We start from the raw sequence: 111,286 nt of genomic DNA, 5'->3' as shown, positions 1-111,286 counted from the left end.
CTGGGACCCCTCGCTCATAGATCATGATTCAAACACTTCGTATTGGGCTCTATATGTTACTGCAGTTCAATTTAGCAACTTTCATGAGGACTCTAAAAAAGAAAATGAGCAGATACCTTTGTGTGTATTTAAAATATACCAGCAAAAGTGCCAACTCTTCCACAAATTTTCCTGAGGGTGATTCCCTGTACTATTTTTCATTTTTTAAATATTCTCGGGGTAGAGACACTGAATGTGTCAGAAACTCTAATTCAGTTAATGTTGTCATGTGCAGAGAGGTGCTAGAATAAAATTACATATTCCAACAAGTTCTCGTGCCGTAGGTCTTATTTTCACTCCGTGTGAAAGCTGTTTGAGGAGGTCATCTCAAAGTTTCAAAGCCTCAGAAGATAAATTGAAGTTCACACCAAAATCCAGTTTGCCCCACTAGCAAAGGAAGTAATGCCTCTGATCATGAACACCCTGCTGGGTGATGAGAATTTCCTGACTAGTGCTAGGATTGAAAGAACATTTTGCTCAAGGATGTGGTATAAATGAACGTTTCATTGTGTAAAAAGTCTTTGGTCCATGACACTAGAATCTTTTGCTCTTAAACGTTTTCCTGAAGTGACTAACCAAAGCAATATTTTAAAATGTACAAACCTAGAGATGGAGTGATGCTGCAGGAATAGAGAGGAGCAGTGAGGCAGGAGAAAACACGTTTATTAGCTGAACACGAGCATTCAGAACGAAACCCTCCAAAAGACAGAGACTCACTTTGGGTGAACTATTTAGCCATATCGAGAAACTCTTGTTGGATATTTAAAAAGAAAAATTCCCTGGTGAAGTAACAAATTTCAAGAGCAACATCTGTCTGTAGTTAGTTCAACTTATAAATCTGATGCCTATCCCATTCTTTGCATACTTTTAAATAATTCTGTGCTCTAGAAGGTAGGATGGTTGAAGACTATTCCTTTGAGTAGGAGTCCACTTAGGTATAAAGTGCTCTACATGAGGTTATGGTTCTCATTAGATGAGGTTACACACCCCATCCTAAATCCATCCTTGACTAGTGAAGTCTACCCTGGCAGAGTAAAATATGACACACCGGAAATAAGTTTCACTAGGGAAATAACCTGTTCTTCTACCTGCCTGATGAAAGATTTATGGTTGAAGCTGCAATGGTTGGGATATGTAGGAATTCATTTTCCCTGTGTAGTGATTCCAGAGCCTGTGACAACCCATGGTATTCTGTTATTAAAACTCAATACTTTAGTGCCTAATTTTCACAGTGGCCTCAGTCTGGTGTCTGAGCTTTGGTGCCCAACATTCAATTTACGTGTATATTTGCATATACTATTAACCTAGGTAGACATCTGTGAGACTTGTGCATCTAAATTTGAATTTCACATCACATTGAATTTTGAGTCCTCAGATGTATTCGTGCAACTGAATGCTCAGGCCCTGATTTAGCAAAGCACTTAAGCATTAGCCAAGAAGCTTATTATTGGAAGGCCAAATTATACCTGCCCTACTTATAAAAGCAATCCAGTTGGAGTCAGTAGAACTTCTTGCAGGATTAAGATGACACCAAATTAGATCACAAATTCTAAAGACGCAATATACCTGTTTGACTAGATGAAGGTCCATATTATTTGTATTACAGTAGCACTTAGAGGTATCAACTGAGATCAAAAACCACATTATGCTAAGCATTGCACAAACACATGAGACAGTCCCTGCCCTGATGAGTTGACAAATAGAAAGACAAGGAGTGGGAGGGGAAATTTGCAAGAGAAGTGAAGTGACTTGTACAGTGTCACACAGCTGCTCTGCAAATTTTTCTCAAAATGTATCAGCGCACTTGGTAGATGAAGTTCTGTTTCCATAACAGTAATATAAACAAACTTAGTCAAATTCTGCCAGTTCAGCTCCATTGACTTGTGGGAATACAAGAGTATAATTAAGGGCAGAATTTTATGGCTTATTTAATTTCCATCAAGGTATTTTTGCTTCCTAGCTGTACATTAATGTGCACCTGACAATTAAGCAGTAAGTGCTCCAGTAATTCCTCTACCCTCCTTCCCCCCGCCAAACATATGTTAAACTTCAAGGACAATAAATCATGGAATTGACATCTATGGTAGAACAGCTGACGAAGGCTTCAATCAAAAAGGAATTTCCCAGACATGGATGCTGCTTGCAAGCTTTGTGTTGTATGTGCCACGGCATATACATTTTGTACGTATCTAAAATTACCAATCAATTTAGGAATGCCAAACATAGAAGTACAGTACAGAGAGGTGAGGCTACACAAATGTATGAATTATTTGGCTAAAGGCCAGAGTTGGTTCTTTTAATAACTCTGACCTCCAAACATACTAAAGAATTAAAAGTTGAACTAAAATAACTGGAGAATATGTATTCCTATCCAAAGAACCAAACAGGAATTTTCTGCATTCCTTTGGAAAAAGACTGTTCAACTTGCTGAAGTTCAAGTTGTGAGTAGAGTTGCTGTTATTACTAGAATGATCTAAGGTTGTTTGGAACGAACTGCATATGAAATAGTGATCCATTTTAGCAGACTTCCATGATGGTTGTAACGCTGATAACTCCAAAAAAAAAAAAAAAAAAAAAACGGGAAAGTGCAATATGATAACCTTTTGCATTGGTGAATAGCAGTGAATTAAGGGATGGTACTTATAGGACAGCTATTGTGACAATGTTTTAACCAATTTAGGTCACTAGATGTTCCAATTGCAGTCTTATTGCATCAAACACGTCTGTCTGCCCGCCCCAGCGCAACATACTGCATTAGAAATGTTTATACATCTCTCCTTGCCATCATTAAGCCCTGCTCTGAAGTACCAAATTAAAGTTTTAAATCTTCCACTTCGGCACATATTTATGATTTGTGTTCAGGGTGTGATAGCAGCTTATAAGAGGTGGCAGAATAAAGCAGAAGGTAATGCATGTGTTGTGCTTATGCACCAATACATAGTACAATCAAAAACTGTATAGCCGTGACAGCACAAGCATTCTGAATGTTTCTGCTTCTTTGCTGCCAAGAGGCCCCCACAATCGTGTCCCCTGATAAAATAATTATTAGAATTTAGCACAGTCTAGCTTTTAATTTTCCTCTGCCCTCTTTGAAAATGGTTTAATAATTTACACTGGGGCTTGGAAAATCAATTTACCATTGGCAAGTGGGGAACTTTTCTTGGTGAAGGAGGTTGCATAAAAAATAAATTACTGGAGAATGTATTTTTCATTTAGAAAAAATCATTTCCTATATTGTGAAGACAGCTATATGAATGTCAACTAGTTCAGAGCTGTCTTCCTGCTGCTAGTGCTCTAGTGCCCCCGCTGCTGCTCAGTGTAAGCAGTGACACACAAATATGGAGCAGTGAAACTGACAAATATGTCAGTTTTAGTTCTCCACTGCAAGACAAAGTTCTCAGAACCTCTTGAATTCCAAGGAAGGAGATGGGGATGCCTCCCACATCTACATGCTCCTCTTCCAGCCTAAGGAGGAGGTCTCAACTGACATTGGGAAACAAATAATGGAAAACAGGAGTGAGGGTTACAGGGTCAGAATCAGGGATCCAGAAGAGGACACTGAGCAGAGAACCCTGGAGGCACCCACTGCTCCTCGAAGGAGTCCGGGAAGCCAGTGGATGCAGCCCAGAGGAACTTTTCCCGGATAACTGATCTGACGGAGGAGCAGAAATAGGCCCCACAGTTGCAGAGCACCTCTCTGTCCAACATCCTCCTCCTGTGTGGCAAGTTCTGAGCAGCTGCAGAGGCAGATCTTGGAGTTACTAAAATAAAAGGTATGCACTGGTGACATCTTTCCCTCCATCCATCCACAATCCCTTGCCCTCCTCTCTCCCTGCACAACAGCCAGGAGTCCAGAGAAGATGGGGAGAGGGGAGGGGAGAAATAGAATAATGGAGACTGCCCTCTCACAGCACGCAGGATGCTCTTGGGGAAAGATAGTAGTAGATGGAGACTTCTTTCTGTCCTTCCCTCAGTCAGGAGGTTAGCGGTGGGGAATAGAACATCAGAGACAGATATCCTGCCTTCTTATAACATCCAGGAAAGTTTGTGTACAGAAGAATAGGTGGGATTCTCCACACTTGCAGTAGAGAAAAGCCTCTCTTGGGAAGAGAACAGATAATGAGGTTCCTTTTCCCTTTCAGCAGTTAGAACAAGGAGGAAGCTTAACATTTGCTACATATACCAGTCAGTGACATATGGAAGATTAAGGCCACAAGCAGTTTCTGGGCCAGCACCCTAGTAAAAATCTCAGAACCCTCCAGCCCTTTTGTTGCAGCAGGCTTCTTAGCAGGATGTTGTCCTTGGACCTGTCTGGTGCCTACCTTCATCCTCAGTGTCAAAAATCAGAGTACAATTCAAGAGCTCCTGGCTTCTAGTCCTGTGCTGACACCCATGGGCCAGGCCTCTCACATTTGGCTGATATGTAAAAAATTAGAATGTTGTATATCAGAGGGAGCATTGTCTAGTGGACTGTGCATGAGGCTGGAAGTTGTGATCTTGGCTCCACCCTTGAATTGCTGTGGGGCCTTACGAAAGTTGTTTAAATTCTGTCTCTGTTTTCACATGTTTAAAACCATAATCAAACCATAGTGAAGATTAGCTCATTAATATTTGTACAACACTTTGAAAAATGTAACGTTCTGCAGAAATATGAGGTATTAATCAAGAACAATATAATAAACAAATGGTAGTATATGTTTAAAAAAAGACATGGATAGAAAATGTTAAACATGTTGAATCACTGCAGGACATACTTTGATACTGAATGTCTATATACATTGTGTATTCTGGTATGTTGCCTTATGTCCGCCATCTTTAGTAAAAATATTCTTGTGATTAAAGGACAACTAGCTGGCTGGAGACCTGGGATCTGCCCCTGGACTTTGTGTGGAACTCTGAGCAAGGCAATTCACTTCTCTGTAGCTCATTTTCCTCAATTGTAAAATGGGGATAATACAACACTGCCTAGTTAATGAATATTTGTAGAGATTTTTTTGGAGATCCTCAGATGGAAGCCACTTGACAAGTGCAAAATATTATTTATTATATTATTATTTATGTATTTTTGTTTCTATGCAAATTTTTGTTTCAGTTCAAGAATACAAACCACTACCTTTGAAATGTACATTATTAGGGTTCAGCTTTTGTCTCACTGAACCAAAGAAGGTGGCAAATATGGCAAGGCATGCAGCCATATTTCAAGCCATATTTCAAGGTGAAATCCTGGTCCCACCAAAGTCAATGGGGCCAGGATTTCATGCCAAGAATATTAATTTGAATGATGGGAAGCAGTTAATATGAAATTCCACTTGTATTAAAAATGACATTGTTTAAGTTGGTCTCTGGGCTGTTTTTCTTTTGAAAACACCATTGTGTGGTATCACTTACTACTTTTAATATCTGCCTGTGATGTTTTTGAGAGACGTGTATCTCAGAGAAACTACAGAAAAATGTCTTTTTATAAAGAATGAAGCTAGTGTTTCTCAGAGTGATGGAGATCCTGAAAACTGAGGAGGCTAAATTCTGGTATTTATCCAGGAACCAAGTACCTGGCTGGAGAAAAATGCTGGCTTTGCTGCACTGTTCCACCTGTTTCCCCCAACCCTGATTTGAAAGGCTAACCTTTGAACAGTGCCAGATTTTTTTTCAGATGTTCTGCTCATCCAGTCCAGCAAGGATATCTAGAACTTGAAAAATATATTACTGAGCTTCCACAATCTCATACAGAATTTCTTCTCTGCCTTCTTCCCCTAAAGAATTACCCTCAAAACACACACACACACACACACACACACACACACACACACACACACACCCTTTCATTTAAAAACGGTACTTCTACACTAACTTCCCGGTCCGAGTACCATACTAGCTTAACTAAAAATTGCCTCAGAGCTTCTAGTTGCTACAGTACTCATGTTTATGGTGTCAGTGGGGCCTACACCTCTTTTTAGCACAGATTTTTGGATTTGTGGTGTACTTTGCAATGTTGCCAATAGTCCACAAAGATCTACTGTCAGTTTGTTGGTGACGCTGGGCACTACTCTAGGTAATTCGGGAGGGTGGAAGACCACGAGTGTTGATGAAGCCTTCTTGCTCTAGGCCCAGGCAAACTGAAGCCCCTCTGCTCCTTGAACTTTCTGTGACCCTGCACAACTATGAGGAAGCTAGTACACAAACAGATAGGTTTGCACACGGCTCACTAGCCAAGGCCAGCTTCTGCCTGGGAAACGTATAGATAAGGCAGAAATGTTTAGCAAAAACTAGTAACAAATAGACCCAAATAAGGCAAGGCTCGGGCAATGCTACTGAGGAAAAACACAACTGGCTGCTTTAGCTGATTGGCTACGGTATTGTACGGGGCAACAGGTAATTGGTTGTATAAGCTTGTGTAGTGAAATAGGCAAAGGTATAAATTGTATACTGTAATCTGCATTCAGGGCTGCAGGATTTGAGACAGCTCAGTCTCCCTGCGCCCTATTTGAAGCTTCAAATAAATCTCTCTGCTTCTCCACCCCGTTGTGGTCATTGGCGCGACGCACACTGGGCAACGAACCCAACTGTTGCTTGCCTCGGGCACTCTGTGCCAGCAACAAGTTTATACCTGCAAACCATTTTCTTCAAATCCTACAGAGCTACTTACATGGAAAAAGTTTTACTTACTCACATCAAGGCTGAATCTATCTTGGACATTTAGGTAAATTAACAAGAAACAACAAAAAAAGGATTTTTGTGTTGATTATTTTCATATCAAAATAACTAGATGATAGCTGTATATGAAATGTAAAACAGGAAGATGAAAGTGAGACAGTGAAAAAGCTGAAATGGAGGAGTTCACTAGCTTTAGTGCTGTCTTCTGGTGAGAATTTTTTCCAGTGGATAATCTTCTTAACCTCTCAAGATTAAATACCCTAAAAAAAGAAAAAAAAAAACACATGAGCCTTCAGTAGGGGTGACGGTAACTTAAAGGACTTACTGGTACACTGGTGCCTGGGCTCCTGGGCAAGGTGTAGGGTGGGGAGGCTCTGGGCTCCCAGAAAGGGCAGGGCCTGGGGCGGGGTTGGGGCCAGACGCCCCCAGCCAGCCCTTCAGCACTGCCCGGCCCGCTCCACCAGGGCTCCGGCCACTGCCAGGAGCCTCGGGCCCTTTTAAATCAGCAGGCCCTGGGGCAGCTGCCCCTTTTGCCCCCACCCCCATCAGTGGGCCCTGCTGGTATGGTGTTTAAAGTGCAGCCATGGCAGCGCTTTAACGTCGGCTGTGTACTGGCCCATACTCGCAACCACTTTCTTAACAGTACGCTGTACTGGCTTACTTTCACCTATGACGTTCAGATGGCAAATTTAAATTTTATCCCCCTCTTTTTCCAGGTATAGTCCATTTATTAGGCCATGTCTACACTACGTACTTACGTCGATTTAAGTTACGTCCATGATCATAAGCTGCTGTAATTACATTGCTTGTGGATGTTCACACAACGCTCTTTATAGCAGGAGAGCGGATCCACAGTTGGTGCTCTAGCATTGTCAGAGAGAGCAGTGCACTGTGGATAGCTATGCTACTGTGAAATTGCCACCGTCTCTTGCTATGATCACAGTGCATCCTGGAGGCAGACTTATCCCCGCGATGCAGTTTTCTCGGTCCCATGATTCCAAGGGCTTCCGACTGCATTTCGTGCCATTTTTCGACTGTACCTTTAAACTTTGCCCGCCATCTCTGCTCACCAGTCTTGTGTTAAGCATTATGAACACAACATGGCGGATCCTGCAGTATTTCATGAGCTGCAAATCTGAACAGAAATCTGTGGTGCCTGCCCTGCTGGGTGCCATGGAAAGAAACAAAGAGCAGCTGCACACAGTGGACCATTGCTATCGGGCTCAGAAAACAAACACCGAGTGATGGGACTGGAGTGTGGCACAGGAATGGGATAATGAGCAGCGGCTGCAGAACTTTCATATGCGCAAAGCCACCTTCCTGGAACTCTGTGTGGTGCTCACATTCTCCCTCCGGTGCAAAGTCTCCAAAATGAGAGCTGCCCTAATGGTGGAAAAGCGCGTGGTGATCAGTGTGTGGAAGCTGGCAACTCCAGATTGCTACCAGTCAGTCACAAAAAAGTCTGGAGTTGCGAAGTCACCATGGGGGTTGCAGTGATGCAAGTGTGCAGGCATAGGCTCCGACTCTGTGGGTGCTCCAGGGCTGGAACACCCATGGGGGAAAACTGGTGGGTGCTCTGCACCCACCGGCAGCGCTCCACCCCCGCAGCCCCAGCTCACCTCCACTCGGCCTCCTCCTCTGAGCATGCCAAGTCCCTGCTTCTCCCCCTCGCTCCCAGTGCTTGCTGCTGCAGAACACCTGTTTCATGGCGGCAAGCCCAGGGAGGAGGGGGAACACAGCGCGCTCTGGGAGGAGGCGGGGCCGGAGGGAAAATTTGGGGAAGGAGTCCAACGGGGGCAGGGAGGGGGCGGAGTTAGGGTGGGGACTTTGGGGAAGGGGTTGGAATGAGGGTGGGGGAAGGGCAGCAGGGGGCAGTACAGGGGTGGAGTCCGGGTGCGGCCCGGGGCGAGCACCTACCGGCACGGCAAAAAGTTGGCACCTATGATCCTATCCTTAGTACATCAGGGTCTGGCGAGCAGATGTTTGGTATATTTTTCAAGTCTTCTATAACATATTTATAGCACGGTTCATCCCAAATGATCTAGGAAGCAGTGCTACTGAAATGCACCCACCTGTGGGTGGAGAATAACATGCACTGCAGTATTGCAGGAGGGGTATTCAGTAAGGTACTCTCAGGTATACATGTTTCTTAATCAGTGCAATAGACCTTAACTATCTACAAAGAACTGACATAGCTTTAATTTTTAAGATTTTGTCAGAAAGACACACAAGCCCCATTCTCCTCTCTTTCACGCACATTTATAGTGCATGGTATGGTATGATATTTTCCTACTTTAGAAAGACAGTAAGTGGAGTTTGTTGCAATTTGAAATTATGATTCCAGGGTGTCTTAAGTCTTCATACCTGGCTTATACCTTTAAGCCATTCCCTCCTGTTCATTTTTGGGACTGCATTCTTCCTATTACTGAGAACTGCTCTGCCGCCACTGAATAGTCTTTAATATTCCAGAAAAGTCCTATTGATCTAACTATTTTTTGTACCATTCCACTTATATCACAAAGGGGCCAAACATGATACGGTTTCTAGGGGGTACTGTAATATAAATAAAATAACAAGTATAAACACTGGTTTCAGAGTAGCAGCCGTGTTAGTCTGTATCCGCAAAAAGAAAAGGAGTACTTGTGGCACCTTAGAGACTAACAAATTTATTTGAGCATAAGCTTTCGTGAGCTACAGCTCACTTCATCGGGTACATTCAGTGGAAAAATGAATGCATCCGATGAAGTGAGCTGTAGCTCACGAAAGCTTATGCTCAAATAAATTTGTTAGTCTCTAAGGTGCCACAAGTACTTCTTTTCTTTTTAAGTATAAACACTCCATCTTATTATTGCTATGCCTAGATTTTGGGTTAAGACATTGTTTGCTGGATTAATCTCGATATTGCAATCACTGTGTCTGGGGGTCGGAAAGGACACTCTATTAAAAATATATTTTATACAAAGCACTTCATATACTACACACCTACAGTACCATTGAAACACAGCCCTCGCTAGTCTGGAAAGTGCTGGTGGACAGCAAAGGGAATTTTCTCAATGTGGTCCACTCTGTCAACTCGCATGATATTTGGTGTAGTTTTTAAGCTCCAGCTCCTGGAATCAAGTGATTATATGAGAATCACAACTTTCATTTTTAAAAATTATAAGTTTCTAACCTTCATGGTTGAGGAAAAGGAAGCTTGAAAAATGTGATTCAGGGGCACCCTAAGGCTCAAAAGCCAGAAGGAAAATACACAGAAACCAACCTTTATTATTATTTTATTAATACTACTAATAATTAATATATATTTTATTATTTAAAAAATTGTGATTTTTAAGGCAGTTTCATCAGCATCGAATCCCTGGGATTGGCAAGCCTGACGACACCTTTCCTTATGCTGCCACTGGGCTCTTCACCGCCTCCTGCCTCAGCTTCCCCAGCTGTAAAAGGACGCTAAGGATACTGGTGTCTTTGTAAAGCTCCGCGCACTCCACCGACGGTGCGTACCAGGAGAGTGCGAGGCACGCATGAATTATTATGACGGCTCCCGCCACTGGGAAGCGCCACGTGAAGCGGAAGGGCCTGGCTCCTATCCACACAGCCCCTCATCTCCGAACCCCGCCGCCTCCCGCCCTGCAGGTGGCGCTGTCAGGAGCCTGCCAAGTGCATGGCCGGGCAGGTCCCCTCAGTGCCCCGGAAGTGTTCCCAAGCCGGGCCGGAAGCGTTCACTAGCCGGGCCGGAAGCGTGCGGGCAACAGGACCTTGGCGGTCAGAGCCGGAGAGGGAGCGGTGCGCCGCGCCTTGTCTGAAAGCGCCATGCTGCAGCTGCTGAGAGCCGGGCTGGTGCTGGGGCCCTGGCGGCGTCAGGGCTCGGCGCTGCTGTGGCAGCAGGTACTGGGCTAGGCGAGCAGCCTCGCTTGTTTCCGCGGGGCCAAGCTGGCCAGGGGGCCGGAGCCCCTCTGGGTCGGAGAGCAGCTCCCGGCCCGGGGAGTGTCGGCAAAGGGCCAGCTTCTGCCCAGCCGCGCGGGGCTGTTGCCGTCGCGCCGGGGGCGAGGGCTGTCCGGGCTGCGGGTGGTAGGAGATACCACGATCCCTCTGCCCCTAGGTGTAAATACATCCATACTGCCCTACACAGACCGTCTGACTCAGGTCTGCGTTTTGAGATGCATCCACATTGCAAACCGACAGGGCTTGGGCCTGAATCACAGTGGAACTCTGACTCAACCTCCTCCGCCCCTTACAGTCCTAAGACTCCGGTCCTAAGTGCTCAGTGACTTCAGTTAGACTGATGTGTGTGGATGGAAGGGGGGGGTTAGGGCTCAAACCTGAGTCAGAGCCAAGCTTTAGCCTGCAGTGTAGACAAACCTTAAACTTGTGGACCTCTTGGCAAGAGTGTGGGATTAATCTTTGCGTATTGACCAAATTACATGCTAATGATTCTTTCAAAGATTTCAGTGCACTTTCTAAACATCCACTAAAGTGGACAAGCTAAAAATCTTACCTTAAAAGCCAGATTCCTTACCTGTATTCTTAACACCATGTTATCTTATTTAAAACCCATCATCTCTTATTCTAATGCACTTTTCACTGCTAATGCTTACTGCTTATTTTTTTTTCATTTCTTGTAGTTTCGCAGGCTTAAGTAGTTTAGTCAGTGATCCTTTGTGGCTCTCGAGCACTAGAACAATCCTGCAATGATTGGGTTGCAAACACCATAGGATAATGTTTAAATCCAAACAAAGAATAAAAGCTTTTGTTGGAATAAAAATGCACTTAATATATATTTAAGTCTTTGTTCACAAAACTTCAATTTATGTCTGAAGTGATCTGAAAGTGTCCCTGTAGACCTTACATACATCCTGGTGAGGCAGGTAAATATCTCAATTTTATAGACATAAGAGTATGTCTTGACTGATTTAAAGGCCTTGCAGACTCAGTGATGGAGCTGGAAACAGAATTAAAGAATTTTGGCTTCTGTACCTCAGCTCTGATCACCAGACAAAGCTTCCTAATATCTTGATAATTACATTCTACCAACTCAGTACTCCCCTAATCTCACTTGGATACCGAATGTTGCTGCTTCTCTTCTACTATAATACAATGTTACTATGCAATGCTTAACCCCGCTCTGCTTTAGTTGAGGGCTCTAAATTGAGGAACAGGTCCCTTCTTCCTGCAGTTGTGGTTCGTATTCCTTAGGGCTCTGTAAGTGCTGTTAATTGTATTCCTAGTCCCCTCTTGTTACTGACCTGCCTCTGCACAGAGTTGCTCTATGCTTACTCACCTTTGCCCAGATTTGCCCTCCGTATAGGTTTTGCCTCTCACCTGCAGGTTACTGGCATGGGACTTCATCTGTACAGAGATTACATTTTTTTTATTTAAGCCTCTTACCATTATTGTAATAGCGATGTCAGTAATGGTGGGAGCACTACCATGGCCACATTGTCATTGACTAGAAATTAAGAAGAGATGAATGGAAAAAAAAAACTAAATGGAGGACAATATCTTAGAGCGTGGAAGATCAGACTGAGGGAAGTAATAGGTAGACATGGAGAACAGCGTGTGGAATGAAGGGATAGAAAAGAAGGGAGACGGGGTGAGTCTATAAGTGTCCAAGTCCTCAGTTTCACACACACAACACTTTTAGGGATGAACTCACCAATAATGGCTATCTTGTCTGCTCATTTTCAGATGTTCCTGATCTCTCCTGTCACCTTGTGACCTACTGTCTTTCTGCTGCTCCCTTTAGGCATAAAGGAAGTTTGCTTTCATACATTGTCCAAAAACCCCTTAAATCCACACTATGGCCCTCCTCAAAACAGGAGAGCTAGGAGGTGGCTTGACTGAATTAATAGCTGGTAAATGCAGGGAAAAATAAGACTGCTACTTCACACAATGTCTTTGAATGTGTACAGTATCTTCCCTGGTAACCCAGAAAGCAAGAGGGTGCAGGGAGCAAGTTTATCTGAAACCTCATTGCAGCATCTCTCTCTGCTTGCCCAAAGGATGGCAGGCTAAGTGCAGGGTTGATTGAGCTTTGGGTTGGAGGTGGGGGTTCTGGAATATGCTTAAGGATGTTTGGGGAGCTCAGATTAACTGATTTATTTCCTATCACAATGAAACAGAGGAAAGAATCACTTTAATGGTCACAAGTTACCTTCCTTGAGGCATAAAGAAAAGGAGTACTTGTGGCACCTTAGAGACTAACAAATTTATTTGAGCACAAAATAAAGCTTATGCTCAAATAAATTTGTTAGTCTCTAAGGTGCCACAAGTACTCCTTTTCTTTTTGCGAATACAGACTAACACGGCTGCTACTCTGAAACCTTCCTTGAGACATGTTTATGGTGAGCCATTGTTCTGACATGGACAAAACTGGCTGAACTGCCTTCTGCTCTTGTTTTTCAGTTTCTCTTGAACAGCTGCAGACAGTGTTCTTCAGGAACCATTCCCAATGAAAAGATCCGCAATATTGGAATCTCTGCTCACATTGACTCTGGGAAAACGACATTAACAGAACGAGTCCTTTTTTACACTGGGAGGATAGCACAGATGCATGAGGTTTGTCTCTGCAATACTGGTATGACACTCATTTTGGTGGTGAGGGGATTTTGAACGTTACATGCAATGATTCAGCTATTGAGTTGTCTAGAATTGTTGAACCACAAAGAGCACTGAATGGAATAAGAAGGTTGTGCTTAAAGGCTTAGTGACGCTGTTTGAAGTACAAGCCAAATGGGGAATCCTAGAGACAGCTTTCTCATGGTGCTCTCTGACTCCCCCCTAAAGTCACACACATTTGCTGTCACATACACTCCCCACCACCCCCCAACAAAAAACCCCAAGAGACCCACCACCAACATAAATGGAGAACTTCTCCATACAGTCAAAGGTGAACGCTCACTGGCTCCAGATATGTTGGCTTATCAGATTCATAGTGAAATAGAAATTGTTTGCAATGGCTTTTTGACCACCAGGTCTTCTTCAGGAATGATATGCAAAGGAAAGAGCAAAGCTAGTTAGGACTGTAGACTTGTGCCACTAACTCAGCTGAATTTTGTTGCCTGTGTGAAAGATGCTTAGTCTGTGTTTATTCAGGCAAAATTCTCATTCAAGCCAGTGGGAGATTTTCTTTAAGTAAATGCTTTACTTTTTGTGTTTAGGTAAAAGGTAAAGATGGAGTCGGGGCTGTCATGGATTCTATGGAGCTGGAACGACAGCGTGGTATCACAATTCAGTCTGCAGCAACATATACCATGTGGAAGGACACCAACATCAACATCATAGATACACCAGGTAACGTGAACTCTGAGAACTTTGCAAGTGCTATCCTAACCAAAATATCTTGTGTCCAAAGAAGACATCGATTCTCCCCCACCACTGTGTTACCAATCTGATAACAGTAATGTAGCTGTTTATCTGAGCTGATCACACAAAGTGTTGCACTGCCCAATCCAACCACCCGTTCTCCCCTGCCTGCCCCCCACCGCCCCATCCAACCCCCCCATCTTCCTGACTGCACTCATTCAACCCCCCGTTCCCCGCCCTCTGACTGCCCCGACCCCTATCCACTCCCCTGCCCTCTATCCAACCCCCCCGCTCACTGCCCCCTTACTGCGCTGTGTGGAGCACCGGTGGTTGGCAGCGCTACAGCTGCACCGCCCAGCCGGAGCCAGCCATGCTCAGCGCAGCTCAGCGCACCGGGTCAGGCTGCGCTCTGCAGCTGCACTGCCCCAGGAGCTCGCCACCCAGAGTATTGTGCTGGCGGTGCGGCAAGGTGAGGCTGTGGGGGAGGGGGAACAGCAGGGGAGGGGCCCGGGGTTAGCCTCTCGGGCCAGGAGCTCAGGGGCTGGGTAGGAGGGTCCCACGGGCCGGAGTTTACCCACCTCTGTGCTAGGTGCTGTACACAGAACAAAAAGACAACCTCTGCCCCAACAGCTTACAATCTTAAGTGTTGGGCGAGAGTCAGCAGATACAGAGGGAGATGGGGAGCACAAGAAAACAGTGAGACACTATTAGTCATCACGATCAGCAGTGGTATCAGTGGTTTTCTGTTTTCATTATTGATATACAGTAGTCTGCTTCAAATCAGTTTTCCTTTCTGGCTTTTTTGCACTAGTATAATGTTGTTGTGTTTTGAGTTGTAGTCACTGTATGGGGATTTCTCTGTGATTAAAATCAAAATGCTGTCCAGTGGAATTCCTTTAAAAACAATTTCTCAGAAACACTTATTTTTTTTCAAAATCTAATTCTTGGACAGAATTTGACTTGACAGTGTCCCTTTCAGCAGAGCTAAAGATTTGTTCATGTGGATACAGAAGAGAAAACAACCCAATAGAGCGTAATTCCTTGCTGCAACTTAAACCATCACAGAAAATTGCTTTTCTCATTCAGGGCATGTGGACTTCACAATTGAAGTGGAACGAGCGTTAAGAGTTCTTGATGGAGCTATCCTGGTGCTCTGTGCTGTTGGAGGAGTCCAGTGCCAAACAATGACCGTGAACAGGCAAATGAAGCGTTACAATGTCCCATGTTTAACATTCATCAATAAACTGGACAGAATGGGCTCAAATCCAACCAGAGCTGTGCAACAATTGAGGTAACTAATGTGCTTAGCTTGTTTGCAGTGCAGTTCCAAACTGTTCATGTGATGTTTCTTGATGTTCTGAGTAGATGTTAATGAGCTTAGCTTGTATGGTCTGAGATAACAATTCAGAGAATAATGCGTAGCTTCAGGTTACATCAGATGGTAGCAAGGTAACAGAAACAACTCTTCTTTAATGTCGCCATAAGGTGGTACCAAAATAACGCTCCCATTCATAAAACAGCTGTCAATGTCAGCTTAGGTTATGAAACTTCCATTTCCCCAAAAGAAGTCCGTTTCATGGCTAGTGAGTTAGGTCTGTGGCTCATTTGGACTCATGATAATGGAGATGTTTCTGGAGTTACGTATAAAGGTTTAATAATAAGATAGTAGTGCTGCAGTGCGTTGTTCCAGTATCCCAGGGAGGAGGAGTAGGGACCTAAACGTGGGGCAGGCGGTTGACTTTAGCCTTGTATCTCATGCAGGTACTACCTTCTTTTCCCCCATCCTCTTCCATGCTCCAAGTCTGTACATAGATTCATTCATAGTAGAAGAACAAGCTGGCTCCAAAGTACTAACACACATGAGGGAGAAGTAACTTCCTGGATTAAAATTACCATTGAAAACAACTAACATGGGTGAAAGCAAACTTTGATGATCTGCTAGCGTTTCGATTTCACTAGGGCTCTGATGCTATGACATGAGCCAGTGAGGCTTTTCACTTGAGTGAAGGAACGCTAGGTTATTGGTCCCGGGGACACTATTGAAGAACCCAGGTAAGACAGATGAGTTAAAATGCTGCCTTGTCTTGTACTGAGAACTGATTTGTATTTTTAAACTTTTCAGATCTAAGTTAAATCACAATGCAGCCTTTATGCAGATTCCCATTGGCCTGGAGGGAAACTTCAGGGGGCTTATTGATCTTCTTGAGCAAAGGGCCATATACTTTGATGGTGACTTTGGGTAAGTGGTTGAAGGCATTTCTTATTTGTTGAGGCTACTCCCTGTTTGGTGAATGCTGAAACTGAGTAGACAATTGTTCCTGTCCCCGTCCCCCCGCCCCAAAAAAAAAAAAAAGTAAAAAAAAAAATTATTTCTTGGTAGTGAGAGAGGTAGTTAGTGGCTTGCCTGGGAGGTACATGTTTGGTTGCCCAGCTTTGGTAGCTGCATCCCTTTGATGGCCACCTGAATGTGGCTGAGAAGGTAAAACAGCACTGTTCACTAAGAATATAGGGAATGCAATTTGATTGAGGAGCCCATATCTTTGCAGTCTCTGTGGTTGTGGGCAAGGTGGGAAGACAACACAGCATTATATCACGTATCTGGCAGAAATCAGGAGCAAGATTTTTATTCTTGTGGCCATTGGTTAAGCTTGTTCGGTGAAATCCTGTCCCTATTCAACACAGCAGCAAGACTCCCATTTACTTCAGTGCACCTGGATTTCACCCATTCTCTCTCATAAGGGTGGGGTAGATAGGCAAGGATCCCATTCTTCACTTCATATTGGCTGTGAATAAAAAGCATCCATCCATGACGTAATGGGGGATGAGGCCCCTAACTTTGTATCTTTATTTAAAACCTGTTGAGATGCCAGTAGGGCCAGTTTAGGGTGCAGTGGTAGCTGCCAGAAACTTGGTGCAGCATAAATCAAAGCGATCTGACATTACAGCTGTCTAGAAGACAACAATTCTGTTTTGTGGGAAGTTTTGAAAATAATTTTTGTATCCCATTGGAAACAAAACAAGACCTTTCAAATGTTTTCACAAAAAAAAAGTTGGTTGAAATGTCAGTTTTCAGACTAAAACCATACCTTTTTGATTTGGGAAGAAAAGTGTGTGTCTGTGTGTGTCCGTGTGATTCAGAATAGAGCTTTTCATCCCAGACCACTCTGAATCAGGCAGAGCAATGGCTTGAACCACATCCCAGGCAAGTGCCCTAACCACCAGGCTGGAGAGCATGGCAGTCTCTCAACCTTCCCAGTCAAAACCAATATGTCTCTGCAAAATGTTTTGGCTTTGACAAAACAGGATATTTTGACAAAATTTCATGTAGTCGAAAATGTTTGGATTAGTTCTAGTGGGCAGGCTGGTTGCATCCAACCTAAAGAGTAGGAGATCTCCTGCTCTGAAATGAGGTCCAATAGTACCTGTTTGGCATGTGAGTCTTGGGATAAAGTAAAGGTAAGGTGGAATTGAGGCTGATGTACAGATTGTTCCGCTGCACTGCAAAGCCCCAGCATGAGCTGTTGAAGTTCCTCTCTGCTGTGGTGTTGGAGATGCAACATTGGTAGACCTCAGGAAGTTTATTACTTGCCTACATGCCGAGACTGTTGAACTGACTCAGAATTTCATGGCCACTGTGGTGCCACATGATTGAAAGCTCCACTCACATGGCTGTTCACAAAACTTACCGCGTTTTCTTTGCCTTTGTAGCGAGACCATTAGATATGATGAAATCCCAGCTGAATTTAGAGCAGAGGCTACAGAAAGACGCCAGGAACTGATTGAATGTGTTGCTAACTCAGATGAACAACTTGGGGAGCTGTTTCTGGAAGAGAAGATCCCTACAGTTACTGATTTAAAGGTAAATGATAATTCTTGTGGAACATGTATTATTTATTAGCGGTGAGATTTTTTTCAAAGCCTCCTAAGGGATTCGGGTGCCTAAATACCATTACAGTTGTTCTTTATATCACCCAAAGTGTGCCAAGTGCCACCGTTACCTTGTAAGTGTGCCTTTACCTAGAGGCACAGCCTCCCTTGGGAGAGAGGCACCTTCGCTCCCTATACCAGCTCAGATGGCTAACAAGGCTGCCAGATGTGTTGGTGGGTTTTGTAATGTGGACAGGGAACTGGACTGACACCGCCAAAAGGCCATGAGGTCTGGAGTGGATTTGAACTTTTATGTGCCCTTCATAACTCTGATAGTCTGTATAAGTATGTCCACACTTCACACTAAATCCAGGTCTGTGGGACTCAGGCTTGTGGAGTCAGTGTTTCCAAGCCAATGCTTGAGTGTCCACACTGCATGGTAAACCTGGATTTCCAGTTGCTGGACCCAGATGTCTCAGCTGTGCTAACATGGCCATACTGCACTACACAGAACTTGTGACTCAAGTCTCTTGATGTGACCTGCTTCCACACTGCATAATGACAGGGCTTGGACCTGAGTTACAGCAGGACTCCCGTTCTGACCCACCTTCTAGCTGGTTCCTAGGTCCTGAGTACTTCCTGACCTGCATCAAACTGATTTGTGTGTGGACAGAAGGGAGGTCTGGGCTCAAACGTGAGTCAGACCCTAGGTTTGGTGTTCCGTGAAAACATATTCTTTATGCCCTTATGAATCCTTGAGCCATCTATTTAGTCACCCAGGTTCTTTAAGCATTAGTCTATCACTATTACAGATGGCCATTCTGATATTGAGGCACAGAGATTGTGACTTGCTCAAAGTCACACAGCTATCCAGTAGCAGTCCTGAGGGAATTCTGCACCAAAAGATTCTGTGCCCAATATTTTAAAATTCTGCATATTTTAATTGTCAAAATCAGACAAACACAATAACAATATAATCACACCATTTTCAATTATTTGCTGACAAGTATTTTGAAATAAATTACCAAAATAATTGAAAATGGTATGATTATATTGTTATTGTGTTTGTCTTATTTTGACAATTAAAATATGCAGAACTTTGCAGAATTTTAAATTCTTCAATTTTTTGGTGCAGAATTCCCTCAAGAATACCAGGGTTCCAGGTTTGAATGTATTTTCAGTATTCCAGGAAAGTGGCCAAAGCTGTGCCTGGATGGATAAGTGGGCACTGTTTCACTGAATTGAACTCACTTAGGCTAGACTGAATTTGACTCAGACTTGATCATGGAAATCATAACTTTAAAACATAGCTTTAGATTTAAAAATGCCTTTGTCAGCATCTTTTTGACTCCCTTGGTATCAGAGTAATGTGGGATTGCCATTTTGTAATGCTTTCCTGTTCTATTCATGTTCTTATACTGCACTCATCACCATAGGAAGCAGCCCCCTATACCTGCTATTAATGGTGTATTACAGAGGTACAATGGTCACTCAAAGTTGGATGCATTGAGGGTTCCATTGTAAACTTTACTTGGATACTCTGGGCCCCTAACTTTTGAATTGAGTAAGTGATTTGTTTGATCCTTTTATGTATGTAATGCGTATTAGGATTGAAAGAATATTGATTTTTGGCTCCATGGAACTTTAATGATGAATCTTGTTATCCAGCAAGTGCTCTGGCTTCAGGAGCACTCAGAAAGTTTGTACCTCAAGATGCTATTAAAGCATGTGCCATGAAGGCAAAAGGCCTGATTTTTCGGAGGTGTTAAGTAGCTGCTTTGGCTTCAGTGGGAATTCTGGGTGCTCTGTACATTTGAAAATCCAGTCCACTGTGCTTTATTTGATGAGATGTAAAGGCAGGAAAAACTAACTGGCCCACTCATAAAGCACCCCCTCTGCTGAGTGACTAAGACAGTCCTTAATAGTAGCCTTAGAGAACTGCAAAGCTCTTCCAGTCAGAGGAGGGAGTGTTGCAGTAGTCTGTGCATTCTGTTCCTGTTGTGATTTGCTGTAAGAGATTCTAAGAGTTTGTTGTTGATAGTACCCAGTGGGATGTCTGGGAAGGCAGTCTGTTACAAAAGTAAATTTTGTCTATTCAGAGTGGCCTTGCTCTTATCACCTTTCCTGAAAGCAAATTAATTACAGTTATTTAATAGCTGTGACAAAGCAGGTTTACTTATACTAATTTTTTTTCAGTGGCAGGCAGCCAAGTTCTTGTTTAACATATTTTTTCTTGGAAAACATGTTAGCTATCAATCCTGAAGGTCACAGTGTTAGTGGATGATCATTAAGGATCAAGTGCTTAAATAAATACCTGGTTCTCTGGCACCAAACATTATTTACAAGAAATGTTGTCTGATGTGCCCCAGCTCCTTAATGGAATGAAAATAATCTTCGCAAAAAAAGAAATAAATTACTTCTGTATCTCTAAAAAATTATTGCTGATGAGAATTGAATGGAGCCATACATTTCCAGTGTTTTATTAGGCTGCCAAAGTAGAAATAATAGGCATTAACATAATTAAATAGGTTTCCAAAACACACACACTCGATGACTAGTTAAGCAGAAAAGATGACAATGGAATCTTGTATTTTTGTGCATAATTTTGTTAGATCTTCAAATATTTTTTTAAAAAAAGCATCCAGCAAGATTTTTTTCCAATTCAAGAACTGTTAAGTTTTTTTTCCAGTGTCCTCCTTATGAACCATCGTGCTATTTCAAAATATTCTTTCAATCAGGAGAGCTTAAAAATAAACTGCAAGGTGGATGGCTAAGAGTTTGTGCTAATGGAAAAGGCAAGTAAAATTATTTAATGTAGGGGCCAACAATCCTTTTTTGCAAGTAGTTTGAGTTTTAGCATATTTTATAAAAGTCTTGATTACATGGAAGTGCCATGTGTGTCCGTAATGCCTCATGCTTTGGCCTGACCTCGGGGCAAATTGACTCCAGCCCTTCATTTAAGAGAGCTTGACAAATTGACTCCAGCCCTTCATTTAAGAGAGCTTGAACCTCAAGCCTAAACTTCAGGTCTAAATTTTCAGAACTGACTCTTGATTTTGGGATGCCTTAATATGAGTACTCAGTAATTTATTTAAATTGGGCAATCAAATCACTAGACTATATTTTCCATAATTGACCTTAAGTGAATGGAGCCCAAAATGACCTTCAGTGGTGGTGTGTAGGGTATAATTTGCTTTGGGGAAGGGGCGGGGCTTTAGGGAAGGGGTGGGGTTGATCCTGGGTTGCCCTTAAATTCAAAAAGTGATCTTGGGCGTAAAAAGGTTAGAGACCACTGTGCTACATACATCATTAATGCTATAACAATGCTTCCGGTCCAACCCTGTCCCTTTATGAATGATTATCATTTTTTGTTCTTGTTAACCGTTTGCTTGGCACCTTGCAAGGGATAAGTAAAGACACAATCCCTGCCCAGCAAAGCTGCCAATCTGAACTGCTACAGTGTTAAAGGCGACTACCTTTGGTTCTATGTATAATATTGGAATTGCTACAAAATGTAAGTAATTCATAAATGTTTTTCTAGCTTGCAATCAGAAGAGCAACATTGAAAAAGTCCTTTACGCCTGTACTTGTGGGAAGTGCTTTGAAGAACAAAGGAGTACAACCCCTTCTGGATGCTGTTTTAGACTATCTCCCAAATCCATCTGAAGTCCAGAACTATGCTATTCTCAACCAGGAGTGAGTGCCAGAGGGAAGAGGGTCGGGAGGACAGATCTATTTTTATAAATATAAAGTGCTTATAGAATCAGGATTTCAAGCAGTTTCAAAACAAAGCCGGAAATTTTAACAAAATGCATGAATAATACAATTCATCAGTCATTTTGAAGAAAAACATTTATAGTAGTGTGGTGTAGTAGCCTTGCATGATCATTAAAAGATGACAGATCCCTCCATCAATGGGGCATTCTTTTCACTTGTAGTATAACATTGTTTTACTTCCTCTTAAATATTAAAACTGACAAATATTTAGTGATCTGGTCAGGTCATAGGAATTGTTATTTGTAAGGATAAATTTATATTAACATCTTAGGTTGTATCTAGACTAGGAAATAGGTCATATTTAAAAATATCAGGGCATGTTTTAAAAAGTATTTGCTATTTCTTACTATAGTTATGACCTCATAGTTTAAAAACAAACAAACAAAAAAAAACCCAGCCAAATCTTCAATGCTAGCATATATCCTTTTGTGTATAAATGGTGGTTTGAGTAATCTGTACATATGTGCATATTTTCAGACATCTCTTCATGTAGAGATAAATCTTAGAAGGATGATCAGGTTTCTCTTGCTGTATTTGAGTTGCTCAGATAATGCAGTGATAAGTACAATGTAAAACCTTTATACCTAGAAATTATACTAGTAAATGTTGTTTACCACCACCACACCCGAGCACCAGTATTTTTCATCTGACTCCTCACCCCTTCCCTGTCATGACCATCCTTCTGTGTTAGAAAGGTTAGATAAAGTTTCTTATGTGACCCATCAGTGTTACTTCTGAGCTTGTGAGAGCAGTTGCTACTGAGGGTTCTCTCTGCCCTTCTAGCATCCAGGTTGGAATGTTTTCTTTATAATACTTCCATTCCACAATTGTAAGACCAAACCCAGAGGCTCTAAGGTTAGAGCCCCTGAATTGAATAGTAGCATATGGTACAACAGCCAAGCTAACCCATTCTTGTACCCTTATTGGTACTGACAAGCTGAGTTTTTGACCAGCCAGCTGTAGTTGAGGTAGTCATGCACTTTCCCTCTCTGTTCTGTTCTCATGAATACTCCCTATGTTGACATTTATAAGTATGCGTCTCTGCTGCATGTGCAGGAAGAGCATGACGTGGAGGGCGCACTTGGCCGCAAAGTCCATGTCCACACTGCAAAAAAACCACACGCAGCAGTGAGTCTTAGAGCTCAGGTCTTGTACTCGTGCTATGGTACTAAAAACAGCCGTATAGACGTTCCTGCTTGAGCTGGAGTTCAGGCTCGGAAATCCACAACCCACCTACCCCCATGCTATCAGACCCTGAATGGGAGCATCTACATGGCTATTTCTAGCACCATAGTGCAAGCCTGGTCTGTAGACTCAGGCTCTGAGACTCTCTGCCACATTTGCTTTTGTTTTTTTCCAGTGTAAAGAGAAATGTTCTGCACTGTCTTTCTTACTAGGCCCTGGTCTACTCTAGAAAATTAGGTCAGTTTAACTACATCGGTCAGAGTGTGAAAAATTCACTTTCCTGAGTGGCGTAGTGAAGCTGATATAAGTCCCCATGTAGACTGCATGAGGTTAATGGAAGAATTCTTCCATCAACCTAGCTACGGCCTCTCAGGGAGGTGGATTACCTATGCCGACAGGAGAGTCCCTCCCATTGGTGTAGGAATTGTCTACACTAAAGCGCTACTGTGGCACAGCTGTAGCATTTTAAATGAGGAAAGACCGTAGGTCTCCTTTCAGAGTAGAATTACTCTTCAGTAATATTAACCAGTCTTCAAAATACCTGGAAGAGGCAGTAGTGTTATGAGGAGACTAGAACTTGGGAGGTTAAGCCAGTTTTGCCCAAGATCACAAAGGGAGTCACTGTTAGTTTGGATTTGTACTTGAGACTTTCTGGCTCCCAATACTGTGCCTGATGCACACCTCTCTCTAATGATACTTGCTTTTGGGATCAGGTGAAATCCTGGTCCCTTTGAAGTCAACAGGGGTTTTGCCATTGACTTTAAGGGGGCCAGGATTTCACTCTAGGATTTCTGTCCCTAGTGCTTTAAAAGTGCCATCTTCCATGTAGAATGAATTATATCTAATAAAGCGTTGTGCTAGCCACTTCTTCCAGTGGAATTTTAGTGAGATGATGTGAATGCTGGTGATAAATATGTCAGTGCTATGGACCTCCACTTTTTCAGTGATGGCTGTAGTTTGTCTGAAGTTGTCTCCAGAGGGCCTGTCTCCAGAGGTGCACAGATCCTACTGGGAGGTGCTGAGCAGCACTTTGCAATTCCCAAACAAATTCAGTGGGAGTGTAGGGCACTCCAGCACCTAGCAGGATTGAGCACACATTCAGGAGAAGTTGCCATGTATTGTCTCATCACCTTAACCCCCCCCCCTTTTTTTTTTTTTAAGGGATTCTGAGGATAAAACCAAACTGCTGCTGAACTCCATCAGAGATGACTCTGAGCCCTTTGTAGGTCTGGCTTTCAAACTGGAGGTGGGTTATTGTTTCTTTTTCATTTGAGAGGAATTTCTAGTTCAGCAAGAACAACTGAGGCACAGGGCATTTCCTGGGAGAACTGATGGATTAAGTAAGATTTATCTGCACTGGGCCATTAATGGCAGCTTGTCATTAATCCCCAGGAAATGTCCTAGGCAGGGATGGTTATTGGTTTTGTAAATGAAACATACTAGAGTTTTGTTTAAAAGTTTTCTGGTAAATATGTCTATTTGTCCATATGACACATTTGTTACGTGGCTGAGCTAAGGATTTCTAGCAGATGGATGGCTGGTACATTAGCCAGTTGACTTGCTTCAATTGTTTGAGTTTTTCATTTATCTTTTTCATGCTGCCAACATCTGATCCCAGCTGACTGACTTAGAGTGTTGAATACAGCTTCTGTTAATCACCTTAAAGACATACTGTACCCACATTCATTATTTGTGACCTGGGTAGAGAACAGAGCAAACAAAACCAAAGGGATCTGCCATAATGTATATAGCTCAAATCTCTCAAAAGGGGCCGAGGGATAAGAATTCTTCCATTCTGTACAAGGTAGATCTTTAATGCTGTTAATATTAGCACCCTGCGTAAGGCACCACATGTACTCTGGTTGGCTAGCAAAAGAATTTGACTCTAACATTCAGTATGCACTGAATTCTGGGGAAAGACTTTTAAACCAGGTTTTCATTTCATGAGCATAGCTTTGATCTCAAGATGAATTGCCAGGGAAAAGCATTAACAAATGGATGTAAGATGGGTTGAGATGGTGCAGGTATAATTAATCTTGCCTCAGAATTGGGGTGGTTTATGGACTAGATGACCTCTTGAGGTCCTCAGCCTTAAATTTGTGTGATTCTAATTGAGGGTGAAAACATGGATGGCCTCTAATATGTACTACTGTATCTTACCAGAACTGGTAGATCTTATGAGACAGAAGGCAAAAAATAAGAGACATGATCAGGAGGTAGGAATAAAGTGGCAATGAAGCTGATACACTAGGAGGAGAATAGCCAGGACATTGGTTGTTTCTTAGGACAGGCCAAGGAGGTGGTGATGGCCTCTCATTTTGTCCAGTTAGAAAATTTTTACTGTCTGGAAAAAGGGATAGTGGTGTATTGGTAAATGGCAGGTCCTGGTACATGGTGATGACCATGAATAGGATGCTGACAATAGCCCACGTGGTGATGCTGCTGCCCATTGAGTTAAGTTTTTCCACAGAAAAATGCACAAAACAATTGTTGTTTGTTCCAGATAGCTCTCGCTTCTCATTGCTTCTCATCTTAAGATGATTCTGGTTTATTGCAGTAACAATTTTGTAGCTTCAACAGAAGGCTTGAAAACCCCTAATCAGTTCTTTTAGTCCAGACAAACTCATTTAGCCCATTTCTTTGACTCCATTCTGTGCTGTCTTTCAACCTCCATTTTTATCCTTCCTCCTTTCTTCCATTTTGGCTCAGCAAGACTTCTTATCTTAACAATATCTTTGTTGTAACATATTTGTGGGGTCAGCAGCTATCCTGGCTCCCAAAGCCCCAGGGAGCTGCTGAGCTCTGGTCTCAGTGCTCCTTTGATGTCTGTGCCTGTTGCCACAGACTGACAAGTAAATCTTTTAAATGGAGATCTTACTATCCGAGATCTAGTTAATAATGACTGTTAGACAATACATTTCTTTATTTTAATAACTTTTTTTCATCCTGCTGTGTCTGAATGCATCTATACATGGGTGAATTTGGAAATTTTAAAACGATTGCATTCCTGATACACATCATGTTTTTTTCAAAAGGATTTGATTTTTCCACTTTTTCTGGGTTGAAAGGTGTTACCTTCCTTCTCTGTGGTTGGAACGGAACTGTAGCTGAAAAGTTTTGCGTTCCTTTGATTTATCACCGATATTTTCAGAGGGAAATGTTATGTTCCTGTGAAAAGCTGGAAAAGGGGGTGGGTTTGTGCATGTGTGAGAGGGAAAATAAGGCTTAAAATGAAAACGTGGTTGCATCTTTAATTAGAGTAGTGACAGAGACCTCTGGCATATGAGACATTACCATCTGGATTGTTGCTAGGATGCTGCGGCGTACGTTTTAGCAAGCAAGCTTTTGGAATGGTGAGTTGGGGAGGTAGGAAACTCCTCAGGAGATGCCAAATTCTACCCCAGAGTTGAGAGAAGGTTTGACTGTTTTAGAAATTTAGATGAAATTCTTTTTGATGTATAATTTCAAACTAATAAACCCAAATTAATGGTCCTTTAGCAACAGCCAGCGTAGAGTGCACGTAGAGTAGCAGTGCTGTTGACTCTCATGGTGGTTCTAACCTTTATCTCCATTTTTTAATGCCATTTGCAGGCTGGCCGTTTTGGGCAGCTAACGTACATTCGAGTTTATCAGGGGATGTTGAGGAAAAGTGAATACATTTACAACACCAGGACAGGGAAAAAGGTGCGAGTGCAGAGACTGGTTCGCATGCATGCAGACTTGATGGAGGTAAGTGTAGGAACTAGAACTAGAGGAAAATGTTTGGATGCTGTTATCTTCCTTCAAGCTTTTTTGAAAAGTTGAGGTGCTTGTTCAGCATCTCAAAATAAAGCAACACAGGGCAAAATTCTGCTCTCACTTGGCCCATGTTACCCTATTTCCTTTAGTAGAGTTCTAAAGGTAGAACTGGAAATTTAAAATCTACTCCATTGTATTTTTTTTCCCCATTGAGTTGGACGATTCTCCACATATGTCTGTTCTCCACCCCTGATGCCTTACAACATGGCTCTTCGCCTTCTGGCTGAAGAAGGCTAGATGTCACTTTCTCCTTTTCAGCTTCCTTACTCATGTCTGTTTTTCAAAGGCTATTTCCTCTCTCTCCCAATGAAATAGCTCTGCTGTGAGGTTTTTAATATAATTCTCAAACTAAAAATTACCTCCCAAAATGCTACAAAAACTACCCCATCCAGAAAACATGCAGCTGTGGAAAGCAAGTAGGTTTGCTTCTAGAGTTCTCGCAACTGTGATACTATGGGCAAGTCAAGATTGCATGAAAGTTAGCAAGCGACATGCTTAGCACCCTTTCTCTTGGGCTAGCTAATATTGAAACTGAGACCCCTTTATGAATTTACACTGAAGATCTTCGTGTCAAGTTTGTATCCAGCTGTTTACAGCACATTTTTATCAAAGCTGGAATGTTAAAATAGTTAGACTCTTAAGCCCCTTTTGCAAATTCCAACCCAGTCCTTTTTATCGTAGTTCTTTCCACTTGAAACCAGATGTAGCTGTGTGTGTATATATGTTAGATATTCTTTGCCATTTCTTTTCAATACCATGTACATAGCTAACCTGATTTTCTCCTCTTAGGATGTGGATGAAGTTTATGCAGGAGACATATGCGCATTGTTTGGAATTGATTGTGCTAGTGGGGATACATTCACTGATAAAACCAGTACTGACATTTCCATGGTAAGTGTAACTCTTTTCATGGACCTGATCCATCACACCTTGGGACTTCATTGGGTTTTTAAGCCACTTTTTCTTAATTTAAATGCTCTGTTTATTCAGACAAAGGATATCTAACTGAAAATAACTTTTAGAAACATTTCTGATGCCAGTTTAGATTCCTTAAAAATGATACAAACGTAAAATTGTGGTGTGTGTATATATATGTAGGCATGTATACAAGATACTATACACACATAATACCAAATGTCAGCTCTCAGGAGTAACAGTTAGGTATAATAGGTAAAATGTTGTGTGTGTGTGTCAATGTACATATTAAAATTTGGAGTTAAAAACATGGAAGCCAAACCATTTAACTAACTAGGAGACCCACAGTTCAGAAAAAAGGTAATTTCACATTCAAGCAACAGTATTAGAAATATTTTTCTTATAATTACTATATATATTAGAGTACAGTTTTGTCATGGTCTTGAGAGGAACTAACAGAATTTAGTAAGAAAATGGGGAAGGAGTTATAGTGCTTTGAAAATATCTGATAAGGCAAAGTGCTTTAAAGAGAGAGCTGTAAAACTAATGTAGATATGTTGGTGGTTTGTCATGTACAATATATAAAATCATTTATGATCATCATCATCACTCCCATAACCGCATTGGTCGTTGAGGCACTATCACTGATGAGCAATCAACCATTAAATCATTAGCTTCAGATTTTAAAACCTTTTTGATATACATACAAGAATTGTAACTAGTCAGTTTTCTTTACTGTGTTTGAAATGATGTTAGGTCAGAAGGATTCTTGGTTCTAATACATATCCACTTGTGGCAATGTTTTTCCAGTTTTATAATTCAATTAAAAAAAAATCCTCCCCATCACCCGAAACATAAACCTGTACAAATGTCACTCACTCATACTTGCAAAAAATATTTGAATACATTGTATATATGAAAGTGTCATGCTTACCTCATCCCACTGTCCTTCAGCAGTTATTGCATAAGGTTTGAGCTTGGCAAATGGGCAAGTTCTTATCCCTTTCCTTCCACCTTAGTACTCTTCCTTCCTTCCTTCCTTCCTTAGGAGAGTTGGTGGTGATCAGGGTAGTATTCTAGTATAGATTTAGATCGCTTCCATGCACACCCTTCATTCCCAATGCCGTAAAGCTTGAGCCCAAACTACACACAATAGAGAGTGGGTCAAGGACAGAGTGACAGCCTTAAATCTGAATTTTCCTAGCTTTGTAATTGTAAGAACATAACATTATTTTAATTTAACTTTTACCTAGGGATATGAATACCTGTTTAAAAAGTTAAACGTTTAAATGATTAAAATTATATTGTTTAACCGCTTAACTGATTAAAGGGAGAGGGGCTAGGGCTGCTGCAGCTGGGGCTGCTCTGGCCAGCGCTGCTGGGACGGGGCTGGAGGTTAACGGTTAGGGTTGGTTAACCAGGAAGACTAATGCTTACCAGTTAACCATTTAGTATTTTGCATCCCTACTTTTACCATGTTAGATGTAAATCTGAACAAAACCATGTTATAAAAATAGTCACTTTTGTTTGGAACGCATAGTCCCTGAGACCAAAACTTCAGTTTTCTGCTATGATTGCATTGCCAGCTGTACTGAAACTTGTTTATTTGGTAACTGTTCCTTTTTAACTACTACAGGAATCGATTCATGTCCCTGAACCTGTCATTTCAGTAGCCATGAAGCCTTCCAACAAGGTAAGAGCCTGTCAATCAAATTTATAGCCAATAATATAAAACTTTCTGTCTCAGTTCCCCTCCCCTATCATTCTACTCTTGTCATTTTGCAGTTTATTGAGGGAAACACTCTGGATTTGTCTATGCTGTGAAAATGAGTGGTGTCTTAAAACATGTTAGCTGATGCATTTATCAACATTTATTTGCTACTCAAATTGTTTAACATATGAATTAAATGTTAGCTGGCCCTGATTAACTGTAGGGATTTATCTACATTAAGAAAAGGCTATCCGCTAAATCAAGGTAAAAGGTGATAACCTGCACATTCACGAAGAAGAAGATTGGGGTTGGCTGACGCTGACCCAGTCACGACCTCTTTTCCTACTCTAGAGGTGTTCTTGCTTTGTGGTATGGCACATGCAGGCACACTTGCAAGAGTTTGGAGAATGAACCTGATTGTAAGTTTATGGATCTGTTTGGGATGTCAAATCCATAGACCTCTTATTGGGAGGAAACAGTGCTTGCTAGTTAAGATGAACTTTTCAGACCTTTCTATCATTTGCTGTTTATAAAATGTTGAATAAAGTGGTTAATTTATTTTGCATGTGTGTAATTTTTTTTTTTTTTTTTTTTTTTAGAATGACCTAGATAAATTTTCAAAAGGCCTGAACCGGTTTACAAGAGAAGATCCTACCTTTAGAGTCCACTTTGACAATGAGAGCAAAGAGACCATCGTTTCTGGAATGGGAGAACTGCACTTGGAAATCTATGCTCAGGTGATTATAAAAACTGAATCTGAGACGCATGCAGTTGAGTCTTGGCTGGGGAAAGTATTGCTCTTTATGTTCTGCCCTAGAATATTGTGTAGTGTTGCTGTGCACTTTTAAAAACATCTGCAACAATCTTTCTTGTAGGTGGGCTAAGTAATCACAAAATATAGGCCCTGATTCTGCAGTTGTGAATCACTATGCTTGTGTGGTGCTAACAGGAAGAGTTTGGGTGGAAAGCTGTTTTGAGATTTCAAAGATTTCCCACTGCACGTTGGGATGAAACACATCTTTTGACATGTGTTGCCAAAAAAAAGTCAGCAGCCAGTAGCCTAGTAGTTGGGGCAGTCACCTGGGAAGACTTGGGCATAAGTCTAAATTCATGGCGTGAATTAGGCAGAGCAGGGATTTGAACCAAGGTCTTTTTCACATTCTGGGTGACAGTTTCAATCACACCCAAGCTGGATTTGAGCAACCTTGATGAAAGTATCGTCAAAACTGACCTTTTCCTGTGAAAACATCCATTTTGATGAATCGGCATTTTCCAATGAAAAAACATTTCATTGAAAAATTCCTGACCAGCTGTACTACCAGTGCTCTGCAAAAGTGCACGATTCCACTTGTTTAGATCCAGTGGAGGGTGGGGGCCACAGTTCATAAAGGGTTTTTGGATCTCCAGAATGAAAAGCACTAAAATATTAATGTAAATAATTATTGGCTGCTTAAGGTCAGCATTTAATAAATGTCTAGATATAGATATTTGTACATTTCTTAGTAATCTTTTATTGGCGTTAATAGTTTTAGTTGAAGGCTTTCTATCATCTTAAAAATCAGACTTTGGTCTGAAATTTTTTACCTGTTAGTACAAACACCACCTAAGATTCCTATAATTAAAATTTTAGAAGAGCACTTTCTTCCCTATTTCCTCATTTTGTACATTTGACAGCCTTTTGTTTACAGTGAATGTCACCATAGTCAGTTTCCCCTGTTTAGCAACAGAAAGACGAAAAAGCTCTAAATTATAAAGGAAAATGGGTTGTAAAACTAATTGGCAGGAAGATCTGGAGTCTGTATGGGGTTATTCCCTTAAAACTAGTTTTGACTTGAAAAAAAAGTATGGTATTTCAAGATGATAGTGTCCTTATAACAATTTTATATAACAATAAATGGAGCTGGCATTTTAAAGAACATAGAAAATCCTGTACAGCTTAAATCTGAATAAGAATGTTGCTGTTACCTGTATTGCGGAACACTTCTAGTTCAGAAGTTACTGTTCCTAAACCGGGATTATATCAGAATGACAGTGACACGCAGTTTGTTTTTTCAGACTACTTTAATGACTGTGATCAAAGACATTGTCACTGACAGGAACAGTCCTGAATTTTTTCTGCTTTCTCTGCAGCGAATGGAAAAAGAATATGCTTGTCTTTGTACCATGGGAAAGCCTAAAGTTGCTTTTAGAGAGAGCATAACAGCACCTGTACTGTAAGTATTTTCTCTATCCAGCATAATACACCAAATTAGCCAAGCACTGAGACATTTTATTACACCTTCATCACAACATTTACACTACAGAGAAGAAATACATAACACTTATTTTGATTTGGTTGGGCATGAAGTAAATACACATGGTAGGAATAGAGGGTTTCACTGAGTGAGTGAGGCTATTGTTCATCTCTTAGTCTATCTATACAGCTGCCTGCTTATATGACTTCTCCATCACCATAGCTTCTGAGCATCTATTATTGCCATCTGGATATGCTTCTAGTCCTGCTCTGCATGTTTTGGCTGACAGCTGTTCTTTATTACTTTAACTCCATGCTGTGGATGCCAAAGAACTTGCATTTGCCAAGGAATAATTTCCTGTGAATAAAAAAATACATAACATACTGGAGAAGACTTGAAATTTTCTTAGAACAATACTGAACTAGAATACCAATTGCTGTTTAAGAAACAAAAACAAGTGCAGGACTGCAAAAAAAACAAAAACTGTGCTTTGTACTGCAGTTAGTTGGCTAATTCTTTTCAGGACCTTCCCTTCCCTCAGATGACTAAAGTATGGTATGTACACGCGATGCAAATATTAATGGAGATGCAGTGGGTGTCTGAACGGTAATATTTGTAATGAGAGGGGAATCTCTTGTTATCTGTGTATGATTTAATACTGAATTGCAGTATCTAAAGCTTAGAGTCTAAAACTTTTTCCCTAAATCAAATGCAAATTATTTTCTTTGTAAAAAAAAGATTTACCTGGGACACAGTACTGTGTAGTAAGATGGTGCCAGGTGTAAGATGGTGCCATTTTGGGAACCTAAGGTGCTGCTGCCAGTGCCATGCCCAGTGTGGAGGGTAGCTCCATGGCCTGATCCAAAAGCTCTTTGTGGACCTTGCCCTTATGCTGGTTGGGTACACTGCTTTCATTCCTCCAGGCTATGGAGGACCTAGCCTCTCCCTCATGTCTCTGGTCATCTTGTTCTGTGCCCAAATTGCTCCAACACATGAGCATTTTGGTCCTTGTGAGGGCGTTAAAGCAGATTAGGATGTTTTTGGCTCCTTCAGACATGGCCAGAAAGGGGAACGGGTCCACCCTAGCAATAATTTCCCCTTGATGGAGAGATCTGAGAGCAGCTGCTCAAAGAACCTCCTCCACCTCACAAGAAAGGCCCAGGAATTTCACCCTTTTCTCTTTAGTTTTTGTAGTCAATTAGAATTATAACCAAAGAATTTAAGATCCCTGAAGCCCTGACATAAGCGGAGACCCTTGGTCTGCTACCTGCATACAAATCGAGGCAGAGTACTCTGGAGAATACAGAGTGGAAAGAGTGGTCTAGCCCTGTCATGCAGCCAATCTACTGGTCCAACCACCAAGGCAAAGGGGGAACACGTCACTGTCAGTCTGTCTAATGTGGAGGGTTCTAGAAAGATAATTCATAGGTAGTAATCTTATTTTCCCTTTTGCTTGATGATAAAACTTTTACCTGTGACACAAAATCATGAAGTAGGACTGTGTAGTCAAATTCCAAGTAATCATCGTTTCTTTTCTAGAACCACGTAAAGACAAGACAATAAGGACTGAGATTTTAAGTTACCTTTTCATTAATAAAACAGTCATTTAGTTGTACTTGGCAGCAATAAAATGCCCAAAATATTACAAAAGAGTAATGAATAAAACAGATGAAACGTAGTTTTGCTCTATGCTGTACTTCATTTAACAACAGAATAACATCTGAAAGGCAGAACACAAAGTTTAACTCCACACTGATTGCTCAAACAGCTCTGTTTATAAAGTCAGGCATGACTAATGTTCTTTTTCAGGGGAAATATTGGGTTTATTTTCCAAAACAACTTAACTTTTTTAGTGTTGACTCATTTTCCATTTACTTATGTTGCTATAGAGACTCTTTCCTTTGGTTGTGTTTAGATTTTTTTGACTGTGAATAATTTAGGGTTTGGACGAAGAAGCAAAGTTGAGCAATTGGTCATTTAAGAAAATCCAAAGTGACATGGAAATGGTAAGCAGCAGAAGCTAGTACATATTTTAGGGAAAGCAAATCTTGCTATAAAAATACCTGATTTGGGAAACTAGCAGCTGCAATCAGTTGGATTAGTCCTCCAACCACAGATATTGCTGTTCATAATGTAATCTTAGATGGGAGAACACTATGCTGGATGGAATCCCATAGAAGTTCTGTTTCTGTTGATACTAAACACTTTTACCATACATCTTGTTTCAAGCGTAGCAAATGTTTGCATGTGCCATGGTCCAGTCAATTGGGGCAGTTAATCACTATGTCCATAATATATGAATATTTCAAGGCCAGATCTAATCTGAAAGGTGTTGGAATTCAGAGAAATTGTATCCTCTTGCATAAATGTTGGGTATAGGTGTTTGAACTTCACCATGCAGAGATATGAAAAAATTGTTCCCTTAGTTGAAGAGGTTAGAGGAAGCATGGGGGTATAGCCTCCCAACTCCAGGGATCTGTGCAAAAGGGAACTCCCTCATTGCTGCTCCTGTGGCCTGTCATCAGCCTCTAAGACCCTACAGCACATGCATTTCTGCAGGTTTCCAAGGAAGAGGGAAATGATACTTCGGTGTTGGCATTCCACACACTCAATAAGGATCTCTTCTGCTTGCAAGAAGAGATAGTAGGGCCCCGGTCTCTTTATTACTCCTTCTGTACAGATGCATTTTTACACCTAATAGTGGTGAATAGAGTGGGACTTTTCAAAAGCGCCTAAATGAGTTAGGAGCACAAATCCCACTGATTTCAAGATCTCAAGTCTGTAAGGTATGCTAACAAGGAAAATAACTTGTAAATGAAATTATGTTAATAGGGTAAGACATGCCAGGCACTGCAGGAAGTCTCACCATGGTAACATGTTATAAGAGATGGGTGTGGACAGCAGAATACACAAAAACAGACTAAGATCTAAGGATAAAGTGAAACCTGATAATTTGCCAATAATTTCTTCTCTGTATGAAAGGAACACAGCACAGATCTGAAATTTAATCTAATTTAAGTGTTATATAGTGTCTGCTTTTCCCTGTTCTAAAATTTATCTGCTGCAGACAGTTGTTAAAATCCACACATAATCCACTCCTGCTTCAAGTCAGCCATCAGAGGGAGAAAAACTAATTAACAAATTCTGTTCCCAGAATGATACAAACATCACTGAAGTGATGATGCTCAGGTGATTAGTCTTTATCCCCATTCTGTGACAGTTTTTCATTCCCAAAGTGAGTTTGTGACTGCATTCCTTTTGCACATACAACCTCAGCTGAGTTGATTCGACATATTGAATATCCAAGGCTGGGCTTTGAAAATGTAGTCTAAACAACTAAGGGACCATTGTACAACAGCGTGATCCTAAATGATATGCCAGTTGTGGTTATTCTGAATGTCAGGTCCTATTCTGCATTTCAGTGTCCAGGATTAATGTGTTTGAATTTTAAGTTGTCTCTCAGTAATTGCAAAAAAGAATCCATATTTCTTCTCAGCAAGCAGACAATAGAAGCAGGGAGTCAACAGATTTCCACTTGCCTAAACACCATGTATGGTTTTCCTAAGGAAACGTATACTCAGACAAATTGAGTGAAGTCTCTTTCTGGTAAGAAATCCACAGGGTCTTTTGGCTGTGGCAAATGGATTACTTTTGACTAACTTGAAAAGCTATAATTTATTTCGGCAGCCACAGGTCATGTACTTCTAAATGGTTTATGGCACATCAAGATCAATTCAGTAAGAAGAGACTTTCAATGGGCAATCAGAGTAATAAGGATAAAACATGAAATAACATCTACATGTTTTGGCCCTTCCCTTAGGGACCATCACCTTGCTTTTCCTGCATTTTATTTTCTTGTCAAACTTAATCAGTGATCACTATACCATATAATCCTGTGAACATTAACTAGCTAATAATGTACTGCTTTAACGAGCTGGATGGCTGCTTCTGCAGCAGAAGTAATTGTAATATGAATCATATTAATAATGGCCCTCTTTCAATTATATAGTTTTAAAAGAGAAGAATTCAGAGGGCATTTCCCAACTATATAACTCTTTCAAGGTATGGGCTGCTTGAGTATTCTTTTAAGGCACATGTGCTTTAGTGAAATGAAACGTACAGAAATTAATAAAAGCAAATATAGCAAGAGCAAGGTTAAAAATAATATTTGGTGATATTAAATTAAGAATTAAACTGAGAGTTGATCCCTTCTTTGAATATCCTTTTAGGTAAATTAACAATGGTTGAAGACTGGAGTGTTACAAACCAGTACAAACATAGATGGATTTTGATCTTATTGGAGTTGAGATGAAGCCCATTGCTATTTGTCCAAACTCAGATAGTATAGAGATGTCAAACAATATTACTGTGACTGACTGTGAGACTGTAGTGTAGACTGAAAGATAAAGGAGAGTATTTTGATATTGTGCAGATGTAAGACGACTGTAAATTGGACCTACAGAGAATATAAATGAAGGGAAGGAAAGAAAAGTAATAGAAACCCCAATCAAATGAAGTGACTAGACCAGAGATAAAAGGTCAAAAGACTTGTAACTAATAAACTGGCAATACTGTAAGTACCAAGAAACTGTATGAAAAATGGAGCAAAATTAAATTAATGAAGAGAAGATCTAGGAGAACATTCCAGTCATCGAGCAGGTGCATTGTTTTGCTAGAGCAGAAAAAATATTTACTGGTTAAAAGTGCAACAGACCAAGAAATTCATAGGAATGGTTTAAAATAGAAATCTTTTTAATTACTTTTGCTTTGACTCAATCCTAGAGGTATGCTTTTCATATGAGGGGTATGGATCATAGGTGTAGGTTGGCCTGTGCCATAAAGCAGTTCAATTTTCTGCCTGGAGCATGTCCTTTGACATACTAGCTATTTGGGGGGATTAGGAGTGGGCAGGTTTGCTTCTTTATTGATGCACTCTTTGATAGTGATATCTAATTGCATCCATTGTATGAGTGCTCCTGTAACAGGGTCGAAAAAACATGCAATCACATGCATGTGCATGAATTCAAAAATTGGGACACTGAATATTAAATTCCAGAAACACCTTGGTACTAATACCATGATGATTGTGGCATACCTAGAGAGAGCAAGCTGTCCTGTTATGTTCAGTGTCCTGAATTTTTTTTAGGTATTGATATGTAAATGCATATCAACTTTGAGGTGCAAAGGATAGAGACAATAAGGAATAGGTCAGTCAGTATGTACATATAAGACTGCTATCTTATACCCTAATCAGGGTAGGAAATTGTCTACACAATTTTGTGAATGGTGAGCAAAGAACCCATTTAAAATCTTGATATTGTCCAAATCTCAGTCGGATTCACAGAATCTGTTCCACTGTAGACCTTAAATCTAATGTATATGTTTCTACTTATCCTCCAGCAATCTATAGTTTTAACAATGGAGTATCCTTACATAGCAGCTTCTCTGAATTTATTCCTAATTATCATCATCATCCCAGTGCATTGATAGGTGCATTACTTACCACCTGCCTGACATCTCTGATATGAACCAAATTGTACAATGTGTTTTCAGTTGAGTTCTGCCATATTATATAACCACAGGCCACCCGGGCTAGATGGCTGATGGGCTCCATTTCTGGTGACATGTTGCCATAATTGTCTGAGAACCAAAGCAAATAATCTGTATTAAATGTGTGAAAATCTGACAAATTGAAACTCATTCAATCTCACCCTAGTGGGTAGGATACTGGACTAGGAGGCAGGAGACCTGGGTTCTATTCTTTGCTCTACTGCACACCTGCTGTGTGACCTTGAGCAAGGTCTGTTTCTCCTTCTACCCTTTTCTATTTAGATGGTAAACTGTTCAGAACAGGGATTATCTATTCCAGTGTTTAAGTACAGAGCTTTGCACAATGATGGCCTGGTCTCAGTTGGGGCCTCCAGCAGTTACTGTAATGGTTAACAACAATAATGAGCCATATGTTTTTAAAGCAAAGCAACTAGCCTAATAAGTATTCAGGGAAAGAGCAATTTAAAAAAAAAATTGAGTCAATCTCAGCACATTCAAAACAAATGAATGCTTGCTGCTGCTATGCTTGACACTAGAGTTTGAATGAAGGAAGTGAACGTTTCTGCCAAAATCCTTCCCCCCCATCTTCATACCTGGAATATTTTGTGCAACCAACGGTTCTTGAAGGCTCTTGATTCTGTTGTAAAATTTGTTATCTGCTTCATTTGTGTTCTTCCCAAGTTCTCCTTCCACTGTAAAATGCACTTGTGGTGCAGTATGTTGGTTGCCCAGAAGATAAAGAATTTCAGCAGTGCAGTTAATGGCGTTGTCCTGTTACAGAAATAGTTATATGGATTTAATCCATTTTAATAAAGTAAAATAGAGAGTTAATATGTAGAAAACTCCACAATGCATCTATTTTATTGTTTTATGTATTAGCTATTTTTTCTGCAAGTCTGATGTGTGTGAGGCTGTGCAGACATTAAGATTAAAGCAGGGTCAAAATCATAATTACCCTTAAAATATATTCACAAACTTTCTGTGTAGTTTATATAGAACATGTCAAAGCTATATATTTAGTGATGGTGCTTTCCCTTTTATATCAATTTGACACAGTATTTTGCTTGTTATTTAGCTAGAGAAATCTATTCAAATGAGGTCTGCAATTTGAAAATGTTATCTAACTCACAGTGGCTGACACTAAGGCATCCTTGTTTTTAATATGCTAATTGCCTTTATCAACCAATTGCCATACCATGGTATTGTACAGCAAAAAGTGACTTTTCAGGGCTTTCATGGTGCAAAAACTGGCTGTTTCATATTTTGGTTAAATCCAGTCCTATGGCCTCATTAGCAATGAAGGGAGCTCTGAAATTTGTGTATTGTGCTCCAGTTTTACAACCAGATCACTTTCAAATGATTATTTACTGGTACTGTCTAGAAGCCCCAACAGAGAGCAGCGCTCCATTAATCTATGTGCTGTCTACATGTATAATTAAAAGATGATTCTTGCCCTAAAGAATCCACAATTCAAGTATATAAAGCAGAACTCACCTTGAGGAGGAGATCTTCTATTGAAAATTTAAGGTGGTATTTGTGCCCAACATCAGGAATGTCCTAAAGTGAGGAAATATTTTTTTAAAAGTTAAACTGTTCTGTCTTTAATCCTCCTTATTTCTGTACCTGATGGAGATTGTTCAGGTTATTCCTGTGAAGTATGACAATGCACAGTACCACTCTGTACAGTACATATTTAACTCTTATCTTTTGTGTACATGTGACCAGACTTAAAGCTCAGTCATTTAATACACAGCACCATCGTTCCTGATGTCACATCTGGTTAGTTATCCATGGTCCAGCTTAGTTAAAGTCCTATTGGGTTAAATACATCCAGTTCAGAGGTCCTATCTGTCACATAAAACCCATTCTCACTGCTCTTAAGCACTACAGTATTACAAATAATAGCCTTGTGAGGACCACGTGCATTGGGTGACTTTCACCCTCCAGGAATTAAGAACTGTATATAGTCTTAAAGTATTTGAGCTGTAAAATGAAAACACTACAGAATATCATAGACTTATCCTCAAGTCTAAGCTGTTTGTGTTCTGGAACATGGTACAGTCTCAATCAAGGACAGCTCTGTGCTGAGAGAGTCCCAGCTGTTCTGATTGTAACCATGACACTATCTTTCCAGCGAAGCATGCTTAAATGAGGTTCTTGGTGGAAAGATGGTAACTGATTCCTTGGCCAATACAGAGAGAGCCGAAAATCCCATCAGTACAGTAGCAGAAGTGTTGGGGGCACAGTTACTACAGAGCAGTCCTTTCCCTCTCCTCAACTGTGTTAAACATGTTTCATACTAGCATTATAGGTGGAATAAAACAATGTTCCTGAACTGTGCTATCTCCTTGGGCACTAGCAAGGCTGCTGCACAGGTTGGAACATAGTTCATTCTTACCTACACTGCAAGACTAAACCCTGTTTTAATCACATTGTAACCAGGTATCTCAACACAATCAATGGTATAGTACAGGAAGTGTTGAACTGGAGAACAATCTTTGCAAGAAGTTATCACCACCAGGTTATTTATGCTTTCTCTGCTGCTTTTATCTGATATAAAAGGACGTTGTCTGGGGAGAGGGCAGTGCAGATGTAAAAACAGCTTTATCTCCATATTTCAGAACTACAAAAAAGAAAATGGGCACAAGCTAATTCTTATTCTTCAGACTGTGCCAGCAGTGGGGGCAAGGCCACTTAAGACATCTTTGAGCAACTGGTGTGTGGGACATTTGAGCAGATCTGTCCAAGCTATTATCTGTAAGAACAATGAAGAAAAAGCTCAAAGCTGTGACAAACAGGTTTATTAATACTTAGCATTTATATTGTGGTCCATTTTTCAAAATGCACGAACGGTGACTAATCCTCACTACACTCTTGTGGAGAATTGTTTCAGTGTTAGTCAAGTCACTTGTCCAAGGCAACATTGTTATCAAGAGTCAGGATTGGAATTTGGGAGCTCCTGGCTTCCTGATGTGCTCAATCCAGTAGACAATTCAGCCTACTTATCAAATAGATGTTTGTGCAGCATAAAGCAGCAGTTTTGGTTATTGATATGTAAATTAATCTGTAACTCAAGTTACTAAAGGCACAGTCTCTAAGGTGACTTTCATCCATGCATAGTAGTCTCCTAAAGAGCAGAGTTGAATTGAAAATGAGAGCGAGTAAGGCAAATTAAGGGTTAATGCAATCTGGAAAGAATCCAAGGTTCTGTTACTTGTGGAGCCAGACCTGGAATAACTACAGGTATCAACAATGATCCTTTCTGGATTGAGGAGAGTTACAGAATTTCTGTATGGCAGGAAGAAACTCTTGAACAATGACTTAATCATTTGTCAGTGCTTTATGGTGACAGGTAGAATGGATAGGGGAGCTGATCTCAGTGGAGAACTTGAGACCAAGTCTCCTAAATTCTTAGGCCCTCTTCATTGTTGTGACCCAAACAGGACAATAGCTTGGCTTATTTTCAGTACTGACAATGCCAAGCATTGAAAAATCCTGAGCCAAGCCTCACTGAAATCCATGAGATCTTAAATTATAAATTTGGCATTCTTTTTATTTGTCTTGTGGTGGTAGTAATGGCTTATGTTTCCAGGCTTTTCTTTGCAACCATGAGGGCTATGTTATTTTTTTTTAATGAAAGCTGAGAACTGTGTGACTCCAGGAACTGAGGCTTTAGGCAAAACACCAAATACAGCAAAAAGAAAAGGAGTATTTGTGGCACCTTAGAGACTAACCAATTTATTTGAGCATAAGCTTTCGTGATCTACAGCTCACTTCATCGGATGCATACTGTGGAAACTGCAGAAGACATTATATACCCAGAGACCATGAACCAATACCTCCTCCCATCCCCCTCTCCTGCTGGTAATAACTTATCTAAAGTGATCACTCTCCTTACAATGTGTATGATAATCAAGTTGGGCCATTTCCAGCAATACTCAGGATAAAAGCAGGAGCCAGGGTAACAGTAGTTTTACCTGTGTAGACACTTTTTTTTTTTTTTTAAGCCATAGCAGAGAACCATAACTTAGCCTAAATCCTCCTGGGTTTAGGGGATCAATATTTTAACATTAGAAGATTAAGTCTATGTGATTTAAAGATATATTTTAGTGTCCTGACAGACAAGAAAGACTAAAGGAGACTATAATATGGCTATTTGGTAGCATAGTTGCCGCCGGCTGGTAAATGCTCAGTTACAGCACTTCTGCAAAGGACCATCTCTGGTAGGAGCGTGACGCTGCTACGAGACTCCTCCGGGGTGGGAAACAGGACTCTCCCTGCCCAGGCTCTGTATCGGCACTAAATCAGCACTGAGCAGAGGAGTGGGGAGTGGCTCTGGAGCAATTCCTTACACCACAGGCGGCACGGAAACTAGGCTTGCTCCGCCCTACATGCCCTAAATGCGCTGGGCTGTATCCAGCTTTCCAGACCCGGACTAATTCGGTCTAGTTCATCTGCCAGGGAGTTTCTAGCCAGCCCCTCGTCGCAGTGCTTTCCCCCTCCTCACACACTCACCTCCCTGCTGGCTTTGGTCACCTTCTGCACCATAAAAATCTTACTGGGGCTGCCGTGCTGGTAGTTGATGTAGTTCACAGCTACGGCGGCCGCTCTGGTCGCCGGGTAGTGGGTCGGGGGCATCTCCATGGAGCAGGGCGCTTGACTCGCTAGCACAAGCGGGAAGGGTGAGGCCGGAGCAAGGGTCGCGCAAGGCGCAGAGGTTGCGCGTGTACGATGCCTTCAGCTGCCGCTCCCGCGAAAGCAGGAAGCAGCCGCTGCAGCCTCCGCGCTGAGGGGCCCGGCTGCTGCGTGTGCAGCGCTGGGCACTGCGGGTCAGCGGTCAGTCGCCTTGTTTCGGGGGAACGGGAGCAGCTGTGTTCTACTTTCGCTTTTGCGGAGCAGGAGTGAGGAGCCGCAGCAGCTGGGACGGGCTGATGCGGGAGGCTGGAAGGTGTGTGTGTGTGTAAGACACTATACGTCACAATCCTTCTTCGCAAATACTGCCCCTAAAATGAACCCTGACACCGTGGGCTTCTAGTAGTGGGACTAGGCACGTCTGTGATCAGCCCTGTGTCAGCTTCCCCTTGAGTGCCTGTTTCATAAATCCAGTCTCTGCTGTTACAGTCTTTCTTGTTAATCCATTTTATTACACAAATTCACTTTTGGAGCTTATTCTGCCACTAGAAGCCCCACCAGTGCATCCTTGTTAGCATGAGGGACTACCTGGATCATCCATGCTTAAACAGCTAGTGCTTTATGAAAAATTCGAATTTCTGTTTCACAGAAATGTCTATATTTTTCTTCATTCTCTAAGTGTCATTTGCATGACAACTGTCTAACAAGTTAATCCTGTCAAGGTTTTCTTTACCTATCTGAACATCTCAGACATTTATTGACAACCCAGTTTTTGCATCCAAAAAAACTAATGTCACAGTTGAGGATTATGACTTCAAGTGGAGATTAGACAGCAAAAGAAAATGAATTTGGGGCCGCAAAAGGGTTGTGATTTTCGTGCTAATATCCCATATGGGTGTCTGTCAGCTATGTTTTGTTTTTTAATATAGACTATTTTGGAGCATTTGGACTGCAGTGACCTATAAAGTAGTATCCTGTCTGTTTTTACTCTCATGTGGGTCCTTGAATATTTTTGGCTATTGTTTCAATGATTAATAGAAATGTGTAGCCATTTTGATTATGCATAACTAAATAGGATAAGGCAAAATATCAGTAAAGGGACATATTCCTTTGGAATTCTGACTAGAGCATAGCTTCTATGATAGATAACACAGTGCTTTGTCTTTTTAGGTTTGACTATACTCACAAGAGACAGTCTGGTGGGGCAGGCCAGTATGGTAAAGTAATAGGGTGTCTACAGCCTCTGGATCCAGAGAACTACACGCAGTTGGAGTTTGAAGACAGAACTATTGGAACAAACATCCCAAAGCAGTTTATACCTGCTGTTGAAAAGGTGACGAATATTTTCTAATATTTTGTATTTATGACATAACAATTGCACAATTCTTACCTTCCTCCTGTTGTCATCCCTGAGGAGACCAATCTTGCCCCATTGGAGGGAATGAGAGTTTTACTGTTGATTCAAGTTCAGGCAGGATCAAAGCCTAAAAGTGATTTTGCTGTGTTTTGCCCAATTCCTAAGATTTCCAGTTTTCTATGTAATTGAGAAGGTCTTGTTACTTATATTACTAAAGACAATGTAAACAGATCAGTTTCCTCATCTTTGGCATGTGATATTCAATGTAAGACAAGAAACAAACAAAAAAGAACAAGTTGTTTTTCAAATGTTTTAATAAAACAATCCTACTTCCATTGAGACTGGTTTTTGAACAACCCCTTTCCTGAATGTACCTGCTTTTGGCTATGTCTAACCAGCAGCAAATTCTGAAAAAATGTAGTGTGTGTGATATATCTGAGATCTTTTTGTGCAGGAAACTCCAGCTAAGTTAAATTTCCTGAATAATTTCCCAAATTTCTCCACTGTGTATGTCTGTTTTTATGTGGCTGTATAGTTTAGTACATATAACTTTTAATATTAGCATGTTAATGGCAATGTCTCCATCATAGCACTGCTGTACCATTTTATGTTGCTGTATTTCTGAATCTCTTGTTGATTATGCAAAGAGATCATTCTTGGACACTTCTGTTTTGCACCCCTAACTTCAGTCGCACAACAAAAGAAGGATTTTGGCCAACCAGAAAAAAAAAAAGGATGCTATCAAAAATGAAGGTGACATCTTTACTGATAGTGTGCCTCGTCAAGCCATTCTCTTTCTATTCAGGATGATACTTCAGATACCACAATCGTGGGCAATCTTATAAAAACGTAAATAGATTATTTTAAAAAAATAAAACTTGCCCTGAATTCCTCACCTGTTCCGTCTTCCAACGTGACAGCAAACCAAAGTGTAAGAAAATGCCAGTAAAGAGCTTTCAAACTCTTCTGAGGGAGAAACATTCTTTCCTTTACTGTATTATGTTTTTGGGTCTTGTTTTTTCTTCTTGTCAAGTAATAGGACTAGAATTAGTTTAGGATTATGCTTGCTGTGAAGCTTTCTTTCTCTTAGATAAAGACTTGATGCTTAGTCTCTGGAGGCAGTTTACTGTTCCTTACACACTACCATTAACATTATCCTTTTTTAAAGCTATATTTTGGGGTGAAAATTGCTAACTTTTAGACACTTCTCCACAGGGATTCCGTGAAGCATGTGAAAAGGGTCCTCTGATAGGTCACAAGATTTCTGGAGTCCGGTTTGTCCTAGAAGATGGGGCACATCACATGGTGGATTCTAATGAATTCTCTTTCATCCGAGCAGGAGAAGGGGCCCTCAAACAAGGTATCTTTGAAGATGTGCTGTTTTACATGTTCATAATTGAATCTTTGTTCAAACCAAATTAAGCTATTGATTTCATTTTGATGCTCCTTGCTTGCTTCCCTACTCATACACCTTTCCCATTCAGAGGCAGTCAGCCAAATGTAACCTGTGTTGAATAATGGATGTGTAAGATTTGTAGAAATTCCAAACAGTTATTCTGAGGAATGTGACCTCACTCCTGAAGCTGTAGGAAAGAGACAATGGACCCTTTTTTCATAGATCTTTGTGGGAACCACCCCTTCCGTAATCATAGACACCTGTAAGAGTAATTATGTTTGGACAGTCTCTCCTGGAATGTCATGCAGAGTAGGTAGCTGCTACAGTGGAACATTGGTTCCTTTAATGGTATAAAAATTGATGCTTTAGAAGTGCTATCATTAGCTGATAATAGACTTTATCAGAATGATTCACAGAATTGAAGAACAGAAAACTCATAAGCTCCTACCTAGACAATGGGCCAGATTCTGATCTTGTTTGTGCTAGTGAAACTGAAATAAAAATCTGGCCCAATGTTTGTTCATTTACATCCTAATTCATACTCCCTGAATGGCTCCATCTGGGCTTATATTCATCACGAACAAAATTAGATTGTACAGTTATATTTGAAAGAACATATACTCCGATATTGTAATGGTAAACTTAATCTTCCCTTGTATAAAATGTCACAAATTAGTGAACACACATGACATACCAGCTAGGGTAGGGGATTGGCAACTTTTGAGAAATCAGAAAAGGGTTTCTTCTAGAAGCTGGTCTTCCAAGAGTACTAAGAAGCTGTTGATTCTAAATAGCACTTGGGTTAGAAGGGATGTAAAGTTGTCATAGCATTTAAACTCTGCAGAAATAATAAAACACTTGTCATAGGAACCTGCCCTGATCACTCAGTTCCAAGCAATTGTAATTGATTAGATTTAATTTCAAAGTCAAATACAACATCTCTACACTGATCTCTTTTAAGATGGGTTTATGTCTCTGCTTTTTATGCTACAAATTGTGATCATGCCTCCTCCCCATCCCTAAAACTAACAATTTCAAATGCTTGTTGAAGAAGTTCTAAATGATGCTGCCAGATGTTTTCTGAATCTATCAAGCCGAAACAGCAAATAGAAGCCCCTTCTAAGTAAAACTTAGAAAGTATGATCTATGTGTCAGACCTCTGTAGGGAGTTGTTAATTCCCCAAGGAAACAGAGAAGTAAGTTTTTTCTTAAGAGTATCTGAGATGGTATTTGGCTGAGCCTAAAGTAAAGTCAGGTTATTTAGAAGAGAAGGCATCTTGAGGAAATGGTTCCTCTTTCCCCACTCCTAATGCCAATTCAGCAAAATACCCCAAATTAATTATTCATATGGGGTAAACCTTACCATTGAATCTGCACCAGCATTTTCTAATCATCTGCCTCTATAATAAAAGTTTGTCATATTGTGTAGAGACTGTAGGACAACCCTGTGTTTTCAAGACACTCTCCTATTAGCAACAGTTGCCAAAAAATTCACATTATGGGTCTGTAACGTGCACTGAATCATATGAAGTTACATTATGCCCTCAGAGGTTTTGACGTTCTGCTTGCATCTTCTTGAACTAGTATATTTTCAGTATTTTATTATTAATTCTCAAGTAACAAGTCATGTCAAGCTGGTTTAGGTGTACACATAGCTATTATTTGAAAGAGAGCATGAGTCAAAGGGCATTTTCCATAAAGAATAGATTCCCTTATCCATATAATGATTATTTTAGAAGTAGGAATATCTGATGGCACAGTAACTCAAGCTTCTAAATCAAGTATTTCAAGACTAAAAGATATGCTGTAGTTCAAACTGAAGTTATAGACATGATGGAGTAATAACTGGGTGCAGTTCTGTTGCCTGTATTATGCAGCAGGTTCTGAGGCCAGTATTATACAGACTAGACCAGTGGTCCCCAAGCCCCCTAAGGAGGCACGGAGGAATGTCTGGAGGAATTGGGGGGGCCTGAGCCAGCCCCCACAGGGGGTGGGGAGGGAGTACTACACAGCCCTGCTCTGCCCCCAGCCCCTCTCCAGCCCCAGCTGCAGTTGTGATCCCCCCAGTTCCGCTGCTGGCCCTCTGCCACAGCCCCGCTCCTGGCCTTTGGCTGCGGCTTGGCCCCTGGCCCTGGCTGCAGCTCCAGGTTGTGGCTCAGCTCCTGGCCCTAGCTGCGGCATCATCCCCTGACTCCGGCTCTGGCTCCACTCCCAGTCCCCAGCTATGACTCTGCTCCTGGCCTGGGGGGGCAGGGGGCGGGGCGCGGACACATTCCATTACTGATAAGGGGAGGGCGTGAGAGGAAAAGTTTGGGCACCACTGGACAAGATTATCATAATGACCCCTCCTGGCCTTAAAATCTATGATATAAAGAGTGCAAGTCCTCACTGAGGGAGGTTGGAATTCAAGACATTCTTCTCCAGTAATGTAAGAAATACACTTAACATTAATCATGAAAGCCCTTGACATTGCTGTGCGCCAGAATATTATGAATATCAAGTCATCACAGCCAGGATTCTCCACTAGTTCCTATGATGGTCCATGCACAAGTATAACTTATAGCTAAGTGTTACCTTTCAAAACTGCCATGGAAATCTTCAAGCCCAGGTGCAATATCTGTTTTCTCACCCTTTACTGTCATGATGATTATAATGGGAAATGGACACACTTGCCTGTCACTTTTGGCCTTATCCAAAGCACTTTGAAAAACTTGCATTGATTTCAATGGGCTTTGGATCAGGTCCGGTGGGCTAGTGGTTGAATATAATTTTGCATGCCTGAGTTAGATCATTTTTGAAGACTGTGTAATATGTATGGATGAGGGAAACATAAGGATGTGACTATTCTACTTTATCTTCCTTTTTATCCAGCTATGGAAAATGCAACTCTGTGTATACTTCAGCCCATTATGTCTGTGGAAATTGTAGCACCAAATGAATTCCAAGGAGCTGTGATTGCTGGAGTTAATCGTCGTCATGGAGTGATCACAGGACAAGATGGAGTAGATGGCTATTTCACTCTGTATGCTGATGTATGTGCTGTTCAATGTGCCTAAACCTGTTTCCCCTTTCAATGACAGACCTAAAGCTGATTTACAAGAAACTTTATTTTAATATTTAGGCAATTATGTTATGAACAGAAGCAATTTCTCGTTTCCTCTCCTGCATTATTATTAGGTCTATGGCTGCTTTTTCTGAGCTCCAAATTTGCCCATATTAGTCTGATAAGTAAACCATATCCGAGGGATAAGTGTGACCTGGTGGAAGAAGTTAAATGTCATTGTATAGTAACATGTAGAACAGTACTATTAAACCTATTGTAAGTCTCCGCTATTTTAGCAAAGCAGTTTCATGCAGTGGATAAAGCATTAGAATGGGACTTGGGAGACCTGAGTTCTGTTACCTGCCCTGCCATTATATGATCTTGGGTAACTCTCTATGCCCAGCAGTCCCATCTTAAAAACAAGGATATTGATACTTCCCCTGCTTTGTGCATTGAGAGGTATAGATGAAAAGCTCTTCACTGAAAGGGACATGCTCTACTTTTTAAAACTAATAATTAAGTTTTCTAGTAGAGCACACTTTAAATGATATGTCCAGACGTCTTTTTTTATTATTTTGTTTGTTTTTAAAAGGATTTTTCCTCTCCTCTGTTGTTTACAAAGGTCTTTTCAGCCAGGAGAAGGGTCTGACCAACTAACTATGCAGTGGAAGCAATGAAACCAAATTATACACAAAGTCCTGGAAGAAGCACAGAGTAAACTACCTAAAAAGTAGAAGAAATATTTCTTCCTCTAACTTCTTCCAGTTATAGTAACCTGTAGTGTTGTTACAAGTAACAATTGCAGATTTACAGACGAATGAGATTTTTTTCAAGCTGATTAGTGTCTCTTTTTTACATTTAATTGTCTTGCTAGTTCAGGTTAAATTTATTTCTGAACAGTTATAGGAGGTTAAAATACCTCAGCACAACTCCTTATCTCTGGCTGCCTGGTCATTCATTTTCATCCCTTACCCCCCAAAAAACATTTTTTAACCACCGTGGCAGTACTTTATCTCCATCTATAGCTTTGTCTACCTAAGGAAAAATAATCCATTGCTGACCGTGAGTGTCAGTAACATGTGCAGCCAAATCACTGCTGAACATGGTTTAAATGCAACTACAGCTAAGGACGAACCTTCTCAGTGCTGTTACAGAAACTGTGGTTAAAACCTGCAGTCCAGAGATATTTCCAACTGGGACCTCTTGTGTGGTACTACAGCGTACTGAGGTTGTGCCATTAAGCTAGCTGAGATGTCCTTAAACTGAGAAAGTCCTTGTTTTCCTGCTGAGCATAATGAAAATAAATGCTTTGAAATAAACACCATTTATAAAACCATATAAGAAAATCAATACTAAACGCAAAGCATAATTTTTAAAGTGTTACCAACTGGCTTTTTTGATGTCATAGTAAAGATTAGGAGAATGGAGCCTTTAATTCAAAATTACATTGAAAAATTTCTTGCTTGCACAAGAATAACATGTATAATACAATTTCAATTGGATTTCAGGTGCCACTGAATAATATGTTTGGATACGCCACAGAACTGAGATCCTTCACAGAGGTAAGTCAGCAAATAAACTCTGCATACTTTTTATTGAAGAATATTGGATTTGCAGAAATAAGCATCTGAAGTTGTGTTTATCAGTGGGTCACAATGGTGACAGCAACAGTAGAAAAGAGAATCCAAATAGGGAGTAGAGTCATAATATAAACATGTGCATCACTAATGTAGTTTATTCAAGAGTACTCAATTTTATTAATTTCTACAGCAGTCAGAGGCTGTACAGATGTTAGACACTTTAGGACAAAAATGGGCCAAAGATGCCTGCGATAAATTATTAATTTAATATTAGACACAACAATTGTGAGTGAGAATAATAATTGGTAGAGAGGGGATGGAGAAAAGGAAGATGTGGGTTATGGCAAAGTGATCTACAGTTGAGCACATGCACATTTTGATAGTATAGTTGGGTTTTTCAATTACTATTAGGGCAACAAAGAAGAAGGACTTTTGGGGTAGGGGGAGGGATAGCCCAGTGGTTTGAGCATTGGCCTGCTAAACCCAGGGTTGTGAGTTCAATCCCTGAGGGAGCCATTTAGGGATCTGGGGCAGAAATAGGGGATTGGTCCTGCTTTGAGGAAGGGGTTGGACTAGATGACCTCCTGAGGTCCCTTCCAACCCTGATATTTATGACTCTTAAGTAGTTTGAATTAAGACCGGTAGAGGCATAGAAGAATAGAATGGGGGGAGTTTCATTCATGGAAAAAGGTACAGAGATGGAAGCAAATTGCACTGCCTCGCATCGGGCTAGAAGGGGAATGGCTTAGCCATACAAACAGCCAGTCCCCTAGGGTGTCCAGTTCACTGTGAAGGTCCAAAAAGAGTTACACATCATGTACACTGTGGCATATCATGGCAATATCTAACTTGACACCATTCTGGAGAAGGGCTCCAGATTCAACTGAAGCCAGGTCTTCTAAAAGGGGAGACCTCCCCAGAGTAACCAAATTTAGAAAGGCCTGTGCCCATTGGTCTGTCTGGGTCGATGATAGTTTCCACAGAAAACAATACAACCTGCTGGCAATTGTATGCCAGTAATTAATAGTACCAGTAACTCTTAGAAGCAATGTCTGTTGAGAAGTTTAGAAAGGAGGTGAAAGACTAGATCCTTGTATAATGCATTTGTACTTAAAATAGTTATCATCCAAGGCTGCTATGTTCTTGCCAGAGTTTCATTGCATGTAAACTTCCTGTAGCATTACGTTCTTTTAACAATAATAATTAATGATTTTAGAAACTTTAAATGTTTACAAATTGGCTGATATTCAAACTGCAGATTCTTGGAGTTCTAGGGGATGGAAATTTCTCTCTTCTAAGCAAAAAATGTTGGTATTGTTGGATGGTTGAAATAAAGGGCCAGATCTTCAGCTGATGTAACAACAACAACAGTTATTTTGAAGTCAGTGGAGCTATGTAATTTATACCACCCGAGACTCTGGCCCATAGTTTTCAGCTGATTAGAATATACAGTAAATGTACAGGTATTGTCTCCTTTGAGGAAGAGAGTCAGGTAGGGGTACCATAGAGTACTGAAGGAATCAAAGCAACATATTTCATACATTCTGAATGAGAAGCCTAATCTTTCTAGGGTACTTTTTTCTTTTAGAAAGGAATGGAGAGTACTTGGAACAAACAGTTAATGGAACAGTATTGGCAGGACTGAAATTTGGAGAATTCTGCCATTTTTTCTCCCAATTAAGTTCTGATGGCCCTGGTTCAAGAAAGCATCCCTATTCCATTGAAGTCCATGGGATTTATGCATGTGTATAAGTCCATCCTTATTCTGGAAGTGCTTAAGCATGGTCCAAAAAAATGTTTTTTTTTTTAAATAGAGCTAATAGAGTATTGCTCCCAATTCCACTCTATGCCCAGGATGCAGAGTATCAAGAAGGGGGAATATGGGGAAAGGGCGGGGAGACAGTTGTCAAGGCAGGGCAAGTGAGAATTGAGGAGAATAATACTGCCACTTTTGAACCCCAGAGCACTAGTATTTTGTGCAGAAACCTACATTGTCTACGTAGCTGGAGTCATTGCCCCCAGCAGGTATAAATGCATGTTTGGTGGGAGACAGGAAGATACATTAAACAGGAGGACACCTCCGTATTTAAAATGTGTTTATAGATGGGTAGGCTTTTAGTTATGTCTTCTACAAAAGACAAATAATAAATATTGATACACTGAAAATGAAAATCTAAATTTGGATACCTCCTAAATACTTGCTATGTCATTGCAGGCTAATGATTTTCACATGCTTTGGGAAAAAAATGTCTTCCCTAATCTTAAGTGATAATATAAGGCATGAATTTAACATTCTTCTTAGTGTCTGTCAGAATGGAAAAGCTTGGGCATAGAAGCTACTTTCCAAGTCCAATACGTGTTGCCCATTTTGAATTTCTGTGCAGGTAATGGAGATCTTTGAAAGCAGCACTTCAGCAAGCAAGATCTCCATCTTTAACAATATGAATTTTTAAGACTGTATGTTGACTTAATTACTAGAGTACTCTTCCCAAGTGAGATTTTCTGTACATAAATCACTCACAAATAGCAGCTCAACATTCTGTTACATGCAGGTACTTCTACCTGTGAGGTGTTGAGTAGGTCATTATTAACACCAGCATCAGTCTTTTCCAAAAAAAAGAGGAAGCAAAATTATAACCCAGTGATGGTCAGTTGGTTGTTATAAAACTATTTGTCTCTGCTGCTTTCCAAGAAAAATATACTGTATGTGAAATAAATCTGGACTTACATTACAGAACGCTTCATTGCGTGGCTCTTCATGCTTTACTGGCAGTTATTACTGCATATTGCTTTGCAGAACATTGTGCAATCTAACTGTCAAGTATGTGTGTGTTTACAGTGTCCCTAACTTTGATTTTTTTCCCCCCCTTCAGGGAAAGGGTGAATATACAATGGAATACAGTAGATACCAGCCATGTTTACCTAGTATTCAAGAAGACCTAATTCACAAATACCTAGAAGCAACAGGACAACTTCCCGTGAAAAAGGGCAAGGCCAAGAGCTGACTTGCCTCCTCCTGAGTGTTAATTAGCAGCTTTTCACAATCTTCCGACAAACTCTTTCTCCTGCAAAGCTCTGTAACCTCAGTGACTCAACACCTCCAGGGTGAATAGATGAATTCAGACTGTATCAGGACCTAATCTTTATTAAAAGCTCCTTCCTTTATGATACATTCAGAAGTTACCTGGCGATCACGGCTGAAATGGTCACATACAAATTCCATTCATTAGCAAAAAAAATCTGTTTAATTATAATAATAATTTGTCTTTGAATTTTTTGTTTTAAAGCACTTGTATTAAAATGGTGATATGGTAATTATTTTATTTTGTTACTTGGGAAAATACAATACTGTGACTATTGTGCCTCAATTTTGAATCTTCTAGGATCCCAATTCAGAAGACTAAATTTACACAGCTTGATGGGCATCAGGTGGAAGAATTCTTATCCAATAGAATGAAAATGTGTCCTTAAAGGATGTTCCCAAACAGATCCCTTTGCTTCTATAAGTCACTCATTAGCAATAAGAAAAGGAGTACTTGTGGTTAACCAATTTATTTGAGCATGAGCTTTTGTGAGCTACAGCTCACTTCATCGGATGCATACCGTGGAAACTGCAGTAGACATTATATACACACAGAGACCATGAAACAATACCCCCTCCCACCCCATTATCCTGCTGGTAATAGCTTATCTAAAGTGATCATCAAGTTGGGCCATTTCCAGCACAAATCCAGGTTTTCTCACCCTCCCCCCCCCCCCCCCCCCCACGCACACAAACTCACTCTCCTGCTGGTAATAGCCCATCCAAAGTGACCACTCTCTTCACAATGTGTATGATAATCAAGGTGGGTCATTTCCAGCACAAATCCAGGTTCTCTCACTCCCTCACCCCCCTCCAAAAACCACACACACAAACTCACTCTCCTGCTGGTAATAGCTTATCAAAAGTGACCACTCTCCCTACAATGTGCATGATAATCAAGGTGGGCCATTTCCAGCACAAATCCAAAAACTTGTGGCACCTTAGAGACTAACAAATTTATTTAAGCATAAGCTTTCGTGAGCTACAGCTCACTTCATCATAGCTCGCGAAAGCTTATGCTCAAATAAATTTGTTAGTCTCTAAGGTGCCACAAGTACTCCTTTTCTTTTTGCGGATACAGACTAACACAGCTGCTACTCTGAAACGTTTGATTTTCACATGCACATTTGTTCATCCCTGACCACTGCAACTCCTGCTATGCTTACAACATTCTCTGCAGATTTCAAGTTAACAGGCCATGGGGTGGGGATGGGGTGTGAAGCTCAAAAGCAAGAAAGCGTTTTGGGACAACGTTCCTGGCACCTTGTTCTGGTTATCCAGACACAGAATGGAACTGTAGTGACGTGCTTTGCATTAGCATTCACAAAAAGATAGCGAAGATGGTTATTTTTAAATAACTATTGTAAACAAATACAATTTCAAGGATTTGCCAGGTGCACATACACACAAAACAGATGCATCTAGCTCCATGCACACTAAACCTCATAGAATCAAATCCTGCTTGCCCGGCTCATGTATGTAGCTATTCTCAGCTGGAGTACTCTTGTGAATAAGATCAACTGGATTTGGCCTTTAAAAGTGCCCCACACGTTGCTTATTCCTTTGTAATCCAGTAAAATAAATGTTCTAGCAGGATCTTCCTTTGCCACAAACAGATAAACCCTCTCATAAAAGTAATAAGGATATATTTGAGAAAGTAAAAACTGGGTAATTGTCACTTATTTTCCATATATTTGTGGCCCTCATTTTGTCCTCTTATCAGAGGATCACTTTTTTTTTTTTTTTTAACAAATAGCTTACATAGACCCAGATTTATCAATGTAAAGGTCACAAGAGTTTCCTGAATTTAGGTCAAAAATCTCTCTACAGGAATACAGGGTGATATGGTTTTTGAAGGGACTGACAAAAGCTGGTTGCTCAATACAAGTGGCCTTAGAATAACGCTCAGATAGAATTTAGGCCCTAATTCTGATCTCTCACTAGTGTTAATTGGAGAAACTCCATGTTTGTCAGTGGAATTACACCAATATAAACCTACGTGAGTGAATAAGACTCAGACCCTATAGATTTCTTGGTGGTTTGGTGGGGGAAGGATGGTGTCTTGCACAGGTTTTGTTGGATCTGTAACATGGTAACACATCCTGTATAAGGAGTTTCAGTAACAGTCCAGACCGCTCCATTGTCTTCTCTTTGGGTAGTAACCATTAGTTTGTTCAAGAATTTTGAGGGGTCACTTCTATCTTTGTATCTGTCACCAATCTCAATTTTCATGGAAAAAGAGGCAGTGCTCCTACTTTCAGTAAATGAATAGTCCATTGCATCAGGTGGGTGAATTTCAGCTGTTCATGGGTTTGTGAGGCAGCTGTCCTCTCAGGGAGCAACAACAGAAAGGACCAAAACATTCTAACAAAGTGGCAAAGCTTTGAAAATAAATACTTTGTTGAATCTGGGCTTACTGGTTGAAATACTGTTATTTAAGTTGCCCCCCCTCCATACAGACTGAGCTTGATGACTCTGATTAAAACATTTGACTGGGAGAATTTAGCCGAGAATTTAGACCATAGTAATTCACCTATTGCAAGGAATTCCTTTAACTTATTATAAGTAAAAATGCTGTTTTCCTTGGTATTAAGACAATCCCAGATAGATTGGCATAGATTTAAGAGTGGGAGGTGAGGGGACACCCCAATTGCCCTAAACCTAGAACATGTGGCTTAGGGCAAGGAATTTTGAGTGAAAAACTATGAATGTTCTTACAAAAGGACTTTAATATGTTTGGGATGGGGCAAAAAGGCAGCAGTAGAAAAGACAGTCTGAGAGTACTAGCTGGGTAACTTGAAAACAGCTGTTTGCTGGAGACCTGCTGTGGGGATACATCTGTGCAAAGCTTTTTCTGTTCTGTCCATCTTTGTTCAAGGTAATAACAGGAACTCTGTGCATATTGTAAACAAAAATAGACTAGGAATGACCATCCTGGGTCTTTGGCCTCATTTTTCTTCTGAAAAATTTGTACTTCTCCAAGCAAATTGTTCCAAGCTGTCTGCACGCTGAGGAAGATGACACTACATCAGTTTTTGCTCTGTCCATATTTTTACAGTTGCCTTCCTAACCATGAGGGCTAGAAACTTTTTTTTTTTTTTAAATGAAAGCTTAGATAATGGAGCACAATTTTGTGTCAAGGAGTAGCTTGTGCACTAAAAATGTTGTGGTCACAGAACAGTGGAATACACCAGGTTCTTCTTCTTGGCTTATGTTTATTTTAGTTTGTGATAGAGAATGTTTTTCTCTGCCTTGCCTGTTGCTCTTTCCAGAAGTGCTGCCTAGGCTGGTCTGCAGCCTGTAATGGCCATGGATTTGGAACCAATGCCCACAATGGAGATTGCTTGGAGTTGCTGAGGATAAGGAATGAATCAGCAGTGTCATGCAAAAATAAAACACAACTTCCTCCAAATGTAATGGTATTTATTTTACTGTAGATATAAGTTAAAAGCTAACATCATATTTCTGTTCAAAAATTAAAAAAATTAGTAGACAAATATTTTTCTTATGGAGATGGAAAATTAACACTTTTCTCAAGACTTTCATCCAAATATATTAACTTTGTTCACATTCTGAGTTACAACTAACTTAGTGAAATAAAATCAGGGGTGTGTGTGTATATATATTTATTTTATAAGAAAATTTTTAGGTAGATAGATATAATGTGTGATTTCTTTCATTTAAAAAATTCTACAGAGATTTATTTTTGGTGAAGGTTGACTAGTTAAAAGGCTTCGAATTCATTGCAATACAGTTTGTGTAGAAGAGTTATCACAATACTGATTGGAACTATTAATGCAATATTTTTTTCCATTTCAAATCTTTATATAAAAGCCAACATTAATCTTTTTAAATATTTGCTTCTTTCTCATTGAAAATTCCATTAGTAGACCCAGATTCTGTTCCAGACCCTTCTCCAGATTCTGACCATTGATTCTCTGACGAGCAGAAGTACTTCACTTTCAGGGGATGACCAGGAGTCCAAATGACACGGAGGTGGCATGAAATCATTTCCTGGAGAGCAGACAAAACCAAGGTTATCTCTACATTGTCTTTTTTGTTGATGAAAAGAGATTTCAGACAATATGTGTTTTTGTACCTGTGTTGGAATTTCATGTAGTACAACCGAGTAGTCAAAGTCAATCGAATCATCTTTAGTTATCTGGATGCACACAAAAGACAACGAAGAGGGTCAACCAAAATGAGACTAATGTTCAGAAGCAATTCTTCCTGGTTCCATTAGTATGGCCAGTTAGATATTTAATACATGCTGTAGCTTTCTGATTCATTGTGTGGGCTTTTCACACAGCTATGGATGGACTCTCCTTCATCTCAAGCTCTGAACTAAGGAACACACCCAACAGGATCTGTGTGTTTTCCCATCACTTCCTGTGCCCCCTCCTAGACCAGCATATAACACACACCTAAGCAAAAGCATAACCCTCCTTGAGACTTTCAGCCTTGCCCTTTCTTCCTCTCATATAGTAGGGGATATCCTACTGTCCTCTCCCTTGAGCCCCAGACTCGTCACCTTCCCAAAGCAGTGGGGCTGCACCATCCCTGAGATCTATCCAGCTCAAAGATCCATTGTTCTTGAGTTATCTCTAGGAAGGTTTTTCTTTACTAGCAAATTAGGTCATGATGAAATACGACATTGAGAGTTGTGGTAAAAACATGATGTAAAACGTAGCTCTTTGTTTACCCATGAATAGTTGACATGATGCTAAACATGACTTGTCATAAGAACATAATGGCCATACTAGGTCAGAGCAATAGTCCATCTAGCCCAGAATCCTGTCTTCTGACAGTGGCCAATGCCTGGTGCTTCAGAGGGAATGAACAGAACAGGCAAACATCGAGTGATCCATCCCGTTACCCACTCGCAGCTTCTGGCAGTCAGAGGCTTGGGCTACCCAGAGTGAGGGGTTGCATCCCTGACCATCTTGGCTAATAGCTGTTGATGGACCTATCATCCATGAACTTATTTACTTCTCTTTTGAACACCATTATAGTTTTGGCCTTCACTACATCCACTGGCAATGAGTTCCACAGGTTGACTGTGTTGTGTAAATAAATACTTCCTTTGGTTTGTTTTAAACCTGCTGCCTATTAATTTCATTGGGTGACCCCTGGTTCGTGTGTTTATGTGAAGGAGTAAATAACACTTCCTTATTCACTTTAGCTAAGCCAATCATGATTTTATAGACCTGTCATATCCCCCTTAATTGTCTCTTTTCCAAGTTGACTAGATCCAGTATTTTTAATCTCTTGTCATATGGAAGCTGTTCCATACACTTAATAATTTTTGTTGCCCTTCTCTGTATCTTTTCCAATTCTAATATATCTCTTTTAAGATGGGGCAACCAGAATTGTATGCAATATTCAAGGCATACCATGGATTTATATAATGGTATTATGATATTTTCTGTTTCATTATCTATCCTTTTCCTAATGGTTCCAAACATTCTGTTAGCTTTTTTGACTGTTGCTGCTCGTTCAGCTGATGTTTTCAGAGCACTATCCACAACTCCAAGATCTATTTCTTGAGTGGCAAAAGCTAATTTAGATCCCATCTTGTGAGATCCTCTTGTAACTCTTCACAGTCTGCTCTGGACTTAACTATCATGAGTAATTTTGTATGTTCTGCAAATTTTGCCAGCTCACTGTTTACCCCTTTTTCCACATCAGTTATGAATATATTGAACAGCACTGGCCCAGTACAGATCCCTGGGGGACAGTACTATTTACCTCTCCCCATTCTGAAAACTGAACATTTATTCCTGCCCTTTGTTTCCTGTCTTTTAATCAGTTAACAGTCCATGAGAGGACCTTTCCTCTTATCCCATGACTGCTTACCTTGCTTAAGAGCCTTTAGTGAGGGACCTTGTCAAAGGCTTTGTGAAAGTCCAAGTACACTGTATTCACTGGGTCACTCTTGTCCACATGTTTATTGACCCTCTCAAAGACTCCAAATAGATTGGTGAGGCATGATTTCCCTTTACAAAAGCTGTGTTGACTTCTCCCCAATAAATGTGTCTGATAAGTCTGTTCTTTACTATAGTATCAACCAATTTGCCTGGTACTGGAGTTAGGCTTGCTGTTCTGTAATTGCCAGGATCGCCTCTGGAGCTGCAGACACCAAGTACCACCTGTTGAAATGGCTAACTATGGCCATAGATGCTGAAGGGTATGTCTCCACTGGAGAGTTAACTTGGGGTTTGCTGCTAACTCCCCTCCATCCACACACAAAACCCTCTCACCCAAGTGTGGTGGTGTGTTTTCAGCCTGAGCTAGCTGTCCCTGCTGGGGCTGTCGGTTAAAGCTCAGATGCTGCTTTCACTTGAGCTGGTAACCTCACTTTGAAATGATGACATCAGCTAAATCACTCCAGTGCTGATGGTCCTCCAGTGCGCTCCCACAATTTCTCCCATGTAACCAGAAGGAATGACAGTTTCTCCCACAATTCACTGGGAAAGAACCACGGCAGCTCATCTTACTTCAGCACAAAGAACCATGGCATGTGCCCCAAGAACTCCCAGTGATATACATGGCGGAGTGCAGCACCAGTGAGGACACAGTAACTTGGATATGGCTTTGCAGTTTGGCTGATCACACCTGGGCTAGGTGAACCCAAGATGCTCAGAGCTGGATGCTGCTCATCTGAATTAACTTGGCAATAAAGACTTACTCCAGGTTCAAGAATTCTACCTCATCAGCCACTGGAGGGTGCCACTGAAAAAGGGATCTTTCATCTTCCCATAGTTAGGGAAGCCTTCCCATAGCCTTTTCTTCTGAAAATCTGACCCTAAACACCCAGGACCAAAAACTAAACACATTGTGCATATTGATCATAGAAATTAGAGATGGAAAAAACCTATTAGATCACAGATTCCATACCCTCCAGATATAAGATATAGTCCCCTGAGAGAGGGCAGGTCAAATATTCAACTGGCATTATACTTAAGCTTAGCTAAAAGGCCAAAAGACAACTGGAATGAGTTAGTATAAAGTCAGCATATTACAGTAACACGGGGTCAAATCCTCACTCTCATGTTTAGTCTTACAGAAATCAATGGAGGTATTTGCATAAGTAAGGCAAGCAGGATTTGGCTCACACTTTGTACTAACATTTTTTGCATAAATTCTTGGACAAAATAAGTCATTTTTGATTGAAATACTTTCACTTTGGATACTGAGAACTTGTATGAATCTGATATTTGATAGTGTTTAGGAGCTGCTGATTGTTGGTTTATTATGTATTGCTTATTGTGAGATGATGTGTTAACCTTGTAATGGAGATTTAATTTCAGCTTCACTTACCCATTGCTTCACATTCTTGACTTGTGCCATGAAATAGCCTAAGTTCTCTGTTGACTTTTCCCACATTAGGTAGCTGCTGCCAGCAACTGCCAAAGCCCATGCTGGCTCCAAGGCTGGTTCAATATTTCCATAGCTGTCTGAGAGGGGAAGTAAAAGACAGTGATGTAAAAATAATTCTGCTTTTACATCAGACACACCGGAAACCACTTTTGCACTGACATTGGATTATTCCCAGGAAGTAACTGTTTCCTCGAAGTCTGTTTTGCAATATTGAATGGAGAGGGTAATGAACTGATAATAAGCTTCTTCTAATTATAGAAATACAAAAGCATGTGCTGACCCTGGTGGAGTTGAGTTTAGCAAGCAACATTATCCACTGGGTCCCCACAGTGTAGAGTGAAATGGGAAACCCAGTCTCCATGATGAAAGAGTTAGGATGAGCCTATCCAGAGTGGGTAAATAACTGAGGCACATTATCACTCTATTTCCAGTATACAAATATTCTACTAGTCAGTCCCCTATGTGCCTCCTCTCAGTTGAGGGAACACCAGTGGCCTCAGAGACACTTGTTAATACTCTATGACTTCCCTAAAAGCAGCGAAAGAGTGGGTCTTTCATTGCAGAATTTTGCACAGAATTATGTCGTCGAATCGTACAGGTATCTCTAGCTTCATCCTGCAAAGCCCCAGCAAATTTTTTCAGAAATCTTCTGGAATGTTGGCCCCTTTTTAAAATCTCTTTGTTTTAAAGCTGCTATTGTCAAAATAAATATCTTTAAAAGAAGTTTGTGCATATTTGCTTGATTTTTGTAGTGGTTACAAAAACTGTTTAGCACAAAAATTTAAAATAATGACTGAAAGGGAATGTACCGGGAATATCATTTCCAATGAGTGGTTTGGTTTGTTGCCTCATTTTTTTGTAAAAGCTGTAGTCATCTTCTCGGGTTTGCTTCTGATCTTTGGTATATGTGCAGTTTATATTAACGGCAGGTCGAGGTTTCCTCTTCAGGTAGAACACTGTAGCAAGGCAAGTCCCAACGTTTTGCTAAAAACATAAATATCAAAGCTATTATCTTTCACTCCATGTCTTTATGTGCATGCATCATGTTTTCAAAACAAAACAAAAAAACTCCATTGTGTTAATCTCTGAGGCAAAGCATATACGGTCGGCATGTTATGTGAAACTATATAGGATTTGTATAGGGTTAGGAGGATTGGGGCAAAACACCTATGATTTATCAGTTATTGCTTTTGCATCTCTTGAAGTAAACAGTGTTCAGAAAAAATACAATCAGACCTGTCCTGAGCAACAGACAGAAATTAGTTGCTTAACAGAGCTGGTCTTCTAGTATAGGGGAGCAGAGCTGTCCACGGTACCCTTGGGGATACGTCGGGATCGTCTCTCTCAGAACAGGAGATTAACTGATACGAGAGGTCTTTTGGACAGGTTTTCCCTGTATCATAAACATGGCCTTTATTCAGAGAAGAGTCAGGGATTCATTTTAAAAATCATTCTGTATGGTGTAGATCTGCCTGTAATGGAATCCCAGATGCATATGGAGAAATCAGTAATGAGAAGTCCCCAGTGGAGTGCAAGTGCAGTGAGGGTTATAATTTCAACAAATTCATCAAGTACGTATTCAGATTTTGGAGCGTGGACACCACAGGAGATACATTTGGATAATGAGGGCCATACTGTGCCATTGATTTTGACATCAATAGGAAGTTTGACTTAAAAGTTTGATGGGACAATATAGCTCCAGGTCAGGATTATCCTCCTCAGGCATTGAGCCAAATAAACTCTATGAAGGGTCCACTCACAAAAGCATTGAAATGAGCTGTATTTTTAGGGGTAAGTATTGTACTTTGTGTAGGAAGGACCATCTTACATTACAAACTTACGCTGCTTTTGTAGTCTTCTGTAGTGAACTGCAGGTAGTACTTATGTCCAATTCCGGGGATAGTCTAGAAGTGAGAGAAACAAGATCTTTATAAAAGGGGAAGTTCAGATTGTATTTTAGCACAGATTGTTCTGGTTGCATAGGTAGGTCATCATTAAAATATTTACTGGTTATTGCTAAATATTGTATTCAGGTGATAGCACGGAAACCCATGCTGTGGCTTATCCTTGTATCCCGTGTGGGCACTAAAATACGTTATTATGGACAAGACAGCGATGCATTATTAGAGGCGGTGTCTGGGGTCACTTTTGCCTTGCTTTGGCTGTCCAATCTGAAATTAAAGATCGCATGGTACTACTTGAAATGATGAGGGGATAACCTGAGTGCCCTAATGACTATTTCTGCTCTTATTAAAACCAGTTTTATAATGTCCATGCTACGAATAAGCACACAGGACCTGATCCAGCTCCCAGTAATGGAAATAGAAAGATTCACATTGACTTCAATAGCAGCAGCAGCTGATCCATAAATGGCTGTTTTATTTGCTTACACAATAACTACTATCCTAAACTCTTTAAGAGATTTAGATATAAAGCATTACAGAGAAAGGCACCGTCTACATTACTAACACCAATGCCCAGACACTGCTCATAAGACCAGAGGTGAGCTGGAGCCGGTTCGCACCAGTTTGCTAGAACCGGTTGTTAAATTTAGAAGCCCTTTTAGAACCGGTTGTTCCGCAAGGGTCAACCGGTTCTAAAAGGGCTTCTAAATGTAACCAGCCAAAAGTGGCGCCTTAGGCACCAACTCCACAGGTGCTCCAGCCCTGGAGCACCCAAGGGGAAAATTTAGTGGGTGCAGAGCACCACTGGCAGCTCCCCGCCCGGCCCCAGCTCACCTCACCTCCACTCCGCCTCCTCTCCTGAACGCGCCGCCCCGCTCTGCTTCTCTGCCCCCCACCAGGCTTACCGCGAATCAGCTGTTTGCGCGGGCAGCCAGGGCGGGCTGAGAAGCAAGCCGTGGCTTCCCACTCAGGCCCAGGGAGGCGGAGGTGAGCTGGGAAGGGGGGACACGAGGAGGGCCGCCCGCGCCGCAGCATGTAATCGGGGGGAGGTGGGGGAGGGGGGCGGAGCAGGGGAACCGCTCCCCGCCCCAGCTCACCTCCACCACCCTCAGCCTGAGCAGGAAGCCGCAGCTTGCTTCTCAGTCCGCCCCGGCTTCCCGCCGAACAGCTGATTCGCGGGAAGCCAGGGGAGGGGGCGGAGAAGCAGAGTGGGGCAGTGGGTTCAGGGGAGGAGACGGAGGTGAGCTGGGGCCAAGTGCGGGGCTGGGGCTGCCGGTGGGTGCTCTGCGCCCACCAAATTTTCCCTGTGGAGTCGGCGCCTAAGGCGCCACTTTTGATGTGATCAGTGGGGGGAGCAGCCGCTCCCTCTGCTCCCCCCCAAATTATACTCCCCCGCCCCTAGGAGCCAGAGGGACCTGCTGGATGCTTCCTGGGAGCTGCCCCAGGTAAGCACCGCTGGGACTCCCCCTGGCAGGTGCCTCTGGCTCTTAAGGGTGGGGTGGGCACCCACTACGGTGGCCCACGAGACCCTCCTGCCTGGTTCTGGGGGCAGACGGGGAGGGGGGTGGATGGGGCAGGGGTTGTGGGGGGGGGTCAAGGAACACGGGGGGGTTGGATGGGGCAGGAATCCCGGGGGGCGGAGGTGGGCAACGACCCCCTTGTGGGGTGAGGTGGGAACCCGTTGTTAAGATTTTGGCAGCTCATCACTGCATAAGACCCATTTTTATTTAAACATGGAGCTTGAACTAGCTTGGCTTTACCACCAGTTGAAAGGGGTGTAATTTGGTGCATATATTTTTAGAAAGATGTTTGATTCTCCCTCCGTGCTTCAGAAATTTAGTTATGCCCCATTTCTACTCGAAGCAAAACTGTGCCAACTGAGCCAGCTTTAAAAATCAGCATAGTGTGAAACTAAATTCTGCTGTTCTTTCTCCATTCAATTTGTTCAACCTATCAAAACCAAAACTTAATAGTAGCACCACTTCTACTATGAAAATAGGTCTATTTTAGTCCCAGCTATGAGCAATGGAAACCAGATGCAGTCAGGGGAGCACAAATATGTATATGCATTTGTTACAGAACAATACAAATTGCTACTAAGGATCCTATCCGGCCCAAAGACATCTATGCAGCTTCAAGTCTACAAAGGTCCTGGCAGTCTGCAAATGTTTCTGCTAACCTACAGTCATTGACTCTGCTGCTTATTCTGAAGGGCCATGGAAACCAATTTCAACTTTGTGTCTGCCTTTGTCTGTTCTATTCCCAGGGCACAGTCATACATGGTCGCTGCATTCCCAATGACCTAGAAACCAGGTGAGTTCTTCCTCGGCTGACTTTCAGATGGATCTCTGTCAGGAAGAAGTGATGATTAGGGCCCACTGGACAGAAGATTCTTCCCTTCTCATTATACTGAATGCCAAATTAGTGTGAGTCCACTCTGAATTATAATCAATTATTACTCAGGATGCTGTGATCACAGAGTAGCAAAGTAGAGTGTGCAAAGACTACTTCCGTCACTTTATCAGAAATAATGTTCTCTAAAAATGTAACCCAGACTTCCATTTGATTATGGTTTTTCATGTGATAGATAAGTAAAAAGGACATGTTTGACAAAGAGAAAAGCAGAAACCTTCCAAAACAACTGTTAGATATGGACATCAGGCTGATTCACATTGAAAGTGCATACAGCCTAAGAGCTGTCTTTGCAGCAGTCCTGCGAAGACTGTGTATGTACTTAACTTTATGCACCCACCAGTAGCCTCATTGACATCAATCGGGTTCTGCTCATGATGCATAAGATTAAGCACATGTATAAGTCTGCAGGATCTGGGCCTTAGAAAGGTGATGAAGAAAGATGCAAGTATGTCCATGAATCATTCTGCCTGGCTGTGTGTAGTCTCCAAAATTAATTCAGAGTGTGTATCATGTAGCGTATATATTTTACTGAAAAGTTAGAAAAAACAAAACATTGGTCTGAAGATGGTATGGGAGTACAATACTGGGCACAGCATTCCATGCCAAAATTTGGAGCTTAGATTAAGGAATGTTCTAAAGCCAGGGTAGTACAGATTAAGATTCTGTTCTGAAGAGGCTGATAGTCTAGATTCAAAAGAATGAAACTCACATCTTCAGATCAGTGCTGGAAAGACTAGGTGGAGTTTTTAAACATAGGCTACAGGGGTTCCCTTAATGACATACAGTTTAGATGTCTGTCATGTTGCACACTGATTTACACGTGAAGACTGAAGCTGTCATCCCTGAAGATGCTAGCAGGTAAGAGACTCTCACATCTCATCAGAAGTTTCAGTTCCTAAAAGCTATGACTGAAACAAAAAAGATTCAATTCTTGCTGAGCAGAAATAACCGATGGTACCACAGTTACCACACAGGTTCAGGAGACTTTTGAAAACTGGAAAATTTGAGCACAGAGGAGCTGGAATAATTTGTAAAGTGGGGGTGCTGAAAGCCAATGAACCAAACTGTGAACCCTGTATATGATGGAAATCACTTCAAGCCAGGGGGCGCTGCAGCACCCCTATTTCCATCACCTATGTCTGAGCGTACACATTTGAAATTGTGGCATTTTCAGATCTGCAAATCTTGTCACCGTGGTTTAACATTGCAGTCCTTCATGATGATGATTGCTGACTGAAATGGTTCAGTAAGATTCCTCAGTGGATCTTTACAGAAACACTTCAACTAACAAGCTCTAATTCTGATGTGGTCTGCTTAACCACAGAATATCCTGGGACAAAGTGCACTCAAGTTGCACAGAAACAAATATTTTAGGGTCAGATTCTGAAAAACGCTATCATGAATAGTCCCATTGTACCACTCAAAGTAGTAAGTACTAAGCCTGGTAATAAGTATTTGCAGGATCTGCTCCTTCCTTTGCTAGTTAATCACTTATCCTCCCACCAACTTTTGTCTTTTTCATTTTTTGCAAGCAGGGAGTTTGAATGATTTGGGAGCTAGTGAACATACACAGGTAAAGGGTGTTTACAAATTAGTTATCTGTTGAAGTCTTGCTTGTAAATTAATATTTTGCATCAGTTAAATGGCTGGCATGTTTGCACATTTTTCTTTGATAAAATCAATTATAAGAAAATCAAACCAAATGAATCTATTTGGATGTTGTCATACAGATTTTCCCTTAAGGGGTTGTCTATATTGCAGTGCCTAATTATTTTATTTGAGAGTGCTAGTTGTTTACCAAATGTGTGTGTTTAAATGTAAAGGTAAATTACTGTATGATAGCAAAAATTACTACAATTTGTTAATCTTATATTTGTTTTGCATGTGATCCTCCCCAAGTGAACAGTGAAAAGAATTCTGGCTGTTTGTACAGTGTTAGAGGTTAGAACCTTGAGCAGGTGTGCACATATTTTACTTATCCAAACTTGGCTCTCCTTACACACACACACACACACACACACACACACACACTTTTTTTTCTCCAGGCAGCTATTACTATCAAATGTTTGTAAAAGTTTACTAGGAGAGCAAAGCTGTGGGTCTGGCATCTGTCCTATGTATATACATGTGGTTATATATTTCAGATAAGAGGCGACAGTGGATTAGCCACGTACACAACTTTAAAATAGCTTGTTTGGCCTCAGAGGGCAGGGAGACTGAATGTTGACCCTCATAATCTGCTTTTCTTTTCTTTTTCCCTTCCACTTTGAGCCCTAGCTGACAATGTGTTGTCCTTTTGATCTACTCAACCATCAAGCAAAATGACAAAGGCTATTAAATGAACAGGCATTCTTAGTATAGTAACAAAGTAGCTGCCTGGAGTTTTATGAGCGACTTACGAAGGTGTTATAAGTGTTTGTGGCATAGAAACCAAGACCCAGTATTGGGAGGGATTGAGCACCCTGTGGGAGGCACTCAGCACTAAGGAGAGATGGGCCCTATGTCAGCTTGCAATTTAGCCTTAAAGGGACACAGGGAATTATTTCCATATATTGCCATAGCAGAAAAAATATTTTAGGGTCCTGTGTTAACACAGTTAACATGAAATAATTACCACCAAGGGGATTATAATACTTTTAAAATAGAAGAAATAGGGGTTTGAGACTGCCATTGACAGTGAGTGGGGGGGACTTCTGAACCCTTGGGGAGCCTCATTAAAGTCACTGCAGCCTTGCAGAGATGCAGCAGTCTGCCTGCATGCTTTGAGGCTTAAAATACTTGCAGTAGCCACTATGTAGCTAATCCAAAACTTCCCTATCAGAAATGTCCTAAGTCATATAATAAATGCTGTGTTTTTCCTTCCACGATGCTTCTCCTTAATGGTGGCCTCATCCCTTTCTGTCTCTTGAGAAACATTTTCATTGTATTATTATTACTGAGATAACTTTAAGTATGACAAACAAATTTCATGACAAAAGCTGCAGTAGTTTCATTTTACTTGTTTAAAATAAATATTAATGAAAGAAATAAAATCTATCATAATTTTGTATATATCTGTTATCATGTAAATATGGAATTATATGCTTCTTTGAAATGGATGTAATCTCTTTATTTGTAACTATGCCATCTGGTACATGGGTTTTTAGAAAATTTTCAAGGGTGAGCTGCAAAGCTAAAGTACAAACTGACTTAAGTAAAGAAAGATGTGTTGAAAGATTTCCCTATCAACACAATGGGGGCAGCATCTGGCACAGAAATAAGTTTTTATTTAACTAGCCTTTTTAAAATTCTTCCTTTCCTGCCTTCTATGAAAAGATTTTCACTGTCTTCACTTTCACTCTCACTTCAAGGTTAGCAGATGATATCCCAGAATGCATTATTACATGACCCCCAAGTCCATGGGTCTAAATGAGACCTCCAGGATATAGGACATCAAACAATGTATGCTGGGTTATTGTCAGCCAACCAGGAAGTCTCTGGAGGATTTCAGAAGAGGAAAGAAAATAATTTAACGGTTTAAGTTGACATTTCTCTGCTGAATGTCTGGGCTGACGGATACCTAGCTTATTGTTGGGATAAACTTCATCCAACTTCCATGATAGATTTTCAGTTCTCAGTATACTAGAATAGCTGCTTTAGAAAGGTTCTAGACAGGATTGCCAAGTATCATGCACCTTGTGTGACAGACATACATCTACCAGCCCTGTCATTATCCCTGCAAACTAACTGAGATGTCAAGTGTCCTGCTGGGCTGTGTGGGGATAGCCAGCAACTGTTACTCCTGGCTCTGTCACACTGCTCCCACGGCTGACTCCCCGCTGGGAAGGAGCAGCCAGCAATAATGGCAGCAGCAACTATGGGAACAGAAGGTGAAAGGGGCATAATACTGGCCCCAGGTTTCCCCCAATCTTTGCACTGACTTCAGTGGGTTCTGGATCAGGCCCAGACTTAATTAAAACAAAGTATCAGTGATACACAATGATCATCATTCTTATAATTGTAAGAAAATTAAAAAATACTTGTTCTTCTCGGGCCAGGAAATGTATGTTTCTTTGTCGCCCCTAAAGAGTTAACTTTTCTTCCGTTGTCTTTCATTTAGAGTAAAGATTTCTAACATAGGCAATTATACTGTTCAGCATCCTGATACATTTCTGGAGAGACAGCTCAACCCTTAGAACGCTCTAATAATGCATGACACTGGAATCTGAGCAAGTGCTACAGCTTGGTCAAAAGATTAGGAAGTTTTACCTTTGTTGTCAGTTTCTCTTTTCCCATTCAAATACAACTTTCTAAAATTATGGGGCGGGGCTGGAATCTAATCATAGGTTTTATAAAACTTTTTTCTACTATATTTTGGACATAAACTACTTAAGTGTTTGTTTAAGCCAGGAGCACAAAATGAAATAGAGATAAGATTTCAAGGTTTTTAAGTAGGAAATCAATTAATTCATAACATGAATTCATTCATAACTTAGTGTATCCATATCAAATTCTGTTACAAATATTGCTATCAAAAGAAGCAGGGAGGTCATTTAACTAAGTGTATTAGAATGTATTAGCCCTGTTTACATGTCTCCTTATTAATTTGCTTTTCTCTGGACAGGTGGGCTAGAGAGATTCTCTGTAAAATCCACTCAAAGCTGCTCCTGCGTGTCAGTGTTTTTGGGTATTGCTTCAGTGTTGTACGTGATATGGTGGATTGTGAGGGCAGAATTTTAAACCTGAAGTGATTCAGGCTGTGGCCAGCCTCTAGGAAGGAAAAGATGACCCACCGAGGGGAATGAAACATACCTGTGTTTGCAAAGCACTGGTTTCTCTCAACATAGTGGCCTCAGACCAAACTTTGTCAATTTCAAAACCTTGCTTTTGACAGAGTCCCAGAGCTGGAACCTTTAACCTGTCTGCATGCTCTCTTAGGCCTGTCTGTTTTATGATTGGCAACTAAGAAACAGCATCAAGAGGTAAAAATGTAAGGCACATAGGACGGTTAGTGTTTTGAGCTATATGGTAGCTTGAGGATTGTCCCAGCCTATTTACAAAGTCTTGAAAGCTGCCAAGAACCAGCACCAATTTAATTTCAGATGATCTAAAATCCTACCACATACCCACCCCTTGACTTTAGATTTCTTTCAAGGCACAAACGTGTTACACTGAAGAGTCACTCTGCTCGCCTTCCATTAGCTTTAAGCATAGGACTTTCGTTGTGTGCAAAATGTCATTTTATGTATGTTCCAGAAGAGGCTGACACCAAGGTAATATCTGTGTAACATAAATGAAGAAATAAGAGCTAAGGCTGGAAGCACTGACCTAGATTTCTTGGTTAGCCCATAACATGCTAGAATGTAAAAGCACGCCCAGGGGCTATGGCCATTTCTATCAGACACCATTGATTTCAGTACGATTAATGGCCATAGGGCAATAGGTGTTCTCCTTTGTTGCACCTTTTATTCTCTTACAGGACACTGAAATTGTTCATTTAATCCAAAATGTAATCTAAACTCTACAAGTTTAAGGAAGTAGATGATTTCTTTCTTGCAGTCATAGCAAAAGATACTATAATCACATATACACTGTAAACCCTTTCTGCCAGTGCAGTTACTCATTTAGCAGCCTTAGTATTCTATGTTTGCAAGATGAAGATTGAAGCAACACAAGAGGCCATTGTACTTTCCAGCAGAAAATTCTTTGGAAACATGGAGTTTGGAAGCAGTTTAGGTATTTTTTTTTTTGTTAAAAATTAAGCGTTAGCATAAAAATTAGCATGAGGTTTGCTAAATCTGAAGAGAATTCACAGTTGCCGTGACAAATAGACTATTTCACTAGGGACCAGGGCATTTCAAGAGCTGTTTTAATGTTAATGAAGTGTGTAGTAGACTGCCTGCCTTTGTTTTTATGGGCTGGTTTGGTCGCAGAGAGTTGATGAATAGTTTAACTCTGTATGCACTGGCTGCTGAAGTGCTTCTAGACATATTCAGGGGCTAGCACTGACCATTTGGGAAACGGCTGCTATTCTAGCAGCTTGCTCAGGAGCCCGTGGCCAGGAGTGTAATTCGTAATTTATTAGAAAATTTGCTGCTTGGAAGTACTAGTGGGCACATTTGAGGGGGGTTTATTGGTCCCTCTCACAACCCTTCTTTCACCTTTCCTTTGGAAGTGGTTCCTCCGGCCCTCCTGTCTCCCTTTGCTTGTCTCCTTTACACCATCCAGCCCCTGACACACAAGAATACTAAATCCAAGTCTTTCTCCATCGTCTCCCTATGAAAACCGCTGAGGTGTCAGGGTCTGAAATGTGTGCACTGTGCTATTTGCAAGTGGGCTCAGTGTATTACTCTTTGCTGTGTGCATTATCCCAGTACCACACACTCGGTGCAATGCCTTTTTCTCTGTGCATTATCCAGGGAACAAGTGGGCTAGCGGCATGGCCTTTTGCTCTGTGTGTTACCCTGAGCACCAGCAAACTCTGTGTAATACCCTTTGCTCGGTGTGTTACCAGGGAACAAGTGGGCTCCAGAGTTGGGCATTGCCCTTTACTCTGTGCGTTGCCCAGGCACCAGCAGGCTCCAGGCACTGCCCTTTGCTCGGTGTGGTATGTGGGCTCGGTGCAGTACCCAGGCACTCCCTGGGTCAGGGCTCTGCCTTTTGCTCAGTGCAGTACCCGGGCTCCGGCATTGCCCTTTGCTCGGTGCGGCACCCGGGCACCAGCGGGCTCGGGGCATTGCCTTTTGCTCGGTGCGGCACCCGGGCACCAGCGGGCTCGGGGCATTGCCCTTTGCTCGGTGCGGCACCCGGGCACCAGCGGGCTCCGGCATTGCCCTTTGCTCGGTGTGGCACCCGGGCACTAGCGGGCTCCGGCATTGTCCTTTGCTCGGTGCGGCACCCGGGCACCAGCGGGCTCGGGGGCACTGCCCTGTGCTCGGTGCGGCACCCGGGCACCAGTGGGCTCCGGCATTGCCCTTTGCTCGGAGCGGCACCCGGGCACCAGCGGGCTCAGGGCATTGCCCTTTGCTCGGTGCGGCACCCAGGCACCAGCGGGCTCCGGCATTGCCCTTTGCTCGGTGCGGCACCCGGGCACCAGCGGGCTCGGGGCACTGCCCTTTGCTCGGTGCGGCACCCGGGCACCAGCGGGCTCCGGCATTGCCCTTTGCTCGGTGCGGCACCCGGGCACCAGTGGTCTCGGGGCACTGCCCTTTGCTCGGTGCGGCACCCGGGCACCAGCGGGCTCGGGGCACTGCCCTTTGCTCGGTGCGGCACCCGGGCACCAGCGGGCTCGGGGCACTGCCCTTTGCTCGGTGCGGCACCCGGGCACCAGCGGGCTCGGGGCATTGCCCTTTGCTCGGTGCGGCACCCGGGCACCAACGGGCTCGGGGCATTGCCCTTTGCTCGGTGTGGCACCCGGGCACCAGCGGGCTCGGGGCATTGCCCTTTGCTCGGTGCGGCACCCGGGCACCAGCGGGCTCGGGGCACTGCCCTTTGCTCGGTGCGGCACCCGGGCACCAGCGGGCTCGGGGCATTGCCCTTTGCTCGGTGCGGCACCCGGGCACCAACGGGCTCGGGGCACTGCCCTTTGCTCGGTGCGGCACCCGGGCACCAGCGGGCTCGGGGCATTGCCCTTTGCTCGGTGCGGCACCCGGGCACCAGCGGGCTCGGGGCACTGCCCTTTGCTCCGGGCGGTACCTGGATACTCCCCGGCTGGGGGCTCTGCCCTTTGTTCTGTGCAGTACCCAGGCACCAGCAGGCTCTGGAGTTGCCCTTTACTCGGTGCGGTACCCAGGGAACAAGAGGGCTCGGGGCTCTGCCCTGTGCTCGGTGCGGTACCCGGGCACTCCCCAGCTCGGGGCGCTGCCCTGTGCTCGGTGCGGTACCCGGGCACTCCCCAGCTCGGGGCGCTGCCCTGTGCTCGGTGCGGTACCCGGGCACTCCCCAGCTCGGGGCGCTGACCTGTGCTCGGTGCGGTACCCGGGCACTCCCCAGCTCGGGGCTCTGCCCTGTGCTCGGTGCGGTACCCGAACGCTGCGCTTTGCTCGGTGCGGTACCCGACGCTCCCCGGCTCGGCGCGCCGCGCTGCCGGCCGTCCCTTACCTTGAGCGTGGCTTTCCGGACCTGTCCCAGCGCCCGCAGCGCGCTGGGCGACGCCAGGCGGTAGTTGAGATAGTGCAGCGCCACCCGGGCCGCCTGCCCGGCCAGGCGGTTGGAGATTTGCAGCTCTCGGTCTGCCCGCGGCGGCGAGGGGCCCTCACCCCACGCCAGAGGCAGCAGGAGCAGGAGCAGAAGGGGGCCGAGCCGGGCTGCGCTTCGCCGCTGCATGCTCAGCGATGCCGGCTGCTCGAGGTGCTGCGCGTCCAGAAGCTGCTCCGCACTGAGCCCGCAAGCGCCAGTACAAATAGTGAGGGTAGGGCCGGCTCCCCGCCCCTCCTGCCCCGGCTGTCAGTGCCGGGAAGCGCTCGAGCACCACCAAGGAGGCTCCGTCCAGTCTCCGGTGGCGACTTCTTGCCTTCCCCTTTTCCCGCCCCCGGCCTCCCTCCCTTTCCTTCCCTGCTGCCCGAGCTCCTTCCTTGAGTCCTCCCGCCTGTCCCTCTCTCCTTGCCCCCAGAACCTTTCTCCTTCTCCCCTTCACCTTAACCCCTTCCCCTGTTTCTTGCCTCTTCTCTGTCTCTCCTCCAACCCTCCCTCCTTTTCTCTCCTCCCTGCCTTCTGCCTCTCATTCTTCCCCCTTTCCTTCCTCTGCTCAGCCTTCACCCCCAGAGCGCCCAGCCTGCTTGGGAGGGAGGCAGATCTCAACTCGCCCAGTTTGCACTCCCAAAGGCTTTCGGGTGCTGGGAGGTAAGAGAGCAGCTCATGGAAGCCAGCCCTGGTGCTCTGTAGAGTTCCCACAGCCTTTCCTCTTCTATTCTCACTCTCTGGCTAGTCTCTTTCTCCCTCACAATTGTCTCATATCTTTTGATGAGCCACAGACACCTTGGTAGGTTAAAGAGACAAGTGGGTGAGGTAATATCTTTTATTGCACCAACTTCTCCAAGAAGAGATATCGCCTCACCCACCTTGTCTCTCTAATATCCTGTGACTGACCGGGCTACAACTACCCTGCATCCAATTTTGTTAGGTTAACGTTTTCATTCCTTCCGACCAAAGTGTCTTACACACAGTGTTTGAGATCCCCAGGAGTCTGGCTGAGTGTAAATCTAGACCTGTCAAAGCTTGTGATGAGTATGAATGAGGAATCTGCACAGTCCTGGATTTAAACAGAGGAGGAATTACACATGCCAAGGGGAAAGCAAATCCACGGCACGCTTCCCTGAGTCTGGGAGCAGTCTTGTTCCCAAGGAAATAGGAGTTGCCACAGACCATTAGTCAAACAACACAGGAAACATGGAACACTAAAAGCCTTGCAGGCTCAGTTGTGGCAACACACAGCTGTACGGCACCAGATAAAACCAGACAAAAATGAACCACAGTGTAATAAAAGAGGCATTGGACAATCATGGACTATGGTTTATAAATAAGGAATTCAAAAGTCTTGTGTGACAATGGGGAAAAAAGTAAAACCCATGTTTATGAACACTTTTTGGTCTGATTTCCCGAGGGGCAGAGCATCTACTGGCGTTCAAAGTTCTGAGCATTTAGCTCCACTGAAAATCAGGTCAATACCCTGGCACCAGCAGGCTTCCAGTGTTGGTTACTAGAGAAGGCAAGGGTTTGGAGGGAAGATTCCCTCTCTTAAAGTTACTATTACTATTTGTACAGCTGTAGTGCATAGGAGCCCCAATCAGGGATGAGACCCTCATTGTGCCAGGCACGGTACAGACATATAACAGAAAGATGGGCCTTGTCCAGCTCTGAAGAAATTATAATCAGAGTATAAAATAGGAGACAACAGGTGGCTTTAACAAACCGGTGGGGAGAGCACAGGGCCGGCTCTAGGTTTTTTGCCTCCCCAAGCAAAAAATGTGCCGCCCCCCCCAAGCTCCGAGAATGCAACTGCCCAAGCAAAAAAAAAAAAAAAGGGGGTGGCCGGAATGCCGCCCCTGGAATTGTGCCACCCCAGGTACGTGCTTGCTTTGCTGGTGCCTAGAGCTGGTCCTGGGAGAGCACCAGGTAAGGAGACAAGTCTAGTCAGCATGAGAAGTGGCAGTCATTAACACCCAATGCCTAACCCTTGTTGAGTTTTTTGTAAGCATCACAGCAAAGTCTTTAGGAGGTATTAGCAAGAGAACAATGAGGTGGTTTTGCAGATGTTTATGGGTAGGTCCTCCTGTGCGTAAGAGGCGGCTTGGAAGAAATACCGTGGAATATAGAAATCCTTCAATACGAGAATGTGACTCAAAAGTGCAAATGCTGTTGGAGAGGTGATCAATTGCCTTGCTCAAAACTAAAGTTAATGTCAAAGACCACAGTAGATATAAATAATCACAAGATAGCAAATAGACCCAAAAAACCAACATCAGGTGAGCGTTAGATCTGCATCTTCCAAAGCTAAATAAAAATGGCTCTGATCCTGTGGAAAGTCACTTAGACGGCTTGTGGCAAGTATGTCCCACTCACACACAGCTGAAGCATGCAAACATGAAATACTCATATACAGCAGAGGACTTTTCAGCATTTTATTTTTATTTTGCAACGGTAAATCTATATATTCTTTGAAGCCTTCCTAATCCCATTTCTTGCATCTCTTCTTAAACCTCCTCTTCTCACCACTGTGTCCCCCCCACAAGTACATGTCCTGCAAACATTTTGTTACAAACTCGAAAATTTTTCAAGAAAATAGCACTTCCCCCCCAAACCAAACTGGCATGTTCCTGGGGGAAAATTTTATAAGCAAAGATGGCTTTTACAATCCAAACCTGCAAAAATGTGCACTTTTGGGATGTTTTTGGTGAAAGAACAGTCATTTTATCAAAATCGTGCTAAAGTGAGATATGTGTATGTGAAATGAAAAGGAGTACTTGTGGCACCTTAGAGACTAACAAATTTATTTGAGCTTATGCAAATTTTTTTTTGTTAGTTTTATTTTTGCGAATAGAGACTAACACGGCTGCTTCTCTGAAACCTGTGTATGTGAAATGATACTGTGCAAAATGGAAGTATTTTCCATGTGGCATTCAGACAAATAAAACCCACTGATATTGCACTGTTCCATCCCTTTCTCACTCTGCCTTCCCTTCTGATCCCCAGTGTGTCCCCTCTTCCAGTTGCAGCCCTTCCTCTGAAAATCCTGGTCTACTCCACACCCAAACAATGAGCTATTCTGCTCTTTTCTCACTTTGACTCCCCTTCCTAGCTTTTCCACCTTTACCCATTCTGACACCCCCTCAAAGGCCCATCTGTCCCTGGGAATTTCCCCACCCTAGCCAGAACTTGTGCATTTATCAGGAAAAGTTAATTTGACACCAATTATTAACTCTGCTGTGAGACTTCAGTAAATTCATCCGTCAGTGGTAAAGGATAATTATGTGGCTTGTATGTATTTCCAGTTATCATGATATTACTATTCTTTTTAATTATGTGCAGAATCCTTTTAAGAGAGTAATGAGGAAGGGCAACTTGCTTCGCCTACCCAATAGTAACCCAGTTATCCCATCTGAGCAGGTACGATACATACTTTTTCAACAGATGAGGGGACAGTCACTGCAAGTGAGTGAATTGTAGCTTATGAAAATGCCTGTTTTAAGTGAAGATACTCTACCATTTTATTTCTATTACTTTTGGTAAAGCAAAGCTTCATTCTAGAAGCTATAGATTACAGCAGTATTTTGCCTTTAGGCTTCAAAGTTACCATGTTCCATTAAGAATATCTTTGAATTTTATGCATGTTTGTTTATTAACTCATGCAGTGGACTAAGTCCTTTGCATCTGTTACAAGGTTCAAACCTCTCAGCTAACCCTGGAGTTACCTAAATAAACTGGATGGAAAGTTTATACTTCTGGAGGTGTCAGTAGAGACTGGATATTTGACTAAAGTTCCTCTGTTTCACACCCTAATCACTTATTTAAATTTGTGTCCAAATTGGCATCATAATTTTTCAGGGAACAATGGAGTCTTCCATGTATGTTTTTATTCTAAAATGCTCCCTTTTAAATGTTTTTGATGTTTGGCTCACATTCCCTTTGATTTCCTCTAGCTAAACAGCCCCACTCCCACAAACTCCAACCTTCTATCTCACATGCATACTCTGATAACATCTTGATATAGGCCACTTTAAAAATTAAATACAAAAAGTGATTCCCCTTATCTGGCATAAGTGATCTGAGCTATGTCAGGTGTTTCCTGATGCTACCTTCTTGCCTCACCTGCTCCACTCTGCACAGACACCCTTGGAGGCAGGATGGGCTGCAGCAGCTAAGGAGATGGGCTTTGCAAAGCCAAGCAGGTGAAGGAAGTCAAGGCCAATAAGGGCATTGGGGGTTGAGGAAGGTTTTGGACAGGAAGGGAGGTTGAGCAGGGATGGTCTGGTGGGAAGAGGATTTTGTGTAAGGGAGACCCTAAAGTGGTAGGGAATCAGGGCTTTGCAGGGACCCTGGGGTCCCAGTCCAGGATAGTGGTGCATCAAGGGTTCCCTGTAGTGCAGCTACCTAGTACACCAGAGGCTCTAAATCACCAACACTGGGAAGCCCTACAACCACTGATGCCACTCGGCTCACCTCCACCCGAGCATCCTGTTCGACCCTTGAGCACTATACGCTACTGTGCTCTTCCCCAGCCCCTGCTCTCTTTACCATCATCATTGTCAGAATTAAGGCTACTTACCTGATCCCAAGTATGGCGGAGAAGGTATGTACATTGTGAGTAGTGGATGGTTATGGGTGAGTATGACAAGGATAGAGAACCTATATTGTGAAGTGGGAAGAAGGAGGACTTGCAGGGCTGATTTCCTAGATTTTTAGAGATTACAAAGGTAACATTTGCACTTGAGCAACCTTGATTCTAAATTAACAAAGTGTTTTGATTTGGGGAATACAAAGCTTGAATGCTGAGCTCATTCACTGGTCTGGGTCTGGGTTAGGGAAGGCCTGTTTCGTACATCGAAGCAAAGGCATTTGCTCCTTCCACAAGACTGAGACAAATATACTCACTTAAAATCTGGTTGCCAATGAGTGGTCCTTGAGAACTGAGGGAGCATTCTGTAGCTAGCAGCAGGTTCTGAAAGTACCTATATTCTGCTCATTTGGTGGAGATAACAAGGAAATCTGTTTAATGTCTAATGACAGATAGTAGGAAAAAGATTAGTTGTCTAAATAAAAAAATTCCCTCTACATATTTATACAAGATGATCAGAGGGTGGAATATGCAATTTTGTATCTTTTTAGAGTACATGTTTACCTCAGTTCACACAACTCTGACCAAATGTAGAGGTAACATAAATGGTGATGTAAGTTACATGCTAATAAATGGGAGTAAGTGTGTGTTATGTAACAAGGTAGAGAACCTTCCAGGGCACTGAAACAAGGATAATTTATAAGTCAAGGGTGTGTTGAAAAACAAGACACAAGGATGATGTGAGAAAATCTAAGATAAAGGTGAGGGCTCATGGCCTGTTTTGTTTTCACCCTTCTATTGACCACTTTCCTTCTACAACCTGTAAGTTCCACACATTTATCCTCTATTTACCATTGTACAGCTTACACCACAATTTTGTATCATCTCTGACTCTATCCCCTTAGGGTTTCTTATAATTGAAATGGAAGCAGGAAGTGTTTTGGACTTATTGAACTGTTCGTGTACAAAGCAATCTGAGATTTTCTTTTTCTTACAGCTGTTTCTCATGCATCAAATATTTGTTTAGCAACCAGTTATTTTAAGTTATGTCATATTTGAAGAATATTGGCTATAACCTGTATAAAGCTTTTACAACAGACCACATGGGCTCATAATCACTAATAGATACCTTTGCAATGGAATGGAATGAATTTGGACGAAATTGTGTTTATTTTCTTTTACAACTTTTCCAGTTCAGCTCTGACTTTGGTATTCACGGTAGTTTACAAAACAAGTTCTTTATGGCCCCATCGTGTGTTTTCAAGTAAATAATGCGTGGCATTTTATTTTATCCATCAATAACTATGGCCTGCTTATTTTTCTTTTCAACGATTATTCATAGAGGGAGTTTTAAAAAAATTTTATAGTCTCCAAAATTTGTTGTTGGATAAATCAAGTTCTGAAGAGTTGATCTTTTTAATTATTCAAGGCTGAACTTGCTTAGGGTAAGTTCAGATTTTACTGATGACCTAGTTAGTCATGCAGTGTTTGTACACAGAGAAGGGGAGAAATTCCTTCCTGACCTCTGTCATGGTCAGATTAGGCCCTTAAGCATGAGATTTGATTGTACACTTGCAATAGCTTTTATAGCTATAAATGTTAGTGCTCAGAAAACTATCCAATTCATTATTAAATCCAACCATGAACACTTCATTTCCCTTTGACAGTTATATAATGACAGTCTGCACCTAATCCAGTTGGTTTTAATGCCCAGTGAGTAGGGCAGAACGGCACTAGCTCAGGCTTCTGAAGGAAGAAAGTGGTGGTGAGTTTGATAGCACGGTAAAATGTATTCTAGTGAACTGAAAATTTGTGTAGCTGAGCATAACACTTGGGTATATATTATGAAGATGCTTTTGAATCTGCTTGGGTTACAAGGAGGCAGAAAAACGTCCAGTATTTTGCATTCAGACCTATTCATTCCACTCACAGGGTGATCTATGCAACAAAACAAAGCAATGCAATAAGCCAATGCAATGCAATGCAATAGAGGTTCCCTTTTTTATTATTCAGAGCTCTATCTGATTTGAGATCCAGCTACTTCTCCTTAAAGGGCTTTGGGAACAAAGAAAACAGATATCTGTTAGAATCCAGCAGTACCAGTGTCTGCACAGGAAAATGCAAGGTCCACCCTTTGTTACCAACCATTTTGGCAGAAAGAACATGTTTCTGGCATGTGAGACAATACACTACCTTCCTGATTTTGAAGCATAAAGCAAAAATATTTTTGAATCTGTTCACAAAATAACACTGTGTAATATGATCTTAAGTGCATTTCCTGCTTCAAGAAATCTGGGAATATATTTGCAAATAGACTTCCAGTAAATGCCCTCTTGGTCTCTGTAAATAATATGTTATGGAATGGTCAAGGTCAGGCAATGAGCAGGAACAGGATTTTGAAATTCTCTTTGTAAGTTCAGGGAGCTCATAATGCTGTGTGGATGATACTTCTGCATTAGCCAAGATACCATGTGTGTATAAATTATATGTAATGTAAACTTGGATGTAAGTTCATGTAAACTGTCAGTATCTTCTATGGCAATAAAAACTTTTTTGGTCTGAAGAAAAAACTCAACTACAGTACTGTGTCTCAATGATCTTCTGTAGCAGTGAATTTCATAGGTTGAATATATATTGCAAAAATAATTATTTAACTTTTTATTGGCTCTAAATTTACTGCCCTTTAATATAATTGTGCTTCCGCTTGTTCTTGTCTTAATGGACAGGCTACGAGAGATGGCCCAGATTGCCAGCACTGAACCTTCTCAGGTTCTGCTGCGTGTTAGTGGTGAGTGGACCAAAATTAGACACAGTCATTCATATGAAGATATACAATTGATTGATATCTCATTATAATATTTTCTGTATTTTATATCCCTTTTAAAATTATTCCAGCTTTCCGTGAAATTGAAAATGTCATGATTAGGCTTCAGAGAAGTCTTTTAACTGCTGCTGCACATTGGGAAAACTTCTCCATTGAATTATCCATGAGGACTTCTGATCTTTTTTCCTCAGAGGATCCCTCTAGTTCAGAGGCAGTACGTATCGATAAGAAATCTAACTATATTTGTCAGTGTGCATAACTTTTAATCTGCCCTTGTGCTGTCCAGTCTACTTTAGTTTTGATGAATAAAAACAGTGGTCCTGAGCCTGCAAACACTGAAGCCCATGAGTAACTGTGTGAACTCAATGAGACTACTAACATGCAAAAAGTTATTCACACAGGATCAGAGTTTTAGTGGAGTCAGCTGATTTAACAAACTCAGTGTTTCCTTTCATCCTCCAAAAAGTTAATAAATATATTAAACAGCGATCACAATATAAGCCCTTTTAGTGTCAGTTCTAGTTATGCTATATGTATGTAATTTGGGGTCAGTTTCCCTGTTTGTTTAATAATGAGACCACATCCTAGTGGTGGAGTTCAAAATGAAATTGTTTGTCTACCCTTGGATAGCATATGTACTGTTTCAAGATTACTAATTCAGTACATGCACTAATCTGGAGTTTTAAAATATTCTTTTTTGTGGGGGCGTACGTCGTATCAGTGCCACATTTACAGGTAACTGCCTTAGGAAATGGTCACAAACTTAAGAACCACCATCTTTACAACTCTCATTAGTTTCTTAATACTTGTAGAATATCAGGTGTACACACTGACAGAAGACATGGTAAGATGCGAACATCTCTTGTTTCCTGTAGAAGAAAGGAGAGCTTCACTGTGTGCTGGTCTGAAATACTCAGAGTGGATACAGTCATGGTATATCTTTGGCTTGTAGGTGGAAGGTTAAATTTGTAAAAGTGAGATGAGCTCGTACCAGAGATCTCTAAAACATAAGGCACTAATAGCAGAATGTCTAAGTTTATAATGTAAAGGCTAATGTAGTGCCCATCTTTAAAAAAGGGAAGAAGGAGGATCCAGGGAACTACAGGCCAGTCATCCTCACCTCAGTCCCTGGAAAAATCATGGAGCAGGTCCTCAAGGAATCAATTCTGAAGCACTTAGAGGAGAGGAAAGTGATCAGGAACAGTCAGCATGGATTCACCAAGGGCAAGTCATGCCTGATCAATCTAATTGCCTTCTATGACGAAATAACTGTCTCTGTGGATGAGGGGAAAGCAGTGGATGTGTTGTTCCAAGACTTTAGCAAAGCTTTTGACACGGTTTCCCACAATATTCTTGCCAGCAAGTTAAAGAAGTATGGGCTGGATGAATGGACGATAAAGTGGATAGAAAGCTGGCTAGATTATCAGGCTCAGTGGGTAGTGATCAATGGCTCGATGTCTAGTTGGCAGCTGGAATCCCGTGGAGTGCCCCCAGGGTTGGTCCTGGGGCTGGTTTTGTTCAGTATCTTCATTAATGATCTGGAGGATGGTGTGGATTGCACCCTCAGCAAGTTTGCAGATGACACTAACCTGGGAGGAGTAGTAGATATGCTGGAAGGTAGGGATAGGATACAGAGGGACCTAGACAAATTGGAGGATTGGGCCAAAAGAAATCTGATGCGGTTCAACAAGGACAAGGGCAGAGTCCTGCACTTAGGACAGAAGAATCCCATGCACTGCTATAGACTAGGAACTGAGTGGCTAGGCAGCAGTTCTGCAGAAAAGGACCTAGGGGTTACAGTGGATGAGAAGAAAAGGAGTACTTGTGGCACCTTAGAGACTAACCAGTTTATTTGAGCATGAGCTTTCGTGAGCTACAGCTCACTTCATCAGATACATACCGTGGAAACTGCTGGATATGAGTCAACAGTGTGCCCTTGTTGCCAAGAAGGCTAACAGCATTTTGGGCGCATAAATAGGAGCATTGCCAGCAGATTGAGGGACGTGATCATTCCCCTCTATTTGGCATTGGTGAGGCCTCCTCTGGAGTACTGTGTCCAGTTTTGGGCCCCACACTACAAGAAGGATGTGGAAAAATTGGAAAGAGTCCAGTGGAGGGCAACAAAAATGATTAGGGGGCTGGAGCACATGATTTATGAGGAGAGGCTGAGGGAACTGGGATTGTTTAGGCTGCGGAAGAGAAGAATGAGGGGGGATTTGATAGCTGCTTTCAACTATCTGAAAGGGGGTAGAGTCCTGCACTTAGGACGGAAGAATCCCATGCACCGCTACAGACTAGGGACCGAATGGCTAGGCAGCAGTTCTGCAGAAAAGGACCTAGGCGTTACAGTGGACGAGAAGCTGGATATGAGTCAACAGTGTGCCATTGTTGCCAAGAAGGCCAATGGCATTTTGGGATGTATAAGTAGGGGCATTGCCAGCAGATCGAGGGACATGATCGTTCCCCTCTGTTCGACATTGGTGAGGCCTCATCTGGAGTACTGTGTCCAGTTTTGGGTCCCACACTACAAGAAGGATGTGGAAAAATTGGAAAGAGTCCAGTGGAGGGCAACAAAAATGATTAGGGGACTGGATCACATGATTTATGAGGAGAGGCTGAGGGAACTGGGATTGTTTAGGCTGCGGAAGAGAAGAATGAGGGGGGATTTGATAGCTGCTTTCAACTACCTGAAAGGGGGTTCCAAAGAGGATGGATCTAGACTGTTCTCAGTGGTAGCAGGTGATAGAACGAGGAGTAATAGTCTCAAGTTGCAGTGGGGGAGGTTTAGGTTGGATATTAGGAAAAACTTTTTCACTAGGCAGGTGGTGAAACACTGGAATGCATTACCTAGAGAGGTGGTGGAATCTCCTTCCTTAGAAGTTTTTAAGGTCAGGCTTGACAAAGCCCTGGCTGGGATGATTTAGTTGGGGATTGGTCCTGCTTTGAGCAGGGGGTTAGACTAGATGACCTCCTGAGGTCCCTTCCAACCCTGATATTCTATGATTCTACGAATGCAAAGAGAAATAAGCTAGAGCAATGTCTGAAGAGTGTACTTTCTTAAGAGGCCAAAGACATGCTAACATTATTCCACTTGGGATCATCTCTAATTCATGATTACCTTATGAAAATCATTGAGGACAGTACAATTCCACATCTCAGATTAGGAATTTAAACCCTTTTCAGAAAGAAGCAAGTTGCATGAAACAGATGATAGTTCCTAAAATGATACTATGCCACTGGTGAAAATTAAAATATTAAATTATCTGCAACTGAGATATGAAATTCCATATGTTATACAAAGGAAGAGCATATTGTTGCTAACAGTTGTTCTTCCTAGCACTACAAGCAGCATAGAATATCTCACTAACCAGTTCTCAGGTAATTTTGTTGTTGGTCATGTAACAGCTGTGTATTTGGAAAATGTGAGGACCTTTAGTTTTCTTCCAGGTGGTTTGGATACACTTCAGGGAAATCTCAATTTATAGACCAGCTTACGCAAACAAATTTCTTGAATGCCTGAATAAGACATAAATCACCACTGAGTCAAATACACCAGAATTAAATACGAAACACCCAGCTAGTTCTGAGGAAGTGAGAAAACAATCCACTGACTTGCAATGAGGAAAAGTCTGTCCTTATAAAAGTAGCATTGTTGAGATTTACAAGGATGGAACAGCCTTCTGCCATTCTTCCAAGCTCTAGGCTCTGCCTTTGGTTGTTGCACAAACAAATAAGACTCTTTCACTCAGAGGACCTTAATATGAGATCAAATTGGCTGCTGCGATCCCAGCATTTTGACTTGGATTTTTTTACATTTAAGGGACTGTAATGCTCACAAAAAGTGCCAGAATGGCAGCTCTGAAGTTCCGTTTACCATAGAACATGTATAGTAAGCAGTGCTACTTCCCTACTCCACCATTATTCGTCACCCCACAGCTCCTCTGATTTGGCCAAATTGTGCAACAGGAAGAGGCGAACATATGCAGTTCTTAAATGTGAAAGTGCTGCTGATGAGTAAAAACTGAACCCAGCAGCAGATGACTGGAAACAAACAGGAACACTAGACTAGTAAGAAATATTCCACCCTCAGAAGTGTTGAGAATTTGTGACGGTGCTGGCATTAACAGAGAGAGAATTATTCCTAATAATTAAGGCTAAGTTTTTTGTCACAGATATTTTTTAGTAAAAGTCACGGACAGATCACAGGCAATAATGAAAATTCATGGAAGCCCATGACCTGCCCCTGACTAAAAATATCCATGACAAAATAGGGAGCCTGGACATCTGCTGGTGGGCTGGAGCTCCAGGGTCTCACACCACTGGTGGCTGTGAGCTGTGGGGGTGCCCCCCTACTGCCTGCAGTGGCTGGGAGCTACGGGGGTCTGCTGCCACCCATGCCGGAAGCTGCAGGGCGGGTACCCCACAGCTCTTTGCCTCCACAAGCGGCAGGGGACCCTGCAGCTCCCAGCTGGTGCTAGCTGAAGTCATGGAGGTCTTTGGAAGTCACAGAGTCCGTGATTTCCGTGACCTCCGTGATTAAATCGCAGCCTAACTAATAATATCAGAACCAGAAGTATTAGATTTTCAATACAATGAGTCATGATAAGGGAAATACCAATCTGTAGCCTATGTATTGTAAATATAGGCTAAATTGTATTTTCCAGCAGCAAATCTGAACATTTTTGCCATGTGCAGTAATTAATATAATGTGTGATATGCGCTGTCCAAAACATGAGAGAATGAAACTACTGTTTGCATTCTTTTAACATTTGCTCTTTATATTAAAAACTTCTCATAGAAATGGATCAGATAAAAATGGGAATTGTTTAATGACATATAGACACCATGCTTTAGTTCTTGTCTGGAGCTCGACTGTGTATCAAACATGTAAGTTAAGCATAAACTCCAATTTGTTCATACGTTTCTAATTTTTCAGATTTGTGTGTGTCTCTGTGTACTGACCTCTCATTTTACTTGCCAGAGGGTTGCTAGGTTTGGGCATTTTACTGTCAGGAAGGATGATGTTAAATCAATGTAAATTTTTTTCTCTGGCAATGATCAGCGTGTTGCTACGGATCGGTAGTTGTTTGTGCCAACCTTCAACAAAAATCACAGAACTCCCATTACTGCTGCATAAATGGAAGCATCACTGTAAATCTTGTTGACAGTTGCTTCTACATTTTCGTTGGCAGCCCTGGGCCCCAGCCAGACAACATTGTGCACAATCTGTGCACTGCAGCCAGTGCACATTGGTTGTCGCCAGGTTCCTCCTGCAATTAGTAGAACACATTATTTTTAACCTGGCAAGCAGCCCTTCCAAACATTTGTTGGTGCTATCACCAACAAAATGCAGCTAATTCATTAGTTAAGTTCCTTTCAACGGAGGATACAATGTGGTCTGACAAATTGTTCTGCTGTTTCACTAAATAAAACTGAAATGTGAAGGATTTGGGTTTGATACCCTCGAGAGTCTTTAAGGAAATGCAACTACAGCAGGAACCAGATTAATATTTTATAGTTCAGAGATGCAAATTTGACATTTTAAATTGGCAGATCTTTGTTTCTCATGCTGACACTAATACATTAACAATGAAAGCCTGTGTCTTAATGTGGGCTCAGAAACATTTCTGATCAGAGGGTTTTCTGATCAATCTTTATATGTGGTCCATGGAATGATGCTGTGTCTGAACATGTTTTACAAACTCTCCCAATAGCAAAAGCCATTTTCCATTTCTTTTTTGGCTCTTCTGCTCTCATGTTTACATCACTCAATGGCAACGAGCTTCAGCTGTATACAAACTTCTTTTTTGCTTTTAAAAGTTCAACAGAATCAGAATGTCTTACAATGAACTGAAATTTTTCAGGAAATGTTTCTTCTTTCCACCTGCCCCCAAATCACATCAGTGTCACCCCTTCTCATGTTGACAGGTTTCAGAGGGGTAGCCGTGTTAGTCTGTATCAGCAAAAACAATGAGGAGTTCTTATGGCACCTTAGAGACTAACACATTTATTTGGGCATAAGCTTTCGTGGGTGGCAGAGTTTTCATGGTGTTTATTACTACAGTGAAATCTACCTTGCGGAAAAATCTTGGCATATAAGTATTCACATACCAAATAGGCTTGGGCCTGATCAGTACTTGGATGAGAGACCACCAGAGAAGTTGTTTCAAGAAGTGTTACTGGGCATTTTCCTGAGTATGGAGGCAACCTCCCTGCATGTGACAGGGCTCATTATGCTTACTGAGAGGTGGTTTTTGAGGTAAAATGTATATTTGAGGTCTGGATTGTTTGCAGTTGTTATTTTTTAGTAAGCAAGATCTACAAGATGGTAGTTAGACCTGTACTTCGTATGGCTCTGAATGCTGGGCACATGAGGAAAAGACAGGCGCAGATCTTGAATACAGTGAAAATGAAAATATTAAAATAGATGCTTGGAGTTACAAGGATGGACCATATTCAGAATGAACAAATTAGGGGAAGTATGAAAATGGTACCAATTACAGAAAAGATGTGAAAAGAAGATCAAAGAATATGTAGGAAACAGTGTGTTACTCTCTACTTCTAAGGTTAAGAGAAGAGTTAGAAGACCCAAAGATAGCTGGATGGATGTCATACAAAAAAATCTGATTAACTTCTGACTTTCCAAGGAACTGCTTCAAGACAGACTGAAATGGAGAAGAGGGACTCAAAAGAGCCAAGCCCATACAGATAGGACTAAGACTAGAAGAAGAAGACTCTTGGTAGTGGCATTATCCCTACATCCTGCCCAAAGTTCAGTATGGGGCATTCCAGTTTTCCATTACCTTCTTGGTATATTGTGCTTATTATATAGTGTTGCTATGTATGGAGGTAGCTGCTTCACCATAGTGAATGAAATGATCAATGGGTATATCAGTTCAAGAGCCTGGTCCTACTCCAACTAAAGTTAATGGCAAGACTCGCATTGCCTTAAGTGAGTTTAGGTGTTGGATCATATTAAAGAAGTTCTGTATTAAAATCACAAATGAGTTTGATTCCCAATAGTTTAAATTCCAGGGTATTACTAATTAAGAGGTCTCTTGATTTTTGGTACTGTTTCTCTCCCTCTATGTGTGAAACTTGCAAGCTGCTAATTGCGTTAGTACATTCTAAGACAGAGTCTGTTCTCAAAGCAATTCTTTGTAATAACAACTACTCGCACAGAGAGAGACTCAAAGCAATACTCTGTAACAACAGAAACACACCCAGAGACTCCCCGCCCTTTTGTTGTATTCATTTTGCTTTGTTAACAATTGTGATTAAAATAGAGATAGAGGATGGATGTGGATGGATGCTTGGTGTGGATAATAACTGAATGATCAGGGAGGTGCCAGCCTAAGAATCCAGTGTCCATTGGCTGAACAAGGCGTCAAGTGGAAATAACCAGAGGACCCCCTGGAGGGCAGACTGGAATCCACCCAACAGCCTCAATAATGGGAGAACCAAAGAACAAGATAACATCTGGCAGCACGGAGCCGTCAGGAATGTGCTATCTGCTGATTGATTCAGCAACAGACTGGCATAGGAAGAAATTCCTATAAAAATGGACTCTAAAAAGTGACAACTTTTGGGGTCTGATTCTGCAAACCAACTTCCAGGAGCATCCGATGAGCATCTGACAAGGCCCTGCTCCCTCCTCATGTCCAGGCCACCTGGCCAGTGGCTTGGCATGAGCAACTCTAAGGCTGGTAACTATGATAACAACCTTGCAGAACCTGTGTGTGTGTGTGTATGAATAAATATGAGATTGAATGGAATGTTATAGCTATAACTAACTGCTTACTATGATTCTTTCTGTATTCACAATAAATGTGGTAGTTTGCCTTTTTCCCTTTAATAAGATCCTGCTGGTTTTTATTTTATTGGTATAACATAGGATCTGGCCTCAATATGTAATATCTTTAGGGATGAAAGGTGCTATGTCAATATAATTCATATTGACAACAGTGTAATATATGTTGTATTAATTGCAGTGAATGTTGTACTTAAAATTTCATTTATAACTCCATGATTTCACGCCATCAAAACTTTCTGGAGGGCTTTTCTTTGTGTTTGAAATTTTCCATGCTTGATTGTGGCCCAAAGGTGAAACAAATCTCCATGAAGATTTAAGGAAAATCCATTTAGCCATTTTCAATTTATGTGAGACTGAAAAAAATGGCACTCTTTCTAGTATAAGAAGTTATTGCCATATTGCCAGTTTTTGATACAGTTAGCTCAAACTAAAGCTGAATTCTGAAACTTAAATAGTCTTCAATGAGATGTACTTCCAAGGCCAAATGTGAAGAACAGCAGTTAGAGAATGAGTTCCCGCTAATAGAAAGTCCTAAGAGCCTTTAATTTCCTCTTGAGTCCTCCTGCTTCCACCCACACACATGTCCCTTGCAAAACCTATATCCCCCTCCCAATATCTCTAATCATCCCCACTCACTAATCTACCAGCTCCATACTCTGTGAGCCTATGCAGTAAGATAAGATTTTCAAAATAAAAAAACCCGACAGTATTTTCTGGCAACATTTTTAGGGCCGTGAAATGTTCTGACAACAGACTAAAGTAAATTTTTTTTATTAAGTGCATGCAGATGTCACTACTCCCAGCCTCTGCCTTGACAGAGACATTTCCTACAGCAGAGGATTTTCCCCAGTAATTTAGTGTTCTGATTGAGTTTATCATGGAACACTGATTAGGTGTTGTTATTACTCATTTTGTGAATAGCAGTATCACTGACGGTATCTACACTAATTTGATTTTTCTCTTCATGTTTTTTGGAGAGTGAGATTAAATATTAGAAAGTCTTTTTCCTCTTAAAAATAATAAATAAGTTGAAACTGTAACTGTTCTAAGTGTTGTGCTATTCTAGCAAGAGCAAATTCGTGTGGAATTGTTTTCAAAAGTACTTTGGCAAGAGCTTAGGCACAATTTTAAGTGAGAAAAAGAAATTCAACACAATCTCATGTTCACGTGCGTTCTGCATTGACATATTTTTGAAGAATTTAATTAAAAAGTTAAACATGGTTCCTAACTTTTTTAAACTTTACCAAATGAGGCAACCAAAGAGGAGGAGGAGGAAATTAAAATGGCTGAATACTAGTTGTGCCCTTTTTCCACATAAAGCTTGAGCCTGTGTAAGTTGCAGGTGCAGTATGGCACATATCATACAAATGCAAGATAAAAAGTGATGATGGGCAAGAAAGAGAGAGCAATGGAGTGAATCCTGCGTTTATGGGAGCAAACTACTTTTTTGCCTAGGAGTAGAGTAAGGCCAAAGAAGAAAATATCTAGCTTTGAAGGAGGAGGTGGATTGTTTTTAAACCAATGTCTCCTCATCCAGCTATTTCCCACCCACAGCTAACCATTCTGCACCCTGGGTACATGCCAGGAATGGAACAGGCAAGCAGGAGGTTTGAGAACTACTACTGCTTACTGCAGAAGACAACAGTTTTAACCTGACATCACTTACGCATAGCTTTCAATCCCACTTGAGGTGGACTCAACAACTTTGTTGTGCCCTGTTTCAACTTTCAGCTGAAGCGCATCCTTGGTTTTTTTGTCTTTTGTTTTAAAAAAAACCCTAATTCTGCAACTGTGTTGTTGTATGCACAAGGGTCTGCCCATGCAAAGCCAGTTGTAGATTGGGGACAAATTCATAGATTCCAGGCCAGAATGGATCATTGTGATCATCTAGTCTGACCGCCTGTATAACACAGCTCATAGAACTTCCCCAGCATATTCTTAGAGTAGATCTTTTAGAAAAACATCCAATCTTGATTTAAAAATTGTCAGTGATGGAGAATCCACCACGAACCTTGGTAAATTGTTCCAGTGGTTCATTGCTTTCATCGTTAAGAATTTATGCCTCAACTTCCAGTCATTGGATTGTGTTATACCTTTCTCTGTTAGACTGAAGAGCCCATTATTAAATCAAGTCACTCCTTAACCTTCTCTTTGTAGAACTAAATAGACTGATCTTCTTAAATCGCACCAGTGCCAAATATAGAGGTAAAATAACCTCTTTACTCCTACTCAGATTCCCCTGCTTAGGGGGAATGCCAGGATTGCACTAGGTCTTTTGGCCACAGTGTCACATTGGGATCTCATGTTCAGCTGATTCTCCACCACACACCCCCACATCTTTTTCAGTCACTGCTCCCCAGGATTGAGTCTCCCATCCTGTCAATATGACCTATCTCCTTTGCTCCCAGATGTATACATTTACCAGTGCCGGCTCCAGGCACCAGCTTTCTAAGCAGGTGCTTGGGGCGGCATTCAGAATGGGGCAGCAGTCCATGTCCCGCGGCCGCAATTTGGCGGCAGCTCAGCCGCTCTTCCCGCCACGGCGGCTTTTGGGCTCTTCGGGGCTCGGCGGCAATTCAGCAGCTACTACTTGGGGTGGCAAAATTGGAAGAGCTGCCCCTGACATTTACATTTAGCTGTATTAAAATTCATACTGCTTGCTTATCCCCAGTTTATCAAGTCATACTGATCATGCTGAATCAATGAATCAATTTATTATTTACCACTTGCCCAATTTTTGTATCATCTGCAGACTGTGTCAGTGGTGAGTTTCTGTTTTCTTCCAGGTCATTTGATAAAAATGTTAAATAGTGTAGGGCCGAGAACTAATCCCTGAAGGACGCCACTGGAACCATGCCCACTTGATGATGATTCCCCACTTATGATTACATTTTGAGACCTATCAGTTAGCCAATTTTTAATCCATTTAATGTATTCTATGTTAATTTTATACATTCTAGTTTTTTAATCAAAATGTCATGAGATACCAAGTCAAAGTATGTTATGTCATCACTATTACCTTTATCAACCATATTTGTAGTCTTATCAAAAAGGATATCAAGTTAATTTGATAGGCTCTATTTCCATAAACCCATGTTGATTTGCATTAATTTACATTACCCTCCTTAAATTCTTTATTAATCGAGTCACATATCAGCAGCTCCATTATCTTGCCCAGGATCAAAGTCAGATTGATGGGCCTATAATTACTTGGGTCATCCCATTTACCCCTTTTAAAAATTGGCAAAACATTAGCTTTCTTTCAGTCTTCTGAAACTTCCGCAGTGCTTTAAGACTTATTGAAACTCAACATTCATTGTCCAGTGCATTCCTAAGCAAGCTCTTTTAAAATTCTTGGATGCAAGTTATCTGGACCTGCTGATTTAAAAATGTTTAACTTTAGTAGCTGTTCTTTGACATCCTCATGAAATACTAGTGGAATGGAATGGTGATATTACCACCATATGATGAAACTATATAATCTGTCCGCCCACCCCATTACAGAACAGAAATTTTTATTGAACACTTCTGCCTTTTCTGCATTATTATTGATAATTCTACCTTTTCTATCTAGTAATGGACCAGTACCATAGTCAGGATTCTTTTAATTGCCAATATATTTTTAAAACTCCTCTTTTTTATTGTTAACTTGCTGGCCATAGATTTCTCTTAGTGTTCCTTTGCTTCCCTTATCATTTTTCTATAATTCTGAACTTCTGATTTATATTCATTTATGTCAACTTCCCCTTTCTTCCATTTGTTATATATATTTTTGTTTGTTTTTTATAGCTGCCTTCACTTCCCTGCTAATCCAAGTAGTTTATTTTCTAACCAGTACAGCCTTCTTCCTTGATTGTGGGATTATGTTTTTTTAGGTATCTAGTAAGATGTTCTTAAATTATCCCAATTGTCATTAATATTTTTTGATTACATTCTTCCTCCAAGCTAAGCTGATGGGCTCATAATTGTTTTCACCTTTGTGCAATTGGCCCTGTTAAAGCATCAAGTATATGTATATGTGTACACATACACAGTAAAATATATATATATATATATATATTTTTACTGGTCTGGACTTTATTCTGCTTGCATATTATAAATGTGATCAAGTCACTATCATTTGTACCTAAGCCACCACTGATTTTTAGTTCTGTGATCAGTTCCTCTTTAACTGCTAAAACAAGGTTTAATAGAGAATTCCCCTGAGTTGGCTGCATCACTTTTTGAGTTAGGAAAGTGTCATCTATGTTTAGAAATTCCAAGGATGTTTTAATACTGGCAACATGAGACCTCCAGCATATGTCACTCAAATTGAAGTCCCCAGTGATCATACAGCTTTTTTTCCTACACATTATAGATAGGTGTGTAAGGCGCTGGTCATCTTGTTCCATAGTGTGATTTGGTGATCGCTAACAGACACCAACTAATATCCCCATCTTGTGCTTTATCTGTTAGGACATTAATCCATAAGCATTCAAGATTGTTTTCTTCTGAGTTATCAGTGACTGGGAAACAGGTAATGCCACTCCCTCTCCCCGTTTGCTCACTTGATCCTTCCTAAATAGATGATAACCAATTATTTTAACATTCCAATCATAGGAATCATCCTACCAGGTTTCAGTAATGCCAACTAAATCAAATTTTATGTTCATAACTGAGCAATCCCAGTTCATCTTGTTTGTTACCCAGGCTCCTAGCACTGGTGGATAGACAATTCAAGAATCTCTTCTCTTCATGTCCTTTGGTTCCTTGATTAATTTTATTCTCAACTTCTCGATTTTATGCTGAGTGCTCATATCATTCTGCTTTTTCCCCCCTCCCTTTTTTCTATTAGTTTAATGCCCTCCTGACTACTCTAGCCAGCCTGTCCCCATGGAGATTGGCTTCCCTTCTGCTGAGGTGGAGGCCATCCAAACTATACAGCCCTCTCTCCCCACAGAAGATGGACCAACGTTTCACAAAAATGAAACCCTTTGCCCTTTAGTTTACCTCGTCACTTCCAGAATTTTCTGCCTTCTGTCTTCCTTTGCTCATAGGACAGGAAGTATCTCAGAGAAGAACTCTTGAACTTTCTTCTTCAGCACACTTCTGAGTTCCCTGAAGTCATCTGTTATCTGTGAGATATCTTGTGAATCATCACCAGTGGATCCTTGCCTGTTAACTTCAGAAGCCTGTCCAGTCTTAGAGTGATGTCATGTGTCTTTGCTCTGGGAAGGCAGCACACTGTCCTGTTGTTCGCCTGTCCCTTGAAGAATGTTCTTTTGATTCTTCTGAGTATTGAATCTCCAACACAGATCATCTGTCTTTCTTGGATGGTGAGAGAACTCTTTGAGGGCAAGCTTGATTTACTTACAGTTGGACCAAGCTGCCATTCACATGTGTGTCCCTTGCATCTCTCCATTTCCTTGGACCTACTGGATCTTGAGAGGTATCTTTCATAGTTTCCATGTTGAGGATCTGGTTTTGCTTTGAAACTTCTAGCTATGTAGAATTCTTCTTGCTTTTCTTCTCGCTGGTGGCCACAGCCTGCCTGTCCTTATCTGTCTCCAGCTGTGTAGAATACCACCATGACCTCTTGTATCTGGTGGTTATGAACTGCCAGGCCTCCTTCCTCTCCTTATTCCTCAGGTACTGGTGTTTCCTGAATCTGGCTTTCTAGGAACTCCTCAGCTTCTCCGATTCTCAGTAGCATCTCCACTTGTCCCTCCAGTGCAAGAATCTTTTCCTCCAGTACAGCCACCAATTTGCACTCAGTGCACAGGGAATCTGACATTAGGCAGGAAGGAGAACATGGTACAACCATTGCAAGTCACCACCAGTGCTGGCATCTTGATATCACATGTAATGCTGAACATGGAAGGAAAATCACTCACACTCCCTGTCTGAACTCCCTCTGAAATTCTCCTGTTGGCTGCCTCTTGTTTGTGGCTCTCAAGTTTGCCTAGCAAGTGACTTTTTAAACTAAGTCTTGCCTGCTTTGCTCTACTCAACTCTGTCCCCTCACCACTCAGAGGCCTCAAATAGCCTCACAAGTCCAAGGGTTAGAGCCTCACAGGCTTTAGCAAGGCACTAATCGAAGTTCCCAAGGTTAGAGCCTTGTGGCCTTTAGCAGGGTACTGTGCTTACTCAGGGGCCCACGGCTCAGCTACTCAGCCCATACACAGAGAACAAACAATCAACAACTAACCCATAGATGGATCAAACACATCCCTCATCAAGTCCTGCTACCTTCAAGCACAGAATCTGCAGTGACTCCCTCCTGTCAGCTGCCTCTCAAATTGGACTAGCAATTCTCTGATCTGTGACTGTTTAAATTAATCTGCTTTGGGAATAAAATAAATTAATTAATCTGCTTTGGGTTTTAGGAATAAAATAAAATAGAGGGGCAAGTTCCACACAAAAAGAAATGGAAATGCCACTATTTTATTTGTATGACTGCTCTTCCTAGCCAGGGATCATTTACTGACTTTCAAGAGCTGTATTGACAAATACAAATATTTTTAAGTGAGCTATTTTCCATGTGCACCCCTGCTTATATAAAATACACCATATCTCACAGGACTAGATAGCTTTTGCCTGAGATTACATGCTCACATATTTTATTTATATATGTTTTAATAAACTGTATTTGTTTGTGCTAACCACCTGGATTCTAAGAAGCAACTTCACATTTTTGTGAGCACAGGGCTGCAGCTTACAGTAGGAAAAGCAAAGCTGATTTTGCTCATGCCTGAAACAGTGCGTGTTAGGAATGAGGCAAATGCCATAAATCAAAATGAGAGACTTGAAACAGTTTTGACACTAATCAATAGTTTAGGACTATGGAGGCAGACTATTATTGATCCAAGAAAGAGATGGCTGGATGCTCATCAAAGAGCCCTGAGGACTTTCTCCTCACTAAGCATTTCCTCACAGGAATTATCTAACAGTTCATGACAGGCACTGGTGGAAAAATCATTTTCTTAATACAAACAATGTAGAAAAGAGAAAATAAAATAAGACCTCATGAAATGAGATATATGGAAATAAAATAAATTAAAGAACAGTAAAAAGCAAACGAGTGAGAAAGGGACAGAAATCTGTTTGTTAGTTAGTAAAACATGATGTGGAAGCGGATTAACACATTAATTGATTATGGTCGAGGCTGATTGTTTGTCATGGGAAAAGTCATGGCTTTGTCTTGGCAAAAGTTATATAAAACATAATTTTAGTTAATAACAAATGGTTTAATCCCTAATCCTGCTATTCATGGCACACAGGTGAACTGCCACCACCACCAAGAGCCCCATTAAATTCAGTGGTGTCCTTCTTCTTAGTGTATGCACAATGTACCTCAGATGGCACGTGACCAGGATTCATCACCGAATTTGGTCCACCACTGGTTGGATCATTAGCTTCTCCAGCCCAGTCCAGGTACTGGCGGGGAGTGCACTATGAATCCAGATCTATGCCCCCCACTGGGGTCCTTACTGGACACATCTGTGCTCCTGCATGCTGTCAGTTTCAGGATCATTTATATTTCATGAAAATGTGTTAAGTAGCTATTTACAATTCAAAAGCAGAAAAAGGGCCTCATCCAAAGCCCATTGAAGTCAATGGGAGTCTTTCCTTTGACTTTAGAGTGGACTTTGAGTTGGGTCTAAAGTTAGCACAACCAAACAAACACCAAAAAAAAAAAAAAAAAAAAAACCAGTTGGAATCAGGCCCATTAGTAGACCTAAGAAAAACAGGAAGAAGAGGGTTCATATGGTGAGTAATACTTTGGACATGGCAGTTTTGGAAAAAAACGTTAAACCAAGTGCTGAAAACTGGTAGCCTATTCTCCAAACCAGAGGTTTGATTATGTGCCATAGTGTTAATGGTTTGCTGAAGTTCAGATATGTGCAAGGCAGCAAGATTACAAACAACAGATCTCCCAGACTCTCCTTCAAACTTATATATAAGACAAGAGCCGTTCAACCTTGAAATGTCCTGGAGAACAAATTATATTTCTTTCAGTAGCTGAGTCTTGGATTTAATCCCTCCCCCCACAAAATCAACAAACCTTAAAATGACTTAGCTGTTTCATTCTAATGAAAAATCTAAAATTGGTAAACCATGACCTACGTGTACTTAGAAAAGTATGAAAATGGGTGATCACATGGTATTGTGACATTTAGATTTATTTTTGTCTTTGAAAACAAAAATTGGATCACATGTTTTAATAAGGTTTAAGATCCTGATGTGACATATTTTTAATTTATAACAAGCAGCTTTCACTGAATCTGTGCAGCTGCGTTTCCGTTGCACCTGACTGGATGTTGTAATGAGGCTCTGGAATATCACTGTATCTGGGGTCATAAGTTTACTTTTAGCTTTCTCCTGCTGTTCCCTTTTCTTCTCACCTCCCTCAGCCTCAAGTGAATGCTGCTGAAACTTTATGTTAGGACAAAGTATTATTTCTGTGTTTAGGGCATAGAGAAAAAACAGAATTGCATTGAACTATTGCTTGCACTGTAGAAATATTATTTTGCTAAGGTATCTGTGCCTTGTATTGTCTGCAAATGTAATAGAATACTTTGTTATATTTATGTCAAAACACCCTTGCTACAACTATGCAATCAACTTGTACACTATTCTACTAAGAAAAGAAACAAACCTTGATCAATAAGTTTATTATTATTTGAAAGCTTTCTAGCTATATATAGTAGTCTGAAAAGACTATATAGATATAGGAAAGGTTAGTAAATAGAAGAACTATGGAGGAGGAACATCAAGAAAATATTAAAAGTGCTGTGAAACCCAGACTCCTAGAATGCAATCCTGGCTCCAGTGAAGTAAATGGCAAAACTCCTATTAACTTCAGCATAGCAAGGATTTCACATCAGTGCAACTACTCCACACCCTCTCAGAGCCTTTCAGCTGAAGTCTGAATCAGGATCTAGATCTTAAATACATCCTGTCTTTATAGAGTCAAGCCAAAATCCCCAATCCAGCATCCTTAAATTGTACAAAGACACATGGAACACGCTACGAAATACTTGGAGTCATGTCTTCTTATTTGGGGCCCAATCCTGCAAGATGCCAAACAACCTTAACTCCCATGGGATTCAGTGATAGTTTAGGATGCTCAGAACCTTGCAGGACTGGGCTTTTGAATGGGATGTGCCAAAATTCAGGCCTTCTGGATTCTTTTCCTTTCCTATATATCTAATAACTTCTGCAGGCCTTCAATGGAATTCATCCAGCTTCTTCCTCAACCTTCCTGTTAAGAATCTATACAGAGTAAATGGGGGAAATTAATTTCATAGCCAATTGCACAGTAGCATCATACTGGAAAGGAACTGAACAGCCAGATATCTGTACTTGGCTAACATAATTCTGAATTATAACAGTAACATTTTTTTCTGATTTTCCTCCTGATTCTATTGCTGGATTGGACCTTCATTTATTAACATATTGTATTGTGTATTGAAAGCCAACTATATAAAACTTTTCAATAGTTTTGCAAAACATTAGGAAAAAAATTGTACTGCTGCTATGGTTTGTTCTCCTAGCAAAGTTAAGGGGAAGGTTGAGTCCATGATGCTACTGCTGACTTCTTAAGCAGTTCCAGTTTCCATGCTTAATGTGTTGGATCATATTAAAGAAGTTCTGTATTAAAATCACAAATGAATTTGATTCCCCACAGTTTAAATTCCAGGGTATTACTAATTAAGAGGTCTCTTGGTTTTTGGTACTGTTTCTCTCCATCTACGTGTGAAACTTGCAAGCTGCTAATTGCGTTAGTACGTTCTAAGACAGAGACTGTTCTCAAAGCAATTCACACAGAGAGAGACTCAAAGCAATACTCTGTAACAACAGAAACAGCGCCCAAAGACTCCCCGCCCTTTTGTTGTATTAACAATTGTGATTAAAATAGAGATAGAGGATGTATGTGGATGGATGCTTGGTGTGGATAATAACTGAATGATCAGGGGAGGTGCCAGTCTAAGAATCCAGTGTCCATTGGCTGACGAGAGCGTCAAGTGAAAATAACCAGAGAACCCCCAGAGGGCAGACTGGAATCCACCCAACAGCCTCAAGAATGGGAGAACCAAAGAACAAGATAACATCTAGCAGCGCGGAGCCGTCAGGAGTGTGCTATCTGCTGATTGATTCAGCAGCAGCATGATGAAGCAATTCCCATAGACTGGCATAGGAAGAAAGTCCTATAAAAATGGACTCTAAAAAGTGGGAACTTTGGGGTCTGATTCTGCAAACCAACTTCCAGGAGCATCAGATGTGCATCTGACAAGGCCCTGCTCCCTCCTCATGTCCAGGCCACCTGGCCAGTGGCTTGGCATGAGCAACTCTAAGGCTGGTAACTATGATAACAACCTTGCAGAACCTGTGTGTGTGTGTTTGTATGAATGAATGTGTGAATAAATATGAGATTGAATGGAATGTTATAGCTATAACTAACTGCTTACTATGATTCTGTCTGTATTCACAATAAATGTGGTATTTTGCCTTTTCCCCTTTAATAAGATCCTGCTGGTTTTTAATTTATTGGACTAAACAAATGCACTGTTATGGGTCTAATTACATGAAAAAAATACTGGACTTTAAAAATTGATACTTTCTCTGTTTCACTTAATTGGATTGTAGCTTCTCTTGAGTTTGGAAACAAGAGCTGATTATGAAGTCAGCAGCTAGTTGAGTCTTAAGTAATTTCATAGGCATTGCTGAGAGAAGGAACCACAATGGAAGTACAAGAATTAACTTCTCAATTTCTTCCCCCTTCCCCTCCCAATCCCTGAATTGTTGTATGGTTTTAACAGTGATAGTCTCCTGAATTGTATGGTTTTAACAGTGATATTCTCCTGAATGTTGGGAGCTAGAGATTAATGACTTTCACCATCGGAAAGCTGGGGATTCCAGGCTGTGCAAATCAGGTTAGAACTGAAGAAGAGGATGTGGAGGGGCAAAGGCAAGATGGTAATCAGAATGATCTTACTTAAGGCCAGGTATCCCATGAATCAGTAGGTCTAAATCTGAATGCTATATCCTTGCAAAGTTGTGATTTCTGACCCTGGTATTTCAAGATAGTGGAAATTAAAATGGCCTCTGAAGTCTGGAGATATGGGTTCCATTACCTTTGTGCCACTGACTACATGTGACCTTAGGCAAGTTAATTTGCCTCTCTGTGCCTTCATTTCCCCAGATGTAAAGTAGATATAAAGATACTTATCCTTCTTGGAAAAGCACTTTGAGATAGATGGTTGCAAAGTACCATAAAAGTGCTAAGTATTATTATTTTGCTACCCCTCAGACAAGCAGTGCAATTTTGGCACTAATCCAAGATTTAACATAAAGTATTGGAGCAAGCCTTGGACTTTGGACCTGTGTAATATTTAATCCACCACTGAGTGTTCTTGGAGATGTTGCTAAGGTTTTGAGTATTCTTTAGGAGATTGCCAAGATCCAGTGGGTTGATGAGGGCCCTATGTTGGGAAACAGGGGAAAGAATGTAGTTTGGCATTAGGGAGTAGTAACAACATATACTGTATGCAACAGGCTAACTTTCTAAATATGTTAGTAGTATTTCTCCTCCTCTTTGAATCCACCTTGGAAAATCTCAGTGTTCTTTTCACTTTTGATTTGGTTTAGCAAGGCTATTGCACTTTCAGTGTTCCAGAAGCTGCACTTCTTTGGCCCATATTTGATCCTTAGTTTGGCAGCATAAGGTAAAAAAGCTTATGAATGAAAAGCAGCTCCCACTGTTTTGTTTGTATGCTTGGGACTACATCTGGGAAGATGAGAATTGTATGACTCTCTTATTATAATTTCTTTTGTTCGTGATCCAGGGAAAAAAGATCTTCGTTTGCTCCTTAAATCCACAATGTAGATGACTGCTCTGCCAGGCTGTGTGCTAGTAACAGATTTTCCCTGCCTGTATTTGGGAATGTGCTATGCATAGAAGGTCCATTTTTTAATACCATCCCCCTCCTCTGGAGATTTAGTAGCCATGATTTGAAGACTGGAGTCTTCCTGTTTAGCCGTCTTTGCTATCCACAAGCTTCTCAAATTATTAATCCTGACTTGTTTTTTTTAAGTGTTTCAATTTTGCATGAGCTCTGGATTTGGTTTTGCTGTCAAATTTTGCACAGCTGTAGTCAAGACCTGTTTGCAAGGTCAGTTGCAGTCTTTAGGATAGTTGTGCCAACTAACATCATGCTCAGGCATTCGCTCATTGCTGATCTAGAGAAAATCACATACCCGATTTGATTTTTATAGAAGGTATCCCCTTCCTGTGAATGTATATCAAGGCAAATATAGGCGAGTGGTGCAGAATATAAAACTTGTTCAGGAAGAACATTTCATGCTATACCAATATTTTGACAGCTTGCTTGAAAAACCTGTGCTCATGTAAAGCATAGACAGTGGGAGAGAAATTGTGACAAGTATATACGGTGTGGGAAAGTTCCCTCTGTTCCACCTTCTGAATCACCAACAGTTTTTCAACCTGGGTGTTCCTTGGAGAGTCCCCAGTCCAAACTCTGACCACATGAGTCACTACTTATGTCCCAGCCCCAGGAGGTATGGCTGCAGGCCAAAACCCTGTGCAATTTTGGGGTTTTTTTTACTGTCATTATTTAGCATGTTTATTTTTCTATTTATTTCCTTGAAGGACAATTACCGTACACATCCTTGGGTCATGCACATCCTGCTGGAGTTGTGAAAGGATTGTATAAACTGCAGTATTTCCTCCCCCCTCCCTGACCTTGAAGGAACGCATGTACGGCAGGTTATTGGGCTACACTTTAGAATCAGTGGGTGAAATTCTGTGGCCTGTCTTACGTCGGTCAGAATAGATTGTCATACTAGATTCATAGATATTAAAGCCAGAAGAAACCATCATTCTAAAAATCATAACACTTCATTTTTTTGTCAGTGAATTTAGCAGTTAAGGATCAACTTTCCCACTTACGGTATAGATGCAGTAACAATAGGAATTACGTGTAGAATGGTGCAGAAAATGTCACTCACCAATTGTTTTCTGTACCAAAACAGCTCAAATCCTCTCTTCTATCTTCTTCATGGAGTTATATTATCATTTTCACTTATGGTCATTAAATGCTTCTGCCAGTAAAAAAAACCCCAAACCTTTTTAAACAAACTTGGGCTTAGTCAGAATCTTAATTTTTGGTTATGTATTAGACCGTAAGGTCCCTAGAGCAGCACCCTTTATTTTACACACTTTCAGTAAGGTACCAGTCATGTTTCCACATAGTATAAGTAGTAGTAATGAGCAGTGCACTGGGAAAACTTTGGGCACCTGGGTGTTTGTGGAAAATATCCACAAGTACACAAAGTCGTACGTTTGCTGAAAAAGAGTGCTGTTGTGTTTAGTCTTCGTAGCATTTTTTTTTATACAAGGCATTTACAGCACTGGAAGCATATAAAATAGTTTTTGGTTTTGCTTGCGGGACAGACTGGTCAGTAAAACAACAGTAGAACAGTGCTACAAGAACTAAACATCATGGTGCCACAAATCTATGTAACAGCGTGTAAGGTCACAGGGCCCTGCAGTTGTTTCTGTTGATGCATCCAGTCAAACTGGATGCCATTACAGTAGCTCCAGCTCGGAAGCAGAAATGAGGCCAGGAGAGTTAGGGGCAAGACCAGAAGGGTCCTGCAAGGACAATTCCTAGAAACAGACAAGTGCAGGAGACAGCTTATGCTGGGGTGTATGTTTTATTTTGCTGTTATTTAAGGCAAACCAGAGGAAGTAGTTAAGTTTGGGACAGATCCAGTGTATGTGTACTGTGTTAGGAGTACCATCTGCTTACAACCAAATTTGCAGAAGCATTCTCAAAGGGTCACCTCATTATCGAGTGGTTTTAGTATTCCATTGTAGATTTCGCAAAACCTAATGAGTGACATCCACTTCATCTGCATAAAGCTTGAGTAACTGGGCTCTAGAAAGTGAAATGTATGATAACCAAGTCTGGAACTAGTGCAGCCCCCCTCCCTCAGGCCACTACTCCAGTCGTAGCTTATGGGATGCAGTAGAGGTAACAGCCCCTCTTTCTTCCTTGCATTGGGTAGTTTGATCCCAAGGCCTTTCCCTGGTCTGGTCCATTCCCATTGGAGCCCTATCTCCAATGGGAATGGACCAGGTGAGAGAACCTGGATTTGTGCAGGAAATGGCCTAACTTCATTATCATGCACATTGTGTAAAGAGTTGTCACTTTGGATGGGCTATCACCAGCAGGAGAGTGAATTTGTGTGGGGGGGTGGAGGGTGAGAAAACCTGGATTTGTGCTGGAAATGGCTTTTAGATAAGCTAATACCAGCAGGACAGTGGGGTGGGAGGAGGTATTGTTTCATATTCTCTGTGTATATATAAAGTCTGCTGCAGTTTCCACGGTATGCATCTGATGAAGTGAGCTGTAGCTCACGAAAGCTCATGCTCAAATAAATTCGTTAGTCTCTAAGGTGCCACAAGTACTCCTATCTCTAAAGGTGATCATATATTTGGTTTTACTGGGACAGGCCAGGTTTTTCATTAGGTGTCCCTGTGCTCTAGGACCTTATTTCAGGACACCTGAGCTGTCTGAGTTTTTCATTTCATCAAGCAAAATGTTTTTTTTTTCATAACTACAAAATGTTGGTACAAGGATACTACTGTATTGATGAGAATTTGCTGATTTCACTGTTTGCCAGGAACAGTGGAATGAGGATTCAATGTGATGGACCATGTTTGAAATAAAGAGAAGTGTTGAATGAATGTATGCCTAAGCCCCAGGGGGATCCTCAGACTGGGCGTTCCCCAGCCAATCTCACTTGTGGGCTCAATCCAGTAGATGTTCTCACAGCATGCACAAAAGGATGATGGTGGTGCCCTCTTTATACCCATTAGCCCAGTGGTTAGTGCACACTCCTGGGATATGGCTTTTGTGATTCTCTTTCTTAGGCAAAAAGAAAAGGAGTACTTGTGGCACCTTAGAGACTAACCAATTTATTTGAGCATAAGCTTTTGTGAGCTACAGCTCACTTCATCGGATGCATTCAGTGGAAAATACAGTGAGGAGATTTATATACACACAGAACATGAAAAAATGGGTGTTATCATACATGCTGTAAGGAGAGTGATCACTTAAGGTGAGCTATACCAGCAGGAGAGCGGGGGGGGGGGGACCTTTTGTAGTGATAATCAAGGTGAGCCATTTCCAGCAGTTAACAAGAATGTCTGAGGAACTGGGGGGCGGGGGGAATAAACATGGGGAAATAGTTTTACTTTGTGTAATGACTCTTCGAGACTGGGAGTGAATCCGATGAGGTGAGCTGTAGCTCACGAAAGCTTATGCTCAAATAAATTGGTTAGTCTCTAAGGTGCCACAAGTACTCCTTTTCTTTTTGCGAATACAGACTAACACGGCTGTTACTCTGAAACCTGGGAGTGAATGAGTCATTACACAAAGTAAAATTATTTCCCCATGTTTATTCCCCCCTACCCCCCCACAGTTCCTCAGACGTTCTTGTTAACTGCTGGAAATGACCCACCTTGATTATCACTACAAAAGGTTCCCCTCCCACCCCCCCCTACCCCTGCTCTCCTGCTGGTAATAGCTCACCTTACCTGATCACTCTTCTTACAAGCAGTAGTGGATTTAGAGTTAGTGGGGCCCCATGGGCAGCTTCATTTTTGCCCCCCCCACCAAGAAAAAGAACATTCTCTTTTATCTCCCCCATTTTTCATTCTTTTTTCTTCATCCTTCTCCTATATTATAAGTAATGGGAAGTAAATGAAAATAAAGTGAGGTACCTTGATAGGGGCAGGGGTTTGGGGTGCAGGACAGGGTGCGGCTGTAGGGGTCTGGGAGGGAGTTTGGGGTGTGGGGTGCAGGCTCTGGGCTGGAGCAGGGTGTCAGGGTGCGGGAGGGGGGCAGTGCTTACCTCGGGTGGCGAGGCTCCCAAAGCGACCAGCATGCACACCCCTCTGGCAGCGGCTCCTAGGCAGGGGGAAACAGTGGGGCTCCACACTCGGCTGCCTGCAGGCACTGCCCCCGCAACTCCCATTGGTTGCAGTTCCCACAGAGTTGGCACTTCCGGGAGCGGCGAGGAGGGAGGGAGGCAGAGCGGGCAGGGAGCTGCCTTAGCCCTGCTCCTGGCACATCTTTGCATGCCCCTTGGCAGGAGGGGGACAGTGGGTCTCCGTGTGCTGCCTTGGGTGGGGGGAGAGTACAGAGCCACCTCCCCGCCCCGCCAGAGACTTGCCAGCAGCTGGCTGCTTCTGGGAGCAGCATGGGACCATTGGCCACGGCATGCAGGCAACCTGCCTGCCTGAGCCCTGCTGCACCGCCGGCTGAGACTCGGGGGCAGGTTGTCAGATGAGATTTGTCCTGCATTTTGGGGCCCCCCTGTCGTTGGGGGCTTCATGGCCACTGCACGGTTTGTTTCATAGTAAATCTGCTCCTGAAACCAAGCGATGCATCCGATGAAGTGAGCTGTAGCTCACGAAAGCTTATGCTCAAATAAATTGGTTAGTCTCTAAGGTGCCACAAGTACTCCTTTTCTTTTTGCGAATACAGACTAACATGGCTGTTACTCTGAAACCGATCATATGTTGAATATCTACATTGTCTTTGGTGAGTGGTGTCTAATTTTAGCAGATACCGCCACTCCCCTCACCCCATCTGACCCCTGAATGTAAGTCTTTCATAGGCAATGTGAAGAATGTCATTGATTGATTGAACATACAGACTCATATTTTCAATATAGAAAAGTGTGAATGAAAAGCAGCTGATGTGGTCAGGCATTAAATTATACAGGATCCACATCCATAAACTTCTCTAACTCAGGCCTTCCCCCCCGGGTTTGCTACAAGAGGGCTGAAATCTCTAGGTCTCATACAAATAATAATAATAACAACATAATATAGTCATTTTTATAGAAACTGCAGCAGGGTAACATGATGTACATCTAGTCTTAGCACAGTGTTAATGCTGGCTTTAATACACAGCTCTCATGAAAGCAGCACTTTATTACTCAATATTAATTACCTCCTTTGTGCACGTCAGTAGTGTTACTTTCATAATATCAGGAAATGCTAGTCTCTCATCGCTGTTTGTTCAAAGTTTGTTATTAACTTTTCCTTTTCAGTAGAAAAACCTGGATATACATCTGTTTTTTTTCTAATGCTGTAAGTAATACTTACAAATTTATTTGTACTCCTAAACCACAAGGTGATTAACATGAAGGTGTAAAAATGCAAAGCACTGTAATCTCTAAGGAATGAAATTTTGAAATCAGCTGCTGAGCAGGATGTTTTTAAGGGACAGAATATATTTTGTGACTTATTCTACAAGTGATTTTGTTGCGTTGTAAGAGAATTTTTCATTTATTCTTTCATGGAAAGCAAAAGTGAAAATTGTATACTTCAAAATTATAATTCCTCCTCTACCCCTCCTTAATAATTTAGTCTCAACGCTTGTCCCTTATTTAAAGTTTGAGCAATATTTTCTATTGTCAATTCTAACCCCTCCTCCAGGTGAATTTACTGCTAGTGTTCATTTCATTGCTCAGTAAGGAAACAATTAAACTCTTTTGTCTGAGTGTCCAGCCTGTTTCTTCTGTGATTTCCCTGGTGCTCTGACTTTCATGAGGTCACATATTTTAGCACATGAAACCTTTCAAAGGTGCCAGCAAATGTACTCTATTACAAGAAAAGCTTTGTGTTGTATAGTCAGATACGCAAATTGGATACAAGGAGACAACTCAGCATAGGAATAACTGAAACCAGGTGGCACTGATTTTTTGCTCTGTGCTATATTCTGAAAAGTCACAGGCTAACCTGCTAGAAAATAGTATAAAAATATACAGATGAGGGTAAAGCAATACATGTAAATTAGTAAGCTCTAGGAATTGATACAAATGTATGTTCTGGGACAGAGGATTTGCTAATGATAAGGGAATAGTATATCTGTAAAATGGGAGCAATAATTCCCTGCCTCACAGGGTGTTGTAATGATAAATTCCATTAATGATTATGAAACACTCAGATATTATAGTGATCAGGGCCACATAAGTATCTTGACAGATAGGATCTCAAGAAGGTTCAGGAGAGCAAGTAAAATTAAGGTAGAGACCTGAAAGAAACTACTGAAGGATGGGTCCTAAGGGCACAGGCATAGTTTGACTTCTATATTTGGGGGGTGGGGAGCTCTAGTCAGGCTAACAGGACTGCCTGTGGCTTGCAGTTTCCCCCGCCCCCACCCCCCCGGCAAACTATGCCCATTCCTAATGGCGGTGGTGAGCAATAGCGCAAAGGTACAATGCATAGTAGCTGCAAGAAAAGCAAATAAAATGCTCAGATGTATAAACAAAGGAATTAGTTACAAAGCTCAGGAAATACTGGTGCCACTGAATAAGGCTCTTGTCAGGACTCACATGGAAAACTCTTTTCAGTCCTGGGCTCAATTCTAGGGAAAAAAAACGCATCAGTGTCTTGGAAACACTCCAGAAAAGAGCAACAACAATAACTTGTGAGGGGAAGGAATGTGTCATGTGAAACTGCTAAATGTGCATAAAATGCTCAGCCATGAGAAAAAAGAAAAGAAGGTTGAAAGAGAGTTGCTTTTGGTATACAAGTAACGAAGGGGGGTAAATAAAGCTTTAGAGACGGAAACCATGAGGACTTAGGCTCTTAGTAAAGGATGGGGCAGTTCCTTTTGAATTCTTAATGTATGATGATCAACTATTGCAGTTACTGAACGGTATTAATAGAAATTAATTTAAGAACAGAATGGCTATCTGTATACATTATACCTTTACAGTGATGTCAAGGGTTCCGCTGTAAGGCAAGTGATGGTGTCACTGGGCACACAATTTCTTTCATCCATCCGTTTTTATGCTTCCATATGCTTTCATTTAAAAAGAATGAACCGTCTAGGCCTGGTTACAAAGACAGCCTTTAGACTGCTTTCATTTGGTCTTCAGCCAGACTGAGTAAAACAATGGCATTGACAGGGATGCGAATTTCCCCCATTCCCAAGGCATTTAGTCCAAAGCATAGCAGTGTGATGAGGAACTAACCTTTGAGCATGCTTATTCAAAATCAAAATTTCCTTCTTGAGTCACTAGATTTCATTAAATAGACAGTAAACCTTTCAAAACAATTTTAAATGTTACCAAAATGCTTCTTTTTACAAACTAATTGCCATATAAATGTTTAGCGTCAGTGTACACAGTAACATAACGCTATTCAGTGACCCACAGTCCTCCAATATTTCAATTATTTCCCTATTTACATTTTTGATTCACCAGGTGCCTGCAAAACATTTTTAAAAATTGATCATTGTTGCCTTATTGTTCTGTGGTTGTACAGTATCTAACACAATAAGATCTGTGCCTATGGCTCCAACGCACTATGGGAATACAAATAATAAATAAATAAATAAATATGCTATGTACTATTCTACATAGTATAATATGAGACATGCATATTTTGGGGGAAACTTATGTAGATGCTAAAGTACGGTGACCAGATGTCCCAATTTTATAGGGACAGTTCTGATATTTGGGTTTTTTTCTTATATAGGCTCCTATTACCTCCCACACCGGTCCCGATTTTTCACACTTGCTGTCTGGTCACCCTATACTAAAGGAAAGAGGTATGTTAAGCAATAGAAGTATAGCCAAGTGATCTGAGCACAGTACCTGGTGCCAGAAATTCTGGATTCTATCTCCAGCTCTGACATTGAGTTATTACAATGGCTCGAGACAGGTGACTTAACCTTTCTGTGCCTTAGTTAAAACACTCATAAAATGGGTATCATAATAACAGGGTTTAAGTGGGACTTAAGTGGGGCATATACCTTGTGCTAGCCCTCTGCCTAGGGGGGCATTTAATCCAATGTGCATGAAATGGAGCAGAATGCAGCCACTTTAATCTTCAGTATGGAAATGCAGCCTATAGAGATTGAAGGGCCAGTGTGCATGAATTGGGCTGCCTTCTTTCCTGGATCATGTTAGGGTTCCGCATACAGCAATTTGAAGTCTCTGTGGGCTTCACACTATAGTAAAGTTAAGACAGACTGTGCTGAATTCTAGTACCTCATGGGCTGTATTCCTGCTGAATAAAAAAAAAATTGACATATTCTCCAGATCTGGTATATAAAACCACTAATATTTCAGACAGAAGAAGGAGGACACATCACAATCACAGAGCTATATAATAAAGCATTCCTTATTCTAATAGGATGGCTAATAAAGTGTTTGTTTCATTGTATAAAAAGGAGTTTTCATAATGGGGTGTGAATGCAGATAGGATCCAAGTACAAGAGCCTTTTACCAGAGAAAGTATAATAACAGAAAGCCTAATAAAGGTGATGTGTATTCAATAACATTAAATACAGCCCCTGCCTCACTGCTATGTTGTCATATTTTGAAACATTTTCCCTGGAGACAGTAGTAATTTTTTTTAAAAAAACTAAAATGTGAAAGCTAATCATTGATTCACATGAGTATTTACTATCCAGAATGTTCAGTGGACTTGATTGATCAGGGTAAAGCAAAACAGTGAGGCCACAAGCACTAGAATTTTATAGCACCTATAAAGTTCTGTATACAGTTTTTGCTCAATTTTATGCTGTTAAACTAAACATTTGGTATCATATGGCATTTTAAGTGTTTTGATTTATGTTAACACAGCAATTCCATCTGTAATAAACATTCCAAAGTATGGGTTTAAGAGTAATCTACAGTATTTATTTGTGACATAAACACTTACCTGCAATGCATTTGAGAATCATCTTAGATTTAACTCATACTGTACATTAAAGATATTATGCTTCAGACACAACAAGGTCATCCCCAAGGTGAAGACTGTAGTGATGGTTGGGGTAGGGGGGAGAGGGAAGTGCAAGTAGTATGGCAACAATTTTGGATTTAACGGTGGAAAAATATCCTATATTTCTCCTAATAAATCTAGATAGCATAGTTTCTATATTAAATTATATTATAAAGTGTCTGTGTTCTGTTTAAAACAGTATCATTGCAATGCCATTGAATAATAATCTTAAAAACATGATCATGACAATAGCATAAAAACAGTGACATTTTTTAAACGGATTTAGTCAAATTACATTCATTTCAGGTTTACTCAGGCTCCCTCAAAGACACAAAGAAGAAACAGAAACTCTGTGGATAGATAGCTTTAGTCTCCGCAGTTGTCTGTCCTTAACCTACATTCACATTAAAATAAAATAAAAAATGTATTAGGAATTAATCTGCATTATATTTTTGAGTGTCAGTAGGCTGCTTCCTCTCTCCTGCAGTAAAACTTACAGGAGAGGAGATAGGGGAGGAAAATTCCATGAGGATCCCCTCATGGAGTTTGTCCCCATCATTCTGTCAGATGGACAGGGATCCGTGTAGATGCTCTTTGCTCTGTGACAATTAATCATGTTACCTAAATCCCTTATCCTAATCTGCCTGGCCACAAATTACCCTCTAGCTCCCCCAAGTGGACCATTAAGATAAAAAGCTTTTTATGTTGCTTTTGCTATGAAATAGTGCACACGAAAGGTCAGCTCCTCAGCTCATGTAAATTGACATGATTTACAACAGCTGAATATCTGGCTCAGAAATGTTGTTCTTTTCATTACTGTGTCTTGTATTTATGTATTAGACAAACCCGTTTTTTCTTAGCATATATAATATAAAAATAGAGATTTTTTTTAAGTGAAATTTTAGTACTCTTGGAAGTTGGCAGATCGACAGCTGGAAATGTTTGTACAATATTTATTGGCAGAACAGATACAGCACAAACAGTGTACAGTGGAGTATATTTAACAAACAGTAAGTATAAATAAAATGTGCTTTTAGGAAACAGGAAGTTATGTCCTCCACATAAACTGTGCCAAATTAATGCCCTTATTCCTAGTTTTCTGAAGCAAAGTTCTTCTGTCTATAAACTAATAGATAATTTGTAAAGGTATTGTCAAAAGCTATTATTACCATATTATTTCCTCCTTCAGTAGGAAGGAACGAATTCTGGTTAAGGTACTGGATTGTGACTCAGGAGATCTCTATTCAGTCCCGTGTCTGCAAAGAATTCTTTGTGAATTCAAATAAATCACTTAATCACTCTGGGTCTATCTTCTGTTGGTATGTCACATCCCTTTCTCACACCTGTTATCTGTCTGATCTATTTAGTTTGTAAATTCTACCAGGCAGCAATTGCTCTCTTACTGTGCTGCTATACAGTACCTGGGACAATGAGATCCCAATCTTAACTGTGACCTTTAAGTATTATACCGCAATTAATTAATAATAATAACAATATATGTGGCCAGAGAAAGCATTATTTATATTGATATATCCTGTTCAGGGGGTCTTATTAGTGGTAGATGAGGTAAGTTTTCAAAATGCAAAAATGTAAAAAAAAAAAAAAAAAAAAAAAAAAAACCCTATGCCAGTAGCTAACAAATTAACCAGACTTGCAGTAACAATATCTCTCTGTGGACAGAAGCATTTGCGAGGGTTTAGTAGAAATATTTCAAACTGATCTTGCTGAAATCCAGCCTCCATTCACAGTTCTGTAATATGATTTTGGTTTTATCAGTCATCTGCAATAATCCTCAATGGGCAAGTTTTCACTCCTTTTAAACTTGGCAAAGGCACATCCATCAAGGCTATCCATCACAAACTGCTACTTAATTAAAAGACTGCTGAAACAATAGTCATGAGGACTAGACAGGCGTACCAATAATATTTCAACCTACAGAATTTCAGTGGAAGAAATTTCAACCTCTTTGCTCATTCCAGAATTATTTGAAAGTCTACCTCAATTTTCTTAAATGGCTGCTGACCTGGTTAATGAGAGAGATAAGGTAGGTGGGGGAGAGTAATCTGAAAGTGAACATCTTAGTTCACTGTGTACATGGCAAATTCAGCACCTTTAATTCCATCACGCTGAAAAGGTAGTTAAAGACTTTGGCATAAGCATTTCTGCCAATATAAAAACAAAATTTTAATTAAATGGCTCTAGCATAACATCTGCATTTAGTGCCATATAGAGCCCAGTTTACTGCTGGTGTAAGAAGAAAGTGAAACTTCAGTGAAACCAAGAGAGGGGTTTCAGAGTGGCACTCTCTTACACCGATGGAGAATGTGGCCAAAAGTTGGTCTGTTATGGGTAGTATATTTTGGGAAGCAATCAGTAAATTTACCTTAGTAAAATGGTTATAATACTGAAATGTAATACTTTATTATGACACATTGGTACTTTTATTGCTTTTAAATGAGGGCTGTGGGCAAATGTTACATGTTCTTTCACTCCCCTGTCAAAGTTTGGCCCTTAATATTTCTCTTTTTCACTGTGTAATTACTGGCAAGAGGAGTAAAGAAAACATTCAAGAAAAAATATTTAAAATTAAAAATAAAATCTGACCTTATGGAGGGAAAGCTTGTAAATGTGTAAAAGTGGTAAATAATGAAAAAGGACAGGTCACTGATTCAGAGCAATCTGGATCCCTTGATAAACCACCCCAGGCGGAAGCAAACAATATGCGTTTTAATACATTTAAATGTAAATGTATACATCTGGGAACAAAGAATGTGGGCCATATTGAAAGGATGGGAGAGACTATCCTGGGAAGCAGTGACTCTGTAAAAGATTTGGGGGTCGTGGTGGATAATCTGTGGAACATGAGACCCATTGTGACATGGTGGCCAAAAGAGCTAAGGTGACCCTGGGATGCGTAAACAGGAGAATCTCAAATAGGAGCAGAGTGATTATTTTACCTCTGTATCTGGCACTTGTGCAATCGCTGCTAGAATACAATTCAAGAAGGATGTTAATAAATTGGAGAGGGTTCAGAGAAGAGCCAAGAAAATGATTAAAGGATTAGAAAACATGCCTTGTAATGATAGACTCAAAGAGCTAACTCTGTTTAGTTTAAAAAAGAGAAGGTTAAGGGTTGACTTGATTACTATATACAAATACCTTCAGGGGGAACAAATATTTAATAATGGATTTTTCAATCTAACACAGAAAGGGATAACATGATCCAATGGTTAGAAGTTGAAGCTAGACAAATTCAGAC

At 41.3% G+C, this 111,286-nt stretch overlaps 3 protein-coding genes across 4 annotated transcripts; 1 reads left to right on the top strand and 2 right to left on the bottom strand.

The window, feature by feature from the left end:
* Nucleotides 1-10,432: 10,432 nt before the first annotated feature.
* Nucleotides 10,433-52,397, top strand: GFM1 (G elongation factor mitochondrial 1). Its single transcript, XM_077826091.1, has 18 exons — nucleotides 10,433-10,578; nucleotides 13,096-13,248; nucleotides 13,851-13,983; nucleotides 15,082-15,286; nucleotides 16,118-16,234; nucleotides 17,704-17,854; nucleotides 21,404-21,558; nucleotides 23,986-24,070; nucleotides 26,416-26,553; nucleotides 27,412-27,513; nucleotides 29,174-29,230; nucleotides 29,848-29,985; nucleotides 31,379-31,461; nucleotides 42,835-42,997; nucleotides 44,237-44,381; nucleotides 47,289-47,449; nucleotides 48,969-49,022; nucleotides 51,914-52,397. Exons 1-18 carry the CDS (start codon nucleotides 10,504-10,506, stop codon nucleotides 52,043-52,045), a joined length of 2,247 nt encoding a protein of 748 aa, XP_077682217.1. The 5' UTR covers nucleotides 10,433-10,503; the 3' UTR covers nucleotides 52,046-52,397.
* LXN (latexin) lies at nucleotides 31,497-41,951 on the bottom strand. Of its 2 annotated transcripts, XM_077826092.1 has the most exons (6): nucleotides 41,548-41,949; nucleotides 38,527-38,589; nucleotides 37,626-37,803; nucleotides 36,986-37,122; nucleotides 32,955-33,017; nucleotides 31,497-31,839 (listed from the first exon to the last, which is right to left on the bottom strand). In XM_077826092.1, the coding sequence occupies exons 1-6, from the start codon at nucleotides 41,674-41,676 to the stop codon at nucleotides 31,741-31,743; spliced, it is 669 nt and encodes a 222-aa protein (XP_077682218.1). In that variant the 5' UTR covers nucleotides 41,677-41,949; the 3' UTR covers nucleotides 31,497-31,740. The 2 variants fall into 2 exon arrangements, with proteins under 2 accessions (XP_077682218.1, XP_077682219.1); XM_077826093.1 differs by lacking the exon at nucleotides 32,955-33,017 and having other exon boundaries at nucleotides 41,548-41,951.
* A 3,133-nt stretch (nucleotides 52,398-55,530) lies between the features above and the next one.
* Nucleotides 55,531-72,338, bottom strand: RARRES1 (retinoic acid receptor responder 1). The gene is made up of 6 exons (XM_077827103.1): nucleotides 71,901-72,338; nucleotides 61,344-61,406; nucleotides 60,312-60,486; nucleotides 59,443-59,579; nucleotides 56,222-56,284; nucleotides 55,531-56,136 (listed from the first exon to the last, which is right to left on the bottom strand). The coding sequence occupies exons 1-6, from the start codon at nucleotides 72,123-72,125 to the stop codon at nucleotides 55,972-55,974; spliced, it is 828 nt and encodes a 275-aa protein (XP_077683229.1). The 5' UTR covers nucleotides 72,126-72,338; the 3' UTR covers nucleotides 55,531-55,971.
* Nucleotides 72,339-111,286: the final 38,948 nt, after the last annotated feature.

The sequence above is a fragment of the Eretmochelys imbricata genome, chromosome 9, assembly GCF_965152235.1.
Source record: "Eretmochelys imbricata isolate rEreImb1 chromosome 9, rEreImb1.hap1, whole genome shotgun sequence".
NCBI classification, from domain to species: Eukaryota; Metazoa; Chordata; order Testudines; family Cheloniidae; genus Eretmochelys; species Eretmochelys imbricata.
This window is presented reverse-complemented; position numbering and strand designations above follow the sequence as displayed.

Coding starts and splice junctions, on each gene's coding strand:
- GFM1 (XM_077826091.1), top strand. CDS start 10,504: ATGCTGCAGCTGCTGAGAGCCGGGCTGGTGCTGGGGCCCTGGCGGCGT. Junction 24,071..26,415: donor GTCTGGCTTTCAAACTGGAG/GTGGGTTATTGT, acceptor TGCCATTTGCAG/GCTGGCCGTTTTGGGCAGCT. Junction 29,231..29,847: donor CCATGAAGCCTTCCAACAAG/GTAAGAGCCTGT, acceptor TTTTTTTTTTAG/AATGACCTAGATAAATTTTC.
- LXN (XM_077826092.1), bottom strand. CDS start 41,676: ATGGAGATGCCCCCGACCCACTACCCGGCGACCAGAGCGGCCGCCGTA. Junction 38,590..41,547: donor TGACCAAAGCCAGCAGGGAG/GTGAGTGTGTGA, acceptor TCCTCACTTTAG/GACATTCCTGATGTTGGGCA. Junction 31,840..32,954: donor TTCATGATTTTGTGTCACAG/GTAAAAGTTTTA, acceptor TTTTATTCACAG/GAAATTATTCCTTGGCAAAT.
- RARRES1 (XM_077827103.1), bottom strand. CDS start 72,125: ATGCAGCGGCGAAGCGCAGCCCGGCTCGGCCCCCTTCTGCTCCTGCTC. Junction 60,487..61,343: donor CAGAAGACTACAAAAGCAGC/GTAAGTTTGTAA, acceptor TTATGTTTTTAG/CAAAACGTTGGGACTTGCCT. Junction 59,580..60,311: donor CATTGGAAATGATATTCCCG/GTACATTCCCTT, acceptor TTCCCCTCTCAG/ACAGCTATGGAAATATTGAA.